Source organism: Microcaecilia unicolor, chromosome 14, assembly GCF_901765095.1.
Source record: "Microcaecilia unicolor chromosome 14, aMicUni1.1, whole genome shotgun sequence".
NCBI lineage: Eukaryota > Metazoa > Chordata > Amphibia > Gymnophiona > Siphonopidae > Microcaecilia > Microcaecilia unicolor.
Genome location: NC_044044.1, coordinates 15,457,452 through 15,593,634, shown reverse-complemented (window position 1 = coordinate 15,593,634; position 136,183 = coordinate 15,457,452). Strand labels below are relative to the sequence as shown.

Genomic DNA, 136,183 nt, shown 5'->3' with positions numbered 1-136,183 from the left:
TAAAAGAGAGAGAATGTAATCAGATGTATTATTTCTAATTAAAAACTGGATAATAAGTACGTTTTCAATGAAATGATTTGACTATACACCGTATTGGGCTTGAAGAAGCCAACCAGATGATCAATGTGGAATAATGAATTAGATGAGTAATATCTGGGGATAATCAGGTTAATACCACGGGTTTTTTTTTCTGTTTACTGCTTAATTGATCTCCTTATCTTGTTTCACTCTCCCTATTTAGTGGTCTAAGGAAGAGAATAGAATTACCTGACTGAAATAATTCCTACATATTACTTTCTCTGTATTTCCAGCAAGTTGTTTTATCGCTTGTAAAAATTTAAATGGTTATAAATAAAAAATTAAAAAAATGTATGCTATTGTACAATACAAACCATTTTATTACAGCACTCCTTTCATCCGCCCAACATGCGTTCACAATCACCCAATTTACCACCTTACTTTTTTTTCAATCATTTCGTACAATGATAGAACACCGCTAATACAAATTCATCATCTATACAAATTCAAGACTCTTCTCAGCTGTAATCTCTCAGCTACAGAGCACCATCAGGTTCTATGCGTAGCACTTAACTAGTGCCCAAAAAGCATGTCTGTTATGCAGCAATATCCAAAAAGTCATATAAGGTAGGTACTTATAATATAACCTTGGGTGAGAGTACTGACTCTTCTCCCCAATTCAATGACTGTTCATTGGCAACCACGCTGTTTCAGGCTGAATGAGCCTACTGAAATAAGCATAAATTTTCGTTCACCATCTCTTCCTTATCCACCACTAGTCCTCAATGCGAGACCGCATTTCGGTATAACCTTCTTCAGGAGAACCAAATCACCCGTTTTGTAAATAAGCATACAGTATATAACTTTCTAGCATGTACAAATATATTTAATCACTTCAACTTATCATTCACATTATTAAACCTTTAAAACTACTCACTGCTGCTTGCCCTCGGGACTACCATCCCAGACCAGGTTACCGGAAATTTGATGTCAAAACGTTATAACGTGCTAAACTAAGCACAGTTTAAATATCCCTGAACACTCCCCTTCCATATCGTCACACTTAATTATAGCCACTCAACTTCCAGGTTTAACCCCCTAGGAGCTACGGTATTCCACTGGAAAATATACCGTTGCTCCAAGTTAAATAGTTGAGTGCTGACATCACCACCCCGTTGTGGAGGTGCGATTTGTATTAATGCCAAACATCTAAGGTCATCGATCTTATGATTACAACTTATCCAATGCAAAACCAGTGGATTATCTTTTTTCTGGGTCCTCAGATAACCCAAATTACTGAATCCGGTTCAAAATGTTTGTGAATCTGATGTTTATGAGCAGAACAATATTCTGGTCCATGCACCTGTCTGTGCTGGTACTTTCATTTTCTTTGGACATGTGCACAGAGCGTTACCTCCTGTTCTGTCCTTTAAAGCTGTAAATACTTGATGTAGTTCCAGAAAACAAAATAGTTGTAAATCCTCTCAATTAACCCTTCTCTGCTGCCTCAGACCAGGTGGTGAATTTCTTGTGTAAGCCCATGGGGAGAACCGGTAATGGAGCTAGGTCTGGGTGAGTTCCCCTAGGGAATTACTGAATCATATCTGGCTCCTAGCCAGGACAGGAGCTGGGAGGAGTGATGGGAGTGGTTATCGGCTGGGAGGAGGGAGATACCCAGCCAAAGTTTATGTGCATTGGTACAGTTCTGTTGATGTGATATGCGGGGGGGGGGGGGGGGGGGGAGTAATACATTAATGACTGTCAGGGAATGGTAACTGGTAGGAGTGGTGAAGTGAAATAAAAGTATGTGCCATTTTGTGCAAGGGGTCTTTGGTTGCCCAACCCCCCCCCCCCCCCCCCCACCAAGACCTGTGGAGTGAGGGGTTATCTGCTGTGATAATCTCTGCTGGGGGGGAAAAAAAAACAGATGTTGAAGCAAGAAGGCTCCAGGGGAGGGAGAGAGAGAGAGAATACCCCCCTCCTCTGCGAGAGGAACAGGGAGAGAGACCTGTTCAGGCTTGGAGGTGGGTGAGAGGAACAGCACCTCTAGAGGATGAAGGATGGACAGGGAGGTCTGGTCCTAGGTTCAGTCCAGCAGCAGCGGGACACTTGCCCTTTCAAAGGGGCAGACAAGCTGCAGCCTTGGATTGTCCTGCTCGATGGGATGGTCTTTGAGGGGTTTGATTCAAGTGAAAGAGTCCAATTTTCCATCTGACAAGGGCCTGGGATGTCCCCGGGGAAAGAGAGATTTAAGACTGTTAAGCTGATTTGTCACTGAACGTTCCTGATTAAAGTTCCGTTTGCAAAAGTTTAACGTTCCATTACTAAAAGTTTAAGTGTTTTACAAAAGCAACTCTTGGTGTGAGAGTGAATTCTTTTCATAGACCGTGTTAAAGTGATAAAAGTGGTGGCAAAGAACCCCCTAGCCTATGGGGATCTAGCCCGACCTCAGCCTGTGCCCTGATCAGTAGAGATATTACCTTTTGTATGCCCTAGTCAGGGTGCATGATCCAAAGAGCTTAGCCAGCATCGAGAACTGTCTGAAGGGGACGAGGGGTTACACCGTTGTCAACCAAAATTCCAATACCACTTCATCTTGAGCAATCACTACAGTGGTGGACTCTTCAGTACAATCTCATAGTGGGGTCACCTTTCCAACCTCCAATCCTCTCGATGGTACTTATGACAGATGCTTTTAAGCGGGGTTGGGGAGCACATCTCTCCCAGCATAGGACTCATGGTGTTTGATCTCTGGTGGAGCAAGTGTACAGCATCAACCTGTTGGAACTGAGAACCATTTGACTACCTCTTTCTGCTTTCCACAGTAGTCTGGCGAATCAAGTAATTCAGGTACACATCGACAATCAAGTCGCCATGTATTATGTAAACAAATAGGGAGGCATGGGATCCAAACTTCTCTGCAAGGAAGTAGTTCAGATTTAGACCCTTGTCTTGGATCTCAGTTCCACTATCAGAGTCTGAGCATCATATCTACCAGGAAAAATTAACACCCTTGCCGACTCGTTGAGCAGAAAATTTAAGCCTCACGAGTGGTCCATCAAGATCACGATTCTAAAATCCCTATTCAGAAAATGGGGCTTTCCAGCTGCAGATCTGTTCGTGTCCCCTCATAGCATCAAATATCACAGATACTGCTCAAGGTGGCTAAGTCGGAACAGCGTAGCAAGCGACACATTCCATATCTCCTGGAGTCACAATCTCCTTTATGGATACCCTCCAATACCTCTCATTGCGAGAACACTGCAGAAGGCACAAAGAGACTCAGCTCACATGATTTTAATCACTCCTTACTGGCCAAGACAGTCTTGGATCCTGATAGTTCTCAACATGTCCATTTGTCCACTGAGGCTCCTTCCACAAGAGCTGGATTTGATCACACAGGATCAAGGTCGACTTTTACATCCATACCTTCAGTCCTTGGACCTCATAGCCTGACTTATTCAGCCTTCCTATTGAACGATGCTGTTTTTTTCTTGAGGCATCTTGGAAGTCCTTCTTGCATCTAGAAAAGATCCTTTTACTTGCAGGATATCCTGAGTTCTAGACTATTAATTGAGTCTTTCAAACAGTGAATTATCTTTCTCAACAGTACAAGTACATCTTGCTTTGTTATCTATTTTTCATTATACTGTGGACAATACTACTCTAATTCAGCATCCTATCATGAAGCGTTTTTTGACAGGTCTCATTCATCTTCATCCTCCTATTCACCCTCCTCTGGTAGCATGGGATTTAAATTTAGTGCTAAATGCCTTTATTCAATCTCCATTTGAACCCTTGCCATCAGCGGAGCGCTAGTTTCTAAACGGAAAACATTTTTCTCTAATTGCTATTATGTCAGCTAGATGCATTGGAGAACTCCAAGCTCCAAGCAGTGGTCCACTATGAACTGTATACCCAAATCTTACACATAAGAACATAAGCATTGCCATACTGGGACAGACTGAAGGTCCATCAAGCCCAGCATCCTGTTTCCAACAGTGGCCAATCCATGTCACAAGTACCTGGCAAGATCCCAGTAAAGCAAAACAGATTTTATGCTGCTTATCCTAGGATATGCAGTGGATTTTCCCAAATCCATCTTAATATTATTATTATTATTATTATTAGCATTTGTATAGCGCTACCAGATGCACGCAGCGCTGAACACCTGACACAGAGAGACAATCCCTGCTCAATAGAGCTTACAATCTAAAAATACAGATAGACAAGACAATTAAGGGTGAGGGAAGTACTGGGTGAGAAGGAACAAGGGGAGGGCAATTGAGCAGAGGCTAGGAGCCAAAAGCAGTGGTGAAAAGGTGGGTTTTCAGCATAGATTTGAAAACAGGTAGAGATGGAGCTAGACCTACAGGCTCAGGAAGTCTATTCCAAGCATAAGGTGCCGCGAGGGAAAAGGAATGTAGCCTGGAGTTAGCAGTGGAGGAGAAGGGGACGACAAGAGAGATTTGTCCAGTGAGCGGAGTTCACGGGGAGGAATGTAGGGAGAGATGAGAGTGGAGAGGTAATGGGGGGCAGCAGAATGGATGCATTTAAAGGTCAGTATGAGAAGTTTGAACTGTATGCGGAAGCGGACAGGGAGCCAGTGAAGTGACTTGAGGAGTAGGCTAGTGTGGGTATAACGATTTTGGTGGAAAATAAGTCGTGCTGCAGAATTTTGGACAGACTGGAGAGGAGAGAGATGGCTGAGTGGAAGACCAGTGAGAAGTAAATTGCAATAATCCAAGCGAGAGGTGACAAGAGTTTGGATAAGGGTTCTGGTAGCGTGTTCAGAAAGGAAGGGGCGAATTTTGCTAATGTTGAAGATAAAGAAACGACAGGTTTTGGCAATTTGTTGAATATGAGCAGAGAAGGAGAGAGAGGAATCGAAGATGACTCCAAGGTTACGAGCCGAGGAGACAGGGAGGATATGAGAGCCATTGACAGAGATAGAGAATGGGGGAAGAGGGGAGGAGGGTTTAGGGGGAAAAATTAGAAGTTCAGTTTTAGCCATGTTTAATTTGAGATGGCGTTGAGACATCCAGGCAGCAATGTCAGACAAGCAGGCAGAGATTTTGTCCTGGATTAAGGTTGAGATTTCAGGGGTGGAGATGTAGATCTGAGAGTCATCAGCGTAAAGGTGGTAATGAAAACCATGGGATGAGATCAAGGCACCAAGGGAAGAGGTATAGATGGAGAAAAGAGTGGTCCAAGGACAGAACCCTGAGGCACACCTACTGAAAGCAGGAGGGAAGTTGAAGAGGATCCATCAGAGTGAACACTGAAAGTACGGAGCGAGAGGTAGGAAGAGAACCAGGAAAGAACAGGGCTCTGGAATCCAAGCGAGGAGTAAGGTGTGATCAACAGTGTCGAACGCAGCAGATAGGTCAAGAAGGATGAGGATGGAATAGAGATCTCTGGATTTAGCCAGAAGCAGATCATTAGAGACTTTAGTAAGTGCAGTTTCAGTAGAGTGAAGAGGACGAAATCTAGATTGGAGTGGGTCAAGAATAGGTTGAGAAGAGAGAAAGTCAAGACAACGGCGGTGAACGACGCGTTCAAGTAATTTGGAGAGGAAAGGGAGAAGGGAGATGGGGCGATAGTTGGAGGGACAGGTAGTGTCAAGTGAGGGTTTTTTATGGCTTATGGACTTTTCGGAATGTATCCAAAACATTTTAAAACCCTGCTAAGCTAACTGCTTTTACCACATTCTCTGGCAATGAATTCCAGAGTTTATTTTCTCTGATTCAGTTTAAATTTACTACTTAGTAGCTTCATTGCGTGCCCCCTAGTCCTAGTATTTTTGGAAAGAATTAACAAGTGATTCACATCTACCTGTTCCATTCCACTCAGTATTTTATAAACCTCTATCATATTTCCCCTCAGCCATCTCTTATCAAAGCTGAAGAGCTGTAGCCACTTTAGCCTTTCCTCATAGCAGGGGTGTAGTCAGACTTCGGTGGGAGGGGGGTCCAGAGCCCGAGGTGAGGGGGCACATTTTAGCCCCCCCTGGCACCGCCGACCCCCCCCCCCCATTGCCAACCTGCTGCCACTTTTCATAACCTCCCGCCCTCTCGACCCCCACCCCCCCGCGAACCCTCCCCCGCCGTCATCTACCTTCGGTTTTGCTGGCGGGGGACTCCAATCCCCGCCAGCCGACGTCCTCTTCGTCCTGCAGTCAAAAAAGTCTTTGTTCTGTTGCATGCTGACGTCCTGCACATATAGAGAGAAATAATCCCAATGAGGCTGATAAGTCTCCGGGGATGGGACTACAGCTTCAAGTGAGCAATACAGAGTAGGATAAGGGTAGAAGTACACTTAAATATAACTGGAGTGGCAAAATTCGTACAGTTTGAAGTAATAGACTTATGTGGAAGGGATATTGTTAATTTCTTAGTTCGATAGATGTGATGCAATGTTCATTAATTTGTTTGGTTCTGCTGGGTAGGCTTTCCGGAAGAGGTGAGTCTTGAGGTCTTTTCGGAATTTTAGATGGGTGTTTGCAGTTCTAATGTTTCTAGGTAATGCAGTCCAGAGCTGGGTGCAAATGTAGGAAAAGCTGGATGCATATGTTGATTTGCATTTTAGTCCTTCACAGTTTGGGTAATGCAGGTTTAGAAACGTTCTTGATGATTCTATGATGTTTCTAGTTGGTAAATCGATAAGTTCGGTCATGTAGGTTGGGGCCAGACCATGGACTGTTTTGTGGACCAGAGTGCAAATTTTGAAGGCTATTCATTCCTTGATTGGTAGCTGGTGCAGTATTTGACTCTCAGGTCAAGCTGCAAAGTCTGGACTGTGCTAGAGCACTACGAATCTATCTTGCACGTACACATTCTGCAGACAGACCATCTCAACTATTTCTTTCTTTGGGCCGATCACATCATCTGTTAAAAGAATTTTATTAACAATACTCACGAATCTCAAGAGATCAAACAGGCTTAAACACAAATAGGTTTATTTATCTTGCAAGAGAGACAAAAATCCAACATCAGTCCAGAGGTTGTCTGACTCTAACCCCCCCCCCCCCTCTGCTCTTATAAGTCTTTCCCTTGCAATGCCTACATGCAGCTTCACAAAGGAGGCATATTATAGTGTCTGTGTGTCTGTCATCACAATTATTCTACAATTCTAGACTGTTAGTAAGCTTGTCTGACTCCAAAAGCATATCTAGGAACATTTAGTTCTACTTGTAATGCACAAGGTCAGAGAATCTACATTTATTTAGAAATTGTAAAAATGATTAACCCTATATTAGCAAAACATTTTCTCTACATAATCCTCAACCTGACACTAAAGGAATGATATCTTGTTGGATTTCTGCTTGTATTCATTTTTTTTTTACAAGCAGGCAGGACTACGCAGTGCTTAGAACATTCTTTGTGTTTCAGTTCACCATTTACGAGCTATGGCCAGTACGAGCACTAATCTTCAAACATCATCTCCAGTCAATATCGGTAAAGCAGCAACATGGTGTCATGGCTTCCACCAAAACATACGCCCCAGTTCACCTTCTGACACTGTGAGGGCGTTGTGCTGGGTCTTCCATCACTCCTGCCTTGCTTTTTGGATCCTGAGGTGTTCCAGTGGTGCTGCACCCCGCCCTGTGGCATCTCCTGCTCCAGGATGCTCCTGCTTGCTTCGGGGGTCAGGAGCCCCGGCTCTCCTAGGGCATGCATGCATGCTGAAGACCTGCCCTTAAAGGGGCAGCGCACAGGAGTTCCAGGGACCACCACTTCGCAATGAGGTCTTCCTGCTGTGTGTCTTCATGTTCCTGCCTAGTCATGCTGTGTTCCTACTCCAGTCTTCTTTCTGCCATTTCCTGCTCCTGCCTGGCTCCTTGTCTTGATCCTGATAAAGCTCCCAGTCCTGTCTTGTCTCCGAGTTTCTGCCGAGCTCCTAGCCCTGCCTTGTCTCCGAGTTCCTGCCAAGCTCAAGTCCTGCGTTGTCTGAGTTCCTGTCAAGCTCCAGCCCTGCCCTGCCCTGTCTCCAGACTTTGCATTGCCTTGGACTCTTGTTCCTGCCCCATTTAGCCCTATCTTGCCTAGTTCTTGCTTCCGTCTGGCCTTACTTTGTATTTAGTATCTAGCCCCTGCCTTGTTTGTCTTGCATGTTGCCTTGTTCAGTCCTGTCTGGATCTAGTCCTTGCCTTGCCTGTCTGGACCCAGTTCTAGCCTAGTTCCTTGTCTTACCTGTCCCGTCTGGGTTCCAATTCTAGCCCCGCTGCCTTATTTTCTTTGTCCTGTCTGGATCTAGTCCTTGTCCTGTCTAGCCTTGCCCTGTCTTGTGTTGCTCCTTGTTGTGTCCAGACCCAGTTCTTGCCTTGCCTTAACTCACTTCTAGCCTTGTTTGTCTTGCCTTGTTCCTGTCTGGGTTCAGTTCTAGCCCTGTTGCCTTGCTTACTGTACCTTGTCTGTCTTGCCTTGTCTAGCTGTGCCTAGCCTAGCCTTGCTTTGTCCTGCCTTGCTCAGTCTTGCCCTGGCCTGTCTTGTCTTGCCTAGTCCTGTCTGCCCTTGTTCTAGTCTTGCCTCAGTTCCTATCTTGTGCCAGCCCAGGGGACTAGTCTACTGCAGCTCCAGCTGTGATCCATGGGCTCACCGTTTCCATGGTTGTGACACGTGGACACCTTTTTATATGTTCACTAAGCACTATTGTATAGATGCTGCTTCCTCAGCTGACTCCAGTTTTGGACATGCTGTTTCATTGTCTTCCCTATGAAGTGTCAACTCTCCTCCTACTCCAATACAAGGTATTGGCGGTTCAACTCCTAACAATAAAAAAACTCTATAAACTAATTAATTCCTTGATAAGCACAAATAATTATCCTACAGAAAAGATGTCTCGAAATCTAATGAAATTTCTACCACCTCAGCAGTAGAGCCAACAAATTTGCATGGAGGCCTAGCAGCTGATAGATCATGGTCCTCCTTCACTGACCCATCACTGGAGACAGTAAAATCATTCCTAAAGAAATATTCCTCCTCTCATTGTTCTCTGGACGCTTGTGCAAGTTACCTTTTGAAAGAAGCTTCAAGCATTTTCATTGATCTCTTTAAAGCAAACATTTCTTTCTTGTTAAACCATGGTTTCTTCCCTAAAAGCATAGGCTCTATTATTCTCACTCCCATTCAGGGGCGTAGCCAGACAACAGATTCTGGGTGGGCCTAGACAAGAAGTGGGTGGGCACCAAGTGTTCTTCACCACCACCACCACCAAAAAATATCTCAGCTGGTGAGAAAACGCTTCTTTCCACCTTGGCTTACCATCAAAGGGAAGTCTTCATCTGATAGAGCTTGGGATCTCCACCAGCTACCACTAAACGTATGCTACTGTTGGGTGGGCCTGAACCCTAAGTGGGTGGGCCCTGGCCCACCCAGGCCCACCTGTGGCTACGCCACTGCTCCCATTAAAAAAAAAAAAATCTATCTGACCTGACCAAAGATATATTTCCACCATTCATGATGTATTGTAAGCCACATTGAGCCTGCAAAGAGGTGGGAAAATGTGGGATACAAATGCAATAAATAAATGTTACTAACTACAGGCCAGTAGCATCTATACCTTTATTAACAAAAACCATGGAAGGTATTGTTGCCGCCCAGCTCATGGAATGTCTTTCATCCTTCTCATTCTTACACAAATCCAAATCAGGTGTTAGACCTTCCTGCAGGCAAGCCAAACCACCACAAGGGTGGAGGTACGCAAATTCCTACGAAAAGTAGAATCTGAGGAAAGGGGGAGTAGGAGGAGTAGGCTCTTGAACAACACCAGTAGGCGACGTAGATAGGAACAATCTCTATATTTAAATAAAGAGATTGTTCCTATCTACGTCGCCTACTGGTGTTGTTCAAGAGCCTACTCCTCCTACTCCCCCTTTCCTCAGACCTTCCTGCAGCACAGAAACAGTTCTCAGTACTCTAATCTCCAATTAAAAAAAAAAAGACATTTGTTTTGGTAAAAAGATAAATCCTGATGCAATTTGACATGTCTAGTGCGTGTGACGTGGTAGATCATAACATACTGTTAAAATACTAGATCATTTTGGTTTGAGTAATAATGTTCTCCAGTGGTTTCAAGGTTTTCTCAAACTGAGATCATATCAAGTAAGATGGCCAGCTCTCTATCTCCTTCTTGGGCATTGGAATAAAACAGACTAATCCATTTGTGTATCTAAAACGAAAACTTCTACAAAACAGATGAGGTGAAGATGCGATTCCATGTGCCCCAATGAAAGTAGAGTTTAATTTTACTTCCATGTAATTAAATATTCCATCTTTATAACACCAGGCTTTCCAAGGCAGATCAAAACAAGAGTTAAGAGAAACCCAAAAGGATAGCTTCTTAAATTTGTTGTATTGTATAGAACAGTGTACAAAAATGAGCACAAAATACAGAGTTTATTACTGCTGTTGCTACCAGCTACAATAATATTTCAAGCTGTTTTAGTGATATGCAATTTTATTTTTATTTGTAGCATTTGTATCCCACATTTTCCCACCAATTTGCACGCTCAATGTGGCTTACATTTGCCGAAATGGCGGTTGCCATTTCCGGTTAACAGAATTACAGATGTTATTGCGTTAAGGTGTATACATACATGGTAACATACATGGAACATCACATATATGGAATATATCATGGTGTATATATATATATATAATGTGTGTACATTCATGGTAAAGAAGACTACATTATGGTATTGCATGAAGGTTCCTGAATAATAACTTGGATTATAATCTACATTAGGTCATCGTTTTACATAAGGTTTAGGGTGGTAGTGTTTGTCATGTGATAAGATTTTGGTCTTGTATAGATCGTGTGTAGTGTTATTATTTAATTATGTTGGATGTTTATGGTATGCCTTCTTGAAGAGATCTGTTTTCATTAGCCTTCGGAAGATGGTTAGGTCTTGTGTTGTTTTTATGGCCTTCGGTAGTGCATTCCATAGCTGCGTACAGATGTATGAGAAGCTGGTCGCGTATGTGGATTTGTATTTTAGCCCTTTGCAGTTAGGATAGCGGAGACTGAGGTATGTGCGTGATGATCTCTTTGCGCTCCTCACAGGCAGGTCTATAAGTAGGGTTACCATATGGCTCCAGAAAAAGGAGGACGGATTGAGCCAGCCGGGTTTTATTTCCATTGCAAAGCAAAGCAATGGAAGTAAAACCCGGCTGGCTCAATCCGTCCTCCTTTTTCTGGAGCCATATGGTAACCCTATCTATAAGGTTTGACATATTATAGGTTGGGGTTTCGCCGTAAATGATTTTGTGAACCAGGGTGCAAACTTTGAACGCAATTCGTTCTTTTAAAGGGAGCCAGTGTAGTTTTTCTCTCAAGGGTTTGGCGCTTTCCTATTTCGTTTTCCCAAATATGATCTAGATATGGAAAGCTCTCAGATAAATAAATAAAAAAAAAGCTGTCAAGTGAAAAAAAAATCTTTTATCCTCCACCTTTTAAGGCACTGCCTAGCCAACTGGAACAGCTTTAGACCACCAACAGGCAGTCCGTTATTTTTTAATGTGCTGCTATTGTTTTCAACATATTGTGTTTTGGGTGAGCGGAAATGGCGGCTGGCCCCGCCTACTGGCTTCAGCCCGCATCATGGGCTAGATAGCCTCGTGCCGTCTCCCTGTGCTCAACCTAACTTGGCGTCCGTCGTCGGACCCGCTCTCCTATGACGCCACGTCCTGTTTCCGGCAAGGCGAGATGCCTGTGTGAGGCAGAGAGAAGTTGTTCATAGGGAACGGGGAAGGGGTCGGGGCACCGGAGAGAAGGAAAGCTGCGGGATTGTTGTTGGGCGACCTCAGGTAATTGAATTTGACGGGGGAGGTGCCGGATCGCGGACTAGGAGGAGCGTGAGAGAGAGGGCTGATCGCCCCCTCCCCCCGATCCCCGAATGCGTGCGATGAGGGGTGGTCGGCATGGGAGAGCAGCCGTCTGCGTGTGTGACTTGGGTGCGTTTGAAGCCAACTGTGGTTTTCGGCAGGCCTGCGATAGGGACTAACGATGAGTTTTGTAGCCTTGCAGAAAGCCCCCTTCAGGGTCTGGGAAGCTCGTGCTCACAAGAGCATCGTTGGACGAGCCTTTAGTAATTGACAACACCCTGGGGTTGAGCATGTTTAGGCCTTGCTCAGAAATGTGGGTAAGGGGGGGAACCCCAAAACCAGCAAACAGCCTGTATTTCCGGGGCAGAGTTGAAGGGAGGAGCAGTAATATGGGCACACCCCCCCCCGGGGGGCGTAGCCAGACAGATTTTGGGTGGGCCTAGGCAAGAAGTGGGTGGGCACCAAGGGTTCTCCCCACTGAGAAAAATATCTCCGCTGGTGGGCAAATGCTTGGCTCCACCTTGGCAATCTGCAGCAGGCATGCGCTGAAAACTGAGCATTCGCAGGTACTATCAGTGCATTTTGTCTAGCAAAAAAGGTGCCGGTACTTCAGGGGTGGAGTGATCATTGAGGGACCCACCCCACAATAGCCAGGACCCCTGCACCCAGTCATAGAATCTATGACAAGGCAGAATTTGTATGTAGAACCTGAGCTCTTTCATTAAAATGCGAGAACCGTGGGTCAAGTTTAGCAGGCAGTAGAAAAGGTGCCGGTATTCAGTACCCCCCAAGTACCCCCTCAAAAAAAGCCCTGGGTACTAGGATCGTGGAGAGCAGCATTTTTGTTACGTCAGGGGGAAGTCTCCAGCTGGCAGAGCTTGGGATCCCCACCAGCTACATCTAAATGTGTACTACTGTTGGGTGGGCCTGAGCACTAAGTGGATGGGCCCAGGCCCACCTGTGGTTACGCCACTGCCCCCCCCCTCTTTAATGCCAGCTCTGCATAACGGGTACTAAATGCCTTCTGGACGTCTGGTGCTAACTGGTTTCAAATGACATGTGTTTGGAGGGGGAGGGGCTATGATTTTCTTTGGTGTGTGAAAGTTTTTACAGTTTAAAACCTGAATTTCTATTGAATATGAACTGATTTGTTGATTACGGGGTGAAGTGAAATGTTACTATATAACAGTTGCAAAATTAGGACGGATAAGACTAGCATGCCTATTCTCTCGGCCTAGAAAGGCAACCAATTTTGTACCCACAACTCCATGAGGGCTAGCTTACCTTTGTATTTACTAATTACTAATTAACATTTCTAAAGCGCTACTAGGGTAGCACCTGATGCCGTTTACCCCCCCCCCCCCCCCCAGCCTTTTAAAGTTTTGCTATATGGGGAACTTTTGTGTTTATTCCACACCTTTTTTGAATGACATTATATTATTATTAACCCCACCACCTTTTTGTGGTAGAGCACTCCAGACATCCATTGTCCTCTCTGTGAAAAAGTACTCCAGGTTCAAAGGGAAGCCAGGTAGTTTCATCAGTAATGGAGTAGCTCTCGCAAATTTCCTACAGCCATAAAATTGGTTTAGCAGCAGTATTTTGTATGAGTTTATTTTTTCTCATTGATTTGGTCAAGATGCCGACATGAGTTGCAATAGTCTAATTATGACATTACTAAGTATTGCACTTAAAGAGCAAAATAATCCACAGAGAAATAGGACCAAACAAGATGTTTTAGCAGCTTTCCACTATTCCAGAACCTGTGAGATAGTTGAAAACTGAGTTGAGATGTACCTCGCTTGGCATCCAGTCCAGCTCCTCAGTAGGTGGATGGACACACTTTTCAGCCTTTGGTTTTGAGTGATTTGCTCCTGATCGTTAGTCAACCGGTCCCCAGTTCAGCTGTGTGGTTGGCTTGAGAGTCATATCTAGAGGTCTTCAGATCCCTGTCTCTAGTGCTCCACGCATTTCAATTTTCAAGCTTATTCCATACTAATGCTCAGGAGAAAACTATGAAAGCGGTTTGTAATTTCATAAACACCAAAAATAATGAAAGAAGGAGAGAATCGGAGACCAACACTGCCGCACCTCAGACCCCTTCTGCCAGACAGCAGCAAGGTGCCTAGGACCCAAACGCTTGGTGAAACAAATAGGTTTTGAGTTTAACGTTAAAGTCAGCCAGAGATGTGTCAAAAACAAATCCAGAGGAAGAGAATCCCATAGAATGGGGCCCTGCACACTAAGCCGTGTGGCAATGCGGGCTGTGTCGGCATTGGCGCACCACAGCTGCGAGCATGGCTTAGTAAAAGGGGGGATAAATATCAGCAGGATGGCAGGTTAAAGTAAAAGGGGGAACCTGAAGCAATTGAACTTGAGAGGAACGAAAAGTCCGCGAGGGATAATAGGGCAACAAAAAAATGAGAAGGGATTTTACTTCTTCCCTCCCTTCACCTCACCCTTTTCCTTTGGAGCTGTCCTTTTCCAGCACAGTAATCGTAAAAAAAAAAAAAAAAAAAGGAAAGAGATTTACTGGAAATCATGGGACAGAGTATCAGTCCCGATTCTTTCTCATTTGGGGTAAAACTTGTGAGACTGTGAGTTTGGGGGGAGTAGCCGACTAAAGTTTGACTCAGAACCACTTGGACGGCTGCAGGTTCTACTTGGTGCAGGGGAGGGATCCTCACCGCTTGAGACTGCATTGTGCTGCGCTTGTGCCAGATGGGGGTGAATGGTAACTCCTGAAGAGGCAATTAAGTGGTTCCTCAGCAACCCTCCAGACCGGTCAAGACGCTTGGGTTATGCACGCCTACTGACAGAGGGAGACTGAGAACACTAACTTTGAACACTATACATATAACCTGTGCCTAACCACAATTATCAAGTATTTCTCAGTCTCCAGCAGAGGGTAGACATGCAGCCTGTGCAGCTTGTCCGGTCTGGTGGGCCTTAGGGTTTTTCTTAGGGTCTAGTTTTTCTCCGTAGTGTAAAAAGGAAAAAAAACAAAGATATAAGAAGAATCCCTGTGCCTGGTTTCTCTGTGTGCTTGGGGGTAGTGAGTCCTGTAGGGCCTTTACTTTGTACCCCTTGGGGTGTCACACCCGGGTGGCCGGGTCCCTCCCCCTAGCTGGCTCTCCCTTTTGGGCAGCCTTGTGCCTTGGCTGCCGTGGTGGGATGGCAGCCTTGAGTGCCTTTCAGTGAGCTGCAGCGAGGCTCAAGTAAAGTTTGACAAAAAAAAGAGCTGCTTCTCCGGTTTTGAACCGGCGTCGTTCTGGCTGCTTGGGAGAGCTGAGGCCCGTGGTGAGCTCGTGTGTGTGGGTGGCTTGGCCTTTAGATTTTTCCTGCTGTCAGTCATGTTGGGGAAACTCCGTTGCCGATTTTGTGCTCGTCGGGGGCTGGAAGCGCTGTGTAGTCAGTGCCGTTTTTGTGGGGAGCCCAAGCCCCCTTCCTCCGTGCCTCCGCTGTTATCAGCGGAGGTTCTCGCCGCGTGTTCAGAGGGGGTTGAGTCAGCACAAGCGGGCGTCACAGTTGCGGTCCCGGTTTTGGCAGGAACTGCCTCCATTTTGGATTCGTCCCGTGCTGGATCGAAGCCGGCGCAGTCTGCACAGGGAATCCCTTTTCCGGGCCCGTCTTCACTTTTAGAATCCTCCAGGGGTGGGGGAGTGGGGGTGGGTTTCCCTCTGGATTTTATTTTGGCCATGTTTGAGGCCTGGAAGGCGGGTTCTTCGCGCATGGTTGTTCACATGGCGACGGTTACGCGCTAGAGTTCGAGGGCCATCTTTCAGATTTCTTTCTAGTGTCTCCTTGTCACTCTCAGCGCAAGGCGAGAGTGGTGCGAGACACTCTGTTGCGCCTGATAGACCTCGGAGCAGTGGTCTCCGTTCCTCCAGGGGAAAGAGGAACGGGTTGCTGCTTGATTTATTTTGTGGTGCCCGAGAAGGAGGGTTCATATCGTCCCATTTTAGACCTCAAGAGTCAATAGAGCTCTGAAGGACCCCTCCTTTCGGATGGAAAATTTACGCTTGGTTATTGTAGCAATTCGGAGAGGAGAGTTTCTCAGTTCGTTAGACCTGACCGAGGCCTACTTGCACACTCCCATCCGGGCGATGCATCAACGTTTTCTTCGCTTTGCTGTATTAGGGGAGCATTTCCAGTTTTGTGCACTTCCCTTCGGTCTTGCGACGGCGCCACGCACGTTTTCCAAGGTGATGGTGGTTGTGGCGGCGGCTCTACGAAAGCAAGGCATTTTGGTTCATCCTTACCTTGATGATTGGTTGATTCGAGCCAAATCGAGGTCGGAAAGCGAGGAAGCAACCGCATGGGTGGTATCCTTTTTGCAGTCTCTGGGTTGGGTGGTGAATCCAGCCAAAAGTCAGCTAGTATCTTCTTAATCCCTGGAGTACCTAGGGGTCCGTTTGGACACGGAGAAAGGTCGGGTGTTCCTGACGTCCACTCGAGTTTCCAATTGCAGGGTCAGATTTGGCAGCTCTGTGCACAGAGGGCTCCCTCGGCCCGTTCTTACCTTCAGGTGCTGGGTCTGATGGTGGCAGCGATAGAGGTGGTCCCTTTGGCTAGGGCCCATATGTGTCAGTTGCAGGGGGCTCTGTTGGATCGCTGGTCTCCTCAGACCCAGCAGTTGGAGGAGAAGCTAGTTCTGTCAGAGGCCCCTTGCTGCAGCCTGCGCTGGTGGCCTCACACTCCAAATATAGTGAAGAGAATGCCGTTGGACCCGCTGGACTGGGTAGTTCTCACCACGGATGCGAGTCTGAGGGGCTGGGGAGGTCATTGCCTGGGGCAGGTGGCCCAGGGTCTTTGGTCGTTGGAGGAAGCTCGCTGGTCCATCAACCGGCTGGAGACGCGGGCGATTCAGTTGGCTCTCCAGTCTTTTCAGTTCCTCCTCAAAGGCATGGCGGTAAGTATACTTTCCGACAACGCCACGGCCATGGCTTATGTAAATCGGCAGGGGGGAACGAGGAGCGAGCACTGGCTGAAGAGGCGGCAGAGTTAGCTGGGCAGAGGTGCGTCATCAGGAGCTCTTGGCGGTTCACGTGGCAGGTGTAGACAACGTGAGTGCAGACTTTCTGAGCAGGTACACGTTGGATCGCGGAGAATGGTCTCCATCAGTCAGTCTTTGAGCGCATAGTGTTGGAATGGGGTCGTCCATTGATGGATCTCATGGCGTTGGCCAACAATGCCCAGGTTCCTCGCTTCTTGAGTCGGCGGCGGATCCTCGGTCTGAGGGGATCGATGCGTTGGTTCTTCCTTGGCCTCTTCACGAGTTGCTTTATGTGTTCCCTCCATGGCCGTTGGTGGGGCGAGTACTGCATCGAATAGAGCGACACTCGGGTCCAGTGATCCTGGTGGCTCCCAATTGGCCATGCCATCCGTGGTACGGAGATCTAGTGCGGTTGGCAGTCCAGGAGCCGATCCCGGTGAGGTTGGTTCAGGGGCCGATCGAGATGGCTGATCCCGCTCCGTTCTCTGGCTCTTGAGCGGCACAAATTGAGGAAGAAAGGTTTTTCTCTTACGGTAATTGATACCATGTTGCAGTCCCGTAAGATGTCTACTTCGTTGGCTTATGTGCGCGTGTGGCGAATCTTTGAGAATTGGTGTCAGGAGCGGTCCTTTCTTCTCTTGCGTGTTTTGATAGCGGAGGTTTTGGAATTTCTCCAGGATGGATTAGACAGGAGCCTCGCGCTGTCTTCCCTGAAAGTGCAGGTGGCAGCTTTGTCCTGTTTCAGGGGTAAGGTTCAGGGGGTATCCTTAGTGGCCTCTCCTGATGTTGTGCATTTCTTGAAGGGAGTGAAGTTGATCCATCCGCCACATCGTCTGGTGGTTCCTCCGTGGGATTTGAACTTTGTTTTAGAGGCGCTGGTGGGTCCTCCATTTCAGCCTTTGTGCCTTCCTTCTTGCCCAAGATGGTGTCCTCTTTTCATGTGAATCAGGTGATTTCTTTGCCAGTGTTGGGTGATAAATCAGGTGATGCTTCGCAACATCGTTTGGCCAAGTTGGATGTTAGGCGCATTTTGCGTTCTTACTTGCGCAGGACTCAGGATTTTCGAGATTCAGATAGACTGTTTTGTTTGGAGGTCCTAAGAAAGGGGCGGCTGCCTCTAAGGCAACACTAGCTCGGTGGTTAGGCTGAAGCAATTATTTGTTGAAGGGGCATGTGGTGTCATCGGTGCTTAAGGCGCATTCTACCCGGGGGGTTGCTTCTTCCTGGGCGGAGAGTAGTTTTATTCCTCCGAAGGAGATTTGCAAGGCAGCGGCTTGGTCTTCTATGCACTCCTTTGTGGAACATTATAGAATTGACGTCCAGGCAAGGGAGGATGCTGGGTTTGGGGCTGCGGTGTTGACCTCTGGGTTTCGGGGGTCCCGCCCTTAACCTTACACTGCTTTGGTACTTCCCAAGCGTCTTGACCGGTCTGGAGGGCTGCTGAGGAAGGTGAAATTAGGCCTTACCTGCTAATTTTCTTTCCTCTAGACCCTCCAGACCGGTCAAGAGCCCACCCGTCTTGTGTCAGATATCTTTTGAGCCCGTGTCGTGCTATGGCTGTTTCATAGTATGTTTCTATACTTTTCTAGTCGATGTCAGGGGCGTTTTCTTGACTCTAGACTGGTGCAGTACGGGACGTTGTTTGCGTTCGGTCTGTTTTCTTTGGGATTCCAGGTACAGGGGTTTATTTTTTAGTTCTCAGGTTCCAGTTGTGTGTTGAATTTTCTCTGCTTTGCTAGTCGTATACTGGATAATTGTGGTTAGGCACAGGTTATATGTACAGTGTTCAAAGTTAGTGACACTCTCCACGCAAATATTTCTAGCATAAAGAGATCCAAACTCTCTGATAAAAGTTACAAAATGGTGAGCCTTCAATAATTATAAAATTACTGTGCATTAATACATACAGTTACAATACCTAACCCCATCTACAAAGGTATATCTAGCATAATGAATATCTTATTCTCCTAAAAAGGCTTTTACAAAACAGTGAGTTTTTAATAATCTTCTAAAGTGTGGAACATTTACACAGCATCTTAAATATCCAGGGAGCTTGTTCCACATTAAAGGTGCCGTGATAGCAAAGGCACAGTTGAGGTCTCGGCATAATGATATGCTGTAACAGGGACTGTCTTTCTTCTATGTTTGTGCAGTGCTGCGTACGCCTTGTAGCGCTATAGAAATGCTAAATAGTAGTAGTAGTAGTAGTAGACAGATCACGCAATTGTTTAGCAGATTCAGATCTCAACGACAGTTTCGGCATATACATTTTCAAATTATCAGCAAAATACCTGGGTATATCAGCATATATGTGCCGGGATTTGGGGATGTCCGGCAGGGCCGGTTTGCAGTTTGATGCAGGAGAGCACGGGAACGGGTGCTGTTTTGTCAGGGCCAACTGGCCGTGAGGAACAGCCTCTATATGATCACAGCCATCATTTTACAGCCTCAGGGCCTGAGAAAGCATTCAGCTGCATTGGGATCTTTGTTTTCTCCAGAGTTTATATTGCTCTTAGACTAGGCCTATTTACTGAAGCAGGGACAGTCAGAGTTGCTGCGAGGTGCTTCAGTTTCTTTCCCCGCTGCTCCTCCAGCTCCTAAGAGATCTCGCTTAGCCTCATCTTCCCAGTCCTGGAGGTCTATCCCTCCTTATCTGCTGTGGCCTCCATCTATTGAGTCATCGTTGAAGAAGCCGTTAGAGGAGTAGAGCTCCCTCCTGAGGGGGATGACCCAAAAGTACTGAGGTTGTTTGATAAAAAGGAGTTCTTTACTCTTATTTCTGAGGTATTGGCGGAGCTTTCCATTGAGGAACCTTCTGCTTCAGCGTCAAGAGTTTCATCTTCATCGATCATGAGTGGGCTTACAGGTCCTTCTAAGACCTTTCTGATTTATCCAGACATTCAAGACCTGATTACAGTAGACTGGGTCTCACTAGACATGGGGCTGAGACTGGGAAGAGCTATGGCTCACCTCTACCCATTGGTTCCATAGGTGAAAGAAATTGCAGCTTCCCAGGGTGGAATCCTTTAAGGTGGTGACTAAGGAGACCACCTTGGTCTTGGAAGGGTGCATTGCCCTAAATGACCTACAGGGTAGGAAGCTAGAAGGCTCGCTGAAACAAGCCTTTGAAATGGCCTCTTTGGGCCTTCAAGCAATAGTGTGCAGTTCATCATGACTAGAGCTATGCCTGGAGTGGCATCAGCAATCCGCAACACAGGACGGGTGCCATAATGCCAAGCTGGAAGTGGGGTTGGCCTACTTGGCGGATGCTGTTTTATGACACGTTATGGGTTATTGCCCGCAGTATGTCTTTGGGTGTCATGGCATGTCGGCAACTCTGCGCATTGGGCAGCGTCAGTCAGGTCTAGTTAAACTGCTCTTTCAGGGCAAGTGGCTATTTAGTAACTTGGTGAAAGAACTGGGGGAGACTAAGCCACAGCAATTGCCAGAGGATGAGCTGGTCATCAGGCTCTCGATCTTGGTTTCAAGACAGCAGATGATACCGGCCTGGTCATCATCAATATGGTCAGAGTTTCTGGCACACCAAACTAACTTTTGTGCAGACAGGAAGTCCTCTCAGCTAGAGTGCCCAATGACTCTCGAGCTTCACAATGATGCAAGGCTGATCCACTCCTCTTCTTCCGCTGGGAGGACATATTCAGGAGTTTTGGAAGGGGTGGGCCAAAATCACGTCTGACCAATGGGTTCTGGATATTCTTGGAGAATGTTACAAGTTGGAGTTCTCCCTCCCTGTCGCTTTTCTCCTTGTCAAAAGGGAACTAAGTCGGTCGAGGTTCAGGCCACTCTAAATTCCTTGCTGGCGGTCTGGGCCATTGTTGTTTCCCAGGTGAAACAGGGACAAGGCAAATACTCTGTCTTCGTTGTCCCAAAGAAAGAAGGCACCTTTCATCCAGTCTTAGATCTCAAAGGTCTAAACCGCTGCCTCAGAATATCACGCTTTTGCATGGAAACACTAAGAGTAGTCATAATCTTAGTTCAAGCGGGAGAATTTCTCGCAGCCCTCGATCTCAAGGAGGCGTACTTGCATATATCCATATGGCTGCAATGTCAGAGATTTTCTACGTTTTGCAGTGCTGGGCTGTCACTTTCAGTTTAGGGCTTTACCCTTCGGTACATTTACCAAGGTTATGGTGGAGATGGCAGCCTTCCTTTGGTGCCAGGGAATTAGAGTTCACCTGTATCTCGACGACTGGCTCATTTGTGCTTCATCCTTTTTGGACAGTGTGGTGGTAACAGAAAAATTTGGCCATCTTTTGCAGTCATTGGATTGGGTGATCATTTTCGAGAAGAGCAAACTAACTCTATTGCAGACGCTGGCGTATCTGGGCATTCTGTTTGACACGGCAAGGGAAAGGATCTTCCTCACGGAATGTAGCAGGTTGAAGTTGGTTCAACAGATTCACTATCTCCTCAGTCAAGGCAGGCCCAGGATCTGGGACTATGTCCAGGTTTTGGGGTCTGACAGCAGCAATGAAAGTAGTGCCATAGGTAAGGGCTCATATGCGGCCATTACAGGAGTCTCTTTTCAGCTGTTGGTCTCTGGTGTCACAAAAGTACGGCCTTCATGTTCTTGGATACTGGTTGTCGGAAAATGCAGTGGTTGTTGCCCAGGAATTTGACTGCCAGAGTTCTATTTCCAATAACACAATGGGAGGTAGTGACAATGAACACCAGCAAATCGGGTTGAGGAGCTCATTACAAGTTCCACATGGCACCTGAATGGAACAGAAATCTCTGGAGCTTGGGCAGAGTGGAATGCCTTGCGTGACTTCGCTTCCTGGGGCCTCAGTCTGAGTTTTCTCTGACAGTGACAGCGGTGGCTTATATTAACAAGCAAGGCAGGTCCTGCAGCCATCTGATGAAAGTGGAGGTGGCCTGCCTCATGGGTTGGGTGGCAAATAATCTGCTTGTCAGCAGCTCACATCACTGGATCCTTGAATCTGGAGGTGAACTTTCTCAGCAGGCACTCCTTGGACCCAAGAGAATTGGAACTATCAGGGTTTTCAAGCTGATAGTGGCCCAATGGGACTCTCCACTTGTGGACTTAATGGCGACAAAAAGGAATGCCCTACCGCAGCCCTGATTAGAGACACATCTACTGTATTTCTTTAAGGAGTAGCCTAGTGGTTAGTGCAGCGGACTTTGATCCTGGGGAACTGGGTTCGATTCCCACTGCAGCTCCTTGTGACTCTGGGCAAGTCACTTAACCCTCCATTGCCCCATGTACAAATAAGTACCTGTATATATTATGTAAACCACTTTGAATGTAGTTGCAAAAAAACACAAAAAGGCAGTATATCAAGTCCTATTCCCTTTGCTTCCTTGGCACATGGTAGGCCGCATTTTAAAAAGGTTCGCATTGCACCAGGGTCAAATAATTCTCATAGTCCCGGATTGGCCGCAGTATGCGGACCTGATTCAACTGCTGGATGGTGATCCTCTCCATCTTCCACAGGTACGTGGTCTACAGAAGCAAGATCCAGTGCTCGTGGAGGATCCATGCCCCTTTGGTCTTAACAGTTTGCTCATTGAAAGGGCTCAGTTGATAACAAAAAGGTTATTGCTACCTTGCTACAGGCTCAGAAATGCTCTACATCCATGGCATATGTGAGGGTGTGGAGGACGTTCAAGGGCTGGTGTTCTGATCATGGACTTTCTCTTCTCAGATAGCAAACATGCTAATGTTTCTCCAGGCAGGTCTTCAGAAAGGATTGGCATTGGGTTCTCTAAAAGTTCAGGTTGTAGCTTTGGCCTGTTTCAGGGGTCGACTACAGAAGATGTTTCTTGCAGCTCACCCGGATATTGTTTGATTCTTGCTGGCATCAGGCCGCTTGCGGCCTCCCTTTAATACGCTGTGTCCAGAATAGAACCTTAATTTAGTCCTTTGGGCTCTTCAAAAGCCTCCTTTTGAGCCACTCCAGAAGGCCACCTAGAAAGATCTTATGCTAAAGACAGCATTCTTGGTGGCTGTTGTGTCGGCACGTAGGGTTTCAGAGCTTTAGGCTTTCTTGTCAGGAGCTTTTTCTTTGCTGTTCAGAGGCAGGGGTCTTCTTGTGCACAGTTCTTTCCTTTCTTCTGAAAGTGTTATTGGGATTTCATCTCAAACAATCTCTGGAGCTTCCATCTTTTTACAGAGAGGACAAAGAGGCTCTGTATTCTTCCTTGAAGCTTTTCAATGTGTATGGAGTCCTCATTAGATATCTGGAAGTCATGAATGAGTTTCACTAATCAGACAGACTGCTTTTTGGTAAGCAGAGGCCTCGTGGCATCCAAGCCCACAATTGGTAGATGGCTGAAGGAGACTATCACGATAGCTTATTTGCTTGTAGGGAATCAGGCTCCTTAGGCCTTGCAGGCTCATTCTACGAGGCGTACAGCGACATCTTGGGTGGAGACTGCCTTACTGTCTCCAGCAGATATTTGCAAGGCGGCAACATAGTCTACGCTGCATTCCTTTTCCAAGCAGTACAGGGTGGACGCGATGTGCTCGGAAGTCAGTTTTGGGGCATTGGTTCTCAGGATGGCAGGTGCCAGGATCCCACCCACTCTAGGGATTCCCTTTGAACATCCCAAAGGCTATGTAATGGAAGGAGAAATTAGGTCTTGCTTGATAATTTTCTTTCCATTAGTCCTTTCCAGTATTCCAGAGGTCCACCTGAGGTTTCTGAGATGTTTACTGGGTGCAAAGTAATGGGTCAAATAACGACTATCACTTTGCATGGTGCTTCCTGCCTATCTCTTGTTCTCTACAAGTTGAGAGGTCCATGTGTTTGTGTGTCCAGTGAGTGTTTGGTAGCGAGTTGTTTAAGGTTATGTTTAGTCTGAGTTTCTCCTTATTGCTTGCCTACGTATATACTGAGGAGCTGGACTGGAAGCCAAGAGAAATATGTCTCTGCTCATTTTTTAGTTCTCTATGAGGGGCATAATCGAACAGTGCCGGCCAAATCGCTGGCCGGCCATCTTCGAGGCTGGCTCCGCAAAGAGGCGGAGCCAAGCGTATTTTCGAAATATGCTTGGCGCCAGCCAAATCGCAAGCCGGGATTTTTAGCAGGTTCGCCGGGTTGAGATGAGATGGCCGGCCCCGATTTTCAGCCGTAATGGAAACCGGACCCGGCCATCTCAAACCCGGCGAAATGCAAGGCATTTGGCCGTGGGAGGAGTCAGCATTTGTAGTGCACTGGTCCCCCTGACATGCCAGGACACCAACCGGGCACCCTACGGGGCACTTAAAAAAATTAAAAAAAAAAAAAAATACCTTCCAGGTGCATGGCACTCTTACCTTGGGTGCTGAGCCACTCAAATCCCCCCCAAAACCCACTGGCCACAACTCTACAGCATTACTATAGCCCTAAGGGGTGAAGGGGGGCACCTACATGTGGGTACAGTGGGTTTTGGGGTTTTTTGGAGGGCTCCCATTTACCACCACAAGTGTAACAGGTGGGGGGGGGGATGGGCCTGGGTCTGCCTGCCTGAAGTGCACTGCACCCACAACAAACTGCTCCAGGGACCTGCATACTGCTGTCAGGGACCTAGATATGACATTTGAGGCTGGCAAAAAATGTTTTAATTTTTTTTTTTTTTTTTTGTGGGAGGGGGTTGGTGACCACTGGGGGAGTAAGGGGAGGTGATCCCCATTTCCCTTCGGTGGTCATCTGGTCAGTTTGGACACTTTTTTTGGGACTTGGTCCTAAAAATAAATGGACCAAGTCCGGCCGGCGAAATGCTCGTTCGAGCCGGCCTTTTTTTTTTCCATTATAAGGAGGAAGCCGGCCATCTTGTAACCACGCCCTGCCCCCTTCCCGCCTTTGCTACCCTCCCAACACGCCCCCTTGAAGTTTGGCCGGCGCGGCAACGAAAAAAGCAATTGGGGCCGGCCAAAATCGGCTTTCGATAATACCGATTTGGCCGGAATTAAGAGATCGCCGGCAATCTCCCAATTTGTGTCGGAAGATCGCTGGCGATCCCTTTCGAAAATAAGCCTGTATGTCTACCTACTGGTTGAGGGACAATTATTCCATAGGTTCTGGAATAGTGTGAAGGACTAATGGAAAGAAAATTTAGCAGGTAAGACCGACTTTTTCCTTAATCTATATTTCAAAAGCAAGGGAAGAGTCCAAAAACACAGCAAGAACAGTGATCCACAGTAACATATTTGTCATTTAGAAGGATTATAAGAGAATTGAATTGTTAAACTACAACACCTTAGTTTTGTTCACATTCAGACTAAGCATATTTCATAGGGCCCATTGTTTTATCTTAACATGATTTCTGATTTTAGTAAAAGTTGAGTTTCTGTCCTGGAGGACTGGAAGTAAGATAAAGATGTCATCTACCTAAGATTATAGGTGCTGATCACATTCTAATTAAATGGTACCCAAAGAAGTCCTAAAAAAATCTGTGATAGGGATGAGCCCTGGGGGACTCCACGTGATGGTTGCCAGTTAAAAAAAAATAAAATTCACACATTAGTCCCTCTGTGGAGTTATGAAGTCAGCTGTCACGACAAGTGTGGTACAAAAGCACTGTCGTTTTTAGCTTCAGTTTTTATTAGCCGTGTTCCACGTGTGTGTGGAGGTTATTTTGCTTGGGGGGTACAATAAGGTCTTTCATTATTCTGGCTTGAATATTGTGGGTTTAGCAGAGGGATGCAAACTCTGACAATCCCCAGCGGCCCTCGCTGGCTCCCATTCACACAACTAAACTTGAGTTTTTTTGGTTTGGGCTTCGGCCCGCAGTGCCTGTTTCGGCTGAAAACTTTCACACGGTTTCAGTTTCTGTCTCTTAACACAGAATTCAGTGTCGGCTGGCAGTAGCAACCAGAAAACTGATCAAGGGCTAGCTTGACAGCACCGGTGGTAAGCGCTGTGTGAACTGCGTTGTGAACTGGCTCCTGTTCAGTTCCTGGTCAGCTGAGCTGGGGCCACCACAAAGATAATGTTCACAGCCCCCGATGAAGAGGGTATAGTTGTGGTCATTGCATTGGAGTGAAGCCTACAGGCTTCCCAAACTTGTCCTGGTATTTTTCAGGATATCCACAATGAATATATATGAGATCTGTTTGTATATGATTCTAATACATGCAAACCGATTCATCCTGAAAATTCATCTGACTGCGAGTTCCCCAAGACAGGATTGGAAAGCCGTGGCCTAAAATGTTCAGTGCAGTGACCCAGCCGAAGACTCGTGCTGCCAGATTGCAGCCTGGTTCTGATTCAGGGGCCGATGCAGGAAGCCATGTGGTTACTGAAAGATCTGCGTGTTTCTCTGGGTGCACGATGCAGAAAGGGGTTCTACGCAGAAGTTAATTCACAGAGCAGATGTTGTGGCACGGTGTTTGAAAATGAATATTAATTAGGTTTTTAGTTATTCCTCTCTAATGTAGAGAAGTACACAGAAGACTCAAAAGTGAATACAACACGAGAAGTTGACTACCAGGTCTGAGGAGGTGTAGGAGGATTAGTTGAGAGGATTTAACACCATTTTTTTTTTCTTTTTGCTGTGAATATAAATTTTGCCTGCAGTTTGTAAGACAGGACAGACGTGAGGTGGTGATTCTGTGCTGAAGTCCAAGCAGAAAAAAAAATTATCTAGTCGATATTGAAAACAGTTTAACTGGCGGAGTTTGTGGTTATCTCCGCTCAAAATTAGTACTTAAGTGAAAGCTGGCTATTCAGGGGGCAGAGTCGGCACTTGGCTGCTTAAGTGCCGATATTCAGCATTTAAGCGGCCAGGGTAACCTCGTACATAGTACTGACCTTTATGCGGTTCTGTCTTTATGCGCCAACCCTTGGCTGGTTAAGTTTGGAATAGTGACTTAACAAGGCCACGAGTTAGCCATCTCTGCGTAAACCGGTTATTCAGTGCCGAAGTCTGGTCACGGCCGGCACTGAATATCGAGAATAACGCCAACAGCAGTCAGCAGAACGCCCACTGCCTCTGACTGAATGTTGACCCCCTATATCTGCACATGAACCGGAATGTTCTGCACATAAGCATCAGAGGTATTGTAAGAAAATGTTGCAAGGCTGATATTTATCCATAGAATAGCATTCTAGTACATGTATAGGTGTGTGCTGACATTTAGTTTTGCATGGACATGTGTGCAGTGCTAGCTGCCCTCAGAGCACGCATCTGGCGGGCTTACACCGATTAATGCAGAAGTTCAGTGTGCTCCAAGTTGGCATATGTTTAGCTTACTGCATTGGTTTTGGTAACTTCACGGTAGAAACTGTACGCTCAGCCATTAGCGTGTGTGGCTTTCTGCATCCTCTCCTCAGTGGGGGAGAGAGAAAAGTAGGAGAAAAGTGCTAGCTCAAAAAAAAAAAAAAATCTAACTCAATAGTTACTGAGCCTGAGTGAGATTTCCTCTGCTAGAATTTGCTATATTGAAACTGTTTTACCCTAATGCTCTCTCGCCTTTTTCCACTTCGTAGGCCGCACACAGTCATGAGAGAGAACACACAGGGAAAGAGCCGCTGGCCTGCGAGCGGGCTGCGTGGCTCCCGCTTCTTCTCTCTACGCAGTGTGGAGGTGCTGGGTCGCAGGGAGAAGCTACGGCTGGCTCGTGGATGGGAACCAGACAACGCCAGTTTCCGGAGGATGCCAAAATCTGGTGGCTGCTTTGGCAGGGAGCAAACCCGTCACATTCAACTTTTGAAAAAACAGCAGCCCCATGGAAATTTCCAGGTGTCGGAGAGTGAAGAGGAGGAGGAGGAAGAGGAAGAGAAGTGGAACATGCCCATGATGTCTGGCTGGAACAATTCTAATTCAGGGGTTCAGTGTGCAAAGCCTTCAAACCGCAGTAGCCAGAGGAAAGCCAGCAGGGACTGGCCATTTACGGACAGCTCCCCGCTGGATGAGAGAGACGGGCGAACTCGCAAAGTGGAGCGGGTGAGCGGGACAGGCCCCTGCAAGACAGGAAAGAAGAGGTGTGCCTCGAGGCGAAAGCGAACAATGCAGACCCTGCGCAGGCTTCTCTATTCCAAACCCTCTTTGCTGACATTCCAGTGGAGGTTCTGGGGGAAGCTGGTGCCACGGTGCCGCTGGAGAAGCGTTGGCTACAAGCGGAGCCGCTCTTCTGTCTCCCTGTCCCCCGGCTCTCAGCCAGATGAGGACTCTGCCACCTCTTTCTGCCCCTTAAAGAAGCGCTGTCACCTCCCGCAAGGTGGTGGTGATCCACCTCTCTTGGACAGAAACCCTCATGCCTTTGTCCCTGGGACAGAGCAAGGAACCCCCATGCAGGGGGTTGTTGACGAAATGGGGCACAGTGAGGCTGAGGTAGTGCTAGGTTCCAGACTGGCCAAGCCTTCCCGCTCTCCTAACAATTTGAACCAGGTGGCTGCTATGGCAGACTCAGGCTTAGTCCCCTGCTCGGGTATGTTGGGTGCCCTTATGGTAGATGAGGGTGATGTTTCGCTTTACCCCAAGTACGCAGAGTTGCAAAGAGTCACATTCGACAGGGCCAGCCTGGAGGAGGAGGATCAGGATGCATTCAACCATATCTCCAATTCCCATTCCCCCTGCATTGGTTCCAGTGAAGATGGGCCTAGCAGGGCAGAAGCCAGCCTGCTTTTGGAATCAGGTAACTCACTGTCTCAAGATTCCTCTCTTTTCATTATATCATCACATGGAATAAGGACCATCCTCAGATGTTCATTCCTTTCACTGTCCACCCCTTTGGTAATTGTGTGTTTTCCTGTGGTGCCTTCATGCCTTTGTCTCCATGCTGAACATGCAGGCTTTTTTTGTATTTTTGTATTAATTCTTCTTTGCTCTTGCTTGCTATGTGACCCTGTAATAGAATAGGCACTGCTTTGAGTCTGTGTATGAAGGATGTTCTTTAGTGAGGCTTACAGTTAGAGATATTTAATATTGTTTGAGGTTCTTTTCCCCTTTATTTCCCTTCCCCCCTACAAGGGTCAGTGTGCCCTAAAGTCCTTAAAGCTGATAGACAGGGGGGCTTTACAGTACACCTGCTTTCTTGTGCATGTCCTTTTAAAGCACTTGTTCTGTTTGCTATTAATGATACAGAGCCTTTGGTCTTACCAGGTTTGATTTTTTGGTTCTTTATATACTGATTTTCTCTGGTCCAAGAATTAAATTTGTACATGGACTTTTGCTTCTCCTTAAATTACAGAACTAGTCTTTTTTTATGTATATCCTATATAATAAAACACACCTCCAACATTCTGAAGCTGACTGCATGGCTGAGGCATTTCTGCTCTCTGTGTCCATCTCCTGAATTGACGTCCGGGTTCGTCACAAGCAGAAGTGACCAACCACACGAGGTTTCTTCGCTTCAGAATGTTGGAGGTGCATTCTATTAAATAGGATTGGTCAGTTCCTTGAAGCACAGCCAGAGCTCAGCGTCCTGCACAGTAACGCTCAGACACCAGAGAGAGGGAGGGAGGAGGGCCTGACACCAGAGGGGGGGTGGGGGAGGTATCTCTGTCACACACACACACACTCTCTCTCTCTCACAGTCTGTCTTTATCTCACTCTCACACACTCTATGTCTCACACTCTGTCTCACATTCACTATGTGTCACACAGTCACTCACACACTCTCTTGGTCTCATACACTCAGTCTCACAGAGAGTCTGTGTCTCTCACACGCACTTGCACACACTCTCATTCTCACACACACACACTCTCGCACAGACACAGTTGCACCCAGACTCACTCTCACACACACACTCGCACACACACACTCGCACATTCACTCTCTCTGTCACACACAGTCACTCTCACATACACACTCCAAGGAAAACCTTGCTAGAGCCCGTTTTATCTGTGTCAGAAACGGGCCTTTTTTACTAGTTTTTACATATTTCTTTTATGCTGTAATTCCTGAAGTTTCAGTTGCTTATTGTTACCCGCAGCGAGCTTTGTGGTGTTTGCGGTATAAAAGACTGTAGTAATACTAATGCCTTGACTCGAATGTGGTTTGCTCTAGACACTGGAGTTTCTGCTTTGTCTCCACAGGCCCACTTGCCAATGGCTATGCATCCCTGCCATCAGATGCCGAGCCGTGCCCCCTTTTGGAAGCGACCGAGGATGAAAGCAGCATCCTGATTAGCAATGTGTGCAGTATTGGGTCGCTAAGAAAGGTCTCCCCGGCCCTTGGAGCCATGAACGGACCGCAGACAGAAGCAGAGAGCCAGCTGGTGGAGAGGAACGAGGAGCTGGCGGAGGAGAAGCTTGGGTCCTTGACACAGGAACACATCGCGTGTGGGCGGAGTAAGCATCCCATGGTCCCCTCTTGTAAAGGGTCACAGATTTGAAATACCACCTTTCTGTGGTACAACCAAAAAGTGGTTTGCGTTCATTTTATACAGGCATTTTCTTGGCCCCAATAGGCTCATAATCTAAGTATGCAGGGAGAGGGGCTGCCAGAGGTGATAACTGGTTAATAAGAGGGCAATTCCACAAGTAATTGGATATTACTAAAACATTTTATCATATTAGTCATATTAATTTTATTAGGACTTATTTACTGCGTTTTTGAAGAAATTCACCTAAGGTGGTGTACAGTGAGAGTAAGCCAAACAGAAGCAATAAGTAATTATTTCAGTAAACACATTCAATTGTATACTGTGCCATATTGTGTATTGTTATTTAGATACTGTCAATACGATACACATTAAACCATCTTAAGAGACTGTGTTCATGACAATCTGGATATTAAGGTGGGTTCACAGGAATTCAAAGTAAATGTTTTTGCCGACAAAGTCTCTTGTCACCTCCCAAAAAGACTCTTCCAAATTTGATGGCAGAAATTTAAAGGCGTTCTCACAGGTATCTGGGTTTGAAGTAAATGTGGGGAAAATGGTGGTTTATAATGTTATATTGGATGGGGTGGCCTTGGATGCTTTGCAGACTTCCTTCCTGTTTCATTGGGTGATTAGTTTGAAAAAGCGTAGGGGTTTGTGTAACTGCACAGTCTGGGAGGCTCTTTCAGGCTAATTATCTGAGATTGCTGAACACAGTTTAAGATGGACCTAGAACAGGCATTCCCAGCCCAGTCCTCGGGATACACTTAGCCAGTCAGGTTTTCAGCATATCCACAATGAATTACGTATAAGAGAGGTTTGAACACAATGGAAGCAGTGCGTGCAAATGTCTCTCAATGATTACAAATCCCAGCACATCCTGTTGGAGGTGAGAATTATTATATAGGAAGGTTCGTGCATTTCTGTGGTAATAGCTTTGAATCTGTCAGTACGCTTGTCACATTCTGAAGTGATGCACTGTTCCTGTTTTTGATAAGAATAGCCATATTGGGTCAGACCAATGGTCCATTTAGCCCAGTATCCTGCTTCCAGCAGTGGCCAATACAGGTCACAAGTACCTGGCAGAAGCCCAATTAGTAGCACCATTCCATGCTACCAATCCCAGGGCAAGCAGTGACTTCTCCCATGTCCATCTCAATAACAGACTGGTCTTTTCCTCCAGGAACTTGTCCAAACCTTTTTTTAAACCCAGATACCCTAACCACCATTACCACATCCTCCATCGACGAGTTCCAGAGCTTAACTACTTCTGAGTGAAATCATTTCTTTCTATTTGTTTTTAAAGTATTTCCATACAGTTTCATTGAGCGTCCACTGGTCTTTGTACTTCTTGAATGAGTGGAAAATTGATTCACCTCCACCCGCTCCATACCACTTGGAATTTGGTACACATAAGAACATAAGCGTTTGCCATACTGGGACAGACCGAAGGTCCATCAAGCCCAGTATCCCAACAGTGGCCAACCCAGGTTACAAGTAACTGACAAGATCCCAAAACAGTAGAATATATTTTATGGTGCTTAACCTACAAATCAGCAGTGGATTTTCCCCAAGGTCATGTTAATAATGGCTTATGAACTTTTAAGAAGCTATCCAAACCTTTTTTTTAAATCCCTCTAAGCTAACTGCTTTACTACATTCTCTGGCAACGAATTCCAGAGTTTAATTACACATTCAGTAAAGAAATATTTTCTTTAATTTGTTTTAAAATTACTACTTTGTAGCTTCATTGCGTGCCTCCTAGTCCTAGTATTTTTGGAAAGAGTAAACAAGCGATTCACGTCTACCCGTTCCACTCCACTCATTATTTTATAGACCTCTATCATATCTTCCCCTCAGCCATCTTTTCTCCAAGCTGAAGAGCCCTAGCCGCTTTATCCTTTCCTCATAGGGAAATTTTTCCATCCCATTTATCATTTTTGTCGACCTTTTCTAATTCCACTGTATCTTTTTTCAGATGATGTGACCAGAAGTGCACACAGTACTCGAGGTGCGGTTGCACCATGGAGCGATATAAAGGCATTATTATAACATCCTTATCATTGCTTTCCATTCCTTTCTAATAACCTAACATTCTATTTGCTTTCTTAGCTGTCGCCACACACTGATCAGAGAGTTTCGACTTAACATCAAGGATGACACCGATCAGTAAATGGATCTAGGTAACTCCTAATGGGGAACCTTGCATCGCGTTGCTATAGTTCTGGCTTCTCTTTCCCACATGCATCACTTTGCATGCCATTTGGATGCCCAGTCTCGTAAGGTCCGCACTAATTTCTCCCATCTCTAGATCATTTATAAATATGTTAAAAAGCAACGGTCCTACTACAGACCCCATTGTCTACTCTTCTCTATTGGGAATACTGACCATTTAGCCCTACTCTGTTTTCTGTCTTTTAACCAGTTTTTAATTCACAATAGAATGCAACCTATCCCATGACTTTTCAATTTCCTCTGGAGTCTTTCATGAGGTACTTTGTCAAATGCCTTTTGAAAATCTAGATACACAATATCGATCGGCTCACCTTTATCCACATGTTTGTTCACCCCTTTGAAGAAATGTAATAGATTGGTGAGGCAAGATTTTCCGTCACTATATCCATGTTGGCTTTGTCTCATTAATATATGCATTTTGAATATGCACTGTAATTTTGTTATTTATAATAGTCTCTACCATTTTGCCCGGAACTGACGTCAAGCTCACCGGTCTATAATTTCCAGGATCACCTCTAGAACCCTTTTTAAAAATCAGTGTTACATTGGCCACCCTCCAGTCTTCCAGTACCATGCTTGATTGTAAAGATAAATTACATATTACTAACAATAGTTCCACAAGTGCACTTTTCAGTTATAGCAGTACTCTGGGATGTATACCATCTGGTCCAGGCGATTTGCTACTCTTCAATTTGTCAAATTGCCCCATTACATCTTCCAGGTTTACACAGCTTTATTTATTTATTTATTTTGCTACATTTATATCCCACATTTTCCCACCTATTTGCAGGCTCAATGTGCCTTACAATATAATACAACAACAATCACATTAATGGGATAAGGAAATCAAACATATAAACGGCAAGTGACCGACTCACCTGCAAATGCACAGTAGAGACTTCCCTCTCTGTCCCGCCCTCGCGTCAAGTCAGAGGGCGGAACAGAGAGGGAAATGGAGTCGGAGTCACTGTCGGATGCTGCCGCCTGGAAACGAACATCGCGCGCACCAACTCCACCCTCCCCCCCATCCCCGCTCCCGCCCTCCTCCGTATCGGGTCCCCTGCACTGACAGCGCCTCTCACCTCCGTATGGAAGCGCTGCAGGCAGCAGCAGAGCGATCTGCTGCTGCCTGCAGCGCTTTCACACGGAGGTGAAAGGTGCTGTCAGGTCAGTGCAGGGGGCCCAGCACGGAGGGGGGAGGGAGCGGCGGCGAGAAGGGTAGCTGGAAATCTTGCCCGTTTTTACGGGCTTAACGGCTAGTCAGAATATAGATAACAAGGTGCATGAGAATATCATGGTAATCATATTAGCAGAATAACAATTTCAGCCTTATTGCAGTTAAGGTGCACAGAAAATTATGTATAATGAGAAGTGGGTAAATAGATAAAACGTAACATAATGATAACAGGACAAGATATAATGTTCAATAATTTGGGTGTAAGTTAGGATAAACAAATTTGAAAAGCTCCATTAAACTTGAATCTGGTGAAGTTTAGGTGCCGGTTTTTTATGGCGGATCTTTTTTGTACGTTTTATTGAACAAATAAGTCTTCAGTAATTTCCGGAAGGTCATCAGGTCATGTGTTCTCAAAGTGGTCAGTAATTCATTCCATAGTTGTGTACAGATGTATGAGAAGCTGGATGCATGTATTGGTTTGTATTTAAGTCCTTTGTAATCGGGGTAATGAAGATTTAAGTAAGTGCGTGATGAACTTTTGTTATTTCTCTCTGGTAGATCTTTCAGAGATTTGATTCATTTTCTCTGACTCGTCTGCATTGAATACCATTTCTGGCACGGGTATGTCGCCCACATTTTCCTCAATGAAGACCGAAGCAAAGAATTCATTTAATCTCTCTGCTATGGCCTTATCTTCCCTGAGTGCCCCTTTTACCCCTCAGTCATCTAGTGGTCCAAATGATTCTTTTGCTGGCTTCTTGCTTCTAATATACCTAAAAAAAAGTTTTTACTATGTGTGTTTGCCTCCAACACAATCTTCTTTTCAAAGTCTCTCTTTGCCTTCCTTATCGGCTTTGCATTTGACTTGCCATTCCTTATGCTGTTTCCTATTATTTTCATTCGGATCCTTTTTCCATTTTCTGAAAAAAAAAATTTTTTTTTTTTTTTGCTCCTTCACCGCTATCATATCCTCCTCCTCGGCCGTTTCTTCCAAACTGAAGAGCTCTAACCTCTTTAGCCTTATATGGGAGGAGTTCTGTCATTTTGGTCACTCATTTTTGAGATACGGCGACAATTCTTAATCCACAGAAGGTCACCGCCTCCTATCCCATGACTTCTTAATTTTATGAGGTATTTTGTCAGAAGCTTTCTGAAAATCTAGATTCACTACATCAACCGACTCACCTTTATTGACATGTTTAGTTATGCCTTGAAAGAAATGAAGCAAATTGGTGAAGCAAGACCTCCCTTGGCTGAAACCATGCTGACTCTGTCCCATTAAACCATGTTTCACTATTTTGCCGGGCCCTGAAGTCAGGCTTTCTAGTCTGTAATTTCCCGGATCACCCCGGAATTCTTTTTAAAAATCGGCATCACATTGGCTGCCTTCCAGTCTTCAGGTGCTAAGGAAAATTTTAACGACAGGTTACAGATCACTAGCAGCAGATCAGCAATTTCAAGTTTGAGTTCTTTCAATACCCTGGGGTGTATACCATCCGGCCCACGTGATTTATCACTCTTTAACTTGTTAGTTGACTCAATACATCTTCCAAGTTTACCTGTGTTGCCAGTCTGGTGGTGGAGAATGTGCTATGTCCACCAGCTTTTGTAGGAGAGAGTGGTGGTAATGAAGCAACTGAAGCTGATGGGCCGCAGTTCTGAGATTATGCATGGTACTGTGGTAAATCTTGCAGTCAGTGGTAACTAAAGCATTTTTTTTCCTAGTTTGAGGGGAATAAAAAAAAAAAAAAGAAGGTCAAGCCAACGTGCATAGGAGGCAGTTGAGGATGGCGACAACCTGAGACAGGGTGGACTTTGTACTTTGGTCTAAACACCTGGAATTGGTTGCATGATTAGAGGTGTCTGCCAGATCTTGGACTATATAAGGCCCTCATACTACAAGAAGCCCCAAAATATTTCACCCAGTGGGAGCAGGAGCTTGGGACTCGGTATGAAGGCAAAGAATGGGAGTGCCTCAATTGCTAGTGGTCTTATTGAAAATGGGTACAAAATGTTGTATAAATGTTATTGTACCCCAGTGTGTTTGAAGCATATGAATGGGAATGAGCAGTGTTGGCATCAATTTGGCGACCAAGGGACTTTTCAACACCTATGGTGGACTTGTCCCAAGGCTCAGTCTTGTTGGGATCAGGTTGTGACTACTTGGAGAGATTATGGAACTTATTATACCCAGAACCATGGATTGTTCCTAAATATGACCTCTGGGAGTTTGCATTAAAGTACACAAGTTTGTTGCGAGTGTGTTCGTGGCCAGCAGATTGGTACTGGCAGCTGCTTAGAAACAGAAATATCTATGAAGAGAAAAGAACCCCCTCATTTATAAGGAAGAATTAGTTCTCAGGGCCTGTTACAGATAATTATGTGCGTAGGGAACTTGGGATACAGGGATTTGTGTAAAGCTAAAGTATTTTGTAGCATGAAGAGAAATTTGTGACATGCTTTGTGATCCCTAAGGTGATGTGTCCTTCAGGTATCCTGGACCAGTTCCTCCAGACCTATGGCAGTCTCATCCCACTGGGCACAGAGGAGGTAGTGGAAAAACTGGAGGATGTGTTCCAGCAGGATTTCTCCTCCTCTCACATGTGAGTCCCTCTCTCTTGTTCTGTAGCAGCATGGTCATTTTTCTTTTCTTTACTTATTAGAAAGGGAGGCTACCGGGATCCAAGTAGCAGATACCATTAAGAAAAAGAAAGGAGCGTGGCAGAAAAGTGTGGGAGGGGGGAGGGATAGGGAATCTAGACAAGGTACCTTAATAAATATAACACCCCGTGTGATGTTAGCGCAATAAAAATGTTTATTTTATTACTCTTTACTGTTCACTTTGACAAAGTATGTGAACCTTTTGGGTACAGTGATAGCAGTTTGTGGGAATGAGGGGAGAAAAGATACAAAAGGGAACAAAACATGGATGACACAAGTTACTGTCATATCTGTATAAATGTTATGTCAATTGCTCTGTTAATTGTTGCATTTCAAGGCTATGTATGAGCTACAGTATCATCAATAAAAAAAGTTGAAACGTAGAAAGGGAGGCTACCTAGCCAGGTGCATCTGCTACTACAGATAAAGGAGGGTCCACAGTGAAAGCCATAAGAGGAGGAGTCGGAGGCCTTTCAGTGGGGAGGAGCCTCAGTTACAGCAGGAAGGGAAGGAATCGGGTCTCGTAAGAAGAGGATCCTCGATGAGAGCCAGTAATGTGAGGGATCACCAGGCTCATTTCTCTTGAGGCACTAGCATGGGGGAGGGAAGATCAGACGCGGGCAGTAGTGAGAAACAGCTTGGGTGAGGCGGACCTTTTGATGAAAAGCAGCCAAATCAGTGATCCTAGTACTGTTCCACTGTAACCCATTGCCTTGACTTCTCCCTCCCAGGAAATCTTTGGTGCACCAGCTGATCCAGACCTACCAGCGTATGCCAGGCAATGCCATGGTTCGAGGCTACCGTGTGAACTACAAGCGTCATGTGCTGTCCATGGATGACCTGGGCACACTCTATGGCCAGAACTGGCTCAACGATCAGGTACTGGGGGAGAGGCGTCGTCTGACAGAAGTCCCTCACAATCCATGAGAAGAGGGAAGGGGGCAGTGCAGCTTCAGAATGTAAAGGACTGGGTAGATGCTGGGATAAGCATAAAGGAATCCTGTGCAGAAAGAATGGATCCTCAGGAGCTTAGTCGAGATCGGGAGGCGGGGTTGGTGGTTGGGAGGCGGGGATAGTACTGGGCAGACTTACACGGTCTGTGCCAGAGCCGGTGTTTGGGAGGCGGGGCTGGTGGTTGGAAGGCGGGGATAGTGCTGGGCAGACTTATACGGTCTGTGCCAGAGCCGGTGGTTGGGAGGCGGGGCTGGTGGTTGGGAGGCGGGGATAATGCTGGGCAGACTTATACGGTCTGTGCCAGAGCTGGTGGTTGGGAGGCGGGGCTAGTGCTGGGCAGACTTATACGGTCTGTGCCCTGAAGAGCACAGGTACAAATCAAAGTAGGGTATACACAAAAAGTAGCACATATGAGTTGTCTTGTTGGGCAGACTGGAATGGACCGTACAGGTCTTTTTCTGCCATCATCTACTATGTTACTATGTTTTTGAAGTCTCTGATGGACTTCAGCCCAACATGAGATGATGATGATGATGTCCATAAATGATGAAGCTCAGGGACTTGGTTTGAAACTGGAAAAGGAGACCCAGAGGAATTATTTCTTTAACACTAGGCAGTTGTCTTCTTTCTCAGTTAACCAGTGGTGGAGGAAGGGTGACAGAACAGGAGGTGCTGGGTGGGCCAACACATGAAATTGATGCTTGATCCACAGACACTCTTGGAGGTAACTGTGTTTTCTCCTGGGCAGGTCATGAATATGTATGGAGACCTGGTGATGGACACTGTGCCTGAGAAGGTGAGTGTGTAGAATCGATAAAGATTAGAGAACAAAAAAAAAAAAATAGAAACATGGCAGAGGAGAGGGATGGTTATGAAAGCTGGATACTGAATTGATCATTGCAGAGTGCGAGAAGGAAAGAGACCTAGTGCCTGGAAAACTGAACTAGATAGTGGATTCGCACTGTTCAAGACGTGTGGGTTCTGCTAAGGTGCTCACGTCATTAACATATTTCCCATCCTCTCTTTCCCTTGTGTTTCCTTCATGTAGGTCCATTTTTTTAATAGCTTTTTCTATGACAAGCTCCGGACCAAAGGCTATGATGGTGTGAAGCGCTGGACAAAAAACGTAAGCTGTGGAAGACCTAGTGTTGACTTTTTTCCTGCAATCTGGATTCCTTTGGGGGGGGGGGGGGAAGTCCCACTTTCAACTGTGATTTCCATATATGTTCCTGTTTGTAAGGTGTGAGCTCTCGTGGCCTGGGCAACCACAAGTGAATCAGAGGAGCCAGGCATTTTCCATTATCGTATAAGAGAACCTGGTCTTCCCACATCTGGATTTAGATATAAGCATTGTCTCAGGTGGCAGAATCTGATAGGTGTCAGAAAGCTGCCACAGCCATGCCTTAGGGCGGACCTACTCGTGCTACTGCAGTGTTCTGTCCGCTGGCTCAGAAATAGCAACTACAGTCAGCTCAAGTCAGGGCCTCTGATCCCGTGCACATTCTTGGGCCCCTCGGATGCCCCACTCTAGCACAGATTTTTGATGTTTTAGTAGGAAACACGGGTGGAGGGGAGGGAGCAGAGCCTGTGACAAGAGTGCTGGATCCATGCCCTGAGCTTTCTCTGTTCCTGAGCCAGCAGCTAAAGAAGGAGCAGGCCCAAAAGTAAGGAGGGAGAGGGGGAGAAAGGGAAATGGGACTTGATATACTGCCTTTCTGAGGTTTTTGCAACTACATTCAAAGCGGTTTACATATATTCGGGTACTTATTTTTGTACCAGGGGCAATGGAGGGTTAAGTGACTTGCCCCAGAGCCACAAGGAGCTGCAGTGGGAATTGAACTCGGTTCCCCAGGATCAAAGTCCGCCTCACTAACCACTAGGCTACTTCTCCACAGATCTAGAGCAACGTTCTTCAATGCAAAGCCCCGGGGGGGGGGGGGGGGGGGGGGGGGGCAGTAGCGGCCCACGTCTTTCTGGTGTGAGGTGTTTTTTTGTTTTGTTTTGTTTTGCCCTGCTACTCTGCCTCTCTGCCCAGGCTTAGGAGAGAAAGAGGAAAGTGGATGGGGGGGGGGGGGAAGAGCTGCATGCTTGAAGGACAAGCATTTCTCAATAGACAAAAGAGAATGCATTTAGAAATGCTTGCAACCTTGAGGATACCCTTCAATGAAGTTTGAAGGTGGGGGGGGGGGGGGGTGGATGTTATTGACACACACTGGTCAGCAGTGTCATGGCCCCACATGGGAAGATATTTGGCGGCTCTTCTTTAGCTCATGAGAGTCCAAAGTGGCCCCAGCATAAAAAATGAATGAAGACGACTGATCTAGAGGGTGTGTATTGACTGATACTGTTTTGGGGTTTTTTTTTTTTGGGGGGGGGGGGGTGGATTTGTCTCTTATCCCGTCAGTAATTTCTGAGGGAATACTCAACACCACACCCACAGCCATTATTATGATGAACTTGGGAAAATCCACTGCTTATTCCTAGGATAAACAGCATAATATCTGTTTTACTTTTCTGGGATCTTGCCAGGTACTTGTGACCTGGGGTTGGCCACTGTTGGAAACAGGATAATGGGCTTAATGGATCGTCAGTATGTCCCAGAATGGAAATGCTTATATTCTTATGAATTCAATTTTGAAGGGGGGAGTCTTCCCCCCCCCCCCCCCCCCCCCAGTGCATGCGGGCACCCTGCTTTTAAATTCAGTTCTCTTCCTTTCCCCTCTCAATATCAGCAGGCAGTAAGGCAGTGTTATGAGCAGTGTTGCCTCTTCCTCCTCCTTGGATTCTTTGACCATTTGGACCTGCCCTCAGTGAGCCTGAATTGTGATTACCCATAGTGCTGACATCAAACCCCCTTAACACCTTCCACAGGTGGACATCTTCAACAAGGAGCTACTGCTGATCCCCATCCACTTAGAGGTACACTGGTCCCTCATCTCTGTCAATGTGAAGCAGAAGAGCATTACATATTTTGACTCCCAACGTACTTTGAATCGGCGCTGCCCTAAGGTGAGTGACCAGGATAAGGGCTGAAAGGGTGACTTGTCTTCTGTTGCTGCAGCTAGAAATCCTCATTTTGCTTTAGAGACAGGAACAAATTGCTTCTTATGTGAAACAGGCTACCTTCAAATGCTTTCTTCCTTTGTTTTTTCGTGTTTGCCAGCACATTGCAAAGTATTTGCAGGCTGAGGCGGTGAAGAAGGCCCGGCCGGATTTCTACGATGGTTGGAAAGGTTTTTTTCAAAATGGTGAGTGGGGATGCCTGGGAACAGAAAATACAGTTGGAGCAGTGTCCGAGTGGGCAGCTCGTAGTGCTGCTTGCCCGTTCCATAGCTAGATAACGTGTAACTAAGTTTTGGTGGCATGTGCTATGTTTGTTCTGTGGTGAGGCCGCATGTGTTCGTTCCGATTTTATATACTGCCTTTCAAGCCAAACAAGGTGGTTTACATTAAAAATTTCAAAGGAAAGGAATGCCAGTGATCACAGGAAAGAAAAGAGTGGCAGAATATGCCAAGAAAGGAATGACTAAAACAAAGGTTTATCTACCCTAAACCCTAGTTATGTTGTTAATTATTAGTAACTAGTAAAACATGCCTGTTTCTGACACAAATGAAACGGGCGCTAGCAAGGTTAGCCTCCAAGTTCTAGCTTGCCCCCCTTCCCCTCCGAGTTTCAGACCCCCACACCTTCCTCTCTCTCTCTTCTCCCCTCTGAGTTCCATGCCCCCTCTCTTCTCCGAGTTCCAGACCCCCGCGCCTCTCTCCCTCTCCCCTCCGAGTGGCAGCCGGACCTGCGTTGCCCGCCCTCTTCTCCCAGTCCTCCGCCTGCCCCTCGCCTTCCTGCGTGCCGGCCTGAATTTAAAAGTTCTTACCTCGGGGTCCGGCGGCAGCAGTGAAAGTCGAGCAGGCACGGCGCTTCAGCCTGCCTTACTTTCTGTCTCAGCTCTGCCTCTGGTCCCGCCCTCATTTCCTGTTTCCGGAAGGGCGGGACCAGAGGGAGGCGCGGGGGTCTGGAACTCGTAGGAGAGGGGGGCATGGAACTCGTAGAGGAGGAGAAGGGGAGAGGACGGGGGGAGGGAGGGGCAATTCTCCCGCCATTGAATCCTCACCTCCAAAGGTTCTGTGGCTAGCCGGCGCTGGTTTCCCTTCCCTCTCATTGGTCCTCCCTCTGACGTCATCACATTCCGACGCGAAGGCAGACCAATGGGAATTGTGTTACGAACCCAGGCATCCAGGCGTAGAACGTTGGAGGTGCAAATTATTATATAGGATGTGTAATTGTTATACGGTTTCTTTAATTGGTAATATGGGCTTGTTGGATTTTCCATTGTATATTGTGATTATTGCTTACTAGTAAAAAAGCCCCATTTCTGATGCAAATGAAACGGGGGCTAGCAATGTTTTCTTCTGTGTGCATGTGGGAGTGTGCGTGTCCCTGCCCTCTGGCCTCTCTCCCCTCCCCCCTCTGAGTCCTTCACTGTTACGGAGCCAGCGATTTGATTTCGTGCTCTGCTGTTTTCCTTCACTGACTGTGTTACAGAGAGGGCGGGGCAGACACTCATAGGGAAACCGGATATCTCGCCCCCTTCACACTTCCGGCTGGAGGCTTCATAGAACGTTGGTGTTGCCTTTTATATAGAGAGATAGTTTTTCCATTTTCTGAGCCCTTTTGTTGGACTGTATTAAAAATGGGGGGAGGGGGGAGGGGGAAAAGTTTAACCAGCTAGATAGGAGAAATGAAAAGTAGAGGCAACTCTAGCAGCCTATGACAATTGAAGGTTGGCCGGCCGGGTTTGTATGCCTGTTCTAAATTTGGAGTGGGATGGATCATTGCGTACCCGCATGGGTATGAGTAGCATTCACAAAAGGTGTGTGTGTGTGTGTAAGGGAAGTTTGCAGTGCTGCCTCCCATGCTGTACCCTATCCGTTTTTGCATCCTGTTCAAACTTCTTCTACTAACCTATAAATGTACTCACTCTGCTGCTCCCCAGTATCTCTCCACACTCGTCCTTCCCTACACCCCTTCCCGTGCACTCCGCTCCATGGATAAATCCTTCTTATCTGTTCCCTTCTCCACTACTGCCAACTCCAGACTTCGCGCCTTCTGTCTCGCTGCACCCTACGCCTGGAATAAACTTCCTGAGCCCCTACGTCTTGCCCCATCCTTGGCCACCTTTAAATCTAGACTGAAAGCCCACCTCTTTAACATTGCTTTTGACTCGTAACCACTTGTAACCACTCGCCTCCACCTACCCTCCTCTCCTCCTTCCTGTACACATTAATTGATTTGATTTGCTTACTTTATTTATTTTTTGTCTATTAGATTGTAAGCTCTTTGAGCAGGGACTGTCTTTCTTCTATGTTTGTGCAGCGCTGCGTATGCCTTGTAGCGCTATAGAAAGGCTAAATAGTAGTAGTAGTAGTAGTAAACAGCAAATATCTTGTATTAGGCACTGTGTGTGAAGTTTGCGCTGCTGCTGTAATGAGGTACTGTGTGCGCATGGAAGGGAGAGAGGACAGATGTTTTTACTACCACTGCTTATGCTGTATTTTATCTGTGAGTAATCAAATTACGTTTATTTAAAATCTGGGTCTGACTTGCATGCCTTTTTTTTTTTCCCCCCCTGTCCAGAATGTTGCCCGACAGAATAATGACAGTGATTGTGGCGCATTTGTACTACAGGTGAGCGTGCGGGGGATGGCGGGGCAGGCTAGTCTCTACTGAAGGCTATGGAGCTGAGGGTTTGATCTCCAGCTTAGCCAGAACAGGCAGTTTTCTTGTATCATGTGCAGTGGTCTCTAGTCTCCCATGATTTTGCGGCTGTGAGAAGGATTGAAAAAAAATCCCATGAAATTCCTTCTTTTCTGTTATCAAACAAAATAAAACATGGAAAAGAAAATCAGATGATACCTTTTTTTATTGGACATAACTTAATACATTTCTTGATTAGCTTTCGAAGGTTGCCCTTCTTCCTCAGATCGGAAATAAGCAAATGTGCTAGCTGACAGTGTATATAAGTGAAAACATTCAAGCATTACTATGACAGTAAAATAGATACCATTGGAGATTCTACATGGAATGTTGCTACTATTGGAGATTCTACATGGAATGTTGCTATTCCACTAGCAACATTCCATGTAGAAGGCTGCGCAGGCTTCTGTTTCTGTGAGTCTGACGTCCTGCACGTACGTGCAGGACATCAGACTCGCAGAAGCAGAAGCCTGCGCGGCCACATTGCTGATCTACAAGGGCCGACTTCTACATGGAATGTTGCTAGTGGAATAGCAACATTCCATGTAGAATCTATAGAAATCAAACAAAATAAAACATGGAAAAGAAAATAAGATGATACCTTTTTTATTGGACATAACTTAATACATTTCTTGATTAGCTTTCGAAGGTTGCCCTTCTTCCTCAGATCGGATATAAGCAAATGTGCTAGCTGACAGTGTATATAAGTGAAAACATTCAAGCATTACTATGACAGTCTGACAGGGTGGGAGGATGGGGGTGGGTAGGAGGTATGCATGGGGACATCAAAGCATATCATTGATATTCTAACAGGATGGGTGTGGATAGGTGAGGGGTGGGGTGATCAACAGAGAAATACAGCTTTATGGTTTATAATGGGCTAGGAACCCCAGATCCTTGTTAAGTTCTTTTCTGTTGAATTGCTATGTGAGATAGGGGTGAAGGGGGAAACAGCGGCCCACAGGGGGTGTCCCTCCACTGTTCCAGAGAGGCATAGGTGGGAAGGCTGGAACTTGCTCAGAAGAACTTGTAATTTTCTGGGCACTGAGAGGAGTGTTGTAGTCCAGAGCCATCGGGCATTACTAATCCTGCTTGACCCTATGAGCATTAGTTAATCTATTTGTACCCAGTTCAGACTGTCCACCTTTTCTTTTTGGAAAACATGGTGCAATTCAGGTGCAAGAAATGGGTTCTCTTGCTGTGTTCCAGTGCTGACTGCATACACATTTTTCTCAGATGTTTAAATTAAGAACTTATTTGAAAACTCCTGTACAACATGCCAGGGAAAATCTCCCTGTACTTGTATATAAATGAGAATTTGGGTTTATAAACATGTATGTTACAGGGTACCTGTGTGAGCATATATAGGCAGATGGCATGTAGCATCAGAATGCTACGTGCTGTCTACTTGCCTTGAGGTTAGCTGCGGTAGGGGAGGTGATGGTTTACAGGGGCCAGCCTGCTGAATGTGCAGCCCATCACAGCGGACGGCAGTTTGGGGAGTGCAGTGGTCTGTAGCAGTGGTGGGGAGAGAGGCTGAGACAGCATCCCCACACATATCATTTGTGACAGGCCTGGTCTACTAGTGTACGCATATGTAGGCAGTGGGATTGTTTCAAAATCCTCATGTCGTATTCCTTTTTCTTTCTAGTACTGTAAGTTCTTGGCCATGGACAGACCCTTCACATTCACACAGCAGGACATGCCCAAGCTGAGGCGCCTGATCTACAAAGAGCTGTGTCACTGCAAGCTGACAGTGTGATAGGGGGAGGGAGCCGCCCAATACAGCATCCGCCTACTGGAGAAGACCAAAAAAAAAAAAAAACCCAGGCTGAGACTGCCTAATTCTCAGACTTTTGGAACTGGGGAGACCAGGCCAGAACTCCTACACAAGTTCCTTCCATCCTCCTCCCTCCTGTATTGCACTCAGTACGTACATAAACCGTATGTTCTACCCAGACATAACTTCCCTTACACACCCTCCCTACAAACCCTTGATAACGTCTCTCTCTCTCACACACACACACACTTCCCCTCCCCCCCACATTTTGCACTCATTACATAAATACCACCCAAGTTCTCAAGACGCACGTCTCCCTTATACTCCCTTTTTTTTATTTTTTATTTTTAAGAAGAAATATTAAATCTTTGGTGTAGTGGTGTTCTAACTTAAATATCAGGACTCCTATAGTTTGTTTTGTTTTGTTTTGGTTTTTTTTTTGTTCCTTGCCACACTTTTTTTTTTTTTTCGTATTTAAATGTTTCTGGATTTTGAAGAAGAATTTCTGTAGTATTTTTTTTTTTTTTGTCATGATATTAAAATGAAAAAAAAAAATATTGTGGGGATGATTGATGAACGTGGTTGAATAACAATAAACCTGTACCTTTTGGTATTGCAGTCTGGTGGGTATTAACTTTTAAAGAACTGATGAATCCTTTTGAAGGAAGTCCTTTGTGTTTGAGGTGGCTCTGTTCACCGATTAAAAGCTGTGGTTATTCGAAGTGTGTGCAGCATGGAACAAGAATACAGAACTCCCCCCCCCCCCCCCTTGTAGCCTAGTTCTAGCCAGTCTTTCCTGAGGTTACTGTTCTGCGGAGCTTCCTTCACAGTTTAACTAGAGCAAAACTCTATGTAATAAGGCCAGAGGAATAATATTCCTAGGCAGATGCATAACCAGTACATAAGAGGTGACGGAAGGATATAGACCGAGTACAGGTTCTGCACAGTAAAGCCTACGAGATGAGACGACAGAGATGTCACGTTACCCAGTTCCAGGCTGAGGATTTGGGGACAGTGCTGGATTTCTGACCACCCCATCTTGGCGCATTTATGGGACTTGCAATGTAATGGCCAGGATCAGACATTACAAACCTCACCTTCCTTAGTGTCCTGCTCCAGACCATTCGTGACGAATGGGTTATATGCACTCCTACCAGCAGAAGGAGACTGAGCACTACTGACATCTGTATAAGGGACTTTGCAACCCTGACCTGCTCAGTATTTCTCAGTCTCCCAGCAGAGGTAGGCGAGTCTGTGCAGCCTGCTCCTCTTTGGTGAGTGTACCGGTTTGGCCCTGTTAAAAATTATAATAAAGGATAATAGCTACAGGATTTGTGTTAAAAAAAAAAAAAAAAAAAAGTTTTGAGGTGTGCTGGTCTTGGGCTTCGGCCCATGTATATTTCGGGGGTGCACACTCCGGTGTCCCTTCCCCACCCCCTCCCTTTGGTGAGTGGTGTGCCTTGGCCGCCTCCTCTGCGTTGGCTGGGAGGGGTACCTAAAGACTTGGCCCATGGATTGGAAGGAACACAATTTTAAAGGGGGAAAAAAACCCTCAGCCGGCAGAATTTGCAGCTGCAGGGCCATTTCAGGCAGAGGAGAGCGTTTGCAGTGGGTATGCGAGGAGGTGGCTCCAGAGGGGGGGGGGGGGGGGGCGCTGACCTGGAATCTGGTACCCAGGAGGCTGGGGCTTTGGGAGGCTCCCTGGCAGGGTAAGAAGCTCAGATTGCGAGAGGCCGGTCTGGGATTGCATGGGTCAGCTGGTGTGGTTTTGGCGGGAACAGCCATTTTGAATCGAAGTGCTACAGTCCTGGAGTTGGGGGAGGGATCACTGATGCTTATCAGGCATGATGCCTTGGTGGTCTGTTCTCCCTTTTCCACAGAATTTGTCCTCTTAGTTCATCAGACCTTTAAAATTTTTATTTTAGAATTTCAACTTAACATTCAAGCATACATTTGAAAAAGACAGAGATACAGAAAACCCACTTAGAGGAAATGAACATCATTCATTAATCCACAATACTGCTGAAGTCAAGCAGAAAATATAAATATAGAAAAAGAAATAAAACCCTAACAGCAAGGCAGAGGAATCCTATAAGGTGACAGCCAGATTATGTGCTAACCAACAGGAACGACCATTGCAGTCGGACCACCCTCCCATGCCACCAAAAATTCCAACAATTGCTTAGCTTCAAGAAATAAATCGCCACCATTATATTTTTACATGACATATAACAGGAAATTTTAACAAGTATGATGCCCCCATCACCAAGACCCTTGGAAACATCCCAATAAAAAGTCCTTACGGCACCTTTTGGTCACCGAAGGAAAATATACGAACACTGGAATTCAGAAATTGTTCATACATATCTGAAGTAATTATATAACACCAAATTTCTGTCCAGTTCCAGGGCAAAAGGTTACTAACAGAGTAGATCTAAACACCCACTATTTCCACCTTAGCCTGGAAAACCTCAGACGTCTCTGAAGATATCTTCACAGTTTACTATAGGGACAGAGCCAGCATCTTGATAGCATCCCATATGATGTCAAAGTAGCCTACTGCCGGTTTCTGTAATCCACCGAGGACGGCACTATGCTGCGCTGAACCAAACTGCCAGCATCAAAAGTTGTTGCAGTGTCAGGCCTTGATCCCCAATAACCTCTCTCCCAGCCACCTTGAAAAGGGGGCAGGGGGAATGGGCCTATCCACGCACTGGCTGCCCGCTCAATGAGGCTAAATTCCCCTTCGCAGACTGTGCAAAAGCCAATAAACTGCTTCCTAGTCTCGGTGGAACCGGTCTATCTTCTGGGCCCAAAGACACCCACTAAGGCCCTATTCACTGAATATCAGGTCCTCCAAAGGCACTGTAGCCGATCCATGGGTCATGATACCAACAGCCTCGAAGAAGGTTTGAATCAGCTCAAGAACAGAACTTTGCACCAGCGGGGTAGGTATGTATCTGACCTCTCTTCTTCCCCATTGTAACCAGCACAAACGGGGAGAAAATGGCATAAAATGGACACCAACACAGGAGCTGACTTACAGCACTTCTTCCTTAAACACCATCTTGACTCCCGAAGGTTTGGGACACTCTCTGGTTTCTCCTCAGTGGCTCGTCTGATATGGGTGGTCCTACAGCATAACCCTCTGAATCATTGAAACACACAAGCCCCTCCACCACTATGTCCCTTTGGAATGATGGCACATTATGGGACTTGCAAAGTCATGGTCAGGATCAGATATTACAAATCCCACATTGCTTTGGGATGTAAGTTCAAAGCCAGGACTGGCTAAGAGGTTTCCAGCCTGGAACTGAGCATCTCTGTAAATATGTATAACAGCTGAAAAAGGAGAGGAGATGTGATAGAAATTCCAATACCTTACACATACATTGTATAAAGGAAGCATTTTCCATTGGAAGAGCTATTGTAGGCCAAATCATGCCATTAGGTTGGAAGGGGATGGACTCGGAAGTGAAATAAAGAGAGATTTTTTTTTTCAAGACATGGAAGTGGATATGTGGAACAGCTTGGAAGAGATATTGTAGGCCAAATCATGCCATTAGGTTGGAAGGGGATGGACTCGGGAGTGAAATAAAGAGATTTTTTTTTCAAGACATGGAAGTGGATATGTGGAACGGCATTGTGATGGAAGCCAATCAGTAACAGAATTGAAGAAAGCTTTCAATAAGCACAGAGCATCCTTGCATGCAAGGATAAAGCTGAAGGTCAGGTATGTAGCATTCTGTGGGGATGTAAAGGGAGACAGAGGGATGGTGGAGATTTTGCTGGGAACTGCTGTGCTCATGTATGATGGGGATGACCTAATTTGGAGCAAAGGGAGGGATGAGATGGAATAGGGGGGTTGCGGAGGCAAAAAGTTTATTTATTTGCTGCATTTGTATCCCACATTTTCCCACCTCTTTGCAGGCTCAATGTGGCTTACATTATGCCGAAATGGCAGTAGCCATTTCTGGAGAAGAAATACATATTATTCTTAATAAGTACATAAGTAATGCCACACTGGGAAAAGACCAAGGGTCCATCGAGCTCAGCATCCTGTCCACGACAGCGGCCAATCCAGGCCAAGGGCACCTGGCAAGCTTCCCAAACGTGCAAACATTCTATACATGTTATTCCCGGAATTAGTCCATTTAGTAGCAGTTTGAGGTACATTAGAAGTAAATGGATATATAACACATTTCAGGAATTTGAAATCAAGGGTAATGTATAACGTTGAGTAAAGAAAAAGAAATTAAAGTAATCAAATAGAAGAGTTCACTGTTAACTTGTTCTGATTGGGTTTAGATGTCAGGTCATTTCTGAAGGATCCTTTTGATAAGTCATTTTGAACAATTTAGGTTGGTCCATGGACACACAGCAAATGGAACGGTTAGGAGAGATGGCAATTAACACTGTGACACTGAATGTAGGAGGACTCAGTCCCATAAAGAGGAAATGCATGTAAAAATGTCGAGTGCGCAAAAAGTGGAAGTAGCTGTACTTAAGGAAACTAGACTCCAGGACTGAACATGAAAAACTAAAATCGGGGTGGTATGGGGAGCTGATGTATTTCACTTTTAATAAAGCAGATCGATATATGACAAACAATAGTTTATTATTGTAAATCTAATGTACAGATCAGCCCGACACAGGCCGTGTTTCGCCCAACAGGGCTGTTTCAGGGGCTAAAAAAAACACCCAAATTTAAATGTTATGTTATTTGTTTTTTTAGCCCCTGAAGCAGCCCTGTTGGGCGAAACACGGCCTGTGTCAGGCTGATCTGTACATTAGATTTACAGTAATAAAACTATTGTTTGTCTTATATCGATCTGCTTTATCATTTTTCCACCTTTGAGTTTGCAGATCGTCTGCCCTTTTGTTTTCTTGGACTTTCACTTTTAATATGCAGATGCATAAAAATCTCCAGGAGAGGAAAAGGATGAAGATAGGTGAGGGAATGAGTTACGGGAAGAGTGGGTAGTAAGGAAATGAGTATGTTGAATTTCTATGCCCTGAATGGGGCAAAACATGACTCATTGAGACCTGGGTAGGGGAGTTTAGTAAGGTGGCAAAGAAGTTTTCTGTTGGGGAGGGGCTCATGAATTGTGTACTGAGAGAAAAGGTTGGGTCGGTTCTGTGTAGGAGGTGCAAGAAGTGAGAACCTGTATGGAAGGCTATGATCTTATTGATATTGGAGAATACGTAACCCCAGGGAGAGAGAGTTCAAGTGAAGTCAGTGGAGATATTTGAATGTAATCATGCCTTTACCTTAATGCAAAGTACACCTTAAGTACAGGTTGAGGGGAGGCCATGGAGGTTAAATATGGGGCTCTTCCAGAAGCAGGAAGTATTGTTGGAAGTCAGGAAAAGGTGAAAAGAGTATATGGCTCAAAATGATGTGGAAGACGTTCTTGTGGCAGTATTAAGGGGTGTGGAGAATGCCTTAATTAGAGGGTGATCCTTTGGTTAGCTTCTAGGCACGACAAGATGGGAGCAGGAACTAAGACAACTGTATGAGGAATTGGGGAGGAGCACAAGGAGAAAGGAGATAAGGTGGGCGTATAGGCAAATTATGGCAGCCACTGATATGTTGGAGCTGGAGAAGAGAAGAGCTTTTATTAAGCCATTCCAAAAGGCATATTTTTTTAGATCATTGGCAACAGCAGAAAGGCATAATTGTCTGGCAGATATGGAAGGCATAAAAGAGATTGAAAGGGCTGGAGAGAGAGAGAGTTTTTTTTTGCACATTACTGGAGGAAATGCAATTTCTGTAGTGCCCCTTCAGACCAGCGCAGTCTACTGGGTTATGTACTCCCACCAGTAGATGGAGACTGAGGACAGACAACGGATCCCTAAGTAATAATATGTATGCTGTGCAGTCCCAACTCCCTTGAGAAGTCTGTCTTCAGTCTTTTAACATAGTGGTTGGTAAAACTGCAGTCCCAGTCTGATATTTAGGTTTAGGTGTCTTAAGTGTTCATAAAAAAAAAAAAAAGAGAACAATATTTGTGGGGGCCACTGACAGCCTCTGAGTGATGCATTCATTTTTTCTCTTGGTGGTCCGCAGGGGTCTCCTTTGCCCTGGGAGTGTCACGCTTGGGTGGCCAGATCCCTTTCCCCTGCCCTCTATCAGGGATACACTTTTGGAACTTGACTGACCTCCTGTGCCTAGCGGTAGACAGGTAGTCTTGAATGCTCATGAGTCTGCTTCATTAAAAAATAAATAACTTCCTCATCAACCCTCCAGACCGGTCAAGACGCTTGGTCAAGACGCTTGGGTTATGAGGGTCTAGAGGAAAGAAAATTAGCAGGTAAGGCCTAATTTCACCTTGGCCTATTCAGAAGCCTCTAGTTGCCTTAAGAACAGTAGAATAGCCATACTGCGCCAGACCAATGGTCCATCTAGCCCAGTATCCTGCTTCCAACAGTGGCTAATGGAGGTCACAATTACCTGGCAGAAACCCAAATAGTAGCAACACCAATTTCAGGGTGAGCAGTGGCTTCCCCATGTCTATCTCAATAACAGACTATGGACTTTACCTCCATGGACTTGTCCAACCTTTTTTTAAACTCAAATAATGCTAATGTTACCACATCCTCTGGCAACGAGTTCCAGAGCTTAACTATTCTTTGCGTGAAAAAATATTTCCTATTTGTTTTTAAAGTATTTCCATGTAACTTCATCGACTGTCACTTAGTCTTTGTACTTTTTGAAAGAGTAAAAAAATCGATTAATTTCTACTCGGGATTCAATCATATCTCCCCTCAGCCATCTATTTTCCAAGATGCAGAGCCCTAAACTCTTTAGCCTTTCCTCATATGAGAGGAGTTCCATCCCTTTTATCATTTTGGTCGCTCTTCTTTGAACCTTTTCTAACTCTGCTGCATCTTTTTTGAGATATGGTGACCAGAACTGAACGCAATACTCGAGGTGAGGTTGCACCATGGAGCGATACAGGGGTATTATAGTATTCTTGGTCTTATTTACCATCCCTTTCCTATAATGCCTAGCATTTATTTTATTTATCGCTTTTTTGAAGGTATTCACTCAAGGCGGTGTACTGCAAGAATAAGTGAAATATAAGCAATAGACAATTAAAGACACTGAGTAGAAGATTTCAGCGTATTGTCTATTTTGACACCAAGATCTCTTTCTTGGATGCTAACTCTCAAGGTGGACCCTAGCATCAGATAATTATGATTTTGGATTATTCTTCCCAATGTGCATTACTTTGCATTTGTCCAAGTTAAATTTCATCTTCTTGCAGCGCCGGGCTCCACCTTTCTTTTTCTTCGTTGGGCCTTTGTCAGTGGTAGTTATATGCTTGGTGTGGGGGGGGGGGGGAGCTCCTTGATGTCCAGAGCAGTCTGGGTGTTTACAGACGACAAGCTGAAAAAAATGACCTGTCTGCCTCCAATGTGGCTGGGTGTGAATTTTGCAGCAGCAGCTGAAGGATAGAGGCCTCAGGTTCAGAAATGGTTGGGGCACAGAGAAAGCCAGAGGATCACAGCGACTCGGCAGGTGCATGCAATTCTGGCACATCTGTGTTAGCTAGAAGTGGGGCCGATTTCGGCAGAAACCGCCGCCTTCTTGCTTGCAATGTCTGGCATAGATCAGCCACTGTATCTGGAGCCTGTGGCAGCTGAGTGTTAGTGGCCTGCAGGGTTCCTCTGAGGTGGATTTTTTTACTAGCTTTCATCCTGGCCATGTACAGGGCTTTTTCTGTCCATCAATCATGGTGCCCCCCCCCCCCCCCCCCCCCCACACACACACACACACACAAGCTGGCCAGGAACAGAGAGCGACTCAGGAGGTGTTGTAGAGATGGTGGAGACTATTATAAAGAACAAAATTACAGAGCATATTCAAAAGCATGGATTCATGAGACAAAGCCAACATGGATTTAGTGAAGGGACATCTTGCCTCACCAATCTACTACATTTCTTTGAAGGGGTGAACAAAGGTGGATAAAGGTAAGCCGGTCAATATTGTGTATCTGGATTTTCAAAAAGCATCTGACAAAGTACCACATGAAAGACTCCAGAGGAAATTGGAGTCATGGGATAGGAGGTAGTGTTCTATTGTGGATTCAAAACTGGTTAAAAGATAGAAAACAGAGTGGCTTACTATATATATAATCAATAACATTTAAAAGAATTGCATTACATTTGACAGGAAAACCTAAACACTCATTTAAAAAACACTCTCTCCAAGAACCAAAAAAAAAAGTTAGTAACACAATCTATTACACACCATATATTCGTTATATTCAGCAGGAACGCTAATAATATCCCCACCTCAGTGCTAAATGCTTGTTTAAAGAAAAACGTTTTAATTAAAATCTTAATTTTTTTTTTCAAATTAGCTTCAGCTCTAATTTCCTTTGGAAAAGCATTCTATAAAACTGGTGCCAACAACAAAAATAAAAACAAAACTATCCAGTCTTTCACGTACAGGTATGTAACAATGACCAGATCCGCTACCTTACAAATCACCTGAGGCAAATCAAACTTTGTTCTGCTCCAAAGAGGTCTGACTCCTGGTTGAGTGCGTCTTCAGGAATGGTGGAACCGGGTGACTTTGCACAATACATGCCAAGAATCTATATAATAATTGGTCACTCTACTTCCCTGGATGGATGGATGGCTGGCTGGGTTCGTAGCAGCCATCCGCGTTCCCTTTCCTCTCAGTGTCCCGCCCTCGCGGAAAGACAAAATGATGTCAAAGGAGGGCGGGACACAGAGGAAAGGCAAGGAAAGGCTGGAGGCGACCTGAGGTAACATGAACTGCTTAAAGGGGAGAATCGCTGGACATAGATGAGGGGGGAGAATCTCTGAACATGGATGAGATAGGAGGAGGAGGGAAGAATCGCAGAACACGGATGGGAGGGCAGAGGAGAATTGCTGGACATGGAGGGGAGGGCAGAGGAGAATTGCTTGACACAGATGGGAGGGGAGAATTGCGGGACACGGAGGGGAGGGCAGAGGAGAATCACTGCACATGGACTGGAGGGGAGGGCAGAGGAGAATCGCTGGACATGTAGGGGAGGGCAGAGGAGAGAGGAGAAATCGCTTAGACGAGAGCCTTCCTAGGGCCTGTTTCATTTTTCACGAAATGGGCTTTGTTGTTTGTAAAGTATAAAGTCTGCATTTCTTTAAAAAACAAAACAAAAAAAGGCCGCCTTACTCCATTGCCTTAAAGGCCACGTCACCTTTCCTAGCTCCTCCAAACACGAGCAAGCAGCCTGATCAGTGACGCCACCTTTGGAAGGAAGGACTGGTCAGAGTACCACCTTTTGTTGCGCAAAAAAAAATCAAGGAAGTCTTCCCAACAAGGCCTGCAACTCAGATACCCTCCTAGCTGAACAAATAGCCACAAGAAACACTACCGTCAATCACAGGCATTACGACAGGGTGGTAAGTACCACCCTGGTTTGACCAGGCACATTGTTCAGGAGGAAAGTAGCGGGACAAGGTGTCTCACTCCTTGCCTGGTATTTTCCAAACTCCCCTCGCACTGAGGTCTGGTGTATTCCACCCATTCCGCACTGCCCGTGAGGTTCGGTAATTCTCTTTATTTCCTTTCTACTCCCTCCTGGTACTCCCTTCTCATTGCAGGTAAATATCAAGTCATAGGAGCCTACTTTTCAAAATTATTAGGGGTGCTAAGCCAAATGGAAATAACCCCTCCCTGGACACATAACAAGGAATTTTCTCAATATTGGGGGTGCTCAAGCACCCACAGAGCCAGCTCCTGTAGTATCAGTAATCTAGGCAGGCTTATCCCAGAAACGTTCTTTCTACAGAGCTCTGCCTACAACTACAAGGAAGTTGTGTCAGAGGAGGCGGGACCAGGGTTGCCAGGTGGAAAATTTTTTTCCCACCCAAACCAGCCTAAATCCAGCCCAAAACCCGCCCAAACTCAAACCCCGCCCCTGACACCCCCACCCCCGCGGCCGAAAAAACCGCCTGAAAACCGCCCAAAAGAAAAAAAAAGAAGCCCAAAAAACCGCAACCCGCCGCGGGCAAAAATTTCCTGTGGCGGGTCACGGAAAACCGCCCAATTGGGCGGTAAAACCGTCCACCTGGCAACACTGGGCAGGACTCTGTGAGACTTGTCCATTGATGTCACAGGTCATCAACTTTTTTTTTTTTTTAACCACTATACCTCTCTTCAGGAAATCTAGACTGCCCCAACTTGACATTTCGTCCTTTAGATTGTAAGCTCCTTTGAGCAGGGACTGTCCTTCTTTGTTAAACTGTACAGCGCTGCGTAACCCTAGTAGCGCTCTACAAATGTGTAGTAGTATTATATTCAATCTAGCAACCCTGTAATGTTATTCTAAGAAAATCTAGGAACTATTGTCTATGAAGCAGTTATCAGCTTATCAGGGAAGATGTAGATGAGTGTCATAGCATTTGTGGGATATCTATTCTTTTTATATAAGAGAGAACTTTTGATGTAGAGAAGACAACTTTTGGCCAGATTTTTTTTTTTTGGCTGTGCAGTCTATGAATGCTACTACTACTTAACATTTCTAGAGCACTACTAGGGTTACGCAGCGCTGTACAAATTAACAAATAAGGACGGTCCCTGCTCAGAAGAGCTTACAATCAAAAGGATGAAATGTCAAGTTGGGGTAGTTGAGATTTCCTGAGAAGAGGTGTAGTGATTAGGTGCCGAAGGCGACATTGAAGAGGTGGGCTTTGAGCAATGATTTGAAGATGGGTAGGGAGGGGGCCCGGCGTATGGGCTCAGGGAGTTTGTTCCAGGCATGGGGTGAAGCGAGGCAGAAAGGGCGAAGCCTAGAGTTGGCGGTGGTGGGGAAGGGTACTGAAAGGAGGGATTTGTCTAGGAAGCGGAGGTTACTCTTTTCGTATATACATCACCTTTCAATAGAGATTATTTTAGAGATTTACTTACCCAGTTTGTTGTGTAAGTGATATTCCATTAGCCAGTTTTTTGGGAGTAATTTTTTTTCTCCTGTTTTTGTTGGGAGGTTTTTATTGCTCTTTTTTTTCTGGATAATATATGAAACCTATGATAGGAAGCCAATTGAGGTGAATTACCAGTTGTTGGCTCTTCTGGCAGTTAAGGTTTCATTTGTCTTAAATATTTAGAGATTTGATTTGGCGACTAAGTCTCTAATTATCTAGCAAAACATTTCTTATTGTTCCGAGTTATATATTTTTTTGCTTTCCAAACTGAAATTTGTTATAGTTGTAGATGAGGCCATCATAACTTTACGTTTCTAGCAAACCCGGAAAGAAGTAGATTAAGACGTATGGTTAGCAGGACCAGAGCTGAATTGCTGGTAGATAATGTCAGTCTGTTGATTCATGTTGTAACAGGCATGTTCCAAGGCCAGAGCTGACGTTCTGCTGGTACATAAATGTTGGTCTCTTGATTTACGTTGTAATAGGCATGTTGCAGCTTGGCCTTAAATGACATTTGGGGCTGTTTCTCAGGAAGAGTCTAGGAAGGGGGTAGTTGCACTTGATAATGTACTAACAAGTGTATCATTAACATCTTGTTAAAAGAACGTTTGTAAGGCTAGTGATCACCCAGTTCTGAAGCCCTCAAATGTGACCTGATGAGCAAAATGTGCCAAACGTAGAGTAGGCTGCTTATATTTATACCACAAGAGAAAGGTACATAAGAACGTAAGAGTAGCCATACTGGGTTAGACCAATGGTCCATCTAGCCCAGTATTCTGTTTTCCAAACAGTGGCCAAACCAAATCACAAATACCTGGCAGAAACCCAAATCTTAGCAACACACTCTATACTACAAATCCCAGGGCAAGCAGTTCCCATCTCTGTCTCAATAGCAGACTATGGATGTTTCCTCAAGGAATTTGTCCAAACCTTTTTTAAACTCACTAACCACTGTTACCGCATCCTCTGGCAAAGAGTTTCAGAGCTTAACTATTCATTGAGTGAAAAAATATTTCCTCCTATTTGTATTAAAAGTATTTCCATGTAACTTCCTCGCGTGTCCCCTAATCCTTGTACTTTTGGAACGAGTAAAAAATCGATTTACTTGTACTCGTTCTACACCACTCAGGATTTTGTAGACCTCAGTCGTATCTCCCCTCATTATCCAAGCTGAAGACCCTAACCTCTTTAGCTTTTCTTTATACGAGAGGAGTTTCATCTCTTTTATCATTTTGGTTGCTCTCCATTGAACCTTTTGTAATTCTGCTATATCTTTTTTGAGATACGGCGAACTGAATGTAATACTCAAGGTGCGGACACACCATGGAGTGATACAAAAGCATTATTGTCTTTTCGGACTTATTCACTATCCCTTTCCTAATAATTCCTAGCATCCTGTTTGCTTTTTTGGCTGCCACCACACATTGAGCAGATTTCAGTGTATTATCTACAACAACACCCAGATCTTTTTCTTGAGTGCTGACCCCCAAGGTGGACCCTAGCATCAGGTAAGTATGATTCGGATTATTCTTTCCAATGTGCATCACGTTGCATTTGTCCACATTAAATTTCATCTGCCCAGTCTTCCAGTTTCCTAAGGTCTTCCTGCAATATTTCAGAGTCTGCACGTGTTTTAACAACCTTGAATAGTTTTGTTATCATCTGCAAATTTAATCACCTCACTCATCGTTCCGATTTCCATATCATTAATGAATATGTTAAGTAGCACTGGTCCCAGTACAGAGCCCTGCAGCACTCCACTGTTCACCCTCATCCATTGAGAGAAATGACCATTTAACCCTACCCTCTGTTTCTGTCCAATAACCAATTTCTAATCCACACCACAATCTTGCCGTCTCTCATAAGGAACTTTTATCAAAAGCTTTCTGAAAATATAGATACACTACAGCAACTAGCTGACCTTTACCCACGTTTATTCACGCCTTCAAATAAATTAAGCAAAGACTTCCCTCGGCTAAACCCATGCTGATGCTGTCCCATTAAACCATGTTTGTCTACTTTTCTGTAATTTTGGTCTTTATAATAGTTTGTACAATTTTGCCTGGCACAGACGTCAGGCTTACCGGTCTATAATTTTCCAGATCACTCCTAGAACCCTTTTAAAAAATCGGCATCACATTAGCCACCTTCCAATCTTCAGGTACTATGGATGATTTTAACAACAGGTTACATACAGCAGATCAGCAATTTCATGCTTGAGTTCTTTGCGTACCTTTGGATGTATTCCATCTGGTCCAGGTGATTATTACTCTTTAATTTGTCAATTTGGCTCAGTGCGTCTTCTAGGTTCACTGAGATTTCTTTCAGTTTCTCTACATCATCACTCTTGAAAACTATTTCTGGTACAGGTAGATCGCTTACATCTTCTTCCGTAAAGACAGAAGCAAAGACTTGTCCTCCCTGAGCCACCCCTTTTGCTCTTTCGTGATCCGACAGTCCCACGGATTCTCGTGTAGGCCTTCTGCTTCTGATGTACGTGAAAACGTTGTTACTGTGAGTTTAGCCTCTGCGGCAAGTTTCTCTTCATATTCTTCTTTATTAATGCTTTGTATCTGCTGTAATGGCCTCTTTTACTTTACTTTTTAACCAGCTGGCTGACGTTTTCCTCTTCTTTCCACCTTTGCAAATACTTGGAATACATCTGGCCTGGGCTTCCAAGATGATATTTTTGAATAACGTCCACGCCTGATTGTGGCCTAACCTTTGCAGCTGATCCTCATAGTTAGCCTTCTTAGCCATTTTCCTCATTTTATTATATTCGCCCTTTCGAAAATGAAATGCAGCTACAGTAGATTTCCTTTGCAGGTTTATCCCAGATCGTAGCTCAAGCTTGATCAAGTTATGATTGGCAGTGGCCATCCTAGGTCGGCTGCCAGCCGGGGCGGATTGCCGCTGCGCACCCCCCCCCCCCCCCCGGGTGCATTCTTGGCTGCTGGGGGGTTGCAGAGAGCAGCCGCACGCCTGTCGGCTCCACTGGCTCCCTCTGCCCTGGAACAGGAAGTAACCTGTTCCGGGGCAGAGGGAGCAGGGAACCAGTGGAGCCGACAGACACGCGGCTGCTCTCTGCACCCTCCAGCAGCATGCACCTGGGGCGGACCACCCTACCCTTGGTACGCCACTGATGATTGCTGTTTCCCAGGGGCTCAACATGCCACCAAGGAGCAAATCCAAAATGGCTCTCCCTCTCATTGGTTCCTGGACCACTTGCTCCAAGAAGCAGTCATGTATTACATCGAGAAATTTTATCTCCCTGGCACTCCCTGATGTAACATTTATCCTGACACGATTCAGCCTCAGGGATGGACTAATTTTGTCCTTAAAAACCTTTTTTTTATTAATAGTAAAAAAAAAAACCCCCAAAAACTAATTAACCCCTGCATTTATATACTCCACTCTTGGTACCGTTTAGCTACTAGCAATTTTTAAGTTGTAGAACAGGAAAGACATGTTATGAAAAGGAGGGAGGGGAAGCATCCTGTAAGTAAATTAAATTTGCTCCTCCATCTTTTTATACCGTTGGTTTCAGTTATTTGTAGCCTTGCTTTTGGTACTTTTTGCTCAGTAGGTTACAGATCGTTCTCATCGGCTTAGCAATTATGGTTTAAAGTTTCTCTCTTGGCCGATCTATGCTGAGGGTGGGGTGCTGGGTGTTCCTACTTCCCCAATGGTGACTTTTAAAAATAATAGGGAAGATGACACGTATTTCTGTACCCTTGGTTCGAAAGAGGAGGAACGAGACCTATCACTTCCCCTCACCACCAACGCCCAGGGTACTACAGACAGAGCCTTGTTTTGAATACGGTTCTAGGGGCAGCTGGGCTAGCCTACAGTGAAGTTGGTTGGAAGCACTGTCACTGTGCCTATGAGTGGCCTATTCTTCTTACCCTAACCCTAATAATCAATTATAATAAATATGACGATAGTTAGTACTAATTTTGGCCGGAAGTGACGCCATCCTGGCCCGCTCTTCAGGTCCCAAGAAGGAATAAAACCCTTCTTAACACAGCGCCATTACGTATTCTTCTTGCTAATGACCCCCCCCCCCCCCCCCTTTCCCTACGATTCAGCCAGAAGAAATCCCACCACCTAATATTGGTTTTTTGTTTTTTTAACCGAGAGTACTACTGTAGACGGTAACAGGCAGCCCAGCAAGCCAATCGCTGCGCGTTAGGTTGGCGAGCAGGAAAAGAACGTGGCGTGCTTCCGTTCTCAATCTAACCTCCTCGTCTTTAGCCAATCAACTCCCTCCGCCCACTTTCCCCAGAAGCTAGCTCAGCTAGGAGGAGGGAAAGGTGTAACCCGAAACCAGATCCGTAGGAGACGAGCACTGACCAATAGGAGCCCCGTGCGAGGGCGGGAGAAAGAAGCGCCGGCCAATGGGAGGCTGGCTGGGGTGGGGCAGACCGGCCACTATAAGTAGGCGCGTGCCGGCTGAAGGTTCTCGTTCGTTCCGGAAGGAGGATGTCTGCGAGCTATGAAAACCGGTGAGTGAAAAAAAAAAAAAAAAGTGAAAATACATTCTCAGTTGGTAATAATAACGGAAACAAAGTACTTTAATAACTTCATATGTGAGCTAACAAACATGAGTGCTTACTGGTAGGCTTTCTTTATTTAGATTTTTTTTTTCAGTTCGGCCCTTTTTTTTCTTTCAAGCGGTGTGGGGGAGGGTTTTTTTTTCGCTTCAGGTTTTCTTTCTACTCTAGGAGCAAAAAAAAAAGTGCGGTAAGAAGGATAAATGATTCAAGACATTTTTTACGGTTAGCTAATATTTTCTTGAAAGCTTTTTACAATGAAAGCTAGGTGTGGGGCTTTGACGGAAAGGGAGGGGGGAGGGATCGGGTGCAGGGGAAACTGGAATTGATGACGCAAGAGATCTCTCCCGCGCGGGTGAGAGAAACGCTCGCGCTTCCCCCCGCCCTTTACCTTTTTACTAATCGTGCAGCACGATTCGTGCTATATGGGGTGGGGGGGAGGAGGGAGGTGACGTTAACGTGTCTTAATGACGTCACGCTGTGGGGAGAGAGGAGGTAAAAAGGCTGTAATGGCGGCGGAGGGTTTCTTGCTCTTCGGCCGTCCGCTTCCGGTTGGAGCACGTGGCTGGCACTGGGGGGAGCCATTTCAGCGCTTCTTTTCTTTAAGATTTTGATAGTCTCTATTTTTTTATAATTCTTCTGAAGTGTTTGTAGACTTTTTTTATTATTATTATTAAAAACGTTTAAGCCTGTTAATGCTCACATCCGTTTTAAGTGAAACCCGTTCACGGAATAGGATAAACTGTACTTCCGCTTAATATTTTAATCTTATCTTTAAAAATAGCTTATGGCTTTATATGTTCTTGTAAGCTCATCTAGCCCAATTATAACTGGATTAAGGTTCCATAAAATGCGAGCCGAGAAATCTTGCTCATTAGTATCAAGAAAAAAATACATCTTTTTAAAATGCCGCATAAAAGATGTCGTGTGTCTCTGTAAGGCTATTTTTTTTAATGTGTAACTTCAGAGGCAGAATCTTAAATTGAAATCGGTATTCTAAGGCCTTATCCGCTCCACCCATTTTAGCTGAAATTGTAAATTGGTGAAGGGTGATTAGCTTGTGACCTACAAACCTTTTAGTTCTAGAGCTTGATTAAGAAATCAGATCAGTCGGTATGACGGTGTACAGAACCACTCCTTTTTTTTTTTTGGCCATGAGTCTGGAACAGTTAATGGATACGTAAAATGGAAAACGCCTCCCATCCCAGAATAGAGAGTGACCCTAAAATTATAAATCTGATAATTCTATTCTCAAGGGGCATGCATAAGCTGTCTGGCCTGTACTAGACCTATGATAGGGCACACTTGATCACATTACCCTGGTCAAGAGCTATAATTTAGCCTTAAGTAACCAGCTGCCTGTCAACTGCCTCCCAGTAAAAACTCCTGCTGTTTGCCTGCCAACTACCAACAATGTCCCTGTAAAAACGAAGTCTCATTCTTAAAGCCAGCCCTAAGAAAGGCAGAAGTAGCACTTCTGCCTCTGAAGGTAGCCAGGATTCAACTACAGACCTTTGTAGTTGAGTAAGGGGATCCATCTCGGAAGATAACGGAGTGGCTCTTAGTGGGACCCCATGAACTGCAGAGACTAGTGGAACTTATTTCTTTGGCTACCTTGCACATGTATGCTATGAAAAAATGACTGGGATGAAAGGCCTGGAAATTCTACTTTGGAATTTCAAATTAAAATCAATAGGTATCCACTGGAAAGAAACTTCAAATCATTTCCCCTCTCTCTGAAGCTAGTTTATTCTTTCCTACAAATCATACACAGTGCTGTCCTTTAGATGATGTTTCATTTTAAATGTTAACTTTTGATTTACTTTTATTGCTTTTTCGTTTTTATCCTGGTATGTCTTCATTGTTTCTTTTCCCTTTAATATTTATTATATTTATATGGTTTTCTATGGAATATGTAGTGTAGCATCAATCCAGTACATGTCCAAATTATTTGATGTAAGTGCCAAGACTTACTGCTATGTGGGTTAGTCAGTGGAGGGACATGAAATAATTGAAGAGTTCTACCACGCATATAGGAGGGCCCTGTTGATGGGGCTTAAAACCAGGAGAGAAAATAGGCAGAAATGAGGCCTGTGGGTAAAATTGTAGCATAATGTATTTGCCTTCGGACAACAATGAACCACTTGAGGGTCATATGAGAAACAATTGAACTTAGGATTGTTTTCTTTCAGATCCAGAGATAATGGCCCCGATGGTATGGAGCCAGATGGTATCATTGAGGTGAGTCGCATGGCCAAAACTGTATTTATATAGAACAAGGTCGTTTATGCTGTCATTCTTTTATCCTTTGGTATTTCTATCAGAACTATTGGGTTAGAATAACAAGTAAAACAGGTTTGGCTGTTCTGTCTACAATATTTTTTAATGGTACAGTGATGTGATATGTCCTGTAACTTACTGACACAGATAGGACAGTCATCAATGACTCATTTGGTGCCCTAGTGTATACATCTGTGCATGAAAAAGGGTGTTCACCTGCTCCTGAGTCAGCAGTACCTGGGAAGGCTTGTAGACATGCAAAGTCAAGTTATGATTCAGGCTTGTGTGTATTGTAGCCCCACATTTAGAAGTTGGGCTTGCATATCTACTATAATACGCACCCTCAACGTTCTGAGGACACTGACATCACTGCAGGCACTCGCACACAGGTTTGTAACTTCATGGTGGTGAAGCCACAATACTCACCATGTCCGCAGGCCCCGCCCTTGCGTCACGTGATGACGTCGAGGGCGGGACACGAGAAAAAGGCAAATCAACGAACGCAGTAGTTTCCCTGCTCCTCCCCTTCCAACAAATCCCTGGCGCAAATGCCGACGTGACCAGCACCCCGACCCCTTTCAACACATCGCCCCGCCCCTTTGAAGGTACTGGCCCGTCCCCGGTAACACACTCTTCCCCTCAACACCTTCCCACCCCTTACGCCAATATCCCTGGTGGTCTAGCGGTACCTGCTCGGGCAGGAATGAAGGAAACCCCGCTATCCTGCCCGCAGCGCTGCTGCTAGCTACCTGGCTGCATCATGTCTGAGACCGGCTCTCGGCGAATCAAAATGGCCGCAGAGAGTTGAAGCTGCCTCGCGAGACTTCAACTCACGGCGGCCATTTTTAAACGCAGACAGCCGGACTCCAACACGATGCAGCAAGGAACCAAGCAGCACCGCTATGGGCAGGAAACAGGGGGCTCTTTCTTTCCTGCCCCGACTGAACAGGTACCTCTAGACCACCAGGGAGGGGAGGGGAAGGGAGTCCGGTGCCAGCTAGGGCCGTTTCATTACCGCCAGAAACGGGCCTTTCCCACTAGTGTTTCATAAAACACTTGGGATGGGGGGGGGGGGGGGTCATTCTTAGGCTAGCTGCAGCTTCTACCCATAGAGCTGTTAATGTTCAAAAGTAACATCCTATGGCACAGCTGTAAGTGAAAAGAACTCATGGACTCAACCCACCCTCATTTGCAATGTCCTTTCTTCTTGCAGAGCAATTGGAATGAAATTGTGGATAGCTTTGATGACATGAACCTATCAGAGTCCCTTCTCAGAGGAATCTATGCTTATGGGTTTGAAAAACCTTCTGCTATTCAGCAGCGGGCTATTATGCCTTGTATCAAGGGTAAGGGATTATTCATGCTCACTGATTTTGATCTTAGGTGATGGGAGGGTAGTGGTTCAGATGCACTGTTCTTGGCAAAAATACCCCTGGAAGGTCCCCAGTAAAGGGTGTAACCTTGCTACAGTGGTATTCCTTGCGGGTGTTGCAGCAAAGTAGTGGAAATTTTGAAATACATTAAAAGTTCTCGAGAGCAATGGAATTGACTTGTTCACGTCTCTCTCTCAGGTTATGATGTCATTGCTCAGGCTCAGTCTGGCACTGGGAAGACTGCTACCTTTGCTATTTCCATCCTGCAGCAGATAGAATTGGACTTAAAAGCCACGCAAGCCCTGGTCCTGGCCCCAACTCGGGAGTTGGCTCAGCAGGTGAGCCCAATAAGCAGAATCATAACCTTATTCTTATTGGAGACTTGGCGTAGGGGCAGAAACTTCTCCCATCCTCAAGAATCTAACCCATATCCGCTGAGATCTAATCTATTCGATCCCTACAGTTAATCTCTGTTCCCACCTGTACCTGCAGAAGCCAGTGCTGTTACTTGCTTTCAGCCTTCTGTTTCCTCCCAGTAGCCTCCTGTGGCTTTTTTGGATGGCATTATTTCAAGTTTTTCAATTTACTCAATCACTAAGTGCTTGTCTGGTGCTTTGGCTGCCTTGGTTTGGAGTTACCAGAAACTTTGACTACACTCTTGCGACAATCCTGTGTCAAATTCTCCCATTTTCATGTTCCTCTCTAGTTCTTATATCTAGTCTTTAAAACATGGCTTCTAGTTTTACTTAACACAGCTGTTTTCTCCTGTACTTTCCTTACCTTGGTACTGAACAAAAAATCTTGGGCTTTTATAGATTTGGTAGGGAGTACAGTGCCCACTATCTGTGTTCATGCCAGAATGTCTATAATTATTCCTTGTTGGTTGATGTGATACACACATGACACTACTGTTTGAGGTAGATGGATTCTTAAAGCTGGAGTTTTGTTTTTTTTTTAACATGAGAAGTTACACCCATGAGTAGCGATGTTTGGGGGGGGGGGGGGGCGTTTTTGTGTGTAGTGTTCTGTAAATGCTCAGAGGTTTCAATCTTCTGGAAGCCACCATCTTAGCTGCTTTGGAGGTTCATGAAGCTGCATTACCCTGTTTTGCCACTTGGTGGTGTCATTTAATAAAAATTCCCAGTCAGCCATCTTATCTTATTACTGGTTACTGATAGCAAGTTTAAGTAGCTACGGAGACTGGCCTAGCTGCAGAATCTTTTCCCTACCAACTCCATGCTCTTACCCTTTGTACAGATCCAGAAAGTAGTGATGGCTCTCGGGGACTATATGGGAGCCTCCTGCCATGCCTGCATTGGAGGGACCAATGTGAGGGCTGAGGTGCAAAAGCTGCAGTCTGAAGCTCCCCACATAATTGTAGGAACTCCTGGCAGAGTCTTTGACATGTTAAATAGGCGGTACCTATGTAAGTATTAGACTACTATGGTCTGTATTATGTGCAAATGTAGCTCCTAATTCATTACAGATATTTGTGATAAGGGTTGTGTTCACCAAGCTCTGCTTTCCTTGAGCTGGTATTTCCTGTTCTTTGGCAGTTTGTGCACGCTGTTTGATGATGATACCCATGCGTGTCATCTGACTCCAGCATGCCTCGGGCTCAAAGGACACCTGTCGACGTTTTGCCGGTAGGGAATGTCCCTAGGGTACTGTAGGATTCTGGTGTTATGATCATAAACCTTATTTTCTGAAAACAGCACAGTAATGCCTCAAATACCTTGAGCACAAACCCATGGGAGAGACTTCTCTTCCACTATTAACCTGCTCCATGTAGGATGAATTCTTTGTGACAGTCTGGAATTAGATCTGTGCTTTCTCCCCATTTAGCACCCAAATACATCAAGATGTTCGTGTTGGATGAAGCAGATGAAATGTTGAGCCGTGGGTTCAAGGACCAGATTTACGATATCTTCCAGAAGCTGAGTAGTAACACCCAGGTGAGATGACAAGCTAAGGGCAGGGCTTTTCAAGTGAATTCAGAGAGTTTATTTTTTAATAATTCTCAAGTTATAAAAAATCCAAACACTATCACTAAAACATGTCTGGAATTTGTTAAATTTTGAGATGGCATAGTTTGATCACACTAGATCTCAAAGTGCATGCATTCGCTGTAGACGGATACAAGACAAACTTATAAGTAATGCCATACAAGAGCCAGCGTGCCTGGAGCGCTCCTCTAGTACTGTCTTTTTTAGGCTGTGCAGGGATTCCCATGTCTCCTATCTGAGCATATCTCTGGTCAGGTCAGCAGACAACCAAAAACACACAATTAAAGGTGAAAAATGTATGCACTTATTTAAATCCTTGATAACCATTTTCAACCAGGCAAAAGGTAAACAATGGTTTACACAAAAAAAAAAAAAAAGCTGAGGGGTAAATTACTCCTGGGTGTGTCCTCCTTTCACCTTCATCCTGTGCCCTCTCTTTGAAAAGTGATGCTTTCTGTGCATTTATGCTATGGCAGTATTTGTCTTTTCCTCGGCGATCCTCCAGACCGGTCAAGATGCTTGGGTTATGCACACCTACCAGCAGAGGGAGACTGAGAACACTAAAACGACACTATATGCCACCTGCCAGTCCCCAAACAACCAGTAAATCTCGTCTCCAACAGAGGGTAGACATGCAGTCTGGTCTGGTAGGCTTAGGGTTTGTTTCTAGGCCTGTTGTGTTGGTTAGCACCTTGTACTGGGACTCTCTGTGCTTTGGGGAAGGGGGTCCGGTGGGCTCCGTTTTTTTCCCCTGGGGTGTTACACCCGGTGTCCAGGTCCCTCCCCCTGCTGTGCTCTCCTGAGTAGTCAGCCCTGTGCCTCGGTTCCTCTGCTCTTGCAGGAACCTTGAGTGCCTTACCCGCTATCAGGAACTGGGCTTGGGGGAAAAAACCCACTCTTCGTTTGGTTTTGGGCTGGGCAGGAGAGCTGCAGTCTAATTTCTGAGGATGAGTAAGTACTGGACAGTGCTGGACTCTGCTGCCGCTTGTTTGGCTTACCTCTTTCCTGTCCTGAGCGATATCCGGGAAACTTGTTCGCTGCCACTTCTGTTCATGCTGAGGTTTAGACACGCTGGGGGCACAATGCAAGCTCTGCGGGGAGCCGAAGCCACCTTCACCCTCGCCTCCGGCATTGTCTGCGCAGCTGGCCAGAGTCAGCTCTGTTTTGGCGGAGGTGTCCTCGCAATCCGGTGGTGGAGCACCGGTTCCGTTTTTGGCGGGAATCGCTGCCATCTTGGATTCTTCCTGCCCTGCCACTTTGCCTTTGCCATTGCAGGATGTTCCGGGGCTGAATGTCTACTGCTTTCCTGAGCACGCAGGAGGAATGGGTTTTCCTCCTGACTTTTATCTGGTCGATGTTTCAGGCGTGGAAGTCAGGTTCCCAGTAGGCAGACCTTCCTAACGGGGTAGGTCACTTAGTTTCCAAGCGTCCACGTCTGGATTGGTCAGAGGACCCTGAATGTTGTCCTTGCAGCGCTCAGGAGTGCAGTGATCTTGGGGACAAAGTGAGGACCCCTCGGTAGTGCGGATCTTTCATAGGGATGAGTTGTCTGACTTGATCAGGTGTGGCCTAGTGGTTAGGGTGGTGGACTTTGGTCCTGAGGGACTGAGTTCAATTCCCACTTCAGGCACAGGCAGCTCCTTGTGACTGTGGGCAAGTCACTTAATCCTCCATTGCCCCATGTAAGCCGCATTGAGCCTGCCGTGAGTGGGAAAGCGCAGGGTACAAATGTAACAAACATTTTTTTGATTCTCCTGAGACCCCTGTTGGGGAGCTACAGCAGGTAGACCCGTTGGTTAAGGGTATTCGTTGGTCTTCCCATACTTTTCCCATGAATAAAGACCTCTGCGAGATGGTCATGCAGGAGTGGTCCCTCCACATTATGCTTGTATGGTGGCTAGGGCCATGGCGAGGCTTTATCCTTTTCCGCAGGAGGATAAGGACTCAAAGGAGTCTGATATGCATCCTACAGTGGATGCAGTGGTGACGGCTGTCACCAAGGCCACGGTTATTCCTGTTGATGGGGGGGCGGCTCTCTGGGATCCTCAGGATAGGAAGTTAGAATCCTTTGTTAGACGTAGTTTTGATTTGTTCACCTTGTCGTGTGGGGGGGGGGGGGGTTAGTTGCTCGTGCTTGCTTCTGCTGGGCTGAGAAGCTTCTGGATGATCCGGCTGTGGACAGGTCTTTCTGGGTGCAGGAACTGGCCAAGCAGGAGATGGGGTCTTTCTTGGTGGATGCCCTTTATGATTTACTGTGTGCGTCAGCAAAAAATATGGCTTTGGTTATGCAAGCTCGGCGTGCTCTTTGGCTTCGAGGTTGGGTTGCAGATGCGTCCTTAAAGACGGTTGTGTTCTTCTCTTCCCTTCAAGGGTTCTATGCTTTTGCGGGAAGAACTGGATAAGTTGGTGCGTGGTCTTGGATGCTAAAGTTCCACGCCTACCAGAGATGCATCCCAAATCAAGTGGTCACGAGGGCTGTCGGGACATGGTCGTTTGCGAGACGCTCGACTGTACAGACCGGGTAGGTCCAATGGTGTGCCTAGAGGACAGGTTTTTTTCAGTGTACTAGGCCCTTTCATGGAGGCCGCCGGGGAGGTCGGGATGCAGTTGCGGCAGGTTCCGTTTTGGTGTGCCTCTCAGTGATGGTGTGTGGGTCCAGCCTCTGGTTTGCGTGGGTGCTCGCCTGCGTCAGTTTTACCAGAGGTGGACCTACATCATGTTGGATCTATGGGTGCTCAAAGTGGTGCGCGACGGGTATGCCCTGGAGTTCGATGGTCCACTTCCCGACTTCTTTCTGAGATCTCCATGTTGCACTCAGCTCAAGGCCAGGGCAATTTGCCAAACTTGCCTTCGTTTGATAGCTCTGGGGGCTGTTGTTCCCGTCCCCACCTCGGAGAGGGGGGTGGGTTGTATTTTGTGGTTCCCAAGAAGGAGGGTTCCTTCCAGCCCATTTTAGAAGGATCAACGGGGCGATGAAGGTTCCCTCTTTTCGAATGGAGATGTTGCGTTCGGTCATCGTAGCGGTTCAGTTGGGGTAGTTCCTCACTTCGTTGGATCTGACGGAAGCTTATCTACATATTCCCATCCGGGTGGCGCATCAGTGTGTTCTGCGTTTTTGCTGTCTTAGGACAGCATTTTCAATTCTGTGCTCTTTCGATGGCACCCCATACTTTTTCCAAGGTTATGGTGGTCGTGGCAGTGACGTTGAGGAAACGAGTAGCTTGGTACATCCGTATTTCAACGATTGGTTGATTTGAGTCAAGGCAGGAGAGTGCAGAGGTGACAGCATGAGTAGTCAGTTCCTTGGAATCGCTCGGATGGGTGGTGAACATGTAAAAGTCATCTCTTCGGGATCGTTGGTCTCCTCAGACACAGGACTTGGAGGAGAGGCTCCTTGCCACGGCTCCCCGCCTCAGCCTTCAGTGGTGGCTTCACATGCCAAATCTAGAAGGGCATGCCCTTGGATCCTCCAGACTGGATTGTTTTCACCATGGATGCCAGGCTGGGAGTCCCATTGTCTCGGACAAGTAGTCCAACGCTGTTTGGAAGAGGCCGGATGGTCCATCAATCGTCTGGAAACGCTAGCGATTCAGTTGGCCCTGCAGGCTTTTCAGTATCTCCTCAGCGGCAAGGTGGTCCGGGTCTTGTCAGACAATGCCACAGCTGTCGCATACAGCAGTCAAGGGGGTACGAAGAGTCGGGCGGTCACAGAGGAGACAGCAGAGTTAATGTGTTTGGCAGAGGTACATCTGCAGTGTCTCGGCAGGTCACGTGGCCGGTGTGGACAGCGTGAGCATGGATTTTCTGAGCAGGCACACATTGGACCCAAGGGAGTGGTGGCTTCATCTGCTGTTTCGTCTGGTGATGAGTGGTCTGCCTGTAATGGACCTCATGGTGACGTCCAGCAACACTCAGATTCCGCAGTTTTTCAGTCTGCAAGATCCACAGTCCGAAGGGATCGACGCCCTGGTGCTTCCGTGGCTACCTGAAGAGCTGTTGTTTCCTCCTTGGGCCCTGGTAGGTCATGTCGTTCAGAGAATAGAGCGGCACTTGGGCACAGTGATTCTGGTGGCCCCGAATTGTCCTCGTCGTCCGTGGTTCGGAGATCTGGTGTGTCTAGCAGTACGGTGTCTGCTGCCGCTAGATGAGTTGTTGCTGTTGGTACAAGGCCCCATCGTGATGCCCGATCATCTCCATTTTCGCTTACGGCCTGGCTCTTGAGAGGAACAAGATAGGTTGGATAGAGGTCTTGCCCTTTTCTCTTTAAAGGTGCAGGTGGCGGCCTTGTCTTGTTTCAAGGGGAAGGTTCGGGGGTTTTCTTGGCCTCTTCCCCGGATGTGGTACGATTTTTGCGGGGCTTGAAGTTGCTCCGTCCTCCGTGGCGTCAGGTGGTCCCTCCGTGGGATTTGAATCCTGGTGTTGGAGGTGCTGGTGGGTCCTCCCTTTTGAGCCGTTGGATTTGAGGACTTGTAAGGATTTGACTCTGAAGGCTATTTCTTTGGCTCAGTGGATCTCGGAGTTGCAGGCTTTGTCTTAAGGAAAAGGTTTCTCTAAGGCCTGTGCCATCGTTTTTGTCCAAAGTGGTTTTCTCTTCACGTGAATCAGGACACTTCTTTGCTGGTTTTGGGCGATAGGTCGGGGAATTTGGCGGCACAGCGCAGTTTGGCTAAACTGGATGTTGGGTTTTGCGTTCTTATTTGGTGAGGACCCAGAAGTTTTTCAGACCTCTTATAGGTTGTTTGTGATGTATGGGGGCCCTAGGAAGGGAGCTGCCACTTCTAAAGCAACAGATAGCCAGGTGGTTGAAAGAGGCATTTTTCTTTGGCATATTTGCTCAAGGGGCGCAAAGTGCCTTTGGTACTTAAAGCACATTCTACTGGGGGGGGGGGGGGGTGGCTTGCTGGGCTGAAAGCAGTTTGATGCCCCCTCAAGATATTTGCATGGCGGCTGTGTGGTCTTCTCTACATTCTTTTATGAAGCATTATAGGATTGATGTTCCGGCTAGAGAGTATGCCAGTTTTGGTGCTGTAGTTCTAGTTTTTGGGGTTCCTGCCCTTAGACTATTTACTGCTTTGGTACTTCCCAAGCGTCTTGACCAGTCTGGGGGGTCGCTGAGGAAGGTGAAATTAGGCCTTGCCTGCTAATTTCTTTCCTCTAGACCCTCCAGACCGGTCAAGACACTTGGGTTATGCATGCCTACCAGCAGAGGGAGACTGAAAACACTTAAAACTTACACTGAATATCTAGCTGCTTTATAAAGCTTTTACAGAACACATCTGTCCTGCTTCAAGACTCTACCACCACGAGCAACCACCCAACAGTGATTTTCCTTTTTTATCCAGCTAGACCAGTCCAAACCAGTGGGTTATGATCCCCTGATCAGCAGATAAACAGGTAGACAATTTCCACTGACACACTGTTCTATAGTAATTGTGGTAGACCTGAAGATACTGGTGCTTCTCTTAGGATTAAGTCCACGGACGCGTCTGTTTCACTGATCAGCTCAGGGCCAAAGTGGTATCTTATCAGAGTACTATTGCCTAGATTATTCTGTAACCCAAAGCATGGCCTTTGATCAAGCTGTATTATGTTACAATCGACAGCACTCACTGCCTCACCACTCTTTGCTTTTCAGGCCACCAAATAACATGTTTACGTTGGTGGCCCTTAGCTTTGGACTCAACAGCAAGTGTGGTTGCATTTCTCTGCTTGCCTACACAGAAAGCAAAGTTGCTTACCTGTCTTGGATGTTTGTTTGACTTAGTAAATGCGGCCACACTATTCTCTTCTACTGTCTCCTGAAAGAAGTGGAAACTAACCACGTCAAGAAAAGGAATCCCCATACAGTCTCGAAGCCTAAATAGCTGCTTTATTGGAGGGCGGCTTCAGGCAGTCTGGCTCTCATGTCATCAGCAAGTGTGACCACTTTCTCCACTGTCTGTGGGGAAAACCCCCTGTTTAATTAAGCAACCTCATTTTTTTCAGGAGGACTTTGCCTGAGTTTTGTAAATAACGCTTCATTCCTTCTAAATGGTACTTGTATGATGCATCCTGTAAGATACCATTTTTCTTTGCTACGTTTTGTTTTCAGTGTAGGTAGTCCTGTAGTAGGTGAATGTTGATGATGCAGCCCAGTAAATATACTGCCATGTCAAGAACTGGTCTTTCATAGAGTTTAGATCTTTTTCTATAGGCTTCAATTGATGTGAAGAGAGGTGGTAGTGGGAATGGTATGGTTAGGATGTTTTGGAAATGCTTTTGTCATAAGTAGATCACTTTAAATTTGAGACCTTAATTCAGATTACTTGATAAGGGGAACTGAGTGTCCCTTTGCCTTACAGGTAGTGCTGCTGTCGGCCACAATGCCCACCGATGTGCTGGAAGTAACCAAGAAATTCATGCGAGAACCTGTTCGTATCCTAGTGAAGAAGGAAGAGCTAACACTAGAAGGCATCCGGCAGTTCTACGTTAATGTGGAACGGGAGGTGAGGTCTTTGGAATTTATTAGGGCTGTATTTCAATTAAACATTTTTAATCATGATTTCACAATTAAAGGAATTGTTTACTAATGTCTCACTCTAGTATCTTGTGACTGTGGGCAAGTCACTGAAGCACAATGGGTGGCAGAGCTGGTGGTTGGGAGGCGGGGCTAGTGTGGGCAGACATATACGGTCTGTGCCAGAGCCGGTGGTGGGTGGCAGGGATAGTGCTGGGCAGACTTATACGGTCTGTGCACTGAAGAGGACAGTACAAATAAAAAAAAGTAGCACATATGAATTTATCTTCTTGGGCAGACTGGATGGACCGTGCAGGTCTTCTTCTGCCATCTACTATATGTTACTATGTACAAAATAAGTACCTGTATATAATATGTAAACTGCTTTGATTGTAACTACAAAAAGGCAATATCAAATCCCATTTTCTTTCCATAAAGGAGGATGATCTCCCACTCCCATATCCGATATCTCTCCCTTTCTCTTCCTTCCCTCCACGTCTTTTCTTAGATCCATTCTTTCTTTTCTGGGGTCTATTTTTTTTTCCTCCCTGCCATTGTGCAGCACCAAGTTCTTCTCTTGTGGCTGTTGGAGTGCACTGCCTTGGTCATCGCTTCTGTCAGTGGCCTCTCAAGTTCTGCCCATGGGTCTGCAGCTTCCTCCTCCTCCCCCCTCCCCCAAATCCCCTGTGCAGGTCTACCATAAAGGTGTCCTGTTGGTCCCTGGAAGTGGCAACATTGCACATATGCTGCCTGTGTCCTGCCCTGGCGTTTTCTCTCTGGCCTGTCTTGCCTTCTCTTGACACTTTTTATTTTATTTTTTTTCTCCTTCCCTGCATGGGTGGGATGGGTCAAAGGGAAAGCTTCAGACAGGCAGCATATGTACAATGCTGGTCACCTTTAAGGTAGACTGGTGGCAGGGGTGGGTGAAATGTCATATTGCCCTGAGAACAGGGGTTGGGAGTGGAAGAGAGTAGGGGGAGGTGTTTGAAGGTGACATGCTGTAACACGATTAAAAAAAAAAATCACTGTTAATGACTAATGTGTTGATCTCAGAGGCAGCCCTAGAATTTATATACTTAGTGTTGCGCTCTTATGAGCCGTTTGAGTGTTACATGTGTGCATCAGACTGGAGGAATGGCCTAGTGGTTAGTGCAGTGGACTTTCCTGGGGAACTGGGTTCAATTCCCACTGCAGATCGTTGTGACTCTGGGCAACTCACTTAAAAACCTCCATTGCCCCAGGTACAAATAACTACCTGTATATACTATGTAAACCACTTTGGATGTAGTTGCAAACACCACAGCGGTATATCAAGTCCTGTTTCCCTTCCCCCTTCCCTTTTTTGTGTACTGACTTGTGTAATCTCCTAGGAGTGGAAGCTGGACACCTTGTGTGACTTGTATGAGACCCTTACCATCACCCAGGCTGTCATTTTCATCAACACACGCAGGAAAGTGGATTGGCTGACAGAGAAGATGCATGCTCGTGATTTCACAGTCTCTGCCCTGGTAAGACAATACCTTTTCCCAAACCTATGCTATGAGCAGCCACTGTCGGAATAGACATTGTAAGGGGAGAATGACAGTGAAGTCCCTCTCGGCTCTGTAGAGGCTGTAAAGCATCTAGTCTTTGTAGTATTTTTTTTTTTTAAAGGCAGAAAATGAGCCAGCTTTGTGGCATGCAACATGTTTAGAACCAGGTTAAGTAGAGGTGGTAGAATATTGTTCCCTTCCCCACCCCCCTGTCACTGGGCAAGGAGGCACCTGTACCATGGTGTTTGTTCTTAAATCTGGTAGGGGAATAGCAAATATTTCCACATTCATCCCAGCACATTCTACCCGTGATTAGTAGCTGGTTCATGCTGTGGGGACATGCTCATTCTGTTCTATCACTGCTGCGGAAGGATTCCCTGTAGGAAGTGGAGAATTAGTAAAGTACTACAAAATTAAGTGTGTTATCTTAGTGGACTTGAGATCTGCAGGCCAGCCTCGGCACAGAGTTGATGGTAACCTGTTTCCTCCCGACAGCATGGAGACATGGATCAAAAAGAGCGTGATGTGATTATGAGAGAGTTCCGGTCTGGTTCAAGTCGAGTGCTGATTACCACAGACTTGCTGGTAAGTCCTGCATACATTTCTGCTTCAGTTTTCCTTGATTCACCTGTCCAAGGACACCCTCTCTGTCCAGCTGTGATGGTGCTGTTGGCAGGATGTAATTCTTTGGAAGAGAGTCTGGTTGCCCTCCACAGTGGACCCTTAACCCAGTTACTGTCCACTACTATACTGCAACCTACAAACCTGAATTCAAGAAAGAAGCTAAGCTTCCTCTTCCAGCTTGGGACATAAATTCTGCCTTTTCTCTTTCTAGGCTAGAGGCATTGATGTACAACAAGTATCCCTAGTTATTAATTATGACCTGCCAACTAACAGAGAAAACTACATCCACAGGTAAGTGCCTTCCCATAAAAAGCTGTTGTAGTGTGGGTCACGGCTGTTTTTTGTATGTGCTTGCTCTAGATTAATAAGGAACATAATATGTAGAAAGTATTGCAACAGGCAAGGCTTAATTTCCAGGGGAACTGCTTGTAAGGCAGTTCCACTTTCCTGCTGGATTCCTTTGCGTTAGCTCCTCATCTTATTCCTGCCCTTAGCCTTGCTCTTAAGTGTCTCCTATCTTGGTGTCAGGGTTCCACCTCCTTTTTGTCTACAAATTAAAAGCCCTGGCCACAGGTCAGCACAATCGCATTCCATACTTATGCTTTCAGTGTTGGCACAGCTGGGACTGACCAGTGAATGTGGTTGGAAATCTGAGCAGACCTCATTTTAAGACCATTTTTCTTTGTCCTTTCACCAAAGAGATTCCCTCTCTGCCCAGCTTCTCTAATACTGTTGGCGGATGTAGATCTTTGGTAGAGAATTGGGCTGTTCTCCACAGTGGATGCCTTTTACCTAGTTGTCTACTACTATACATCAGCCCACATAAGAATTTTGGTGTTTTCTAGAAGTTTCCACAAACTTAAACCTTGTTGCAAATTTATTTCTCTACCAGGACATTTTTAATCTTGGTTCATGAGCAGTATGGACCTTGTAAAGTACTTGTTTGGAAGCTGAAAAAATTTAAATCTGGGTAATGGCCTCAGATCAGTTTGTTCATTACCCTTACAGCAGGGGTTATCAGCCCAGGTCAGTGTGTCCCAAGGTTGAGAACCATTGCGTTAAGATGGTAACAAATGTCACTCTTGATGATTATTGACTCTGAAAGATGTATCCACCTTAATATTTGCATTGTGCCACAACTTCCTTTGGAGTTCATAGAATGTATCAAGGTATGCTTTAAATTTTAAGAGAGCCAGTGGCATGTAGAACTGAATCTGGTTTCATGAGGCAAGGGGGCAGGTAGTGTGTTTTTTTTTTCATTTGTTTTCTGTTAGTTGTGACAAGTTGCATACTTTTACCTGGTAAGACAATGTCAAGATTCCTTAGACATGGAGAGTTTGGGTCAATGTTGCACACTGCAGCTGTGGGGGTGCGATTTAAGGACCTCAAACTGCCAACTACTTCAGTACACTCGCCTCTCTTTTTTTGCAGGATTGGAAGAGGTGGCCGTTTTGGTAGGAAAGGTGTCGCCATCAACATGGTGACAGAAGAGGACAAGAGGACCCTGAAAGATATTGAGACTTTCTACAATACAACCATTGAAGAGATGCCCATGAATGTGGCAGACTTGATTTAATACGCAAACAGGAATAGAACTGAAAATGCACCAAGATATGACTTTTCTAGCATGGCTTATTTCTATTGGAGCCACTTTGGAGAACTTCAATTTTTGGTTTTTATTTTTCTTTATTTTGGAGGCATTTGCCTACAGTAACCCAGTTTGTTTGTTTGTTTTTGTTTTTTAAATTTTGTCTTACTGTGCTATATTTTGCTCCCTTTTTTTCTTTCAGTCAAACACTAAATCATGTTTGTCGATGCCCTCCTTTCCTCCTAATGGATGTATATTAAGCATCTGTGCCCAGAATTATGGTGCTTAAATGTTACTGTTTGAGTTCAAACTACCTCAACAGTACATAGTAGCTTCCCTCATGAAAAAAACATATTGGACCAAACATTCCTTCCCCCTCAAGTCACACAATCTAGTCTACTGAACAGATCTGAACATTTAAATGTTGATGATGGTCAAAACAATTGTTTTCATAATATGGATGAACTGTATTGGATTTTTTTACCTCTTAGGGTTTTTGTATAGTATTTATTGAAGGAAAAACCAATAAAGAATTTGTGACATTAGTTATTTGATGCATATGGGTGGTGGTTGACTATTTTGTATAGTCACAAACAGAAGGCAAAAATACTCTTCTGGAAGGGAAATGCCAAGCCAAAGTAGAGCAACGGAACCTCCCAGATGCTGTTCAGATCAAAATTTATTGAAAATTCCTCCAAAAGAATGTTAACACAACACGACTCGTGTTTCAGCCTTATTGGCCTGTATCAGGAGTATATGGAGTTTAAAATCATACACATTAAAAAGAATACATAGTAAACCTTAAAACTACAGTTATCCATGAACATATATATAATGAAAAAAAATGACATACCTTGGTATTGTTCAATATGTATTCCTGTTAATATTAAAACAAATATAACCATAAGGTATAAAATACAAAGACATGTAAGATGAATGAACCAATCTGTGAAGTCTACATACATAGTAGTCTTGCTTAGAAAATATATATATATGAATGTCTATATTGAAGTGTGGTAAGGCAAATGACATGTTTCAGACACACAGAACATATATTAAAAAATGCTGAATAAAAAAATTAATATGAATTGAATATACATAATGAGTTGTCAAATGGCAGTGTACATAAAAAGCAGATATTGAACCTATTTCTAGGTACATAATATACATTAGGTAGACAGATATATACAAGCAAAACAAAAAAAATGGGCTGGGGAAACCCGATATAAAGGAGACAGAAAACATTAAGTAAATGAGTAGGGAATCATGGGCAGACCTCTTTGAAAATCATTATTTTTATGTAGTTTTTTTAAAGAAATTTTAAGGTGTGAGAAAATGGCAAGAGTGCATGCACAGTCAACATTAAACATCGTGGGACTAAAAACGGAACTGCAACATTAAAAAAAAAATGGTGCTGCAGAGTAAAATTGGATAGTAAACTAAAATGGAAGAAACTGATCCGAATAGATTTCCAAACACGGATACAGCAATTGATGCTTTGTATGTGAAGAAAGGATCTTCTCTTACCCATGGGCTTTCAAAGCATTGGAAAAAGTTGATGTCGCCAGAAAAAAGAGCCAAAACACAAGGACCTCAAAAAAAATAAATTGAAACAAGAAAAAAGGGGGAATCAAGTTATATTGTAAAATAAATAATTCATAAAAAAATGATCATAAATGATTAAGAAATAAGGTAAAAATGTCCTCCAAAGAACATTTGCATATGTAAATGAGATTTAAACCATGCATATTAAGTTAAAACAAATACAATATCAAGAAGGACTAATTTAGAAATCTGGATATTGAAAATATGGCAAAAGAATAATAAAAAAAATGTAAACACAATGTTCATAATTAAAAAAAGAGGAAGGAAATGGAGTGTTGTATGTAGAGGGGAGTACAAAAATAAAAATTATATTCATAAAAAGGTGTGAAATCCATCTCTGTATTTAAGCCATAAGGTGCAAGAGTGCCCAAAGTATATATCATTCTCTGTTCCTCACGTAAAAATTTAATATCCATATTTCCACTACACCATGTTACTGGTATTTTTCTTAGCAATAAAAAAAAACTTCAAATCAATAGTATGATTATTCGCCTCCCATTGTGTTATCAAAGGTGCACTTTGAACATTTCTTCCAATACAACTTATATGTTCGATTATTTTGGTCTTAATAGCTCTTTGTTTTACTTACATAGAGAAGATTGCATGGGCATATGAAGATATACATAACACCAATAGTGTTACAATTTGAAAAATGATTGTCAAAGACTTAGTAGTAGTAGGGTACACAAAAGATGTTAAGGTTAAAGAATATCTACATACTGAGCAGCGGCCACATGATGTATGTCCACTGCCTGCTGATTTAAAGTGTCCAATTCTGGAAAGGTGGAAGGGACTAAACTCTTTCAAATTGCGATTGAGTAAGCGACAATTAGATATTTATCTCTAAAATATTCATGTGTTCCAAGAATATGCCAGTGTTTTCTGATAATTCCACTAATGTCACCTGCTATTCGGGAAAATTTTAAAGTGCATTCTAAATCTGGTCTGGGTTGATCAGTGGTGTAGGTCAAAAGCGTTTGTCCTTTTTCTATTACTTTAGATAAACTCTTGCCTGTACATTCCCGAGGATAACTCTATGAGCAAATCTACTAGACATGTTTTGATTTCACCTGAAAGTCATCAGTACATAGTCTCCGTAATCTGTGAGTTTGGCAAAGTGATTGGTTGTGGAAACCAGTGAATTGTAAATAATTATTTCTATCAGTTGGTTTTTTTTTTATATATATAGTTGTTTTGAAACAGTATGTGGTTTTGTGAATCAAAATATCCAAGAAGGGAATGCATCTTAAAATGTAAATTTGGATCTCTGGTATTGATCCAATTGAAAAAACAAAGCATCTCAAGATCTCTCATAACAAATGTATATCGTCTATATAACGTTTGTAAAAGATTATCTTTGCTTTGCATGGATGTTCACTCAAACTTACTTTCAAACTCGGCCACATACAGGTTGGCAATATCAGGGGCCATAGCTGATCCCATTGCTGTGCCCCTAATTTGTTGGAAGTATTTACCATCAAAACCAAAATAATTCTTAGTAAGAGCTATAGTGGCTAAAGTAATAATGAAATGATGATGCGTTTTTTGTGTATTCTTTTCCATGAGGGTATTCTCTATGACTATGAGGGCCTCTAGTTGAGGGACATTAGTATATAGTGACTCTGTCTAGGGTTATCAATATGTTACCATCAAAATTCTCAAGGCGTAATCATCTGTGAAGAGTCGCGTACATAGGACTTAATAAGTGGAATGAATAGCCTTAAAAAAAAATAATCAACGAACTTGGAAAGGGGTTCTAATACAGAATTATTGGATGCCATAATAGGATGTCCAGTTATCTAATGCTTTATGTATTTTTGGTAGCATTTAAATAGTGGGAACTGTAGGGAATTTAACAGTGAGAAAATCTTTTTCCTTTGATGTAATGTATCCAGTGCTGAATGCTATGGGTTACTAGTTGGGCTATTTCCTCCTGAAGACTAATAGTAGGATCGTGTTCTAATTGTACATAATACTGTGTCTTTTCACCTCACTGACGTATTTATCTTGATCCTGGAAAACAATAGCTCCACCTTTGTCTGCTGGTTTCAAAACAATCTCATGGTTATGTGTGAGAATTTTTAGGGCAAGATATTCTTGTGTGAGATTATGATACGTTTTATGCTTTTTTTTTTTTTTTTTTTTCCCCTAAATTCTCAATGTGTGCAAGAACACATTTGTAAAAAGTGAAAGACTGGGTCAAGTAAACCTGGGGGAAGCCATTTAGATTTATCTTTCAAAATGGAATTGTCACTTCGTCTTTTTTACCTGAAAACAATTTTCTGGTGCCTCCCCCCCCCCCCCCCCCCCCCCCCCCCCCCCCCGGTACCATTGCATCTTTTGATTTGGCCAAGGGAGTTTTTCCTTCCATATCCACTAAAGTACCCAGTGGCTTTAAGTGCTGTACCTCCTGTCAGACAGTCTCTGGGAAAGACACCTATTCTTGGTGTCTTCGGTGTTTTTGGTCCCAACCATAACCACGCCAACTGTGTCTTCATATGAAGAAAAGGATGCAGGTGTGCAGAGAGGCTCAAATGTGAGAATTTTTAGAGTCAGGTCCAAGTCCTCGACATATGCATCAAGGCCATCGACTACATCAGGAGCATCAGTCCGCATGGCTGCTTTGAACCCCGTAGACACGGAAGCAGTAGTGTGTCGGGTGCATCCACCTGGCTTGACGCCAGCTGCTGGGGGGGCCAACCAGTGTCACCCAACATCGAGGCGACATGAGGATTCGACATCAGCATTGAGAAGTCTCAACACCGAGCTTCGGGTGAAGACAAGGATCTGCATCAGCCATCCTTGATGCATGGTGCCGGGAGCGCCAGGATATTGAAGGATTCGGCACCCAAGAAGCATCAGCGTCAGGAGGATCGCTCCTGCTCTATCTAGGAGGTACTGATGCATCTGTTTCCAGGCAGCCAGTACCTGACTCATGTCTCGGCCCCATCAGTTCTGCAGCCTGTCTCGGCACCAACACCCCAGTCTTTCCCTGTGTCGGCCCTTGATGAGCTTTTCTGGGCCTTGCTTTCTGAGTTGCTGGATGGCCTGCTGCAGTGGTGTGCATTGGTATCTGGGGTGCTTGCACCTGCCCTACTGCCTTGTGTGGCCCTAGTGTCGACTGCCACCCAATCTGCTATCCCCTCGACACTCCTCTCAGGGCCATGGCTCCTCTAAGTATAGGCTTGCTCTCAGCCCTCCCATGAGGAGTTTCTATCTGACATCGATGACTAATGCTCATGGAAGTCAGAGGAGGATCCAAGGTACTTTTTGGAGGAAGAGTCCTATGGTATCCCCTCTACTTGAAAGGAGAGTGTCTCTGGAGTGCCTTTCATTACACTCTTTTGTAAAGGAAATGACTGATGCTATTCCATTTCATTTGGAAGTGGAGGATGAGCCCAGGTCTAAGATGCTCGAGATCCTGGACTACGAGTCTCCTCCTAGGGGGAGGCTGACTGTCCCTTTCCATGAGATAATCAAGGAAGACCTCGATAGGAAGTGGGATTTCCCTATGCCTGTCCCTGTCCTGCCCAAGAAGATTGACACGATGAATCGAATCCACAGCATGCCTGGTTTTGATAGGCCTCAGTTGCTTCACAATTCCATATTGGTGGAATCCGCTCACAAGAGACCCACAAGTTCTAGAGACTATGCCTCTGTACCCCCAGGCACAGAAGCTGGGACATTGAACTCTTTTGAGAGGAAGATATTCCAGGCCTCAATGCTTGTGTCCGTATACAGTCCTACCAGCTCTTTATGAGCGTGTACTTGTGGGACACAGTACGTTGGCAGACTCTCCCACCAGAGCAGGCAGAGTCAGTTGGCCAAGCAGCAGAAAGTGTTTTGCAAGTTCTTGGCTAGGGGCACCTTTGACATGGCATCCAGGATCTCTGCCCAGAGTATAGCAATGCTCAGACTCATGGCAGTGTGTTTCCGACTTGGAACAGTGCGTTCAGAGGTTGGCAGATGCCCTATGCCAGGGGGATAATCTTCTTGGAGAGAAGGTTGAGGATGTCGCTGACCAAATTAAAAAAAACAAAAAACGCACCGATACCATCTCTCTTCTCTCTCCCACTGGGCGCCTTCTGCAACAGCCAAGAAGGGGTGCCTACTACTCAGATGTAGGTACACCACCTCTGCTTGCCAGCCTGTTCTGGCTCATCCCAAGCGCGCTCGTTCTTATCAACAGCGTGCGCCTAAAGCCTCTGCTGCTCCCCGGTCAAAGCAAGGGCTGAGTTTTTGACTGGCTGAAGCACAGCATAGCCGCTGTAAATGTGTCTATTCTGGACAACTTGCTGGTTGGGGGGAGGCTGAAATTTTTCTACGAAAGGTGGCCTCTTGTAACCTCCAACCGGTGGGTTCTTCAAATAGTCCATCTCGGATACTCCCTCAATTTGCTTCAAATACTTCAAAATTGCCTGCTGAGAGCTCATTACTTCAGCTGTGCTGTTCTGAAGACCCATAGAATCAAACCTGTTCCACCAGGAGAAGGGCAGAGATTCTATTCCAGGTACGTTTCATCCTAGATCTAAGGGCCCTGAGCAACTTTCTGGTCAAAGAAAAGTTCAGCATGGTTTCCCTGGGCACCCTTCTCCCCATGATTCTGGAAAATTATTGACTATGCTTTCTTAAAGGATGCATATACTTGCATCCCGATACTTCCCACCACCGGATATATCTCCGATTTCAGCTGGGAACACATCACTACCAGTACCGCGTGTTGCCTTTTGGTCTTGTCAGCTCCCAGGGTATTTACCAAATGTCCAGCAGTTTTTGCAGCATCACTACACAGACTGGGAATCAATGTGTTCCCTTACCTCAATGATTGGCTGGTGATGAGCACTGGAGGACGGTGCTCAGGAGTCTGTGCAGAGGACTATTTGGGTGCTACAGTTACTAGGGTTCGTTATAAGCTACCCCAAGTCCCATCGTCATCCTGCTCAACAATTAGAATTCATTAGAGCCCTACTCGATACGCAGCAGGTTTGAGCTTTTCTCAAAAGACTGTGAGCAGACACTCAGTCGATCTAGCTTCTCATTGAGTTTTGCCTTTTTGATATTCTTGTCTTTAAGGGTGCTATTTTGTTTAGTACGCTTCTGCATCCAACCTCCCAATGGTTGAGATAGTGTGTGGAGTCAGTTCGTGTTGTCCATTCGTTGTCCTATATCTGTTGCCAGAATATTTGTGGATCTATTTGCCCTCTCGTAGTGTAAGTTGATCTGCTGTATGATTTTGAGCCCTTCTTTCACCAATTTAGGGAGAGGTTCAGTTTGTAGTGATCGGGCCAAGGTGCTTCTATCCATTTGATATCTGTTATTAATAGGTTATGATCTGTGGACAGTTTGTGTGATAAGAGGTCCAGTGTGTGTCCCTTGGTATGGGTAGCTTGCATGTGAGATCCCATGACTGTAGCAAGTCTTTGCATTCGTGTGCATTGGTTATTGGGGTCGTCTAGGTGAAGGTTTATGTATTGGAGTTGTTTACACAAGTGTTTGAGATAAAATCTGTGAAGAGACTGGCTTTCGTTCCAGTTACCGGGCAATCTGTAAAACAGGATGCAGGTCAGTTGATCAATCAGGTATTTATTTTGGATTCTAAGCGAAGCAATTTCTAGTTGAGGTGTTATGGACTCGGCGATGGTTTATGTAGTGAATTGTGCTTGGTAGATTAACGCGATGCCTCCACCTCTTTTTTGCGATCTGGTCCTGTGAGTGATTTTGTACCCTGGGGGGGGGGGGGGGCGTAGTTCGAGGATTATGGGGTCCTTTTGTGGATCCTTGTTTCACTGATGAAGATATGATCGAGGTTTTCTGAATTAATCTAGTCTGATGTTGTTTTGTTAAACTATGGATCTAGCATTAATGTAACCCACTTGGATATTTTGGTATTGGCTGCTAGGTTTGATGTTGTGTGGATTCTTGTGAGTTGTCGTTTGTGGGATGGTGTCTTTGTTGTGATATTTCTTTCCATTGCCTTGGTAATGACCATAATTGGATAATCTTCCTTTATTTTGGTAAGTATCAGATTGGTGGAGTGTGGAGTGTTTGATCAGTCTTTGGTGGTTTTGAAGGATGGGTATGATATTGTATCTAAGTGGGATGGATAGTGTTAGGTGGGTCAATGTGAGGGAGTCGATTGTTAGGAGTATTTTGATTGTATTCATTTTGGTGGCGATTTGGGATAGTGAGATAACTCACTGTCAGATGCTCGAGAGTGATGTCCTGGGTGCAGCGCTTTGTAGCTTTGGACACCGTCTCCTTCCTGTTCCTTCCTATGAGCAGCTTAGTGCCGCTGCTCCGGCCAAAGGCCGTTCGTTCCTCGCACCGCGCCTCTTGGTCGTCATTGGGCTGCTCCTCGTAGCTTTGTGAAATAACACAAACCCCTGCTTCAGGTAGAGTTGGAATGTCTCTGGGAAAGCTGTTGGCAATCTCTGAAAAGGCTAGGTCAGTGGAGACCTTCATGGGCTTTTTGGACAAGGTTCTGTAGTATGAAGTCACGTTGCCGAGTGGAGCTCTTCCTCTGAGTTGTCTGTGGCTCAAAGTTTTGACCAGTGGAGCTCAAGGACCTCTTGTCAGCATTTGCTTCTTTTTATCCAAGCAGGGAGCAGGCCTCAGACAAATCTTCCAAGTCCAGTCAGATGCTCGGGAGTGATGTCCTGGGCACAGAGCACAATAGGAGTATTTGGGTTCGGTTGCGCTCCGGGTCAGAAGGCTCCGGCAGCTCCGGAATTGTTTCAGTGGTTGGAGGCAGGAGCTGGAGAAGGGGCAGCAATCCGGATCTGCGCCGCTATGCTCCGAATCTCGGGCAGATGGCACCCGGAAATCACCGCTGCGTCGGCTTTGGTCTCCGCGCCACTGTCGCTGCTCCGGTCATCCAGCCACGAGGTGCAGCTGGGCGAGCCTTCGGCAGCTCCATTCAGCCTCTCCTCGAGCACTCTTGCGTTTCCCTACTCTCCACCATCTGAGGCGACCACGTTGGATCTGGGCCCTCGCTCTCCACCGTCCCTCTGGATCGACAGATGAGTTGCGAAGCGGCAGAGCTGGCGTACGGCTGGGGACATACGTCCGTGGGGAACGGGGAGGCATGGTTGCCGCCGGGTGTGGGCAAGGCGGGCGGGAGGCAGTTAGTCCTGCCCCTTCTGAATGCAGATTTCATGTTTCAGAGGGGGCAGGACTGACAGACTTGGAGCAAAAGCATGGACTCAAAGACCCCATTGTGCCCCTCCCCCTTCATGCTGTAGTAATTGGATTCCATATCATCAAGCTGATCAATCCATAGACTGGTGGGTTGTGTCCATCTACCAGCAGGTGGAGATAGAGAGCAAACTTTTGCCTCCCTATATGTGGTCATGTGCTGCCGGAAACTCCTCAGTATGTTCTCTATCTCAGCAGGTGGTGGTCACACACAGCAGCAGCTCTGGCTAGGCCTCCAAGCCTAATCCTTAGGTTTTGTTGAGGCCTGGGGTTGAGCGCTCTTTTGAGCAAGTGCAAACCTGGTGGTGCCAGGTCCCTCCTTTTCTCCCCCCTCCCGCTGGCTCCGTTTAAAAAAAAAAAAAAAAAAAATTTTAAACGTCTTTAAAGGCGTTTATTTTGACGTTTATTTAAACATTCATTGCAGCTACTCATTGGGACACCAGTTCGTTACAGCTCGGAGCGGCAAGCAGGTAATTTTACCTTTTTATAGCGGGCAGGGGGTTCCCCGATTCTTCTCCTCGTGGCATATGGCGTCGGAGGGCGAGGGCGCAAAAGGTCGCTCCCCGGATCGCTGGAGCGCTTCTAGAGGGGATGCGGGGGTTTTACAGCCTGATTCGCCCTTGATGGGTGACAGTTTAGTGACCGATGAATGTCCCGGTCCTTCCTCCGGCGTGGCGGTTTTTCCCGCCATAAACGCCCATCCCCCGCTCCTCGCCTCCGCCATCTTGGCCGGCCACGCGGCTCGGACGGCTTCTTCGGGGGCCGCCCTTGAGGTTGGAGACATTAATGCCATGAACGCCCTTAATTTGGGCGACGGCACAAAACCGGCTAATGTTAAGAGCCGTTCTTCCCGCGCGGCTCCTTCGCGGAGTTTCGCGCCGGACGCCATTTTGGATGCGCAGCATGTCTCTCCCCCGCTATTTCGAGCGCCGGTTGAAAGTGCGTCTAGGGCTGTTGCCCAGGCTGCGGAAGTGCACAGTCTGGGGGGTTTCTCCCCCGAGTTTGTTTTGCTGCTGCATCAGGCCTTCCTCATGCACAACGCTGCCCCTGCTCCCTCGTCTGGTAAAGAGGTTGAGGTTCCCAGAGGCAAACGCCCTCGGGTTGATTCCCAGGCCTTGGAGGAATTTGTCTCCTCCGATGTAGATGAGGGCAGTGTGTCTGAGGTCTCCCAACGGTCCTTTGCGGATTCCTTGGAGGAGACGGATCCCCGCTCGGTTGGAGCGGATGACCCCTCTGCAGCGCGGCTTTTTAGCCCAGAGGATTTGCCCAACCTGTTGTTACAGGCCATGGACACTTTGAAGATTTCCTCTCCGGAGGACGTCTCTCCCTCAGCCCCTGTTGGCTTTGCCATTATGCTGGGGACGAAGCGCCCGCCTAGAACCTTCCACGTGCATGATGCCATGCACACCTTAATTTCGGCTCAATGGGATGCCCCAGAAGCGAGCCTTAAAGTGGCTAGGGCTATGTCCCGCCTCTATCCTTTGGCTGTGAGTGAGCGTGAGGCCTATCTGTGGCCTACCGTGGATTCTTTAATCACTGCGGTGACTAAGAAAACGGCGTTGCCGGTGGAAGGTGGCACGGCCCTAAAGGACGCCCAAGACAGAAGATTGGAGGCGGCCTTAAGGTCGTCCTTTGAGGCGGCTGCTTTAAGTTTGCAGGCCTCAGTTTGTGGCTCCTATGTGGCCAGGGCGTGCCTGACTATGGTGCAGCGGGCTTCCCCCTCGGATCATTCCTTGAGGGCTGATTGGCCGGCCCTGGAATCGGGCTTAGCCTATTTGGCAGACTTGCTGTATGATGTCTTGAGAGCCTCAGCTAAAGGCATGGCTCAGACAGTCTCTGCGCGGCGGTGGCTTTGGCTGAAACATTGGTCTGCTGACCACGCCTCTAAATCCCGCCTGGCTAGATTGCCTTTTAAAGGCAAGCTGCTCTTTGGGGTCGAGCTGGACAAAATCGTGACCGATCTCGGCACGTCTAAGGGCAAGAAGTTACCAGAGGTCAGGGCTCGGGCTAGTGCTCGTCCCGGTACCTCCAGAGGACGGTTTCAGGAAGCCCGTCGGTACCGCCCGGGCAGGTCGGGTTCTTCTGCCCCCTCTTCATTTAAGAGGAATTTCTCCCCCAAGCAGCATTCCTTTCGCAGAGACCGCCGTCCCGGAGGTGCTCCCTCCGGTCCTCCCCCAGGGTCTCGTACCCAATGACGGGGTCTTGGTCCACGCCCCAGTGCAGATTGGAGGACGGCTGTCCTCGTTTCTGGGCGAGTGGACCACAATAACTTCAGACGCTTGGGTGCTGGAAGTCATCAGAGACGGCTACAAGCTAGAGTTCTGCCGACCCTTAAGAGACGGGTTTGTACTCTCTCCCTGCAAGTCTCCGGTCAAAGCTGTGGCAGTGCAGCAGACTTTGGACAATCTGATCCGCCTGGGTGCGGTCGTTCCGGTGCCAGAAAGTCAGCTTGGCAAGGGGCGTTACTCCATTTACTTTGTGGTACCAAAGAAAGGAGGTTCTGTCCGGCCTATCCTCGACCTCAAAGGGGTCAATCGGGCCTTGAAAGTGCGGCACTTTCGCATGGAGACTCTCCGCTCTGTTATAGCGGCAGTGAAGGCAGGGGAGTACCTGGCATCCTTGGACATCAAGGAAGCATACTTGCATATTCCCATCTGGCCTCCTCATCAACGCTTTCTGCGTTTTGCAGTCCTGGGCCGACACTTCCAGTTCAGAGCCCTCCCATTCGGGTTGGCTACTGCTCCGCGGACCTTTTCCAAAGTAATGGTGGTCATAGCGGCCTTCCTGCGAAAGGAAGGAGTACAAGTCCATCCTTATCTGGACGACTGGTTGATCCGAGCCCCCTCTTATGCAGAGTGCGGCAAAGCTGTGGACCGGGTAGTTGCTCTTTTGAGCTCCCTGGGATGGATCATCAACTGGGAGAAGAGCCAGCTGCGCCCGACTCAGTCCCTGGAGTATCTGGGAGTTCGATTCGACACCCAAGTGGGCAGAGTGTTCCTGCCAGACAATCGGATTGTCAAACTTCAGGCTCAGGTGGACCAGTTCCTAGTAGCCTCTCCTCTTCGGGCTTGGGACTATGTGCAGCTGTTGGGCTCTATGACGGCCACGATGGAAGTAGTGCCCTGGGCCAGGGCTCATATGAGACCACTTCAACACTCTCTGCTGCAGCGCTGGACTCCGATGTCGGAGGATTATGCTGTGCGCCTTCCCTTGGATCCAGCAGTGCGCAAGGCGCTGAGCTGGTGGATGCAGACAGACAAGTTGTCTGCGGGAATGCCTCTGGTGACCCCAGAGTGGATTGTCGTCACGACGGACGCCTCTTTGTTGGGCTGGGGAGCCCACTGTTTGGGAAGGACAGCGCAGGGGCTCTGGTCTCCTGCAGAGGCAAAGTGGTCTATCAACCTCCTGGAACTCAGAGCCATTCGGTTGGCGCTTTTGGAGTTCATCCCGGTACTGGTGTTGAAGCCTGTACGGGTCCTGTCGGACAATGCCACGGCTGTGGCCTATGTCAACCGCCAGGGAGGTACCAAGAGCGCCCCTCTAGCCAAGGAGGCTATGAGTCTATGCCAGTGGGCAGAAGCGAACCTGGAACAGCTGTCAGCGGCCCACATTGCCGGAGTCATGAATGTCAAGGCGGACTTTCTCAGTCGCCATACCTTGGAGCCCGGAGAGTGGCAGCTATCTGCTCAGGCGTTCTTGGACATCACGAAGCGCTGGGGCCAGCCGAGCCTAGATCTGATGGCGTCATCGGCCAATTGCCAAGTGCCGCGCTTTTTCAGCAGAGGACGGGACCCTCGATCCCTGGGAGTAGATGCTCTTCTCCAACAGTGGCCGACACAAGAGCTTCTCTATGGGTTCCCGCCCTGGCCCATGTTGGGCAGGGTGCTAGACCGGGTGGCAAAGCATCCCGGCAGGGTAATCCTGGTGGGTCCGGATTGGCCCAGACGTCCCTGGTATGCGGACTTGATCAGGCTCTCAGTCGACGATCCTCTGCGGCTGCCAGTGGAGCAGGGCCTGTTACATCAGGGTCCCGTGGTGATGGAGGATCCCTCCCCCTTTGGTCTTACGGCCTGGCTATTGAGCGGCAGCGTCTGAGGAAGAAGGGCTTCTCAGACAAGGTCATCGCCACTATGCTGAGAGCGAGGAAGCGCTCTACTTCTACTGCTTACGCCAGGGTTTTGCGTATCTTTGCAGCGTGGTGTGAAGCAGGCTCACTTTCTCCTTTCACTGTTCCAATTTCTTCAGTGTTGGCGTTCCTGCAAGAAGGTCTGGACAAAGGCCTGTCGCTCAGTTCCCTTAAAGTCCAGGTAGCGGCTCTGGCTTGCTTCAGGGGCCGCCTGAAGGGTGCTTCCCTGGCTTCGCAGCCAGATGTGGTGCGCTTTCTCAAGGGAGTTAATCACCTGCGCCCTCCTCTGCACTCAGTGGTGCCTGCGTGGAATCTCAACCTGGTGCTAAGAGCATTGCAGAAGCCGCCGTTTGAACCCTTGTCAAGGGCATCTCTGAAAGACCTGACGTTGAAAGCAGTCTTTTTGGTGGCTATCACTTCAGCCAGAAGAGTTTCCGAGCTCCAGGCGCTCTCATGTCGAGAGCCTTTTCTGCAGTTCACTGAGGCAGGAGTGACTATTCGCACAGTGCCTTCCTTTCTGCCCAAGATTGTTTCTCGCTTCCATGTGAATCAGCAGCTCTGTCTCCCTTCCTTTCGTAGGGAGGACTACCCAGAGGAGTCCTCTGCTCTTAAATATCTGGATGTGAGACGAGTCATCATCAGATACTTGGAAGTGACCAATGATTTCCGGAAATCGGATCATCTGTTTGTCCTGTATGCAGGTCCTCGTAGGGGTCTGCAGGCTGCTAAGCCTACAGTGGCAAGATGGGTCAAGGAAGCCATTGCAGCGGCTTATGTGGCCGCGGGGAAGGTGCCGCCTATCCAGCTGAAGGCTCACTCCACAAGAGCTCAGGCGGCCTCGATGGCAGAGGCCGGTTCCGTCTCCTTGGAAGAGATATGCAAGGCGGCAACTTGGGCTTCGGCCCATACATTCTCCAAGCATTACCGCTTGACTGTGGCTGCTCGGGCGGAGGCCCGGTTTGGAGCTTCAGTGTTGCGGTCAGGGATTTCTATGTCCCGCCCTGGGTGAGTACTGCTTCGGTACATCCCACCAGTCTATGGATTGATCAGCTTGATGATATGGAAGGTAAAATTATGTATAATCATACCTGATAATTTTCTTTCCATTAATCATAGCTGATCAATCCATAGCCCCTCCCAGATATCTGTACTGTTTTTATTCTGGTTGCATTTCAGGTTCAAGTTCAGTCTTCAGTTACTTCAGAAAGACTTCGTGTTCAAGTTTTTTCACTTGGATTCTTCAAGAGTTAAGACGAGTTTGTGTTACAGTGAGCTGCTGCATTCCTCTCCCCTCCGTTTTACGGGGCTGGATTGAGACTTAAAATTCTGCCGGCACTCCCTCCCGCTTCGTGCGGCTGTAGGGCAGTTTTGTACCCCTCCCGCTTCGGCGGTGTTAGGGTCAGTCAGCTCCTCCCGCGGTTGCGGTTGCAGGATAAGCCAGATCCCCCCGCATCGGCGGGTGTGGTGTCCCTCCCCCGCTCCGCGGGGATGAGCTGGACGGATTCCCCTCCCCCACTTGTGTGGGGATGAGCTGGGTTAATTCCCCTCCCCCGTTTCGGAGGTGGTGAGCTGGGCAGAGTGTCCCTTCGTGGGTGTAATTCTCTAAGTGCTGAGTCCTGCGGATGGAGCTTTGATATCGACATACTGAGGAGTTTCCGGCAGCACATGACCACATATAGGGAGGCAAAAGTTTGCTCTCTATCTCCACCTGCTGGTAGATGGACACAACCCACCAGTCTATGGATTGATCAGCTATAATGGAAAGAAAATTATCAGGTATGATTATACATAATTTTACCTTAGCACTCCTACTCAAATGCCAAATGAGGTGACCACCACCACAGTGGGCTCTGTAGTATGCACACAGCTTTCAAGCATTTCAGAGCAACCTATGCAGAGGCAGTACAGCTGTGTTAGGATGGATACTCAAGCTCTATCATAAGCTCTTGTTTTGAAATATTTTGCCTAATGTTTATGACCTACAACAGACTAAGTTTATTCATTACCTTGATTTTCACCAGCAGAGATACTAAATGGAGAGACTGAAGCCCGAGGAGATTGATTACAGTGCCAACAGATACCGAAAGACTGAGGCTATATACTTTCCTGTCCTAATTTATCATAGGAAGTGTGTGTTATTCCGTCACCTTATTCTCTCAGTTTAGAAATTTGTATTAAGAACTTTTAAATTCCAATTCTGTTTAGACTTATGTTTTATACTTTGTTTTTGTAAATAAACCCTTTTCTATCAGTTATGTGTGGTCCTTGTAACTTTGTCACTGAATGCAAAGAAGGAATTTGGTCCCTTATCATTAGACATGTTTTGTTTCTCAAGCTCTAATGCCATAATTTGCACATCTATGTCCTATGCTGACCCCTACTGGTCAGCCTGATACTGTTTTTCCCTCACACAGAAACAGAGAGAAGACCCTGAAGAGCAGCAAGAAGAGAGAGGAGGTGGTATGTTTCTAAAACTTGATCCCACCAGGGCTGGTAAGCAGCTGAGAGCAGGAGAGAATTGGCATGGATTGTATTTTATATATTTATTTATTTATTTTCATTTAAAAGATTTCTAGTCCACACATCTACCATTCTGAGCAGAGAACAACTTACATTCATAATCATAATTACACATGCAATGAAATCGCATACAATCACATAAAATCATATAAAACAAAACTCAAAATTACTGATCAGAAAATAGTCAAACATGATAATACCCATTAGGTAGACTTGTTAAATGCTCACTGAAATAAAACAGTTTTTAATGTTTTTTTAAATCATGTTTATTGAGTTTATAACAAAAAAAGGAAACATCAGTAAAGAAACAAAGTATATCTAAAAAGCAATGCCCCAACTAACCCTCTACTAACAGCTGTAATGCTTTATTTTTTTTTTATTCACTCAAGCTTCTTAGAGCTCAAATCTCTTTGGGGAAAACATTCCATAATCGTGATCCTGCAGTATAAAAACAATTGAATTTTTGTGTTCCTCTAGATAAACTGTCTTGCAAGATTGAGGTCTGCTTCATCCCATGTGCTTGATGTTCAAAGACTATAGTTGATTTAAATATAAACTATCTGAAATTAGAGGAGAGATTGTGTTAGTTATCACTTTAACTAATAATAGCAATATTTTTATTGCACCCTGTACTCAAGTGGAAGCCAATGCAAAAAAAACAATATCAATGCAAGGGTGTGTTCAAATTGTTTCAATCCTAGCAAAACACGAAATGCATTCTGTTATATCTAATGATCGTAAAGCATATTTTGGTAAACCAAGAAACAAGGCAAAAATTTTCAAAAGATAGTCCTTCAACCTTCTAATCAATTTTAATTTGAAAAATATTGTACTAATTACTCTAGCTATTTGTAATTTCATATTCAAAAATGGATGAATCCAAACACCCAGAGATCAAAATGTTGTAGCAAAAGGGATTTCAACCCCATCTAGGGAAAAAGATCCTGAGATTATTTTGGTGAGCCTTTAGTTAGAGGGAAAGCCTTGTCTGTGGAGCGAGGACACACAAAACACGTTATTTTAACAAGCTCTGATCTTGCTTCCCCAGGCACAGGGAGCAGCCCACAGAGGGTCCACGAAAGTTGCCCTAATTTATTTTTTTAAATGCAATTATATACATATAATAATCGAATAAATTCAACTTGAAAATAGAAATCAGATTAAAAATGCAACAACAAAATTAAATTAAGAAACAGAGAATCCCATTGGTCCACCATATTTATTTTAAAAAAAGCATAATTAAAAAATGTTATCATGGGATGGGGGTGGAGTAAAAATGGCGACATGAACATTGGTGAGAGTTTGGCTTTCTGTTTGCCAGTTCTGTTTATTTTTGTTTCCTGGATCTAATGCTGCATATAAAATGTAAGGGAGTGGTGTGGTGTGGTGTGGTGTGGGGTCCCCCCCCCCCCCCCCCCGACCCGAACCTCTTCGCCAGCACAGCGAAGTATCTAGCACTATACCACGAGGAATCCACAAGAAGCCGGAGTGTGGTCTCCCGCTGACTGAAGGAGAAGCCGCAGTCTTTGTCCCCTCCAGAACCTGTTGCATTGCCCTGTCTTGCAGGATCCTCTGTTCAAGGGCAGGTTCTCCTTGCATCTGAAGTAGCATCAGATGAAGGACCTACTGAGGGGTCCGGCTCAGAGCTGAGACCTGCAGTGGGCGAGATCAGCTTGGGAGCTGAAAGAGCTCCAGCTGCGGTAACTCTCAGATCTGGGAAGTACTTTGCAAGCTTGAAGGCATGGTTGCTAAATCTTCTCTGGAAGTTTCGTCACTTGTGAGTAGAATGGACTTGTTAACCAACACTGTTTCTGATATTAAGCAAGAGTTCAACTCATCTTTCCGATGTCCGGGAAGAGATTGTAACTCTGAAATTGGTATATGCCTCTTTGGTCAAAGACAATATTTTGATTCATAAGAAGCTTAAACAGTTTGAATTTTCTCTGAATTCATTCCTCCTCTAAATAAGGCATATTACCTTCCTGTTTCCAAAACAATATCTGGGGAATTACTGGCTGATTCTACACAAGTTGGGATTGATGTTTATAATATCTCGGCCATATTTAGAGGTTTCTATCCATTGATGGAGCATCTTAGATTGCAACTGGCCATCAACGGTCCATATTTCATTTATGGCTTTGTAAACCTTGTTTGTTGTTTATTTACTGTTAACCACATTAAACCCGAGTATGTTTGGGATAATGTGGGTCATAAATGGTAAATAAATATTGGAAGGCTCACTGACTGATACATCTGAGAGAGCTACTTTACTAGTATCATTCGTCTTTGAGCAAAATTTAAATACTATCCTTAGGCTTTATTTTCAGAATTCACAAGCTTTGTTTTGGGGGCAATGTATTTGGGTGTATCCTGATGTACATCAGAGCACACAGGACAGGCAGTGAGACAGAACACAGAGGACCTGGGGGCTACTTTTCTCTTCGCTTATCCCTGTGTTTAGTCCATTTGACAGGAGTAGAGTATGTTTTCTTCATGCCAGAACAGCTGACGACTTTCATAGATCTGAAGGTCAGTATTGAGACGTGTTAAAGAATACAGAGGCATAGCAATGGTGCATATTTTTGATGTGATCCGTCATGTTTAAAATACACGCTGGCTCCCCCGCACTTTCAGCCTGGCTACGCTTCTGAAAGAATAATGGGATTTTCATATCTCATGCTAAGCCTTACTTTTGTATAGTATTTTTCTATTTTCCCCCCTCCGCCACTAGGTACCAGGAGATCAGCTTCACGCATTCTCTGCCAATACCATCTTGGCTCCTCCAAACTGCCCCGATTGTAACCACATGCAGATGGTGTGGGCAGTGCAGAAAAATCCCCTTCCTCCACCTCAAACCGATTTGGCGAAAGAGCGGACTAGAACTTTTAAATAAATAAAAAGTAGACCATAGGCAGGGGGTATCAAAAGTGAATTGGACAAGCAGAACACCACGGGCAGCCTACTATTTAAATAAAAGCAATACAAACTCATATTTTTTACAGATTTATTCCCGAACATTCCACCTGAAAAATCTCACTCACTGGTTTCAATCTCACCGATTCGGATGGTAAATCTCATTGGGATGGGTCACCCTCACCAGTAAAGTGGATTCTTCCCAGTGACTGAGCCTTAAGACAAAGCAGAGAGACAGACACTTGAAGTGTGGCGTGAATGTCCAGCAAGTAAGGACCTTGAAGAGCAGTCTTCCCCCTGCCCCTCAGCACCCCAAAAGGAGGTGCTGAGGGGCAATCGGTGTACCTCAGGGTTCTGTTCTCGGTCCTCTCCTGTTCTCCATCCATACTTCTTCCCTTGGCTCTCTGATATTGTCCCACGGCTTTCAATACCATCTCTATGCTGATGACTCCCAAATCTACCTCTCTACCCCCAAAATCTCAACCAGCATCCAGACCAATGTCTCAGCCTGCCTATCTGACATCGCTACCTGGATGTCTCAACGTCATCTGAAACTTAACGTGGCCAAAACCGAGCTCCTCATCTTTCCCCCTAAACCTACCTCTCCTCTTCCCCCTTTCTCTATTTCGGTGGATGGCACTCTCATTCTCCCTGTCTCATCAGCTCGTAACCTTGGGGTCATCTTTGACTCCTCTCTCTCCTTTTCTGCTCACATTCAACAGATTGCCAAAACCTGTCGTTTCTTTCTCTATAACATCAGCAAAATCCGTCCCTTCATCTCTGAGCACTCTACCAAAACCCTTATCCACAATCTTATCACCTCTTATCTTGATTATTGTAACCTACTTCTCACCGGACTCCCTCCTCTTCAATCAATCCAAAACTCTGCTACGCGACTCATTTTCCGCCAAAGTCGCTATGCCCACACTAGCCCTCCCCTTAAGTCGCTTCACTGGCTCCCTATCTGTTTCTGTATTCAATTCAAACTTCTCCTATTGACCTATAAGTGCATTCACTCTGCTGCTCCCCAGTACCTCTCCACTCTTGTCTCCCCCTTCGTTCCCCCTCGAGTACTCTGTTCTGTAGATAAATCTCTCGTATCCGTCCCTTTCTCCTCTACCGCTAATTCAAGACTCTGTTCCTTTTATCTCGCTGCACCTCACGCCTGGAATAGTCTTCCCAAGCCTGTACGTCTAGCCCTGTGTTTAGCCATTTTCAAGTCCAAACTCAAAATCCACCTCTTTACCACTGCTTTTGACTCCTAACCACTGCTCACTTGCCCTGTCCTTTTTATCCTCACCTCTATTCCCTTACCCTTAATTGTTCTGTCTGTCTGCCTGTCTTATCTAGATTGTAAGCTCTTTGAGCAGGGACTGTCTTCTGTGTATGGTGTACAGCGCTGCGTATGCCTTGTAGCGCTATAGAAATGATAAGTAGATAAAGAGTGCCCCCCTGTAGGTCCCTGGAGCTGCAACACATGGTCCACCTAGGACCGGCTGTATTCACCTTGAAGAACTGATAGAAGCAAGTATTTATGAGAATTCTGATCTGCCCATATTGTGCAAGCTAAGAGTTACAACAAAAATACCTTAAATAGCATTGAATTAAACTAACAAAAAAAAAGGAAGCTTAATATTTAGTAATGTGATAGAAGAAAAGGAAGGAAAAAGCCGCACAGATGTTCCCAGTGAATAGTACCCTTCCCCCCACAGCCTCTGACCAATAGAAAACGTCTCCTGGATATCTGAGCTCTCATAATACTGTAAGTACCAATTATCCCACTCGGGCTAATGTGGTTGCCAAACTTGGTCCTGGGGGTACCCCAGACAATGAATATTCATAAGAGAGATTTGCATGCACTGCCTCCACTGCATGCAAAGCTCTCATGAATATTTATTGTGGGTATCCTGAAAACCCGACTGGCTGGGGCGCCTCCAGGACCAGGTTTGGGAACCGCTAGGCTAATTTGTTTTCCCCCCAACTACACTGTTTTATTTATTTATGTGTTGCATTTGTATCCCACATTTTCCCACCTTTTTGCAAGCTCAATGTGGCTCACAGTATGCCATAGTGGCGATCGCCATTTCCGGATTGAGAAATACAAAGTGGTATTGCATTCAAGTTCATAAATGGTAGAGTAAATTATAGAGTAATTTAGATAATCAGTTCATTTCCGGCGTGAGAAATAAGGTGGTAGTGCGTTAACGTTGGTTAGTGACAGCCTGACTGAAGCAGTCAGGTATAGAGAGTTCGGTTTTGTCTAGTTGTGGAAGAGTTTTGTTATTTGGATGGGTATCTTCAAGCTGTCAGCTGTACTGGTTTGACTTTGTGCGGGATACGGCAAGCATAGGATGATGACGTAACTTGGTAGACTAGGAGTAATCTAAGGAAATATTTCTTTACGGAAAGGGTGGTGGATGTGCGGAATGGTCTTCCAATGGAGGTGGTGGACTCCACCCCCCCCCCCCCTAGTCCATTGTTTTTAAACAAAATCTCACTGTTCTTAACCCCCACCCTCTGTATTTGTTCCAAGAAGGATTACATTTTGGCATATTTTGGTTTCTACAAAATAACAAGGGTGGAGGTAGAAAAAATTCCAAATGACCAGAGCAAACAAGGAGTAAGAGCACCCAAAGAGTTTATTCCCCAAATAAGGCTGACCTAAAAGATCCAACACGGCCGTGTTTCAGCACGGCATGTGTGCACGCTAAATTTTACTATGTGCTAAAAACGCTTGTGTGCCTACAGAGCGGCTTAGTGGTGGGAGGCGGGGCTAGTGCTCGGCAGACTTCTACGTTCTGGGCCCTGAAAATGGAAGATGCAAATCAAGATCAGGTATACAAATAAAGTAGCACATTTGAGTTTATCTTGTTGGGAAGACTGGATGGACCGTACAGGTCTTTCTCTGCCTTCATCTACTATGTTACTATGTTCCGTTTTAATTTGTTATATTTTCTGTTTTCATTAATTTTGCATGTTAGTTGTAAAAATGGTAGATGGCGTGTGATATAACTTCTGATTATTTTTTTATTATTATTATTTTTTATTTATTGCATTTGTACCCCACATTATCCCACCTTTTTGCAGGCTCAATGTGGCTTACAGAGTAAGGTTATGATAAAGTCAGTGCATGATTTAAATACAATTGATCATAAGCTGAGGTAATGAGGATTTACATGTGCAGATATTGGGTAGGTTGAGTGAGAGGTGTTTTAGGTGTGCTTGGGTGGTTTAAGGAATGATTTATTTCATTGAGGGTGACTTTTGTAAGCTTTGTTAAAGAGGTGTGTTTTCAGAGCTTTGCGGAAGCTGGTTAGATTGTTCATGGTTTTCAGGGCCTTGGGTAAAGCTTTCCAAAACTGTGTGCTTCTGTACGCAAAGGTCGTAGCATAAGCCTGTTTGTATTTCACTCCTTTGCAGCTGGGGAAATTCAGATTGAGGAATTTGCGGGCCGATCTTTTGGCGTTTCTGATTAAATCAATCCTCTCAAATGGCCTTACAGGGATCTGTCCTAGAGCTGAACACAATGCCAAAGATGGAGGGAGGGAGGTTCACTAGTGACCTACATAAAGGTAATATTCATTCCTTTTTCCTGCTGGTGGTACCTCTCCTTAAACACTCCGGCCTATCGTCAACTTTTCCAGAGATCTTGATCTCTCAGTGATACTAGACCAACCTTATAGAATTCTATTCCTCTAGAATTAAGGTCAGAACCCTCTCTTAAAAAGTTTATAAATCTTTACTTTAAACGTATTACTTTTCATTAGCATTTTCCCCTACTTGATTTAACTCTTCACTATTGAGACTATAAGAACAGCCATACTGGTCAGACCAATGGTCCATCTAGCCTAGTATCCTGCTTCCAACAATGGACAATCCAGGTCACAAGTACCTGGCAGAAACCCAGATAGTAGCAACATTCCATGCTACCAATTCCGGGGCAAGTAGTGGCTTTCTCCATCTCAATAACAGACTATGGACTTTGCCTCCAGGAACTTGTCTAAACCTTTTTTAAACACAGATATGCTAACCACTGTTACCATATCCTCCGGCAAGGAGTTCCAGCGCTTAACCATTCATTGATGAAAAATATATATATATATATATATTTCCTTCTATTTGTTTTAAATGTATTTCTATGTAACCTCATTGATTGTCTCCTGGTCTTTGTACTTTTTGAAAGAGTGAAAAATCAATTCACTTTTACCCGTTCTACACCACTCAGGATTTTGTAGACCTCAATCATATCCCCCGCTCAGCTATCGGCTTTCCAAGTTGAAGAGCCCAAACCACTTTAGCCTTTCCTCATATGGGAAGAGTTCCATCCCCTTTTTCATTTTGGTTGCGTTTCTTTGAACTTTTTTTTTTTTTTTTTTTAATTCCACTATATCTTTTTTTGAGCTACAGCAGCCAGAATTGAACACAATATTCAAGGTGAGGTCACACCGTGAAGCAATATAGAGGCATTAGAATATTCTTGGGTCTTATTTTGCATCCCTTGCCTAATAATTCCTAGCATCCCGTTTGCTTTTTTGGCCGCTGCTACACACTGGGCGGAAGATGTCAGCGTATGGCCTGCAATGACACCTAGATCTTTTTCTTCAGTGCTGACTCCTAAAGTGGACCCTAGCATTAGGTAACTATGATTTGCATTATTACAATAGTTGTTCTAGCCTTATGACAGCAGCCCACTATTTTTTCTTTAAATTCCCTTCTCTTCCTAGCATGTCCTATTATTTGCATTATTAATTTTAATGTTCTGCTTATCAATAGAAATCAAACAAAATAAAACATGGAAAATAAAATAAGATGATACCTTTTTTATTGGACATAACTTAATACATTTCTTGATTAGCTTTCGAAGGTTGCCCTTCTTCCTCAGATCGGAAATAAGCAAATGTGCTAGCTGATAGTGTATATAAGTGAAAACCTTCAAGCATTACTATGACAGTCTGACAGGGTGAGAGGATGGGGGTGGGTCGGAGGTATGCATGGGGACATCAAAGCATATCATTGATATTCTAACAGGATGGGTGTGGATAGGTGAGGGGTGGGGTGATCAGAGAAATACAGCTTTATGGTTTATAATGGGTTAGGAACCCCAGATCCTTGTTAAGTCCTTTCTGTTGGGTGTTAAAATATTCAATCATTCTGACTTCAAAGGTCTTACGTTCTTGTATGGTTTTAAAGTTACCTTTCAGGATTCTCACTGTGAAGTCACTGGTGCAGTGTCCTGGTCCTGTAAAATGCTGACCAACAGGGGTGGGAGCCCTACTGGCACCAGTATTGTTCATGTGATGTCTATGTAAATTGAATCTTGTCTTAAGCATCTGGCCTGTTTCTCCAATATAGCATCCTTGTACTGCTTCAAATCATATTTTCTTAATTTAAATTGATATTTTAACCTATGCAACCTTGTGTGTCCTCGCCTCCACTTTCTCACATTAAATTGTTCTTTTTATGTAAACCACTTAGATATATTTTATTACTTGCAGTCAATCAAATAAAGATGAAATGTCACTTTATTGCTCTAACTCCTCTCAGACTGTTTCTAGACCCCTTGGCCACTTATGAATTCTTGTGCTGACAAGGATTTCTGCACTCTAGAAGCAGGACTTTATACTCCTGCACTGCAGCATGGCTTCAAAATCTTTATATATATATTTTTTTTCAGGTCACCTTTCATTTCTTCCATCCCTCCTGGTGTGTCTACTCTTACAGACGTTTGTATGGTCTGTGAACAAGCAAAGAAGACCTCATCTGATCACCTGCACTTGTTTTCACTGTCTCCAACTAAGAGATGAGCTTTACAGTCTCAGACCAACAGAAGCCTCCTCCATGTGCTCCCTTCCGCAGCCTCCAACCAATAAAAAAAACTATCCTCCCTGTGCTCCTTTCCGCAGCCTCCAACCAATAGAAAAACTATCCTCCCCGTGCTCCCTTCCGCAGCCCAGTAGGAAAACAATCCTCCCTGTGCTCCCTTCCGCAGCTTCCAACCAGTAGAAAAAGCATCCTCCCTGTGCTCCCTTCCGCAGCCTCCAACCAATAGAAAAACTATCCTCCCTGTGCTCCTTTCCACAGCCTCCAACCAATAGAAAAACTATCCTCCCTGTGCTCCCTTCCGCAGCCCAGTAGGAAAACCATCCTCCCTGTGCTCCTTTCCGCAGCCTCCAACCAATAGAAAAACTATCCTCCCTGTGTCCTTTCCGCAGCCTCCAACCAATAGAAAAACTATCCTCTCTGTGTCCTTTCCACAGCCTCCAACCAATAGAAAAACTATCTTCCCTGTGCTCCCTTCCGCAGCCCAGTAGGAAAACCATCCTCCCTGTGCTCCCTTCCGCAGCCTCCAACCAGTAGAAAAACCATCCTCTCTGCTCCCTTCCACAGCCTCCAACCAGTCGAAAAACTATAATCCCTGTGCTCCTTTCTGCAGCCTCCAACCAATAAAACTATCCTGGCTGCCTCCACACTCTTTCACACACTCCAACAAAGTGCAGAACGATCCCAGTTTGAAATCTATTGCAAACACACCAATCCCAAGATTTCTTCTGGCTCTGCTCCTTTTTCCAGCTTACTGCTAATAGCAGAGATCTCCTGGCTGCCTTGTCTCCCTTCCAGAATCTCCAACCAGTGGCGTAGCCACAGGTGGGCCGGGGCCCACCCATTTAGTGCTCAGGCCCACCCAACAGTAGCACACATTTAGTGGTAGCTGATGGGGATCTCAAGCTCGGCCAGCTGAAGACATCACCCTGATGGTAACAAAAATGCTACTCTCCACAATGCTGGCACCTGCACACGCTCAGTTTTCAGCGCATGCCTGCTGCAGACTGCCAAGGTGGAAAGAAGCATTTTCCCGCCAGCTGAGATATTTTTTTGACGGTGCTTGGGGGGGGGGGGGGGGGAGAACACTTGGTGCCCACCCACTTCTTGCCTAGGCCCACCCAAAATTTGTTTTCTGGCTACGCCCCTGCCTCCAACCAACAGTAAATCTTCCTGCTGCCTCTCTCACTTCTGGCTAACAGAGGAGCCCTGATTTTATTTATTTATTTATGGCCACGCTCCCTTTCCACAACCTCTTAATGCTGTCCGCCTGCTTTTTTTCCCTAGCAAGCTAGCTATGCATGCAGAGTAAGCAGCTTCAAAGTAGATAAGAATTCAGGCATTCTCTAGTATCCTGGCTGTCGAAGACTAGGATGGGAGGAGAAGGCAGCATGTGTACTGGTTGCCACCCACATCCTGTCCTTGGTCACCCAATTTTCTGATAACCTTGAATAAGCATCGAGTGACCCGAGAGTCTTGTGGTAGTGCAGTTGTGCTGGCTCAGGAAAACACGAGTTTCGTTTTGTTTCAGTACAGAGAAACAGGAAGAGTAAAGCCTTCACTATGAAACAAGTGCGAAAGCGACAGAGGGTGAGCTATCAGTGGAGGAGAGAAAAGTGAGGAAGCAAGAAGGGGGGAGAGAGACAGAGAAAGAAGAAAAACAAGATACAGAAAATCAAAATTGAGGAAGAGAGAGAGAAAGAGAGAAATACACTGGGAGAAAGAAAACACAGGACAAGAAAGAGAAGAAAAAGGGAGGAGGCTGAATAAGAAAGAGGAAAAGAATAAGGTAAAACCATAATCTCGAGAACCTTGACCTGAGGCTGAGCTCACCATGAAGACGTTTCTGCTGCTCTGGATTCTCTCTCAGACAGGTATGTGTTTCCAATCTCTTGCGAAAAACATGACCCTGGTTGTGGCTTTTCAACTGCAACTCTATTCAGTAGATAGGGAGTTTTAAAAAAAATTATTTTGTGTTCCTTTTAGAAGAAAGAGTTGCTATACTGGGTCAGGCCAAGGGTCCATCTAGCCCAGTATCCTGTTTTTAACAGTGGCCAGTCCAGGTCACAAGTACCTGGCAGAATCCCCAAAAGTGTAAGATTCCATGCTACCAACCCCAGGGATAAGCAGGGGCTTTCCCCGGGTTCATGGACCTTTCCTCCAGGAATTTGTCCACACCTTTTTTTAAACCCAGATGTATTAACTGCTTTTACCACTTGCTCTGGCAATTCCAGAGCTGAACTATGCATTGAGCGAACAAAATGTGCGCCCCTCTCTGTTTTAAATGTGCTACTATGTAATTTCATGGAGTGTCCCCTGGTCTTTGTACTTTTTGAAAGAGTAAACAAATCGTTTGCATTTATCCATTCCACTCAGGATTTTATACACTTCTGTTACATGCTTGTTAAGGATAATGGTCAAAAAGATTAGAGCAGATAAACAGAGGGTTACCTATTGGATAACACCATGTGAAAACAACCACCCCCCCCCCCCCCCTAATCTTGGCAGGTAAATGTATGCATTCTGTACAGAGTGAGGGGGGCATATCACCAGAGCAGTAAACACTGACAAAATCAGTCAAAAAACTATGTATAATGGTTGCTTAGAACTAAGTACTAGTGACCCCTGCTGGTGGCATAGCCATGCACCTTGGGATCATGCCCACCCAAAATCAGTGCTCTGTAGGCGTGGCTGGCAGGGATCTGTAAGCCCTGCCAGCCAGAGATCTCCTCCCGAATCCCAGCAGAAAGAACACTTGACAAGGTACCTCATGAAAGGCTACAGAGGAAATTGAAGGGTCATGGGATAGGAGGAAATGTCCTATTGTGGATTAAAAACTGGTTGAAGGATAGGAAACAGAGAGTGGGGTTAAATGGGCAGTATTCACAATGGAGAAGGGTAGTTAGTGGGGTTCCTCAGGGGTCTGTGCTAGGACCGCTGCTTTTTAATATATTTATAAATGATTTAGAGATGGGAGTAACCAGCGAGGTAATTAAATTTGCTGATGACACAAAGTTATTCAGTCATTAACTCGCGAGAGTATTGTGAAAAATTACAGAAGGACCTTACGAGACTGGGAGACTGGGTGGCTAAATGGCAGATGACGTTTAATATGAGCAAGTGCAAGGTGATGCATGTGGGGAAAAAGAACCCGAATTATGGCTACATCATGCAAGATTCCATGTTAGGAGTTACAGACCAAGAAAGGGATCTGGGTGTCATTGTTGATAATACACTGAAACCTTCTGCTCAGTGTGCTGCTGCAGCTAGGAAAGCGAATATAATGTTGGGTATTATTAGGAAAGGTATGGAAAACAGGTGTGAGGATGTATAATGCCATTGTATCGCTCCATGGTGCGACCGCACCTTGAGTATTGTGTTCAATTCTGGTCGCCGCATCTCAAGAAAGATATAGCAGAATTGGAAAAGGTGCAGCGAAGGGCGACTAAAATGATAGCGGGGATGGGACGACTTCCCTATGAAGAAAGACTAAGGAGGCTAGGGCTTTTCAGCTTGGAGAAGAGACGGCTGAGGGGAGACATGATAGAGGTATATAAAATAATGAGTGGAGTGGAACAGGTGGATGTGAAGTGTCTGTTCACGCTTTCCAAAAATACTAGGGGGCATGCGACGAAACTACAGTGTAGTAAATTTAAAACAAATCGGAGAAAAGTTTTCTTCACCCAATGCATAATTAAACTCTGGAATTCGTTGCCGGAGAATGTGGTGAAGGTGGTTAGCTTAGCAGAGTTTAAAAAGGCGTTAGACAGTTTCCTAAAGAACAAGTCCATAAACCACTACTAAATGGACTTGGGAAAAATCCACAATTCCAGGAATAACATGTATAGAATGTTTGTACGTTTGGGAAGCTTGCCAGGTGCCCTTGGCCTGGATTGGCCGCTGTCGTGGACAGGATGCTGGGCTCGATGGACCCTTGGTCTTTTCCCAGTGTGGCATTACTTATGTACCCTGTGCAGCCAGCAGTGTCGTGAGCTGCTGTATGTCTACCCTTCGCGCACACTTAGTCTGCACACACGTGCAGAGGCTAGTCATGTCAGTGGCTCTGGGACGCTACCACCGGCTGCGCAGGGTGGAAGGGTTGTTGGTTCTGCAGGGCGGAGGGCTTCGGCTGGCGGGGCTTGCGGATCCCCGCCAACTCAGTATTTCTTGTGGTTTAATTGGGGGGGGGGGGGGGACGAGGAGGGTGGGAAAGAGATGAGTTTTTGGACCCACCCTAAAGTTGCTGTCTGGCTACGCGCCTGACCTCTGCACCACTATATATAACAGAATTAAAAAAAAAAAAAAGAATCCTCAAAGCTATCACATTTACCATCCTTAGTGGAGTCCCAGTATGAGCACAGGTTTCAGCCTAAAATAAAATCTCCCTGGCTTTAACATTGCACTTTAAGGGAGAAAACCCATTGTTCCCAACAATAAAAAACAGACACAAACAGAATTACAGAAGGTGCAGGGAACACTAGAACCTGCCAGAATCTAAAAAATTCCACAACAAAAACTCAAACTTGTGCACAGTTTCTTGAGTTTTTGTTCTGGACCTGTTTTAGATTCTGGCTGGCTCTAGTGTTCCCTGCCCCTTTTGTAATTCTGTTTGTGCCAGCTGAAGCCCGGTGTAAATGTCAGTGCCCAGCTCTGGCCATTTAATAACCCCATGCCAACTTTAGGAATGCCCCTGGACACAGACAGTTGTGCACTAGGGGATTTAGGGTTCTAGAATAGGCCACGGGGAGATGCACACATTTTAATACCCAATGAACTGCAATAATTAACATCAATTAGTTGGCTCAGAAGCTAATTCATTTGCAAGCGAATCTTTGCGCCGCACACGAGTTTTGGCCCTGAAATCCGAGTCTCATACATAGAATTCGGGGGGAGAGCACGCATTTTTCCCTGCCTGAAAAAAAAAGAGGAGACAGAGATAGGGAGGAGTGAGATTGGGGAAACTACAGTATGCACTGGGTTTCCAAAATTAAATCAGGCCAAATATACAGCATATGGCAAAAATAGGGACCCTTTTACCTAAGTGGCAGCACACGCTAGTGTGTGCTTACTGCACGCTGAAATGCGCTACTGCAGGATGCACTCGGGGGAAGGGGGGTTCACGGTAGTTCTGGGATCGGCGTGTGCCAATCCCATGCTAATAAATATCAAATATTTTTTGCTTGGGGGCGGAGAGTAGGTATGCCCCGCAACAATCGGTTAGCGCAGGCAAATCGCTGCACGATGCCAATTAGCACGGGTTTGCGCACGAGCCCTTAGTGCTTACAAAATGGGTGGCGGTAACGGCTCACGTGTGAATAGCCACACGCTAATTTGGAAATTAGAACGTGGCCATTAATGGAAATAAAAGAAATTGTGGCCATTTACAGCCGCGCTAAAAGTGGCTTCAGCGCATGGGAAACCCATGCAGTGGCGTAGCAAGGGCGGGGTGGTGGGGGCGGCCCGCCCCAGGTGCACGCCACTGGGGGGGTGTCGACTCCGCTGGTTCCTTGCTCCCTGTGCCCCGGAACAGGTTACTTCCTGTTCCGGGGCAGAGGGAGCAGGGAACCAGCGGAACCGACACCTCCCCAGCGGCATGCACACGGCAGGCAAGAATGCACTCGGGGGGGGGGGGGCTTGGGTGATGTGCCGAGGGGGCGGTTGATGTGCCAAGGGGGGGGTGCCTCGCTACGCCACTGAACCCATGCACTGCAAATAGCGCAGACCCCTTTTTAGTACATCTCTGTAAATGGGCCCCCAATTGTTCGATTCCCGTGGCCCATGCCGATTTTAAAGGGAAACTGTGTGAGGTTTCAAAATTGTCCCCAGTGCTACTTACCATTTGTATTTTACATATACACAGTGCTGTACTAATAGATTTGACACAGATCCTGTTCCCTAGAACTTAAACTGTGGTCGACACAAATAAAAGACTTTTAAGTATCGACAGGTCTTAAATCTCTTGGGTCTCCATTTTTAGCAGTGAATAAATGCACTTTAACCTGTATTATGACAGAACAAGCAGTGGGACTGAGGAGACTTGCTCCCCTTACGGGGCTGCTCTCTGGGTTCATAGTGACACAGGGCTTTTATTTTATTTATTTTATTTTTGTTACATTTGTACCCTGCGCTTTCCCACTCATGGCAGGCTCAATGTGGCTTACATGGGGCAATGGAGGGTTAAGTGACTTGCCCAGAGTCACAAGGAGCTGCCTGTGCCTGAAGTGGGAATCGAACTCAGTTCCTCAGTTCCCCAGGACCAAAGTCCACCACCTTAACCACTAGGCCACTCCTCCACGCAACATTCCATGTAGAAGTTGGCCCTTGCAGATCACCAATGTGGCCGCGCAGGCTTCTGCTTCTGTGAGTCTGACGTCCTGCACGTACGTGCAGGACGTCAGACTCACAGAAACAGAAGCCTGCGCAGCCTTCTTCTACATGGAATGTTGCTAGTGGAATAGCAACATTCCATGTAGAATCTCCAATAGTAGCAACGTTCCATGTAGAATCTCCAATAGTAGCAAAATTCCATGTAGAATCTCCAATAGTAGCAACAGAACCTCAGATAGTAGCAACATTCCATGTAGAATCTCCAATAGTAGCAACATTCCATGTAGAATCTCCAATAGTAGCAACAGAACCTCAGATAGTAGCAACATTCCATGTAGAATCTCCAATAGTAGCAACAGAACCTCAAATAGTAGCAACATTTCATATAGAATCTCCAATAGTAGCAACATTCCATGTAGAATCTCCAATAGTATCTATTTTATTTTTGTTACATTTGTACCCTGCGCTTTCCCACTCATGGCAGGCTCAATGCGGCTTACATGGGGCAATGGAGGGTTAAGTGACTTGCCCAGAGTCACAAGGAGCTGCCTGTGCCTGAAGTGGGAATCCAACTCAGTTCCTCAGTTCCCCAGGACCAAAGTCCACCACCCTAACCACTAGGATTCTGTAGTGACTGGGGTCCTAAACACTGCTTTTTAGATCAATCCCTGCTCACTACTACACACGTCCACCCCAATCTGCCTCCTCCCCTCTCTCGGTGTATCGCTTGCATAGTTATTAACTAAAAATGATATTTCAGGATATTAATATGTAAAATAAACTATAAGATTTCCTTTTTGATTTAACGCAGAGCAGCAAAGTGGTCACTGGTTTAATAGCAAGTTGCTTTAGAGTCCTGGGGTTTATGTAGTACAGTGTGAAATTTTTGTGTCCGTGAATGTCCGAGTGTTGGGTAAGTGTACCGTCTTGTGCTGGTCTGTTTTCTCCTCCTCCTCTGCTGTTCCAGTTCAGTGACAGGCAGGGTGGGGGCTCTGACATTATGAGCCTCCATGCACAACCACCCAGAGATCCCCCCCCCCCCCCCCACTATTTTGTATCTCCTTGTACTTGCCCCCAAATTTCTAGTCTGCCTATTGCAGCAATACTCCTGGACTGGGGTGGGGGGATGCATCAGCATTCTGTCCAAAACCTGGCCAACACCTTAGGCATATTTTCAAAGCACTTAACCTTCCAAAGTTCCACAGAAACCTATGGAACTTTGGAAGGCTAAGTTCTTTGAAAATATGAGCTGGCCAGGTCTCATTAAGCAATAACTATGAGTCTTTCCTCCCCAAAGAGGCTGTAAACTGCCCCCACAGCATCAGCACCCTCAATCCCAGCTGACCTGGAGAGAAAAGGACCCCAGTCAGCTTAATTTTTATGCTGGACAGAGAGATAAGGCAATTTCCCTGAGCTCAGAGAGTCAGTGATAGAGCCAGGGATTAGAACTGAAGCAGATGAGGTGACTCACCCCAAGGACACTGACCTCACGCTGTCACCACTTCTGCTTTGGAGTCATGAGACTCACTTATCACATGCTGGACAGTCTTCTGCTTTGTTGTGAAACGAAACGTCCAAGGATGATATGGCTGGTGCTGATTCCAGACACTGCTGACCTCTCTATACTGCAGGGATGGGCAACCCACGGTCCTTGAGGGCCACAACCCAGTCAGGTTTTCATGATTTCAACAATGAATATGCATAGGATCTTATCTGCATACAATGGAAGCAGTACATGCAAATCAATCTCATGTTTGTTAGTTGTGGAAATGTAGAAAACCCAACAAGTTGTGGCCCTCAAGGACCGTGATTGCCCACCCCTGCTCCACTGAGTACTACTACTACTTATCATTTCTATAGCGCTACAAGGCATACGCAACGCTGTACACCATACACAAAAAAGACAGTCCCTGCTCAAAGAACTTACAATCTAGATAAGACAAGTAGACAGACAGGTAACAGACAGAACAATAAGGGTAAGGGAATAAAGAGGTGAGGATAAAGGACAGGGTAAGTGAGTTAGGAGTCAAAAGCTGTAGTAAAGAGGTGGGCTTCAAGTTTGGACTTGAAAACAGCCAAAGAGGGGGCTAGACTTACAGGCTCGGGAAGTTTATTCCAGGCGTGAGGTGCAGCAAGATAAACGGAACGGAGTCTGGAATTAGCAGTAGAGGAGAAGGGGACAGACAAGAGAGATTTATCAACAGAACGGAGTACCCGAGGGGGGGGTGTAGGGAGAGACAAGAGTGGAGAGGTACTGGGGAGCGGCAGAGTGAATGCACTTATAGGTCAATAGGAGAAGTTTGAATTGAATACGGAAATGGATAGGGAGCCAGTGAAGTGACTTAAGGAGAGGGCTAATGTGAGCATAGCATAGTACTGGGGAATTATTTCAAGTCTCTTAATTGGTAAATGGCTTCTGATCAGTCTTCCCCAGGGCCAGATTAATCACTAGGCATAACTAGACAGTTGCCTAAAGCAGTAGCTTCACACTGGGGTGGGGGTAACAGAAGTTGAAATCAGTACAGTACAATAGGTCCTGTCAATCACAACCACCGGGGGTGGCTTTTACTCATGATGTTGTACAACTATTCATTTTTACAGGACGGTTTTGAGAGGAAGGTTTGGTACAATCAGTTGTCGAGTTTTACTAGCAAAATATAAGGTGGGGAAGGGCTAGGAGCCTGAACATTAAATTAGGAGAGGTTGGGTGAGACAATGCTGTAGGTTTGCCCCAAGTGCTTCATACCCTTGCACTAGCCCTGGTCTTCTCTGCCCTCATAATCAGATGCAGTTAATAATCACCAGAGCCCCATGCAGGCATCACATCAATACATACAAGGAGGAATACAACACAGACAGCTGAAGAGAGGATCTTCATCAGCGCCCAGCAGGTGTCACATCAATACATACAAGGAGGAATACAGCATGGATAGCTGAAGAGTGGATCTAGGCATTGTCATGGACAATACATTGAAATCTTCTGCTGTGTGTGTGGCAGCGGCCATAAAAGCAAACAGAATGCTAGGAGTTATTAGGAAAGGGATAGAAAATAAGAGAAAGAATGTTATGCTGTATCGCTGCATGGTGCGTCCTTACCTTGACTACCGTGTGCAATTCTGGCTGCCATATCTGAAAAAAGATAGAGCGGAATTAGAAAAGGTTCAAAGAAGGGCGACCACAATGATTAAGGGGATGGAACTCCTCTCAGATGAGGAAAGGCTTAATAGATTAGGGCTCTTCAGCTTGAAGAAGAGACAGCTGAGGGGAGATATGGTAGAGATCTATACAATTCTGAGTACAGTGGAATAGGTAAATGTAAATCGATTGTTTACTCTTTCAAAAAATACAAAGACAAGGGGACACTCAATGAAATTGCATGGTAATATTTTTAAATGAATAGGAAGAAATATTTATCAATGAATAGTTAAACTCGAACTCATTGCTGGAGGATGTGGTTACAGTGATTAGCATATCTGGGTTTAAAAAAAAAAGTTTGGACAAGTTCTTGGAGGAAAAGTCCATAAACATGTGGATAAAGGTGAGCTGATCGATATTGTATATCTGGATTTTCAAAAGGAATTTGACAAAGTTACTCATGAAAGACTCCTGAAGAAATTAGAAAGTCATAGGATAGGAGATAATGTCCTATTGTGAATTAAAAGCTGGTTAAAAAATAGGAAAACAGAGAGTAGGGTTAAATGTTCAGTATTCTCAATGGAGAAGGGTGGATAGTGGGGTTCCCCAGGGGTCTGTGTTGGGACTGCTGCTTTTTAACATATTTACGAATGATCTAGAGATGGGAATAACTAGTGAGGTAATTAAATATGTTGATGACACAAAGTTATTCAAAGTTGTTAAATCACAAGAGGATTGTGAAAAATTGCACGAGAACCTTACGAGACTGGGATTGGCCACTGTTGGAAACAGGATACTTGGCTCGCTGGACCTTTAATCTGTCCCAGTATGGCAATGCTTATGTTCTTATGTTTCAACTTTTTTTATTGATGGAACAATCTGGCATATACAACCGAGTAACTTCAAAATCAATTATAAAATACAAGTGCTATGCATCTATACAAGGTGAATAATGTTTACCATCAAGATTTTGTTTCGTTTTCTCCCCCCCATCTCCCCCCTCCCTCATGTCCAAAATGCGATTTAGACTAGGCAATGCTTATTTTTATTTAAGAAAAAAGTCATCATGGTGTGTTTTCAATAGTTCTCAGTTCTCCTGACTCTTATTTTGGTCGTATCCTTTAGTTCGTCTCTGCATAGAACCATTGTTTGCAGGTAGGCATCCATTATCCCGGGAGGGAGCCCTTGTTCTTGTGGTCCCCTCACGGCTGAGCCATCAATACTGTCGAGCATTGCCCAAATGTCCACCAGATCTTAATTATCAATAATACAGTACATTTGGGAACATGTATATTAATTATTCCCTTTTTATAATGATACAAGATCTCGCCAATCCCTCCTTGCTTATGTTCTTATGTACTATTTCAAATTATCATTTCAATAGTGCTACTAGACACACGCAGCACTGGTCACATTATATGTAAGTGCAATCTAAATTTGTTTTTTTTTGTAACGGAGGGTTAAATGACGCCCAGGGTCACAAGGAACTAAAGTGAGAATTGCACCCAGTTCCCCAGGATCTCAGCTCACTGAACTAACCATTAGGCTACTCCTCCCTAATCTGCTATTAAGAGACACAGGGATAGCCACTACTTATCCCTGGATCAGTAGCAAGGAATCTTGCTACTCTTTGGAGTTGGAGTTCCGGAATCTTGCTACTCTTTGGAGTTGGAGTTCCGGAATCTTGCTACTCTTTGGGATTCCGGAATTTTGCTACGCTTTGAAGTTGGAGTTCTGGAATCTTGCTACTCTTTGGAGTTCTTCCAGGTACTTTTGACCTGGATTGGCCACTGTTGGAAGCAGGAAGGACCATCGGTTTGACCCAGTATGGCTGTTCTTATGTTTTTCATCAGAGCACCATGCAGGTGTCAAAGCATGAATAGAACAAGGGCATTTGTAAGAATGTACCAGAAGGAAACTTTTAAAAATAGTGGTATGCAGCCATCGTAAATGGATTTTGTGAGTAAAAATAGAAGAGGTGGACTACAGAGTTTAAAAAAAAAATAGGAGGTTTATGAAGAAGACCTATGGAGGATGTGGCAGAGCTTAAAAACTGGCACATTGCTATTTTGAACTCTCTTTAAGAATATGATGTCTATGAATTAGTTTGTTATGATTTTGTCATGAGAATCCTTCACTTTGACACTTTGCATATAGAATCATTGGGACCCTTTTTTAGTCAACTTTCCAAAGGGACAGTAGACAGCTTAGAAGGAGTGTGTGTTACTTCTAGATAGTCAAGAAATACATTCAGAATTCATTGAACCAGGGAGGGGGAGGGCTGGAGGTGGAGAGGAGAGCGTGGAAGTTTGCATGCTCTCCATTTTGGATTCCCCCCCCCCCCCCCCCCCAATAAAATCCAGAGCTGTCAAGTTACCCATTCCAGGAGGGAGACACTATTGCCGGTCCTGGATTTCTGTCGACCGCATCTCCTGTTGCATTATGGAACCTGCAGCCCTGATTTCAGGGGATAGAATCATGGGCTACAAATACTACACTGCTTTGGGATGTAAGTTTAAAACCAGGCCTGGCCAAAAAAATAAAAAAGTCTCCCTCCTGGAATGGGTAACTTGGCAGCTCTGAAAATCTGGCATTTTTTCTTGGTACCAGCGCATTTTATGTGTTTGGAGAAAAATGTAAAATTGTTTGCAGGAGGTTGCCAACTTGTTTAAAAAAAAAAAAAAAAAAAATTATATTGTGGAGTAGGGCAACGAACCTGTGACAAAGCTTATGGGGTGTTAAAAATAGTTTGGGGAAGTTTAACTGACAAACAAATATTTAGATGTATCTTCCCCCAATCAGAGTTTGAGCAGATCTGCCTGGTTTCGACTTTGCTTCCTAAATATTAGGGTCTGTTCATTAAAGCACCGTCTTTGCTGGCCAGGTCACTCCGTGGCCGATGAATTCGCGGCTCAGGTTTTCCACCCTTGTATTAGCTGGAGTGGGGTTTGCTTCAGAGATGACACAGCCCCTAGTGAAGGAGTCCCAGTTATTGTGCATTGGAAAGTACAATCACTCCAGAACACTGCCACCCACCTCCTCTGCCATATCCGTAAATCAGACCACGCCTCCCCTTACTTCCGCAAATATCATTGGCTCCCCATGCTCTTCAAATTGCTCACTCTTACATTTAAGCAGTGTGTTTTTTTCTTTCAAAAAAGGTGCCGGTACTCAAATGCCAGGCCACCCTTCAGGGGTGGGGTGATCACTGAGGGACCCACCCCACAATAGCCAGGCCCCCTGCAACCAGTCACAGAATCTATGACAAGGCAGAATTGGTGTGTAGAGCCTGAGCTCTTTCATTAAAACTTGGGGTCCATGGGTCAATTTTAGCAATGGAAAATGTACTCAAATGCCAGGTCACCCTCTTCAGGGGTGGGGTGATCACTGAGGGACCCACCCCACACTAGCCAGGCCCCCTACAACCAGTCAGAATCTATGACAAGGCAGAATTGGTGTGTAGAGCCTGAGCTCTTTCATTAAAACTCAGGGACTATGGGTCAATTTTAGCAGACAATGGAAAAGGTGCCGGTACTCAAATGCCAGGTCACCCTCTTCAGGGGTTGGGTGATCACTGAGAGACCCACCCCACAATAGCCAGGCCCCCTGCAACCAGTCACAGAATCTATGACAAGGCAGAATTGGTGTGTAGAACCTGAGCTCTTTCACTGAAACTTGGGGACCATGGGTCAAATTTAGCAGACAATGGAAAAGGTGCCTGTACTCAGTACCCCCAAGTACCCCCTCAAAAAAAAAAGCCCTGCATTTAAGGCATTTAGGATTGGCTGCTCTCACTATCCCCTATTCACCAGTCTGCCTACTCTTGTTCCATTAACGATTTTCGCCTAGTGCTTCCTAGACCATGTAATGCCCAATTAGAGTCTGCTAGACACTGAGCATTTTTCTTTGCTGCTCTCTCACTTTGGAATTCGCTGCCTCAGACCATTCATGCCGAATTGTCCTTTAAATCACTGAAATCTTAAAACATGGCCTTTTCAGCAAGTCTTTGTTATTAGTTAAGGCGGCTGGCCCTGAATGCTAAGCACCTGCCAGCTTTACTCTTCCTCCCCCCCCCCCCCCAAGGCATTCCTCGTTTCCCTTCCCACCCCCCCACCCCTGTCTTTCCTAGTTTTGTCCATGTTATTTACTCTTGGTGTGTACTTGCAGAACTTTCCTTTCAAGATTTTGTAATTCCTTTCATATAATTTGTGTTATTTGATTGTAAACCGCTTGGATCTGCCAGTTAGGTGGTACAGAAAGTCTCAAATAAACAAATATCGAGTGGTTGGCTTTAGGGCTCCAGAAGGCACTACAAGGACTGAGTTAAAGTAATTTGGAAGGGAATATGAAAATAGGGGAAATATTCTCATGTTCTATTCTATTTTGCTTGGAGAAAGTGGCCCCAAGATACACTGGGGTTTGGCAAGCCAGGGATTTGCTCAACCTATTCAAGTGTAATGGATCTGGTTGGCGAGCCAGTCTTGGACACTTCATAAGCACTAACGCTCTGATGTATTGTAGAAATTATTCAGACAAGACCTCCAACTCAATCACACCTAGTGTGTGGGTAAGCCTATGTTTGTGAGTGTGTTTGATAACATTTGTAGACAACTCAGACTAATAGAATCATGTTTTATGTTAGATTATGTGTCAATAATATGCAAAAACTCTTTCTTAAGAAAGAAGCTGGCAATATTTTAATTATCAAACATGTTCAGAAATCCCCAGCTCATGACATCACCATAGATCAGGATTCAATTGCTCTTCTTATGAAGAGGGTTGGTCTGAAATCTTTTATGTGCTAAAAGGCCTTGCCATGGCTTCTAACCTCATGTGCTCAATATTCTTCTCTCTGGCCAGGTCTCAGCTCTGCACAGATGGACCAGCAGTGTTGTCCAGGCAAGAAGTCTGCCACACTAGTCCCTGCCTTCACGCTCACACCAACCACAAGTACTTTGATCACAAACCACACGACGGCACCTCCCACCAACCACACGACGGCAACCCCCACCAACCACACGACGGCATCTCCCACCAATCACACGACGGCATCTCCCACCAACCACACGACGGCAACTCCCACCAACCACACGACGGCATCTCCCACCAACCACACGACAGCAACTCCCACCAACCACACGACGGCATCTCCCACCAACCACACGACGGCATCTCCCACCAACCACACGACGGCAACCCCCACCAACCACACGACGGCAACTCCCACCAACCACACGACGGCATTTCCCACAACCAATCCAAGTGCTGTGGGGGACTACAGTGTGAGCATTGGCTCCGACACCTGCCTGAGAGTCGTAATGGGAATTACGCTGCATGTTCAATACAACACCATCAACCAGGTAAGGGACCTAAAAAAAACCTCCTCCCCTTTGCCATACTCATGTGACTACAGAAGACGTTCCCCAAACAGCAACCCCACCCCCCCATATTCAGCTGGTGGAGGTCAGCATTGTTCTATTGGTTAGATTAGCTCCCTGATACTCAGTGCTGGGCCATGTCTGGGTACTGGCACTGAATATCAGGGGGCTAACATTTTGGCGGCTGGCCGCCCAAAGCTTATGTGGGTCCAGCCAATAAGCTGGGCCCGCATAAAACAATTATGTGGGTCCTGGCTGAATATCAGGCCAGGACCCGCATAAAAAAAAGGTCTCTTATGCCCCCCCCCCCCCCCAATGTGCAGTAGAGCCCCCCACCTCCCGGTCAGGATAGGATGCCTGACCGTCCTGATGGTCCAGCAGGGCATTGAGGGGCAGGAGTGAACCCCCCTTGCTCCTGCCCCTAGCGGCAGCTTCCTCAAAATGGTTGCCACGACCTCTTGCAGCAGCCTTGAAGTACTGCAGATACCGTAAGAGGTTCCAGCAGCCATTTTGAGGAAGCTGCCACTAGAGGCAGGAGCGAGGGGGGTTCACTCCTGCCCCTGATGACCTGCTAGGCCACCAGGGAGGTTAGGTAAGCCCCAGTGGGGCCCTATTCTGACCAGGAGGTTGGGGGGGGTAGAGAATGCTGACCCGTGGGGGGGGGGGGGGGGGGGCTACAGACCTCATCTGAGGGAGAGGGGACAGAGGGGAGATGGGGGATAAGAAACCTTTTTTTTTTTTTTTAATAAAAATGTGGGTCCCGGCCCGATATTCAGCCGGGTCCTGCATAAGATAAGGAGATGAATTTCGGACAGCTTTTGAGATGGCCTAAATTCACCCGCTTAGCCTATGCGGGCCTCGGCTGAATATTGCTGGTGCACGTATAAGCCTCTGCTCCCAAGTGCCGCCCCCTGGCCTATCCCTGACTGGCCCACTTTTTGGGGGGCTGGTCAGAGGCGCTATTCAGCAGAATTCTCTGCTTTAGTGCCACTAAATATCGGCAGTTAGGCAGCGATAGGTGATTTAAGTGGGCAGGAGCCTCTCCTGCCCACTTAAATCACTTTGAATATCGAGCTCCATGTGACTGCAAGAGACCCCTCAACCCCATGCAAGTTCAAGAGACTACCTTTCACTACTACTACTTATCATTTCTAAAGCGCTACTAGACGTACGCAGCGCTGTACACTTGAACATAAAGAGACAGTCCCTGCTCGACAGAGCTTACAATCTAATTAGGACAGACAAACAGGACAAGTAAGGGATAAGGACAAAGAGTAGCAAGATTCCATGCAGAATCCCAAAGAGTAGCAAGATTCCGGAATCCCACAGTAGCAAGATTCCAGAATCCCAAAGACTACTACTACTACTTATCATTTCTATAGCGCTACTAGACGTACACAGCGTTGTGCACTTGAACATGAAGAGACAGTCCCTGCTAAACAGAGCTTACAATCTAATTAGGACAGACAAACAGGACAAACAAGAGATAAAGGAATATTAAAGTGAGGATGATAAAATAAGGTTTCTGAACAAGTGAATAAGGGCTAGGAGTTAAAAGCAGCATCAAAAAGGTAGGCTTTTAACTTAGATTTGAAGACGGCCAGAGATGGAGCTTAACGTACCGGCTTAGGAAGTCTATTCCAGGCATATGGTGCAAAGGAACTGAGTCTGGAGTTAGCAGTGGAGGAGAAGGGTGCAGATAAGAGAGATTTACCCAGTGAACGGAGTTCCTGGGGAGGAATGTAGGGAGAGATGAGAGTGGAGAGGTACTGAGGAGCTGCAGAGTGAATGCACTTATAGGTCAATAAAAGGAGTTTGAACTGTATGCGGAAACGGATAGGAAGCCAGTGAAGTGACTTGAGGAGACTACCTTTCAGCCCCACATGAAGCTGAGCTCTCCCAAACTCCCTGTAACTTTAAGAGCGACCCCCCCCCCCCCAGCCCCTTGTGACTGCCACTGCAAATTCAGCACTCTAACAGAAGCTTGTCAGCTATGGTCAGGCAGATGCAGACCACAGTTTCCTCTGTTTCTACCTTCTAAGTGTCAAATCGATATCACTTCTGCAAACCTAGGTTCTCACTGCAAGGCTTCAAAAAGCATGTGGTTAATTTATGGTGCCAAAAGGAGAGCCTGCCTGGGTTTGTCCCTTATTTCTGAATGTTTTCTATGCAAAAAGCTGATGAATTTCAGATAAAGATGATAGGATTTGTGTTCCTGCATCTAGGACCTGAGCCATCCAGTCCTAGAGGTCAAAGGTTCTCTATCCCTAGGCCCAGCCCCTAAGTAAAACCGTAGAAAAATGAAGGTATATAACGACCATATGGCCTAATGGCCTATCCAGTTTGCCCAACCGTGCCAATTTACTATCCCTTCCTCTCCCTTAGAGATCCTATGTACGTGGCCCAAGCTTTCTTGAATTTAGATACGGTTTTCGTCTCCACCACGAGGCCGTGCCACGAATTCACCACCCTTTTCCGTGAAGTATTCCCTCAGGTTACTTCCAAGTCTGTCACCTTTCACCTTCATGAAGTCCTAGACGTGACGGGCTCTGTATTCCTAAAGTCATCCAGCCCCAGAAATGACACCCTTGGTATCCTGTGCCCAGACCCTGAGCCATCGAGTTCTAGAGGTGACAGGCTCTGTAACCCTGTGGTCCTAGAAGTGATAGGTTCTGTATTCCTGTGCTCAGCCCCTGAGCCTCCAGTCATAGAGGTGACAGGCTGTGTAACCCTGTGCCCTGCCCCTAAATCATCCAGTCCTAGAAGTGATGGGTTCTGTATCCCTGACCCATCCAGCACTAAAGGCGATGGGTTCTGTATCTCTGTGCCCAGCCCCAGAAAGGGCATCCTCTTTATTCCTGTGCTCAGCCACAGAGCTGTCCAGTTCTAGAAGTAACAGGCTCTGTATTTCTGTGCCCAGCCCCATGAGCCATCCAGTTCTTGAGGTGACGGGCTTCGCATCCCTGTGCCCAGCTCCCAAATCATGCATTCCTAACAAGTGACAGGCTCTGTATTCCTGCGCCCACCCTTCAGCCCTCCAGTGTTAGACTTGAAAGACTTAGTCCATCATTCTCAAACCAGACATCTCTCTTTGGATTTCTGTTTGGTAACCAGAAAACAATTTTTCATTTCAGCAGTGGGGGACATTCCCTGTTCCTGTTCCTCCCCTAACATCAGCATCTGGCAACTGTACAAACCAGACAGCAACTCTGCAGCTTTCCTTCCCTGAAGGATATCTGCGCTTCACGTTCCAGAAGGTGAGATTTCCATTTTAAATGTCTTCATGTCCCAGGCTGTTATGGTTAAGTTGTAGATTCTTCACTTCAGGCTAGCTGCAGCATACTCTGTGATAAACTCTCTAAATACCAGCTTACTTTGCTCCTATCCCAGGTTTTCCAGACATTTTTTAGAAACTTGTAAATTTGCTGGTCACTCCGAACACAAACAGCAAACAAATCTGGGACTCTAAATTCCAAAATAATTTGGGAATGGGAGTTAGGAATCAAGACTGACACAAGGGACAACAGTATCATCTAGCCACTCTACTATGGGATATAGAAATAAAAGCATAAGTAGATAAGTGTTGCCATACTGGGACAGACCGAAGGTCCATCAAGCCCAGTATCCTGTTTCCAACAGTGGCCAATCCAGGTCACAAGTACCTGGCAAGGTCCCAAAACAGTGTAATACATTTTACGCTGCTTATTCTAGAAATAAGCAGTGGATTATCCCATCCATTTTAATAATGGCCTATGGACTTTTCTTTTAGGAAGCTATTTTAAACCCTGCTAAGCTAACTGCTTTTACCACATTCTCTGGCAACAAATTCCAGAGTTTTAATTACACGTTGCGTGAAGAAATACTTTCTCTGATTTGTTTTAAATTCACTACTTTGTAGTTTCATTGCATACCCCCAGTCCTAGTGTTTTTGGAAAGAGTAAACAAGCAACTCACGCCTACCCGTTCCCAAAAAAGTACAAAACATTCTATACTGCTTATCCCAAAAATAGTGGATTTTCTCCAAGTCCATTTATGTTTCAACATTTTTATTAGGATCAAGCAGACACAGTGCAAACAATGACATCAAATAATAGATATACGTACATAAGCTTCTACTTAGTTCGCACCCTCCAATATAAATCATCATCTCAGTAACATTTCTGTATAGTATTCCCCGCCCCCCCTAAACTCTCCACCCCCCCATCTCCAAGTCCATTTAATAACAGTCTATGGACTTTTCCTTTAGGAAGCCGTCCAAACCTTTTTTTAAACTCTGCTAAGCTAACCACCTGTACCACATTCTCTGGCAACGAATTCCAGAGTTTAATTACACATTGAGTGAAGACAAGTTTTCTCCGATTCGTTTTAAATTTACTACATTGTAGCTTCATCACATGCCCCCTAGTCCTAGTATTTTTGGAAAGCGTGAACAGACTTTTCACATCTACCCTTTCAACTCCACTCATTATTTTATAGACCTCTATCATATCTCCCCTCAGCCATCTTTTCTCCAAGCTGAAGAGCCCAAGCCTTTTCAGCCTTGCCTCATAGAGAAGTCGTCCCATCCTCTTTATCATTTTTGTCGCCCTTCTCGGTACCTTTTCTAATTCCACTATATATTTTTTCAGATGCGGTGACCAGAATTGCACACAGTAGTGGTGTTCCTTGGTCGGCTGCCACCCGGGGCAGATCAACGCTACACCCACCCCCCGGGTGCTGCGTCCCCCATGGAGCATCATCTCCAACCCCCCCCCCCCCCCCCCCCCCCCCCACCCCCCCCCCCCAGGTGCATTGCTCTTAGCTCCTGAGGTGCTGGGAGCAGCTGTGCGGCTGTCGGCTCCGCTGGTTCCCTGCCCCGGAACAGGAAGTAACATCAGAGGGAGCAGGGAACCGGCGGAGCAGACAGCCGTGCGGCTACTTCCCGCAACCCCCTGCAGTGTGCACCGCCCCCACCACCCCGCCCTCAGTATGCCACTGGCACACAGTATTTAAAGTGCTGTCACACCGTGGAACGATACGAAGGCATTATAACGTCCTAATTTTTGTTTTCCATCCCTTTCCTACCACCTAACATTCTATTTGCTTTCTTTGCCACCGCAGCACACTGGGCAGAGGGTTTCAAATTATCATCAACGATGACTCCTTGATCCTTTCCCTTGTGGTGACTCCTAACGTGGAACCTTGCGTCACTTAGCTATCGTTCGGGTTCCTCTTTCCCACATGCATCACTTTGCGCTCGCTCACATTAAACATCATCTGCCATTTGAATGCCCAGTTGCCCAGTCTTGAAAGGTCATCTTGCAATTTTTCACAATCCTCTTGTGATTTAAAAAACTTTGAATAACTTTGTGTCGTCAGCAAATTTTTAATTATCTCACTGGTTATTCCCATATCAGGCACTATCTATAATTCTAGACAGGGTACAAAAATACATACATAAGGAAAACACAAGATGAAAAAGTGAGGTTGTACCAAGGAGGTTTTATGACAGGAGACGGCATGAGCCTATCTGGTCCATTCTGTGGGCGGAAGCCAATGGGCGGAGCTTACCGCCATATTTGAGTGATCCCAAACATTCAGACGTTATTGTCCCCAAGACCTTGGAATAGTCTCCCCCCTAGATATTAGAAAGGTATGGAAAACAGGTGTGAGGATGTTATAATGCCGTTGTATCGCTCCATGGTGCGACCGCACCTTGAGTATTGTGTTCAATTCTGGTCGCCACATCTCAAGAAAGATATAGTAGAATTGGAAAAGGTGCAGAGAAGGGCGACTAAAATGATAGCGGGGATGGGACGACTTCCCTATGAAGAAAGATTAAGGAGGCCAGGGCATTTCAGCTTGGAGAAGAGACGGCTGAGGGGAGACATGATAGAGGTATATAAAATAATGAGTGGACGATGAAAACATTGAGACTTATAAATTTTCCTAAAGTTCCAGCAGTGGCTCCTTTAATAACATTCAAAAGATATCTTTCTGAAGTATTAAAAATTACTGAACAATTGTTTCCACCTGTAGCAAGGATTTATTATTTGGCTCCCTATGTTAAGAAACCAAGTGAGTGTATAATACCATCTACGGAAACCCCATTTGAGGAGCTAAATTTGAATTTATCACAAACAATTGAAGATGAACTATGTGGAGTACAACCTGCTACATTAATTATAGACTTTGTTCTACAGCCGGATCGGGACTGGATCTTGAAAACTTTCTTTAAACATAGACATGAAGTCTTTCTGAATTGCAAAGTCAAAGTATTTCCTGATATTGCTAGACAAACTCAGAAAAGACGTCAGTCTTTTTTGAAACTTCGTGATCGTGTATTGTCACAGGGGGGAATTTTCTGGCTTAATTTTCCTTGCAAATGTGTTGTTAAATTTCAATCAATTAAATATGTTTTCTTTGAGAGTGATCAGTTAGCAAAATTCCTGGACTCCAGACAAGAACCAGCCGTAAACTCTCTTGTGCTTCCTCCATTAGTATCTACTCCGTGATAGGATAAGTGGGAACATGTTCTATTCATTTTTTCCTATGTTAACCAATTTTTGAATTGTGCCTTGCCTATAATTGTGGACTTTAGCAGTAATTATCATTTAATAGATTTTCTTTATAAAATATTTTCTTGTATGGTATGATAATACTCCTTTTCTGTACAAGTGTATCTTGTAAAATTCATTAAAATTACAAATAAATCAAAAAAAAAAAAATAATGAGTGGAGTGGAACAGGTGGATGTGAAGTGTCTGTTCACGCTTTCCAAAAATACTAGGACTAGGGGGCATGCGATGAAACTACAGTGTAGTAAATTTAAAACAAATCGGAGAAATGTTTTCTTCACCCAATGCATAATTAAACTCTGGAATTCGTTGCCGGAGAATGTGGTGAAGGTGGTTAGCTTAGCAGAGTTTAAAAAGGCGTTAGACAGTTTCCTAAAGAACAAGTCCATAAACCATTACTAAATGGACTTGGGAAAAATCCACAATTCCAGGAATAACATGTATAGAATGTTTGCACGTTTGGGAAGCTCGCCAGGTGCCCTTGGCCTGGATTGGCCGCTGTCGTGGACAGGATGCTGGGCTCGATGGACCCTTGGTCTTTTCCCAGTATGGCATTACTTATGTACTTATGTACACATTATCCCAAACAAGTTTGAGTTCAATGTGGCTTACAATAAACAGTATAGGATACATAACAAAGAAGAATGCGTAAGAAAGTAATTTGTTGTAAAAACCATTGGCTCATTCAATTTAGTGCTTTTTATAGAATAAGGGTGTAGCGGTGAACTCCTTTTGCATCGAATCTTCTTCCACTTAACATTCTGTACTTTCATTTGTGCAGAATACTACAAGAAAAGTCTTTTACTTGAGCAGAATTCAAGTCAGCCTTGACCATTCCTTCTCGGAGACCCCAAGTAAGTGCTGTTTTTTTTTTTCTCCCAAATGCCCACTCTCAGTAGTCTAATGATTAGAGCAACAGACTGGGAAGCAGACGGCCCAAGTTCATAATTCCACCATAGCTTCTTTTGGCTTTAGGCAAGCCACTTAACCCTCCATTGCCTTGGAATGGCCAGGGGGTGGCACTGACAACCTCACCCCATTTTGGGTTTGCCATCAACCAACACACTAGCAGTTGCCCCATAAGTAGGGTTACCGTATTTTGTCCCCCAAAAAGGAGGATGCATGCCCCGCCCCACCACACCCCCACCCCACTTCCTTTCACACCCTCACTCCGCCCCCTGTCACATACCCTGTCGCCCCCCCTCCCTTTACCTTACTACTGCCCTAGTGGTCTAGTGACCTCTTCGGGGCAGGAAAGAGTCCCCTCTTTCCTGCCCGGAGCGCTGCCCTGCATGCATCCTTCCTATTGCTGATCCTCGGCGCCGATTCAAAATGGCCGCCGAGAGTTGAAGTGACCTTGCGAGACTTCAACTCTTGGCGGCCATTTTGAATCAGCGGAAGAGGTCACTAGGCCACCAGGGAACTAGAGGGTAAGGGGAGGGGAGGCTAGCAATCTGCCCGTTTGTCCGGATTTCTGGGCAAACAGGCAGATTGGCAAAATCCGCCCGGTTGCCCGGACATGCCCTCAAAAAGAAGACATGTCCAGGTAAATCCGGACATATGGTAACCCTACCCATAAGCATTTCACAGCTTAATCCTTGTAGGCAGCAGGGACTTGAAAGAGCATGTCCAGGACTCAAAATTACAACCCTACCTATAAAGACAGCACCCTAGAATACCAATATACGTCCTCCTGAAAATACAGAACAAGTCAGACTGCTACAGATCCCTACACAGAAAATAAACACTAGAAAATACCACATCTTAGCCACAAGCATAGACCCTCACCAACTATGAAACAAAGGACCACACATCAGTAACAGAAATATAAAGACAAAAAAAGACTGAACTGGAAACCTCAAGAAGTCAGGTGCTGCATGTACAGCAATACTAGAGAAACAGAAACTGAAATGTAAGATATCAGAAAAGCACATTTACCAGAGTTGACATATTCCAATTAATCCAGAATAAATGTATCTTTTTTAACCTTTGTTGTCTGAGCATTTCATTTTTCCATTTGCTTTGGTCCCAGTGTCTCTTTTCTTCTTTTCTCATCAGGCTCACCTATTTCACATTTAATCTTTCTCCATGCCCACCATCCTTCTTCTCTCTATGTCCCTGTCTCTGTACTCCCCCAATGTTCACCATCTGTCCTCTCAGCGTCCCTATCCCTCTCTCTGTGTCCACTATTGTCCCTCTGTATCCCTGTCCCTATGCTCCCTCCACGCCTAACATCTTTTCTCTATGTCCCTGTCCCATCCCTTGTCCAGTTTATTCCTCCCTCTCTTACCCTTCTCCCCTCCCCCCCCCCAACATGGGGCCAGCATCTCTCCTTCTCTCTCCCCTGCCTCCCCCTCCCTCAGTTAGGAATCTCTCCCTCTCTCTTCCCTGATTCCGTGGCCCTCTCTCTCTCTTCCTCCCTGTACTCCCCCCTTCCCAACTGATCCAGTATCTCTACCCCTTACTCTCACACTCTTTCCCCTCCCCCAGTCTGACTCTCGCTCACCCCCCCCCCCTCCTGCAGGTCTGGCACTTCTTCTTTTGCCCCCTCCCATGGGTATGTGTTCTTCCCCTCTTTCCTTTTCCATATGTCTGGTTTCTTCCCCACCCCACATGTGGCATCTCTCCCTCCCCCCCCCCCCCCCCCCCCATGTCTGGCACCCTTCCCTCTCCAGCTTATAGTCCTCCAAAGGCACTGGCATCCAGGAAGACATACTTTCTGCAGCCTGGGGCTTCTCTTTGCTGCTATCCCGCCTCTTCAGATGCAACTTCCTATGGGTAGGGCAGGAGCAGAGAGAAACCTTTGGCAGCAGGAAAATAGTGTGTCTTCCTGGATGCCAGTGACTCACTGCTTTTGGAGGACCATGGGGTAGAAGATAGGAGGGACAGATGCTTCTGAACCCACGGGAGCCTGGGAATGAAGAAAGAGTTACACTAAGCTGCCAGATTCAGGAGAGGGAAGGGAGATGTGAGAGTTGCCAGACTGCGGGGACAGGGTTACTGAAGGCAGAAAAAATATTCGGCTTTCTGATGCCTGTTTTTAATGTTCTGCTGGCAGGCCGGCCTGGCCATTTAAAACTGGCTAGTTGGCAACCCTATGATCATGATTGAATTTATCAAATTTGGGGGTGGGGGCCTGCAGGCTAGGGGGCTGAATATTAATTGAGGGGTATATGTGTGTGCGTAAGGCTGAAGGTTCACTTAAGGTGCCTATCATCCTTGCACCGGTTCTGCTCAGAGCTCAGGAACAAAACCCTTCCTTCCAAGCGTCACCCTTTCTTCAAACTGTGCTGCCGAGTTTAAGAATGAGCGTACTGAGTTTCGGACTGGGCTGTCCTCATATTGTTCCTTAAGCTTCCAATCCAGTCCCTACTTCCACCTAGCATGGTGATCAAATAAACCCATGGCTGAAGGCACCAAGCACCTTCACTCATTATTAGCAGGCAAATGCCCCTAAATCTCCTTCCCTTCTCCCTCAAGCATGAACTAGGCACTGCTGAAATATCTTGTGCTAGGATGACCGATTTGCTCTAGAAGGCTCTGCGATGTTCCTAGACCACGGAAGGTATAGCGATACGTGTTCCATCTAGGAGACGGTGCGCTGTAGTGGTCACAGCCTAAGGCAGTGGCTCCCAAACCTGGTCCTGGAGGCACCCCAGCCAGTCAGGTTTTCAGGATATCCACAATAAATGCATGCATGCAGATCTCTCTCATGAATATTCATCGTGGATATCCTGAAACCCTGGCCGGCTGGGGTGCCTCCAGGACCAGGTCTGGGAACCACTGTGCTAAGGACTAGAGTTGAAAGTGAACGCTTGGTTCTCTTCTTGAGCATGGGTCAGCTCAGGCTACCTCAATGTGCTGAATCAGAAGTGGATAGGATAATATCGTAACAGACAGCAGATGAAGACCAGCACGGTTCATCTAGTCTGACCGAGCAAAGCGCCTAGAGTCACCCCTGCTGTTCTTTGCAGAACATGCAGGTTACCTCCTCTAGGCCTTTGTTTATGGTTGTACCTGCTGCTCCATGAAGGCTATAATTAAGGCTGTAAGAAATATTTGTATTTGATTTGATTCAACCAAGAATACGTTATTTAAATTTGGCCGAATAGTGATTTAAATTCAAATACGAATAATCTGGGGCTCTACTGAGCTAAATTCTACTGAAATAAACACTTGAGCTCCGATTTCAGATTGCTTCTTTTATTGTTATGTTAATGCCCATTATCTGTATTCGGCCAAATATTTTTCATTATTTGTATTTGGGCCAAATAGTAAAATATGCATAACCCTCTGCGTCAAAGTGTGCAAGCCGTTTGTTTTGCTTTGATCCCATTCTTTTGCTAGATAGGGGATCCTCTCTTCCTTTTTGAGTTCTGTCACTGATTTTATCCCAACCCTCTCCACTGGGAAGGGCGTTCCAGGCATAGCAACATAGGCGTTGTTCAACAGACAAGAAGCGTTGATGCCAGCTGAGTATGATCCATTACCAGTGTGTTTTTTCTAGCAAAAAAGGTGCCGGTACTCAAATGCTAGCCCACCCTTCAGGAGGGACCCACCCCATAATAGCTAGGCCCCCTGCAACCAGTCACAGAAACTATTACAAGGCAGAATTGGTGTGTAGAGCCTGAGCACTATCATTAAAACTTGGGTTCCATGGGTCAATTTTAGCAGACAATGGAAAAGGTGCCGGTACTCAGTACCCCCTCAAAAAAAGCCCTGTCCGTTACCCTCGTCACTGTATCACAGCAGATACAATCTCCCTCTTTTTGATAAGTTTCTATTATCCCCGGGCCTTGGAATTCTGGGTGACATGACTTCATCAAATCTAAAATGCATTTTTTTTTCTCTGTATATTTCTGATCTCTCTCTCTTTTTTTTTTAAGCAGACACTCATATTTATGCGGAGAATTCTAGCCTTCAGGAGTATGAGACCTCGCTGGGCAGATCTTATAAGTGTAAAGACACAAAGATATATGTGAGCGAAAGTGTGATCTTGGAGGCTACCCAGGAGCAGGTGCAGGCCTTTGGCCTCAACGGAGGACAGTTTAGTGAAGGTAAACATGATTTAAAGGAAATTACCAATGACATAAACCAAAGTTTCCATATCATGCATTCATGTGCAGATGCATTTCAGTTGAAACTTAATGCAGAAAAAACACAATGCCTTATACTTACCTCACAACATAACACGAGCAAATTCACCACCATAAACACACCAAACCTGTCCCTTCCCGTCTCGGACACCCTAAAAATTCTTGGAGTTACCATTGACCGACACCTTACACTTGAAAACCATGTGAAAAATACAACCAAGAAGATGTTCCATTCAATGTGGAAGTTAAAAAGAGTAAGACCTTTCTTCCCAAGGACCATCTTTCGCAACCTGGTACAGTCAATAGTGCTTAGTCACCTAGAATACTGCAATGCACTCTACGCTGGCTGTAAAGAGCAAATCATCAAGAAACTTCAACTGCCCAGAACACCGCATCTAGGACTCATATTCGGAAAAACAAAATATGAAAGTGCTAAACCCCTAAGGGAAAAGTTACACTGACTTCCTCTCAAAGAACGTATCGCGTTCAAGGTATGTTCTCTAGTTCATAAAATCATTCACGGAGATGCCCCAGCCTACATGTCAGACCTGGTAGAGTTGCCACCCAGGAACGCTAAAAGATCATCCCGCTCATACCTCAATCTTCACTTCCCCAATTGTAAAGGTCTGAAATACAAACTAACGCATGCGTCAAACTTTTCTTACCTGAGTACACAGTTATGGAACGCACTGCCGCACAACTTAAAAGCTATTTATGAACTAACTAACTTTCGCAAATCTCTGAAGACCCACCTCTTCAACAAGGCATACCACAAAGATCAGCAATTGTAAATATAACACATCTCCACCTTACCTATAATCAGAACTGTTTTTTTTTCTTATATCTGCTTGTTCAATTTTCTACTATGTCATTCACGGCCTTTATGTAACACTAATTGTTATCTTCCAATCTATTATCTACCAAGAACGAAACATCGTAAGCCACATTGAGCCTGCAAAAAGGTGGGAAAATGTGGCATACAAATGCAAAAGAAAGAAAGAAAGACAGACACAGTCACTCTAGGACCTGTAAAATTCCTCTCTCTGTGTCTCTGTGAATCTGACTGACCAGTGTCGGAGAAAAGGCAACCTTCCCAGATGCTCACTTGCTGACCAGCCTCAGAGAACAGATTACAACCGCCACTCTCCCGAAACTAGCCAGTGTCCGATGAAGACAGGAGCCTCCCAAGACACAAATGTGCCCTGAGCAACATACTTTCAAACGCTTCCGGCACACTCCTGCTTCACCCACTTTAGTTCACACCAGCAAGGGAAAACAGATAGGGTGTTAATTTGGTGCCACAGCTTCCCTCACATACTGTATGGCTGCACAGACTGCACATAGCTGGCTACGACCTGGACAAAGAAAATTACCGCTGATGCTTTGGGGACAATTTTATAAAGTTTTATACAAGTGATGGCATGTTCTACATGCCATAGGCGTAGTTTGACTGTTTCATTTTGGGGGGGGCAAAGGATGGGGCGGAGCATATTAGCATATTCATTTGCATATATACATATGCAAATGAATATGCTAATACGGAGGAAGGAAGGAAGGGAAAAAAAGCTGGCTTTTTTTGGGAATAACCATAATGAATATGTATGAGATATCAAGCCAGCTCTTTCTCCCTTCCTTCTTTCCTTCTTCCACTCCAGTAGTATTTCCCCACCCCTTTTCCCATACCATGCCAGTGTTGACCTTAGAAATGCATAAGCTCTATATGTAGATCCTTCAAGAGGTAGTGTGTCATGATTTACGCTCTACACCCTTTCTGATGTTTTGGTGCCACCTCAGTAAAGCCAACACACAATCTCTCCACTGCAACACACTATACACAAACTTGTGCAAAAACACACTCAACCTTACTAAACCATAACAGCACTAATTCCAAGGACAGGACGAGCTGCAACCTTATGCGTGAAAAGGCAGAACTGTAATTACACCAGGCTCTAAAACACCAATACACTACCTCGTGAAAAACACATGACACAAGGAACTAGAAAGCAGAAAATATGAAGGCAAAATACTGAACTGGAAAGTTAATTCAAGAAGTCAGACTCAGCATGCAGCAATACCAGAAAAATTGAAACTTACATGCAAAATTTCACAGAAAGCTGACATATTCCAATTAATAAATTCTGAATAAAATACTTTTTTCTACCTTTGTTGTCTGATCATTTAGTTTTTCTATTCGCTTTGGTCCCAGTGTCTTCTGTTTTATGCAGTGTCTTCTTTCCATTTGATATTCCATTTAATAGATTCAAAATAAAATACTTTTTTGTACCTTTGTTGTCTGGACATTTTACTGTTCAATCATGCTGGTTCCAGTTTCCTCTTTTCTTGTCTTTCTGCTAATTCTCCTTCAACTGCTTGCTGTCCATTTGTCTTTTCTCTTCTCTCCTGTCTTATTCCATTCCTTCACTACACCTACCTTTGACACATTATTTCTTTTTTAGCTCTTTCCTCTCTGATCACTTAAATTTCACCCTCGTCCTCATCCTTCTCCTTTTTAGTTTTCAGCTATCAAATTCCATTTCTTTCTCTCACCCACTAGCTGCCCCATTCCTCTTCTCAGTCCTTCCTCCAACCTTTCATTTCCTTCATCTTTAATCAACTCTCCCTTACCACATTTCTGCCCCCCCCCCCCCCCCATCACTATAATCCTCTCATTTGTTTCCTTCCCACCTCCCCTTTGGCCTCTCCCAAATAGTTCCACCATTTGCAGCAACTTCCTCCCTCCAACCTTCTAGCCCAGCACGCCTGCTCCCTTTCTCCCATTGTAGCCTAATATCTCCCTGTCCCTTCCACACACACACCCACACCCCAGCATCTTCCAGCCCCCACTTCCCTGTGGTCCAGCATTTCTTCCTCTCTCTCTTCCCTCCCTCCAATTGTCCAGCATTTCTCCCTCACTCCCTTCTGTCCCTGGATCCATAATCTCCCTCTTTTCCTCTTTCCCCTCTAGTGTATATCTATCCCTCCCTCTCATCCATCCCCATGTACAACCTCTCTTCCCGCCGTCTTCTCTCTCACTGCCCACATCACTCTCAGTATCTCCCTTCCTTGCACCCTGGGCCCAACATCTATCTCTTTCGTTCTCTTCCTTCCCCTTTTAGCATCTCTCCCATCCCCATACAGCATCTCTCTCTGTCTCCCTCCCTCCCACTTCCATGTTCCAACATTTCCCCTTTTCTCTTGCTGTCCCTCCCTCCTCCTCCACATCCAGTATTATTTCTCCCTCTCTCTCCCCCATGCATCTCCCCCCACCAACATTCCCCACCTCTCTCGCTCACCTCTACCTAGCATTACCCCATCACCTCAACAGTGCTCCTGTGACTGTCTCTCCCTGTCTCCCTGCCACCAGCCAGCATGCTGCCTCGCTCTTCCCCACCGGCGCTGCCTCGGTCTCTGACTCCCTGCAGCATTTTTGTCCGTCGCCGTCAGCGCTGCCATTCATTCTCACAGGCAGCCTCGTTCCCCTTTGCCGCGTCCACTCCTCCGACTGGCTCTCTCTGATGCACTTCCTGTTTAACAGGAAGTGCATCAGAGAGAGCCGGAGGACGCGGCAAAGGGGAACGAGGCTGCCTGTGATAATGAATGGCAGAGCTGACGGCGACGGACAAAAATGCTGCAGGGAGTCAGAGACCGAGGCAGCCCCGCCAGTTCGCCGGTGCGACTCGTTTGGGGGGGCAATGCCCCCCCTCGCCCCCCCAATCTACGCCCATGTCTACATGCAAAAAAAGGTCTCCTAAAATTGTATGTACGATTGTGGTAGATCAAGCTTTTTTAAATAAATGTGCCAAAAGGTCATATGCAGGCATTCCCCAAGCCATAGTTACAATGTACAGTCGTACTTAAAAAAAGACACAGGTAAACACAAAGAAAACGAACTTTGCATAAATTAACCGCCTTCTTTGAAGCACATATAAATTTGTGCAAGAGGCCTGGTCTCCCAGTCCATCTCTGCACCCCCCCCCCCCCCCCCCCCCAATTGCAGGGCTGGTTATTCCCAGGGAGAGAGCCCGTTGTTAAAAATTTACCAGCACACCACTGTGTAAAGGCACATATATTACGTGCTCTAGCAAGGGCTTCTGAATCTAATCCTCTAAAGAACACCTTGCTATTTTTTTTCTCTGTGGACCACCTTATTTTGACCCCTAGCCAAGTTCCACAATGTGTTTGGGGCCTGAAAGACTCAAGTTTGACCTTGCTTCTTTTTTCTTTCCAGCTAACCAGTGCGCTGCAGACACTGTCAACTTGGCTGTCCCGATTGCTATAATAGTGATCTTGATTGCATTGATTGCCATTGTTATCATCGCCTACTTGGTCAGTCGAAAGAGAACTCACAGCGGCTACCAGACTCTCTGAGGCTGCTGAAGACTTCCTGCGTCATCCACAGCCAAAGCAGAGTCATTGACAGAACTATGCAATGAACATTTTCAGGGAAAGCAGAAACTGTAATCTTCCATTATGCGTTGGTAGCTGACAGTCATGTTATTAACAGGGAAGGTAGAGATTCTATTGTATATGCATTTTTGTTTGGGGGGAGGGGGGGAGGTGGAGGGTAATTAAATATGGAAATGCAACAAGAGGCTGCCATTTTCTCCCGCCTTATTGTGAAACTGGGACCACAGACTTTTCATGGGATGGATGGTCATCCCCGATACATAGAAAGGTGCTGAAATTTAGTGGTCCAGTGACCACATACAAGGTACAGCTATCTATTCAAGAACATAAGAGTAGCCATACAGGGTCAGACCAATGGTCCATCTAGCCCAGTGTCCTGTTTCCAACAGTGGCCAATCCAAGTCACAAGTTCCTGGCAGAAACCCAAATCGTGACATTCCGGAACCCCAAAGAGTAGTAACATTTCATGCTACAAATCCCGGGGCAAGCAGTTGCTTCCCATGTCTGTCTCAATAGCAGACTATGGACTTTTCCTCCAGGAATTTGTCCAAACCCTTTTAAAACCCAGATACACTAATCGCTGTTACCACCTCCTCCGGCAGAGCTTAACTATTCGTTGAGTGAAAAAAATATTTCCTCCTATTTGTTTTAAAAGTATTTCCATGTAACTTCGAGCGTCCCCTAGTCTAGGCAACCCTAGTCAACTGTACGTATTCAAGTAACTAGGAGCTAAGAAATACAACATCTTTCTACAAATTTTAATGCGTGACAGATTCAAAATAAGAAACGGTAAATATGGAAGATGCAAAAGTTTTGAACAAGTTGTTTGGTAAAAATAACAGTTTCAAAAGTTTCCTGTAGCCAGCAAAGTGTTTCTATTCATGCTTTTGGAAAAATTTCCCGCCCTTCTTTACAGAGCTCTACTAGCTCAGAAATATTCTGAAGTCTTCTTGCATGCTCTGCCTATCCAAAGTCTCCCTACAGATTTTCAAAAATATTCAGGTCTGAGGAGGTGAAGGCCAGTCCAAAACCTTCATCTTTCTTTCCTGGAGGCAGAGCTGGTGGTGGGAGGCGGGGCTGGTGGTTGGGAGGCGGGGATAGTGCTGGGCAGACTTATACGGTCTGTGCCAGAACCGGTGGTGGGAGGCGGGGCTGGTGGTTGGGAGGCGGGGATAGTGCTGGGCAGACTTATACGGTCTGTGCCAGAACCGGTGGTGGGAGGCGGGGCTGGTGGTTGGGAGGCGGGGCTAGTGCTGGGCAGACTTGTACGGTCTGTGCCCTGAAAATGACAGTTACAAATCAAGGTAAGATATACACAAAAACTAGCACATATGAGTTTGTCTTGTTGGGCAGACTGGATGGACCGTGCAGGTCTTTTTCTGCCGTCATCGACTATGTTACTATGTTTTTTGATTCAAAGGTAAGTTTGGATTGTGCTCTTGCTAAAATATTCAGCCTTCTCTTTTCAACATTCTTTCTGTAGGGAATGTAGGATATTAGCTTCTAGAATATATGCTATTTAGTTGAATCCATTCTTCCTTCCACCAGCATATTTCCTGGGCCACTGACTGCCACAAAACCACAAACCATAACAGACCCAACTCCAGTGCCTAACGGTTAACTTTTTTTTTCTGCAAATGTATCTTTCAGTGTTGTGGCTTAACAGTTAAATTTCATTTCATCGCTTCCAAAAAGCTTCAGGTTCACGCTCACCAAGCTTTTCTTTTGCATAAACAGCGATGTTTATGTAAAGTTACCAAAAGTCCCTGAATTTATGTTTCAACAATTTTTTTATTGATGATTCCACAAAGTACACAGTCAAACAGCGAAATGTACCACAAATTGAAAACAAATCATCAACTTCTAAAGAAAAGCAGAATAAAAATCTCATCATCAAAGTTTTAACATTTTTCTCCCCTCCCTACCCAATCCACCTGTCCCCAATTAAAACTGGGTCAGAGGTGCAGGCACCAGGCAGGGACAGAGGGCAGGGTCTAGAAAGGATCAAACAGGCAGATGCGAAAACAAAGCAGAGTGAACCAGGCCTCAGAGAAGCTGCATATGCTGAAGACCCTGCCACATCCCCGCCCCCTCCTCCTACACAAGCTTCCTGTTAGTAACAGGAAGTCAAGGTTGAAAGACGGCCTTCAGCACTTGCACCCACTGTTCAAGTTCTAGGTGTTAATGCTGGTTTGGTATGGTGGCAGCTTTGCTACATGTTCAATGTATTGTGTGCTAAAGTTTTATAACCCACCTGGTCCTCGAGGGTTCAAAGCAGCTTAACATAGGAAAATTCAACTCGGTCAGTTGTGAGCAACAAACATTATATAAAATTATCTGTTAACTTTCATTGTGATAAATATTTCTGAAACAAATAGCTTTTAAGTTGTTGTTTTTTTTTTAATGAAAAATCAAAAAGAGTATAGCAGGGGTGGGCAACCTTTTTACATGGAGGGCCACATGAACGTCAGTGCTATCCTTAGTGGGCCAGACACATAAAATTCTCCCTCTCCCCCCTCCCACCCCTTGGGTTACCATACGTCTGGTTTTACCCGGACATGTCCTCATTTTGAGGACACGGCCGGGCAACCGGGCAGGTTTTGCCAGCCTGCCCGTTTGTCCGGATTTGCGGACAAACAGGCAGGTTGGCAGGCGAGCCTAGGGGTGTCCTAACCTCCCCTCCCCTCACTGTACTGCTCTGGTGGTCTAGTGACCTCTTCAGGGCAGGAAAGAGCCCCCTCTTTCCTGCCCGGAGCAGCTACAGACTGTCTCTTGCTGCCTCCGGTCCTGGCGCTGATTCAAAATGGCCGCCGAGATTTCAAGCGGTGGCCTCAGAAGTCTTGCGAGGTCACTCTCGGCAGCCATTTTGAATCAGCGCTGATACGGAAGGCAGCAAGACAGTCTGCAGCTGCTCCGAGCAGGAAAGAAGAGGTCACTAGACCACCAGGGCAGTACAGTAAGGAAAGGGGATGGGAGGACAGGATAGGATACCCTTAGGGAGTGTGACAGGGGTGTGTGTCCTCTTTTTGGGGGTAGCAAATATGGTAACCCTACTCCCCCCCCCCCCAGGGCTCCTGCATTTTTCTCTTTCATACCCTCCTCCCCCCATATCTAGCATTTCTCTCCTTCCATATCTCACCCCCCCCCCCCCCCCACTCCAGCATATTTCTCCTACCTTCCATCCACGTCTTCCTCACCCACAAGCTATTTTAATCCCTTACCTCCCTCACTTGGCAAATTTACAACTGCCATAACATGTGTTCCCTGGCCGGCCAGAGTGCAGCCCTGAGCTTCTCACGTGCTCTGTTAACAGATGAGAGTTCAGATACTCTGTGAGGTTTTGATAAATATAGCTGTTCATTCCTTTTACTTCCATGATTGGCGTGGCTTTGCCAATGCTCTCTCGAATGTACTGCGATATAGTAGGATTTTCAAAAGATTGCACGAGTCCTGATGCAGGCGCCATAGTGACAAAACACAGGTTTGTGTTGGGTCCATTTGCATTTTATGTAAAATCCTGACACATTTGATGCACCAATAAACCTCTTTTAATGCCAGCTTCCAAGTGTGACACTTGTTTTTTTTTTGGAAGGGGTGAACAAACACGTGGATAAAGGTGAGCTGGTCGATATTGTATATCTGGATTTTCAAAAGGCATTTGACAAAGTACCTCATGAAAGACTCCAGAGGAAATTGGAAAGTCATGGGATAGGAAGTAGTGTTCTATTGTGGATTAAAAACTGGTTAAAAGATAGAAAATAGAGAATAAGGTTAAATGGTCAGTATTCTCAATGGAGAAAGATAGATAGTGCGGTTCCACAGGGGTCTGTACTGGGACCGCTGCTTTTTAACATATTTATAAATGATCTAGATATGGGAATGTAAATGCCTAGCCACCTGCCTGGGGCTACCCCACAGCCACTTAGAAAGTCTATCCCCAGCACGGTTCAGGTCCACCTGCACCTGCCATTTATGCTCTACACTAGCATCCTTCTCCCACTGACTGGGTCCCAACTGTCCCTGGGCAGGTCTCCCAAGCTCAAATTATCCCCAGTGATTTCTAGGTTACTGGGGCCACACTCCCAGTAATCCCATAGTTCCTAGAAAGCACTGACAAACCCAACACACAAACCACCAGGATCCTTAGTCCAGACAAGCAGCGGCAATAAACTAAAAATGTTTATTTTCTTGAAAAATTAGAACAATGAACAGAAAAGGTGCATCAGCAAAACAATAACAGGTAACTGAAATATGGAACAATTATAAAACTAACTAAACATTTGTTTACTATCTAAATAGTACCTGGGGAGATCAGGACATACAGCTGCTCATAGGTTATCAAATTTAACGGCTTACAGGGTCTCAGTAAAGAGGTCTTTCTCTCTCTACTTCCAAGCTGAGACTGGAGAAAAAGCCAGTACATCCTAGATTAATTTGGAGCTCTTGGGCCAATCAGAGCCCACAACAACAAGTATTAAAAATAGCTGGTCACATCACTGCAGGTTACCTCTTATCTGTGCTAAAGAGGGAAGTCACTACTTCTCAGTAACAGCTTTAAACATAAACACCTGCTGGCCAAACTAGAGAAATACACTTCAAGAAATAATACAGTTTACAGACTTAAAACCCACTGTTTTGTCACAGGGAATAACTAGTAATTAAATTTGCTGATGACACAAAGTTATTCAAAGTTGTTAAATCACAAGAGGATTGTGAAAAATTGCAAGAGGACTGGGAGACTGGGCATCCAAATAAAAATAAAAATAAATAAAATAGCAGATGATGTTTAATGTGAGCAAGTGCAAAGTGATGCACGTGGGAAAGAGGAACCCAAACCATAGCTACGTGATGCAAGGTTCCACATTAGAAGTCACCGACCAGGAAAATGATCTGGGTGTCATTGTTGACACATTGAAACCCTCTGCACAGTGTGCAGAGGCCAAGAAAGCAAATAGAATGTTAGGTATTATTAGGAAAGGGAAAACAAAAATGAGGGTGTTATAATGCCCTTGTATGCTCTATG

General features: G+C 45.6%; 3 protein-coding genes, 1 long non-coding RNA gene and 1 other non-coding gene across 8 annotated transcripts; 4 read left to right on the top strand and 1 right to left on the bottom strand.

Annotated features, from left to right (window-relative positions):
* The first annotated feature begins 11,702 nt into the window (after positions 1-11,702).
* On the top strand, positions 11,703-45,303 carry SENP3 (SUMO specific peptidase 3). The gene is made up of 11 exons (XM_030186907.1): positions 11,703-11,825; positions 27,294-28,441; positions 29,845-30,099; positions 36,035-36,146; positions 36,936-37,083; positions 37,907-37,954; positions 38,207-38,284; positions 40,030-40,167; positions 40,322-40,406; positions 42,791-42,841; positions 44,562-45,303. The coding sequence occupies exons 2-10, from the start codon at positions 27,307-27,309 to the stop codon at positions 42,808-42,810; spliced, it is 2,019 nt and encodes a 672-aa protein (XP_030042767.1). The 5' UTR covers positions 11,703-11,825; positions 27,294-27,306; the 3' UTR covers positions 42,811-42,841; positions 44,562-45,303.
* Positions 45,304-60,074: 14,771 nt separating this feature from the next.
* Positions 60,075-76,641, top strand: EIF4A1 (eukaryotic translation initiation factor 4A1). Its single transcript, XM_030186906.1, has 11 exons — positions 60,075-60,136; positions 62,377-62,425; positions 63,678-63,810; positions 64,036-64,175; positions 65,095-65,263; positions 65,683-65,792; positions 72,185-72,328; positions 73,710-73,847; positions 74,367-74,456; positions 74,707-74,786; positions 75,927-76,641. Exons 1-11 carry the CDS (start codon positions 60,114-60,116, stop codon positions 76,069-76,071), a joined length of 1,221 nt encoding a protein of 406 aa, XP_030042766.1. The 5' UTR covers positions 60,075-60,113; the 3' UTR covers positions 76,072-76,641.
* On the top strand, positions 65,406-65,550 carry LOC115458482. Its single transcript, XR_003940080.1, has one exon. It is a non-coding gene; the product is annotated as a small nucleolar RNA SNORD10 (small nucleolar RNA).
* Positions 76,642-101,973: 25,332 nt separating the features above from the next.
* CD68 (CD68 molecule) lies at positions 101,974-131,344 on the top strand. 4 transcript variants are annotated; one of them, XM_030186905.1, is made up of 7 exons: positions 101,974-102,135; positions 114,584-114,697; positions 114,749-115,083; positions 118,236-118,358; positions 122,439-122,511; positions 126,544-126,714; positions 130,982-131,344. In XM_030186905.1, the coding sequence occupies exons 1-7, from the start codon at positions 102,096-102,098 to the stop codon at positions 131,119-131,121; spliced, it is 996 nt and encodes a 331-aa protein (XP_030042765.1). In that variant the 5' UTR covers positions 101,974-102,095; the 3' UTR covers positions 131,122-131,344. The 4 variants fall into 4 exon arrangements, with proteins under 4 accessions (XP_030042765.1, XP_030042764.1, XP_030042763.1 ...); XM_030186904.1 differs by having other exon boundaries at positions 114,584-115,083; positions 118,239-118,358; XM_030186903.1 differs by having other exon boundaries at positions 114,584-115,083; positions 126,547-126,714.
* A 1,283-nt stretch (positions 131,345-132,627) lies between these two features.
* On the bottom strand, positions 132,628-133,892 carry LOC115457482. The gene is made up of 2 exons (XR_003939965.1): positions 132,706-133,892; positions 132,628-132,675 (listed from the first exon to the last, which is right to left on the bottom strand). It is a non-coding gene; the product is annotated as an uncharacterized LOC115457482 (long non-coding RNA).
* Positions 133,893-136,183: the final 2,291 nt, after the last annotated feature.

Excerpts from the sequence above, each read along its gene's own strand:
- SENP3 (XM_030186907.1), top strand. The coding sequence starts at position 27,307 with ATGAGAGAGAACACACAGGGAAAGAGCCGCTGGCCTGCGAGCGGGCTG. Across the intron at positions 37,084-37,906 it reads AGAACTGGCTCAACGATCAG|GTCATGAATATGTATGGAGA; the intron begins GTACTGGGGGAG and ends TCTCCTGGGCAG. Across the intron at positions 38,285-40,029 it reads TGAAGCGCTGGACAAAAAAC|GTGGACATCTTCAACAAGGA; the intron begins GTAAGCTGTGGA and ends CACCTTCCACAG.
- EIF4A1 (XM_030186906.1), top strand. The coding sequence starts at position 60,114 with ATGTCTGCGAGCTATGAAAACCG. Across the intron at positions 62,426-63,677 it reads AGCCAGATGGTATCATTGAG|AGCAATTGGAATGAAATTGT; the intron begins GTGAGTCGCATG and ends TTCTTCTTGCAG. Across the intron at positions 72,329-73,709 it reads ACGTTAATGTGGAACGGGAG|GAGTGGAAGCTGGACACCTT; the intron begins GTGAGGTCTTTG and ends GTAATCTCCTAG.
- CD68 (XM_030186902.1), top strand. The coding sequence starts at position 102,096 with ATGAAGACGTTTCTGCTGCTCTGGATTCTCTCTCAGACAG. Across the intron at positions 118,359-122,438 it reads TGCGCTTCACGTTCCAGAAG|AATACTACAAGAAAAGTCTT; the intron begins GTGAGATTTCCA and ends TCATTTGTGCAG. Across the intron at positions 122,512-126,543 it reads TTCCTTCTCGGAGACCCCAA|CAGACACTCATATTTATGCG; the intron begins GTAAGTGCTGTT and ends TTTTTTTTTAAG.